Source organism: Ursus arctos, unplaced genomic scaffold, assembly GCF_023065955.2.
Source record: "Ursus arctos isolate Adak ecotype North America unplaced genomic scaffold, UrsArc2.0 scaffold_23, whole genome shotgun sequence".
Classification (NCBI taxonomy): Eukaryota; Metazoa; Chordata; class Mammalia; order Carnivora; family Ursidae; genus Ursus; species Ursus arctos.
This window is the reverse complement of record NW_026622908.1, coordinates 8,595,911-8,710,946: the sequence shown is the minus strand read 5'-3', so window position 1 is coordinate 8,710,946 and position 115,036 is coordinate 8,595,911. Positions and strand designations below refer to the sequence as shown.

The 115,036-nt window shown below is 39.4% G+C and overlaps 3 protein-coding genes and 3 pseudogenes across 6 annotated transcripts in view; 3 read left to right on the top strand and 3 right to left on the bottom strand.

The window, feature by feature from the left end:
- Window positions 1-1,342: 1,342 nt before the first annotated feature.
- TSG101 (tumor susceptibility 101) lies at window positions 1,343-40,810 on the top strand. Of its 3 annotated transcripts, XM_026512245.4 has the most exons (10): window positions 1,343-1,521; window positions 7,531-7,615; window positions 10,043-10,108; window positions 12,811-12,974; window positions 17,557-17,683; window positions 21,252-21,318; window positions 26,074-26,165; window positions 37,622-37,824; window positions 38,987-39,226; window positions 40,471-40,810. In XM_026512245.4, exons 1-10 carry the CDS (start codon window positions 1,480-1,482, stop codon window positions 40,558-40,560), a joined length of 1,176 nt encoding a protein of 391 aa, XP_026368030.1. In that variant the 5' UTR covers window positions 1,343-1,479; the 3' UTR covers window positions 40,561-40,810. The 3 variants fall into 3 exon arrangements, with proteins under 3 accessions (XP_026368030.1, XP_057173581.1, XP_057173582.1); XM_057317598.1 differs by having other exon boundaries at window positions 38,987-40,810; XM_057317599.1 differs by lacking the exon at window positions 1,343-1,521 and adding an exon at window positions 6,910-6,994 and having other exon boundaries at window positions 38,987-40,810.
- A 1,232-nt stretch (window positions 40,811-42,042) lies between these two features.
- On the bottom strand, window positions 42,043-60,656 carry LOC123001770 (L-lactate dehydrogenase A-like 6A; annotated as a pseudogene).
- Window positions 60,657-63,929: 3,273 nt separating this feature from the next.
- On the bottom strand, window positions 63,930-108,409 carry LDHC (lactate dehydrogenase C). Of its 2 annotated transcripts, XM_026512246.2 has the most exons (7): window positions 108,281-108,409; window positions 101,346-101,463; window positions 91,316-91,489; window positions 81,528-81,701; window positions 79,010-79,127; window positions 69,243-69,366; window positions 63,930-64,094 (listed from the first exon to the last, which is right to left on the bottom strand). In XM_026512246.2, exons 1-7 carry the CDS (start codon window positions 108,404-108,406, stop codon window positions 63,930-63,932), a joined length of 999 nt encoding a protein of 332 aa, XP_026368031.1. In that variant the 5' UTR covers window positions 108,407-108,409. The 2 variants fall into 2 exon arrangements, with proteins under 2 accessions (XP_026368031.1, XP_057173295.1); XM_057317312.1 differs by lacking the exon at window positions 91,316-91,489.
- LOC113265125 (WW domain-binding protein 2-like) lies at window positions 64,234-64,947 on the top strand (annotated as a pseudogene).
- LOC113265124 (mitochondrial import receptor subunit TOM7 homolog) lies at window positions 96,491-96,661 on the top strand (annotated as a pseudogene).
- Window positions 108,410-112,675: 4,266 nt separating the features above from the next.
- The window catches only part of LDHA (lactate dehydrogenase A), an 11,373-nt gene continuing 9,012 nt past the window's right edge, over window positions 112,676-115,036 (bottom strand). The window contains exons 7-8 of the mRNA XM_026512247.3: window positions 113,954-114,077; window positions 112,676-113,397 (exon numbers count right to left, since the gene is read on the bottom strand). Of these exons, the coding sequence (XP_026368032.1) occupies window positions 113,233-113,397; window positions 113,954-114,077 (289 nt within the window). The 3' untranslated portion in view covers window positions 112,676-113,232. The remainder of the gene's footprint in view (window positions 113,398-113,953; window positions 114,078-115,036) is intronic.

The window sequence follows — 115,036 nt, the reverse complement described above, 5'->3', positions numbered from 1 at the left end:
AGCACAGTTGCTCTGAGGGTATTTCTGAATAAGTTGTGGCTTTCAGACCAGTTTGAAAACTACTTTGCTTTTAAGTGACATAAAAGAGGTGCAGTGGAGGGACGCCTGGGTGGCTCAGCTGGTTGGGCGTCTGCCTTCGGCTCAGGTCGTGATCTCAGGCTCCTGCAATTGAGCCCCACGTGGGGCTCTCTGCTCAGCAGGGAGTCTGCTTCTCCCCCTCCCTCTGTGATCTCTCTTGCTCTTGCTGTCTTTCAAATAAATAAAATCTTTAAAAAAGGGGGGGGCAGTGAAAAGATAAGACTGCCCTATAGTTTGGTTTGACTGCTTAACTAATGTATGATGTCCGTATCCAAAAAAACTGATACCTATTGGGATAGCCTGTGCCTGTGTGTTGGCAATAATTTAAGATACTTCCACATGGTTTCAATTAGGCCCTGTGTTTGTGACCTCACTGAGATGCCAATTTAGAAAATACCACCACCTGTTCCTCATTAGCACTAAGCTAACGTCATCCAAGTGAACATACTTCATATCATCGAACCCAAGCTTTACAATACCTTGAATGACACTGTGCTTATAAAACTGGTGGTGAGTGCAATAATGACTCATATGACCATGAAGAACTCTGGGTAGTAGAAATTCAATTAAGATCAAGCCCCTACTCTTGTCCTGTACAAGGATGAGGATCTGAAGATGAGCCTGCCCTCATAGATTTGGACTTTTGACAGTGGGCAGGCTAGCATGCAGGTGGAATGCAAGGTAGAATGCAGCGTGTATTATGATCTACGGCTAGGAAGAGAGTTCTGACTTAGCGGAATGGTTTCCCAGAGAAGAAATCACCGCCTGGACTGCTGTTAAACCAGGGCTCTGCACGTTGCCCTTGGGGATGTAGCACGAAAAACTTTTATGCTTAAAAAACAAAAACAAAACTTGATAATCAGAGAGGCCCTAGGCATCATCTAACGCAAGCCTCTCATCTCAGAGTTGGGAAAAACAAGCCCCAGCTACAAGTGCACTTGCCTACTATTATCACAAGGGCAAGTTAGCAGCATAACAGTTTCCTGACTCCCAGCCCACACGAGGAGGAATCGGTCGTTAAAGCTCACTCGCAAAACCTTCCTACTTCCCCTCCCTGCACCTGCTCCCTTAGTCGAAGGCAACCGTGAAACACCTGCTGATCTTACCCCACAGCAGGGTTTCGACCCTCGCGACAGGCTTGTCCTGATTACTGGGACCCGACAGGCCCGCGGAGAACAACCCACCAGGTGGGTCGGAACCCACACCACTCCCAGCCTCAGTCGCTTACCCCGGAAGTGACGTAAAGGAAGCGGAAGCGCTGGCCTGGTGGCCGACTTCCTGTTGTTAGAGGCGGGGGGGTGGGGGGCTGGCTACTAGGTGTGTGATTGTGTGGGGCGGCCTGGGCGGCCCCGGAGCGGCTGACCCTCTGCCTGCGGGGACGGGAGTCGCAAGGCGGCCGCCATGGCGGTGTCGGAGAGCCAGCTCAAGAAAATGGTGTCCAAGGTGAGTCCTCGGCGCGCTGGCCACCCGGCGCGCGCCCACCACTCCCCTTGGCGCCCGGCGGGGCCTGGCCGGACTCAGCCCAGCGCGTCTCCGCCGGCCGGAGGCCCAGTGCAGTCCTCAGTCGCCTTTGCGGCCCCAGCCCCGAGATGCTTGTCGCCTTGTGCCGGAGTCCCTGCTCCGCGGCCGGGGAAGATGGGGGGGCGGCGACGGTCAACAAAGGCGCGGAGCCGAGGCCGCCTGCCACCTGCCGCCTGCCCTCCTCTCTGCGGCTAGAGTTTGAAACAGTCTGTGGGGCAGTGTAGTTTTCGTCCTAGTTTTTATAAACACAGGGAGGGGGTTGGACTTAATTCTTCATCTGAGATAGTCCTCCACTGCTGTCCCAGTGTAAGGATCCGTCCGTCTTCGCCCTTCCGTCCCGGCCTCCTGAGATTGTGTCCTTTTCAGTTTTCTGTTCCTCAACACAGCTCAGTACCCGACCCGCGGAGGTCGGTAACAGTTGGTTGAATGGTTCAATTATAAGTAAAAACGTTCAGAGAAGCCTAAATACCAGTTCCTCACTACCTCGATAGAATGAATAGAATTCCATGACAATTTCAGGGACTTTGATTTTCTAAGAATAACCACTTTTAATTCTGTGCTTCTTACAACGAGAACTTGTTTGCTTTGAACCTAATTTTTAATCTTCACAGTTGAAGACCAGTGTATTTTTTTTAATTCTTAAAAAGTAAATAGGCATTTTACATTTTAAAGCCATGAATTATTTTGATCATTTCTTTAAATGTGGCACCTGATAAGAGAGTGAACGGAGTGATAGTGGGGATTTTTCTTCTTTTTTCAGTTTACCAATTAGGAATAAGATGATGTGAAGCAGCTGAGAGTTGAATCGTCTCCAGTTCAGTGGGTTAGCTTTGGATACTTTTGTCAAAGCAAGAATGGTAGGAATCGCAGTAGTTTAAGCAATTATCATTATTAACAAAACACACACTTGTGTATAAACTTACTTCTTTGAAAAATATGCAGTTCTCCTCTCCCCCAGTAAAATCGTGCCTCTAGTCTTTGGTTGGAGGGCAAATAACTTCTAAAGAGGAATTGACAGTTTTCAAAATAAAGTTTCTCTTGATTGTCTAATATCTTCTAGGCTTCTTAACTTTCTTTTGATAGTTATTCTTGATTGTAGAGGAAGTTTGGGGGAGCCCTAGTAGATTGTGGCCCAGGTCCATGTTGAAACATTTATATATCACTTTATAAAACAGTACATTGTTTTACATATGATGTAACTGACAAGTATCTGTTCCATGCCATTTTTGATGTTTAAATTGATAGCATTAGTATTAAGGTTTATTCCTTAGTCTTTCTGTGTAAGGACAAGAATATTCAAATAACGGTTTTGAATTTTAAAAACCATGATTAAGTTTCCTAAACTTAAGAGGAGGAACCTGCCTTCAAAGACAGACGCAGAACATCTTTAGAAGATTTTTTTATATCTCCACTGCCTCCCCCCCCCGCAACCTCTTTTCCCCTAAGAACAAAAAAAAGGACATAAAGAAGAGGTGGGAGAGGACATTCTACTTAACTTTTGGTTCTCAGCCCAATATCTGAAAAACTTGAGTCTCCTGCAAGTGATAATGTGGGTTCTGAGTATCAGCATCTTTTCTATCTAGCCTATGAACAGATAGGTAGGAATAGAAAGTAGGATAATAAACGCAGCTCATGGAGTTTCTTCTTTCTGGTAGAGACCTAGCTTCCGGTGTTAGCCTTTCAATTGAGTTTGGTGTGATGTAGGAATTGTTAGCCAGGACCCTAGCCACATTGCGAGGGTGATGGTCCTTTACTCCTTATCTGATTGTGAGAACTCCACACCCATTATGGCCACCTGTTTTGTTTTTTTTTTAAAGATTTTATTTATTTATTTGACAGAGACAGCCAGCGAGAGAGGAAACACAGGCAGGGGGAGCAGGAGAGGAAGAAGCAGGCTCCTAGCATAGGAACCTGATGTGGGGCTCGATCCCAGAACGCTGGGATCACGCCCTGAGCCGAAGGCAGACGCTTAACGACTGCACCACCCAGGCGCCCCAGGCCATCTGTTTTGACTTAGTGTCTGTTTATTTTGAGGTATAATTAACATACAACATTATATGATCTTTTTATATATTATTGGAGATAATTTTTACCTTTGAGTATTATCTTGGCTCCTAGTTTAACTTTTGTTAATGCTCTTCTCTGTCATCATTTTAGCAATGAACAGAGATACAGTTTTACTGCTAGTCCATCTTGTTTTACACAGAACTTTATGCTGTTGATTTTTCAGGAAGGCAGCTACCTGCATCCTTACAGCATTCCTAGAGGTGGAGTCACTACTCAGGAGGTAGAGGAGAACTGACTCATTGACAATTGCTGTGCACCTCACACTGTTTTAAGTTCTCAGGATACAATAGTGAACAGTCAGAATACTCTTCCGGAATTTAAATTATCATAGAAGACCATAAAAACTCAGTAACTACATTATGCTAAAGGTGGTAAATGCTTTGGAGAAAAGTAAAGCAGCAAAGGGTAATAGAGAACACACAGGGCAGGGAGATGGGATGGATTGCAATTTTACGAAATAGTAAAGGAACGCCTTTCTGAGAAGGTCTATTTGAGCAGAGACCTGAAAGAAATGAGGAAGCAAATTGGAGCAATCTGGAGTAAGAACGTTCCAGGAAGAAGGCAAATAAGTGCAGAAGCCTTGAGACAGAAGCTTGTCATGCATGATAAAGGAACAACGAAGGGGGCTCAGGTGGCTGGAGAAGCATGAGCAAGGGGGAGGGTGGTGGAAAGAAAAGTAGTAGATTTTGGAGGGTCTTGAAGGCCTTTGTAAGGATTTTGGCAGGTACTTGGAATATGGATGGGAAGCCATCCATCTGTTTTAACTTCTAACAGTATTGCTCCGGCTGCTGTGTTGAGACCAGACTGCAGAGGTTCGGCGTGGAGGCAGAGTCCCCTGTAAGGCTGTTGCAGTAACCTAGGTGAGAGGTGACAGTGACTTAGAGCCACAGAAGCTGTGAGAAGTGATCAGATTCTTGTTATTTTTATAGGTAGAGTTAATACGATTTTCTCACAGGTTCACTGTAGATGTGAAGAAGAGGGGCGTCAAGGATAATGTCAAGGTTTTTATCCTGAGCAGCTGGATGTAGATATGGAAGAAGGTAGGAAGAGTAGATTTGGGGGGAAATAAGCAGTTCAGTTTTGATCGTGTTACATTTGACATTCATGAGGTATCCAAGTGAAGATTAGCCAACTGGCCGTGGGTTATACGTGTCTGAAGTTTAGAAAAGAGGTTCAGACTGGAATTGTTTTTAACCTGGGAGTTAACGTCACATAAATGGTATTTAAAGCCATGAGAGATCACCAAAGGAGTGAGTTTAGATAAAGAAGAGGACCAAGGACTGAGCCATAGGGTTCAGTAATATTTAGAGGTTAGGGAAAAGGAAAGAACCAGCAAAGACACAGAGAGGAGGAAAGCCAGCAGTGGTGTCCTCAACATCAAGTGAAGAACGTGTCTTAAGAAGAAGGACTCCACTTGATCAAATGCTGCTGATAGGTTAAGAAAGATGAAGACTGAGAATTGGCCCTTGCATATAGCCATGCGACAGTTACTGGTGACCTTGACAGTCAATTTCGTTGAAAGTGCTAAAGCTTGATTGGAGTGGGTTTGAAGAGAATAGGTGTAGACGTTGAGCCTCAGTGGTTGCAAACATCACAGAGAGAAACCCAGATAATATATGCTACGTGGTAGAAAAACACCATCATCTGTGAAATGGTCTTGCTGGGGTCGGGGGAAGAAGATGTGGCAAACAAGTAAAATTTAGAAAAAATCATGAAAAAGATCATAACTCTTAGATCCAGTTAGTAATTCACAGGGAATGTGAAGAACATAGGAACATGTATACTAAACTACAAGGGGATGCAGTTAGCAAAATCCAAAGCATGAGGATCTCTGTAGGACAAATCAGCCAGTTTCTTCAACAAATTCCAAGGGGCAGAAATAGAAATGGGCCCACTGATGATGAATAGACAAAATGTCCTATATCCCTGTATGGAATATTCGTCAGCAACGGAAAGGAGTGAAGTGCAACATGGATGTAGCTTAGAAACACACGAAGTGAAAGAAGTTCGTCATAAATGACCACGTGTTATATGCTTCCATTTATATGAAATGTCTAAAATAGGCAAATTGATAGAAAGGTAAATGGGGGGTTTATAAAGGAATGGTTGCTAATGGGTACAAATTTCTTTTGGGGGTGACGAAAATGTTCTAAAATTGTGGTTGCACAGCTCAGTACTGAAAACCATTGAACTTTAAATTCACTTTAAATGTGTGAATTATATGGTATATGAATTATTATCTCAGTAAAGCTATTATCGAGAAAGAGGGATGGGAGAGAATCTGTGGATTGAAAGAGACCCAAACGATGTTGAAACAAGTGGCAATGTGTGGACTTTATTTGGATCTCTGTTCAAACAAAATATGACGTGCAATGCATACTCGATAATATTAAGGAAATGGGTTGGTTTAGTATGATAATAGTATTGTGGGGGTTTTCTAAGTTTTTATCTTTTAAAGATATACACAGATATTCATGGGCAATAGGCTATGATGTTACAGTTTGCTGCAGAATAATGCAGGAGGAGGGAAAGGTGAGTGAGGTTATGGATTATGATTGGCTGCGAGTTGATTATCGTCGAAGCTGGGTATAGGATATAGGGCACTCATTGTACTATTCTGCCTACGTTTGGAAATGTTTGAAATGTTCCTAGTAAAAAGCTCTAAAAAGAGAGAATAGGAAAAGAGCAATCTCAGACAGCAAATGTAGGGAGTTCCTTACAAGAGTTGCTATAAAGAAGAACTGTGAGAAGTGTGGTTGTAGCTGGAGGGGAAAGGAGGTCAGGAATACGTGTGTGTGAGTAAGATGGGAGAGAAGTGAGAACAGGTTTGTGCGCTAATAGTACGCATCCCATAGCAGGGAAAAATCAGTACTTCCGGTCAAAAGAAGGCAAGAAATGCTGAAGAGAGGCCTTTCAGTAGACCTTCTCAATTTATTCCCTGATTTTTCTTGTATTTTTCCCTTTCTTGTCTACCACTTTGTCTTTCTGCACTAGTCTCTGTGAGATTTGACTATATATTCTAATCCCCCCGTTGAATGCTTGTTTCCCAGCTATCACATTTTTATGTCCAGGAGTCCTTTCTTCTCTGAGTGTTCTTGTTTCATGAGTATAACATCATTTCTTCCTTGAAGGTATTAATGCTAATTCTTTTTGAAGTTTTCTTCTGCTCCTTGAATTTTTTCTGTAATTTCTTAATTCCTCTTTTCTGTTTCTTTTGGTCTCTGTCCTGCTTCTTGGAGTCTTTTGGAATACCGATTGCTTCTTTTTGAGAGAGAAGCACTAAAAGCTGATTGAAAGCTTTGTGTACATGGATGGAGCTTATTAACTGGTGAGCTTTGATGTACTGTGATAAGACAGGGGTCCGTCTCCTGAGCGCCTCATGTGCCAAGAATGTGTAAGCCAGGTTCCTCATTTTCCTGGAGTGGAGCAGTGCAAGGTGGGGGTGTGAAAATACAATATAATAAATGATAAATTGCAAAATAGTATTGGCAATAAATCCTGGAGTTTGGAGGAAAGGGAGAGATCACAACGAGCTAAAAGGAAGTCTGGAAAAGGATTCATTAAGAAGGGGGAAAGAGATGAAAGCTTAGGTCTTTGAAAAAAAACTAAGATTTGATTTGGTGGACGGGTCTTTCCAGTTGGAAAGAAGAGCTCAAATGGAGGTGAGTAAAGGATTTGAATAGGTAGCGGGAGAGAAAGCTATCAAGGTTCTTTCAGGCTTTAATTAATGTTAATGATTAGCAAGAACCATTATACTTTTAAGAAGAGTGCTATTAAGAAAATAAGATTTTAAGAAAATAAGCCTAGCAGTAAAGTATGTGCATTGGTTTTAAAACTAAATTCCTGTGTGATTTTGCTTTTCAGTACAAATACAGAGACCTAACTGTACGTGAAACTGTCAATGTTATTACTTTATACAAAGATCTCAAACCTGTATTGGATTCATATGGTGAGTTTATGTAATAAAAATATCAATTACTGTTCTTTGAGTTTACTCTTTTTGTTAATTATTGTAGGTTTCCCATTTTCCTCTAAGTTTGTTGGTTTTTCCTTTGTAGGACTGAACCTCCACCTAATAAAAGTGTTGGGGGGATAGGAAATGACACAATCTAGTACTAACAGATTTGTTTAGTTATTTTAAGTTTTAGAAAAATAAAAGAACTATGCAAATTTAGACCTAGAGGGGATCTTAAAAATAATTTAGTGTATCATTTCCCCAAATTTTATCCATAGTTATGAAGAATGTTTCTTGGGATGAGGGGATATGTTTGAACAATTATAAATTAAACAAAATTAAATGGGTTTCTTTATAGCAAAATTTCTCAGAACCTTTAATATGCTGGTATATTATGCCTCACCAAGAGGGGAGAGAAGAGAATCTACTATACAGTATATCCTAAAGTTAATTAACTACTGAACTTTTTTTGTTTTTCTCCCCAGAGCATCTCTTTATATTCTCAGGAACACATTTTGCAAAATAATATTCTGGAATATCTCTTTCATTTTTTTTTAGTATGGTCCTTAATTCTATAGAGTAGGTAGGTATAGTGTGTGTCTACTTTCTGTTGAGATGAAATAAAACAGAGTTAAGTAAGAAATGACAGTACCTGGATTTGTTCTTTTTGTTTTAAGATTTATATTTTTATTTTAGTGCGCGCGAGAGAGCCAGCGCGCGCAGGGTGGGGGGTGGCAGAGGGAGATGGAGAGAAAAACTCAAGCAGACTCCACGCTAAAACCTGACATGGGGCTCGATCTCATGACCCTGAGACACGACCTGAGCCGAAACCAAGAGTCAGACTCTTTAATTGTGCCACCCAGGTGCCCCTAGAGTTGTTCCTTTTTTTTTTTTTTTTAAAGGTCTTTTTGTCCCCACCAATCCTAATGTCATCTTTCCAACTCTGTGTCCTTGTAAACCCCTAATGTGCCAGGGCCAAGGGAGAACCCCTGCTGCCTCCTGTCCATTATGAGGCTCTTGGCACAGAGGGCTACGAGCTAAGTTTTGTAGGTGAGACTGTCATTCTAAACTCCACTCACTCTTAGGGCTTTGAAAACCTTAGAAGCTTGGTGACAAGAGATGAGAGTTAACAGAGGGACAAGGAGTCCTGTATTTTCTGAACAACACAAGCATGAACCAGAATTTCTCTCCCAAACCTAGGGCACGATTCTCCTTCCTGTCCACATGCTGTGGTATTTAGATCTGGGGAAAATCTCATATTACCAGAATTAGAGTTAATTTAAAAATGACTTCAGAGAGGGAAAAAAAAGTGACTGGGGCTAGAACTTTACTGTAAGTGTATAGTTTTTACTGCATGCTAAAAGAATAAATATGTTTATCTAAACTGACAAAGAGGGGTGCCTGGGTGGCTCAGTCGGTTAAGTGTCAGACTTTTGGTTTTAGCTCAGTCGTGATCTCATGGATTATGCGATCGAGCCCAGTTTGGGCTCCATGCTCAGTGCAGTCTGCTTAAGTTTCTCTCTTCCTCTCCCTTCACCCCTCCCCTCACTCAACGAGTGCATGCGCGCCCTCTCCCCCCCTCAAAATAAATTAATAAATGAAATCTTCAAACTGACAAAGACTCCATCACTGAATAAATTTTATAAGATTTATGTGGCTGGACCAAGTCTAAACCATTATCACCATGCTTATAGAATAATTAAAACCCTAAATTTAAATAAGGTGATTTTTTTTTAAAAAGCACAAAGTTAGAATAAATTATAGCAGAGATGGTAATTGTCAATGCCAAGTAAGAGAATAGAGGTCAGCGGTATAGTTCTGTGTTCTTACCTTGCACAGGACAGCTTTTCTATGCGATACAGTGTTAATTCCATATCATTTTTACAAATCATAGCAGTCCATCTGATATAAATCATGTAGCCTCGTTATAATCAATTACAGATAGAAAAACTGACATGATATGAGAAATACTTGTATTGAAAGATGTCTGTATTTGACTGAAAACTTTTTAATACTGTGGTTTGATACTTTGGGATTGAGAATGATGTTGAGTAGCAGTAAAATCTGGGCAATCTAAAATTTAATGATACTGGATTAACATTTAGTGTGGTATCAGCTGATAGTGATTTTTAAGTAACTTTATAATCGTATTAGTTGGGGACCAAGAGCGTATGTTTGCTGGAACTGTAGCGCTCACATTCATTTTTCCAGGTAATTCAAAGCATCTTTCTCATTTAAAAGCCGATCCCATTGAGTGAATCAACAAAGGATATTTTGTTATGGGACAAAATGGATGCGACATTAACAAGTTAGCTCCTTTCAAGGGTATTAATGAGTTTTAACCAGTGTTTCTGGAAGAATAATTCATATGGGAGTATCTGTGAAAATGCTCATGATCGAATCATTATTCTTTCTTTTCAGTTTTTAATGATGGCAGTTCCAGGGAACTAATGAACCTCACTGGAACAATTCCTGTGCCTTATAAAGGTAAACGTCTTATGTAATTTACGTTTCCAATACAGATGCATTGTGATGCACCTAGTAGGTTGCCAGAGAGTCATAAGTAAACCTTCCTCCTGACTTTAATGATGAGGTAGAGGTTTGAACTTATTGAACTTCATCTGGCAGCAGCACCTAATATTTTCAGCTTTTTTTCCCCCTTCTTTACTGAGACATACCAACAAGTAAGTGCCTCGCGCACTGGAAGAGTTCGACGTTTCAGAGAGTCAGGGAATCTTAGAACTAGAAAGGAATTTTTTTTTTTTAATGTTTTATTTTTAAGTAGTCTCTACACCCAACGTGGGGCTTGAACTCACAACCCAACCCCAAGAGTAAGAGTCTCACAGTCTACCCGCCAAGCCAGCTGGGCACCCCTAGAGAGGGATTTTCAGCGCCTTGTAATTCAGCCTCCCACCCCATCCAGACGTTTCCAGCAATGGGGAGCTGTATCGTATAATGGCTAAGGTAGAGGCTTTAAAGTCAGGGCAAAGTAAGGGTTCAGTTCTCTGTAGTCTGTCAGTTTTGTGACAATGGACGCCTAGAACAATTGCATGATAGAACTGACTTAAAGTATTCGTTGTGATAACGTAAAGGACTTAGCACAGAGCTTGGTATGTAATAAACAGATACCAAAAGTAGCTATTATGGGATGCCTGGGTGGCTCAGTCACTGAAGTGTCTGCCTTTGGCTCAGGTCATGATCCCAGGGTCCTGGGATCGAGTCCCACGTCGGGCTCCTTGCTCAACAGGGAGTCTGTTTCTCCCTTTGCCTGCCGCCCCCCCTGCTTGTGCTGTCTCTCTGACAAATAAATAATAGCTACTTTTTAAAAAAAAATTTTTTTATTATAGTAGTAATGTCAGTGATAATGCTGATGGTAGATAATTATGTTTTCTTTTACCCAGTCGGCCATCCTGTGCTGGAATACTTACAGTGATAAGGGAGCATTCAGCTTGATGAATGACTGTTCTCTTTTTGGACAATTCTGTTTCTTAATTATTCTTTGTGACTACCTAAGACCTGTGTCTCTGTAATACACCCGTTGATTTTGTATAGTACTTGCTGTGCATGAGGCATAGGGACTGGGGCTATGGATACAAAGGTGACTAAAGGGGGTGCCTGGGTGGCCCATTTGGGAGTCTGCCTTTGGCTCGGGTCACGATCCTGAGGTCGTGAGATGGAGTCCCGCTTCGGGCTCTCTGCTCGGCAGGGAGCCTGCATCTCCCTCTCCTTCTGCCTGCCACTCTCCCTGATTGTGCTCTGTCAAATAAGTGCATAAATAAAATCTTTAAAAAAAAAAAAGGTGAATAAAGGATGTACCTTGTCTGGAAGAACTTACACGAATAGGTAAAACAGAGGGGATAGTTAGTTATGGTTTCCTGTCACTGCTGTAGAATGATAAAATATAAAGATGCTGTGAGATTACAGAGGAGAATAAGACCACGTAGGAAGATCGTGGAGGAAAGGACGTTTGAATTTGGTATTAAAGGGTGAGTCAACCAGTCCCATGAGAATGGGCGTTCTAGGCAGAGCGTGAAAATGCTTGAGCATCAGTGGTATAAAGCAGCTCTGATGAATTTAGGGTGGCCTGAGTAAAATTCAGGATTATTGACTTTGCCTTTGCCCCAGGAAATAAACTTGGATGGGAGAAACAGTTATATGGTGGGAAGAGGGAGGCAGGAAACTATCTCATAATTAAAGACATTTATTGTAGATAGATGTTGACTAAACTAAACCTTTTCTCTTCCCTCACCATTGCTTACACGGCATAGGTCCTAAGCCTAAGTAATTCCGTAGAATTCTTTATTTTCATAAAACAAAGTATTCTGTGTGATGGAAATACACTTAACGTTTTATGTGTTCAGTTATATACTATTGGAGTTGTGTTTGTTTTGTTTTGTTTCCATTATAGATGAAATTTTGGGTAAAAAGTAAATCCAGAGTCCCACAGCTGATTCCCTTCAAGTGCAGTTTAGGTGTATATACTTCGTATGGAGTGAAACTGTTTCTAAGGGGAGGAAATGTATCTGAATACATTAGGTGATTCAGATGATTGCTGGGACATTGGGCCTTGAGCTTAGAGAAGGAGATGGCTTTATGTTCAGTATGTTAACTATTGAATCCTTTGAAACACTGTGCAGTTTGACTATATTTAGTCAAATTCCTCAACTGAGAAAGATTCTATTACCTAAAGCAAAGAAGAAGAAATAACGTTGATTCTGCGTAACCACCACTGAAAATGCCATACAACTGGTCAAGCCGTGGCCACCAGTCAGCACCTGTGTGGCAGCTGGATTAGGTCTTATAGTTTTTGGCAGGGCAGTTTCAGGTGCAGCTTACATCACGTTCTGATAGGACGCCAAGCTCTGTAGTCTTCCTCTTATATCCCTTCCCAGTGACCTTATGAACCGAAATGACAAGAGTCAAGTTGCAAAGAATGGATTGAGACGTAAGATGTAAAGAATGTTTTTACAGCAGCAAGCAGACACTGGCAGAGTAGTGATCAATTAGCTCCTTAATGCTGCTGATAGTTTTAAAAACTGAAAATTTGAGAAACATCTTAAACAGAACTTTGAAACATAAAATATTTGTTATTTTTCTTTTAAGTGTTTTTTAGTTGTAGCTCTCTTGCTTACCTACTAAGCCATTATTAAAAAATAATAAAAATAGAGTAACTGAAGTTTCTCTTTCAGGTAATACATATAATATTCCAATATGCCTGTGGCTGCTGGACACATACCCGTATAATCCCCCTATCTGTTTCGTTAAGCCTACTAGTTCAATGACTATTAAAACAGGAAAGCATGTTGATGCAAATGGGAAGATATATCTTCCTTATCTACATGAATGGAAACACGTAAGTATTAAGAGTGTTGTGTGAATTCATTGCATTTTATATATTTTGCTCTCTGGCATTTAATACTCAAAGAGGATTCCCAGGAAGATAGATAAGTTCACCTAAGATCCTAATCACTGAGCTGGATAATTGGAAAAGTTTCTCCAAAAGAAATATATTTGTATAGAGCTTGGTACTTTACAGAATACACATAGTCACTATTTTATTTGCTTGAGTTGAACCTTTAAGAATAGATGGGATTCACATAATGGGAAATGCATTTTAAAAAGTAGTGTACTGGTGGCATGTATTTGTGAAACTGTTCAAATCTCATTATTCAGCATTCCTATCAAGTAGCAAACCAGATAACCTGAGTCTCTCCCTCAAGGGATAAGCTGAATTCTAAGCTTCAAAGACAGTGTTAAAAAACTAAGCAGAGGGATCCCTAGGTGGCTTAGTCAGTTAAGCGCCTGCCTTAGGCTCGGGTCATGATCCCAGAGTCCTGGGATCGAGTCCCTCAACAGGCTCCTTGCTCAGCAGGGAGCCTCCTTCTCCCCCTGCCTGCCGGCTCCCCCTGCTTGTGCTCACTCACTCACTCTCTGGCAAGTAAATAAATAAAATCTTTTAACAAACCAAAATCTACGCAGAAGCATCTGAAAAACCCAGCCAAGTTCTCTGGGGCCCCAGGTTGAGGAGATAGTAGGAGCTCAGAACCTTATCAAGGAGGGAGGGGTATAAGTAAACATCCTGGACTCTTAGATGATGCCACTGGAGGAACACACCCCAGGAGCCTTGAATCAACTCAGTCTTGATTGTATTAAGGTGATTCTCACAGTATCTGCCTGCCAGAGAATAGGGTGAATCCTTCCTGGAGTGTATAGAGCCTCTCTAATTTTTCAGTGTCCAGCATACAGTTTAAAATTACCAAGTACATCAAAAAAGAGGACAAAGGTGGAAAAAAAGACAGTAGAAACAGGACACCACAACCCCCAGATAACCAGTTATCAGACCCAGACTTGAAAATGATTGTGATTAGTATGTTCAAGATGGAGAATTGTATTAAAAAGGAACCAAGTGGAGGGGCGCCTGGGTGGCACAGCGGTTGGGCGTCTGCCTTCGGCTCAGGGCGTGATCCCGGCATTATGGGATCGAGCCCCACATCAGGCTCCTCTGCTGGGAGCCTGCCTTCTTCCTCTCCCACTCCCCCTGCTTGTGTTCCCTCTCTCGCTGGCTGTCTCTATCTCTGTCGAATAAATAAATAAAATCTTTAAAAAAAAAAAAAAAAGGTACCAAGTGGAAATCTTAGAACTGGAAAATAGAATAATAGAAATTAAGAACTCAGTAGCCCAGTTTAATAGCAGATTGGACTTAGCAGAGTAGAGAATAATGAACTGGTAAATGAATATATTTTTCAGTGCTATTGATTTATGAATAAACCTTACAAAAGATGTATAAGTCCATTATGGAAAAAATTCTAAATTTTATTGAAAGACATTAAAGAAGACTTAGAACCTTATTCATAGTTTTTTACAAATTGATTTTTGTCCTAACAATTTTTGTTTCTTTTTATATTTGTTTAACTTTCTGAATTTGATAAGCTGAATCTAAAATTTATATGGAAATGCAAAAGGTTGAGCATAGCTAAGGCCCTCTCCAAGAAGAATAAGGTAGAAGGGACTTGCCCTACACCTGTCAAAATGTATTATAAAACTAGTAATTAAGATAGTACAGAACTGTCACAGAAATATTCAAATGGATAGATGGAATATAATAACCCAGAGGAGCGCCTGGGTGGTTCAGTCGGGTAAATGTCTGACTTTGGCTCAAGTCATGATCTCAGGGTCTTGGGATCAAGCCCCACATCAGGCTTAATGGGGAGTCTGCTTCTCCCCCTCCTCTTGTGCACTCCTCGCTTGCTCTCATATAAATAAAATCTTAAAAAAAAAAAAAACAACCCATAAAAAGATCCACTGTATATAAACACTTGCTATGTGACCAGTGGTATTATAGCAGATCATTTGGGGATAAGATGAACTTTTCAGGAATGGAGCTGGGACAGTTGGATTCCTATTCATATAACACACAAAAATTTCAGGTAGACTGTAAAAGGCAAAAGGAAAAAAAAAAAAACAATATGGAAGATTGCCTCTGTGATCTTGGAATAGGTTAGGTTTTTTGGGTGGTGTTTTTTTTGTTTTGTTTTGTTTTAAACAAAAAGTATTTACTAGAAAGGAAAAGTAATAAATTTTCCCTTGAATTTGTACAAATTGAGAACTTCTATTTATTAAAGACATTAAAAAGTATGAAAAGACTAACCACAAACTGGAAGAATATATTTGTAATACTTAATACTCTCAGAATAATATCGAGGATATTAAAATAACTTGGGAATCATAAAAGAAACCACAGAAGTAGAAAAATAGATAAAACTCTTGAGCAAGTAAGGGCTTCACAAAAGAGAAAGTCTAGTGGCCAATAAACATATGGAAAGATGTTTAACCCTGCTAGTAGTGAGGGAAATGTAAATTAAAACCACAGTGAGATACCACTGAATACCCATCAAATGTGTGCTACCAGTTGACAATGTGGATTACTGAGGCGGTGGAAAAAAAGAACTCTTTGACACCAGCTACTTTGGGAACCAGTTGGGCTTAGTTAGTAAAGTTGTGAGCACATGCCCTATGACCTGGCAGTTCACACCTAGGTATATAGCTCAGCACTATTGACTTTGTGGATCGGGTAATTTTTTTATTGTGGCAGGGCTATCCTGTCTATTGTAGGATGTAGAATCTCTGGCCTTTACCCACAAGATGCCAGTAGCAAAACACCCAGTTGTGACAACCAAAAATGTCTCTTGGCATTTCTCAGTATCCCCTGGGAGGCAAATATATCACCTCCAGTTGAGGACTACTGCCCAAGAATAACCCTTGCCCATATGTGCTCGGAAATACAGCAAGAATGTCGATGGCGGCATACACTGCCGAAGACGATACAACCTAGCTATTAACAGGAAAACAAAGAAGTTAGTATATTTATTGGGTGGAACACCATACATGAAAATGAGTTAAATATAGCTGTACTCTTTAACAGGAATGTATCTTTCAAACATGGAACAAAAGCAGCAAATCTCAATAGAATGTACAGTTTGATTAAATTCATATGAAGTTCCCAAAAAAGCCACATTAAACAGACAGCTCAGGACATCATAAGGTAGTATGTTTACAGTTAAGCCAAAGAATGATTATCCACTCAATCAGAGAAGTGGTTTATGTCATGAGGAAACGGGGGGATGCAGTCTGGAGCTTCTAAGTTATTGTCAGTCTTCTATTTCTTAACGTGGGCAGTGGCTTCCAGGTGTTTTCTTAATTTCTTAACTCGTTAAAGTTACATAGGTCAGACATTTCTGTATGTAAGACAGATTTCACAGAAAAGACACAACGGTGGCTAACTTTAGTATGGTATTCGGGGCTATACCATGAAGGACCCTGAGTGTTAGCTAGGGACTTTGTCCTTCAGTAGACAGTTGGGAGTCATTTTAGACTTTTGAACAAGATTAGGGTATTAAAAGCAATGATTATCTGGTATAATGTCTGAAGTATACTAGATGAATACATTAGTTAGCTCTGACTAGTAATCACTAGCTGCTTCAAAACAGAAACTCCAAAGTGCTAAGAGGCTTAACGCTATAGAAGTTTCTTGCCCATGTAATAGTCTACTGCGGGGGGGGGGAGGGTGCCTGGCAGCTCCGTCGGTGAAGCATCTGCCTTTGGCTCAGGTCATAATCTCAGGGTCCTGGGATTGAGCCCTGCATCGGGCTCCCTGCCCTGAGGGGAGCCTGCTTCTCTCCCTCCGCCTGCCGCTCCCCCTGCTTGTACACTCTCTCTCTCTAGGGCAAGTAAATAAAATCTGTTTAAAAAAAAAAAAAATGTCCCCTGGGGGTGTCCCTCATGGCAAGCAGCTTTCCTCTACTTGGTGCTTGGGACCGAGGCTCTTCCCGGTTTGTGGTGCCACCATCTCCCAGGCTGGCGGAGTGTCTGCATCACGGAAGACAAGCATCTAGAGGTGGTGAAGGAGTTAACCCCCTTCTTACCCACCTTGGCTTGAAAGTTAAGTCACTTCTGCTTACGGTCCGTTGATAAAAACTAGTTGCAAGAATGGCTGGAATATGTGGTCCCTGCCTGAACAGCTGATTGTCAGTAACATCTCTCTGTTATAGAAGGGGGAGGTTGAACTTTCATAGAAAACTCTCGGTCTTGGGGCGCCTGGGTGGCTCAGGCAGTTAAGCGTCTGCCTTCGGCTCAGGTCATGATCTCGATCCTGGGAGTGGGAGAGGAAGAGGCAGGCTCATAGCAGAGGAGCCTGATGTGGGGCTTGATCCCATAACGCCGGGATCATGCCCTGAGCCGAAGGCAGACGTTTAACGACTGAGCCACCCAGGCGCCCCTGGGATCGATTTCTGAATCAGGCTCCCTGCTCAGTGGGGAACCTACTTCTCCCTGTCCCTGTTGTGTGCATTCTTTCTCTCTCTCTCTCTCGGACAAATAAATAAAACCTTAAAAAAAAAAAAAATCTGTAGCTGACTTAATTTGTTTTCTGTTTTTAGCCCCAGTCTGACTTATTGGGGCTTATTCAGGTCATGATCGTGGTGTTTGGAGATGAACCTCCAGTCTTCTCTCGTCCTACTATTTCAGCATCTTATCCACCATACCAGGCAACAGGGCCACCAAATAGTAAGTATAATTAAGTCTGATTTTTAAACTCATAAACAAAACACAAAACCTAGAAAAAAAATCGTTTTTCATGCCTTCGCTTTTTAGCTTACCCAGTTAGTGGATTTTTTGGAGGTATTCTGAGGCCACACATCTGCATGTACAGAGTCCCACCAAAGACTGGCATTTGGGCTTTCCTTTGTGGGTAGAAATCTAACTATGGGTGTGCTCGATTCTAAAATGGAAGAGAGAGAATGCTGGAATAGAGCTAGAATTTTTTTTTAATTTTTAATTATACATGCCATGGAATAGCCTTCTATCATCAGTTTGGAAACAAAACTCGAAAGGTAGCCTGCTTTTCTTTGCAACTGCCCGATCAGTGCTGTAGATAAGAATCGATGAGAGTCAACTAGCTCATTGACGTTCTGCTATTCTGGCTGTTACACAACCGAACATCTAGCTCTCGGCTTTCTTCTCTTGAGTACAGCCAATTCATGATTTTACCTGGTGTGGAGAGGGTGAGAGCATGAAGTCAGTGCTCTCCCCTGGTTGGTGTACGTTATCTCTATTCTTTCTTTTTTTTCCAGTAATTCCTGTTAATACTTTCAAATCACCTTGAATAATTGAGAATTGGTTGTACTTACTTGTTTTGACTTTGCTAAACCTGTACTGATTTCATTGTGTTTTGAGCTGTGGTGTTTTTTTTTAAACAAGTTTGTTCAAGATTATAATTAAGCAAAACTTAAGTTAGATTATGTGAGCTTTCATTTTTCTTACACTGGGAGTTACCCTCTCTTTGATCTGTCCTGTCCTGAGGAGCACTGACTCACAAGCTGAATGGGAATTTAACAGAAAGAACTTTCTGAACCCACTTCCTTTTCCTTCCCTGCCTTCACAGAGTAAGTTTGGTTTTAGGAATTAGTAGCTCTTTTACTAAAAGTTCTAGTGATTCTTTTGGACCAGAAATTTGTTTTCGTCTTAATAAATTCTGTTGACCCTAGGACTTGAGATTAGACAACCTTGCTCTTTTAAGTTTGAAATACCAAATATTTCCTAGTTTGCCATTCATGTTTGCTCCAATAACGTAGCCAGTGACCACTGAAGTAACCTTTTCAGAAGTTTGGGCAGTCTCCTAAGCAACTTTTTTTTTCCATTTTAAGTTTCTTCCAGTTTTATATTGACACTGGAAGTGCAGCATTCCAGAAAGAGGCCACAGTAAAGAGATCATTTTTGCAGTTCAGTTTTGCACTCACTGTATATCACATTAAACAATGTATAGCTGATTTAAGTAAATTACTACAAGGGGCCAATTTATTATCCTTCAGTTCCAGTTGTAATACTTTTTATACATTTAAAAGATACTGATTATTAATAGGTATGACTATAAATAGATAAAAGTCTGAATTCCATTCCCTTCCACACACACCAAGGAATAGCCCAGAAATCTGGATGTAACTTATATGAGGATTATCTTCTAGTTCAGAATTATATACTTCTATTGTTATTTTTATCATTATTCAGAATACTTTTTGATCTGCTATTTTAGGATGACATTGAGCTAGCTAAGAGTCACATTAAAAGATGTAATGGCCAAACCTCATTTTTTGACAACTAACAGTAATAGTCAACATTTATTGACTTATAACTGTGAGACACAGCTAAGCACTTCATGTTCATTCTTATTTAATCCTATGTGTTAGGGGTAATCTGTATCCCATTTTATTCTGGCTCTAAAATTACCTCATTTTCTTCTTCCTTGATAGTCTTGGATCCAAATAGCATTTGTTGTTTCTAAGAATTAAAATTTGAAGGCTTTGGTGGAATTAGTTAGTAGCTTTTCAGACCTTAGAAAAGGAAAATTGCTTCTGATTATGAAAATTTGGTGCAGGACTATGACTGCTCATAACCATGAAGTGGTAGTTTATGTGTACAGAGAAAAACTAGCACGGGGGGGTTAGTAATTGACCATGTGTGTTGCTGACACTTAATAGTAGCCTGGTGTTTTGATGTTCTTTTTTTTTTTTTTTTAAGATTTTATTTATTTATTTGACAGAGATAGAGACAGCCAGCGAGAGAGGGAACACAAGCAGGGGGAGTGGGAGAGGAAGAAGCAGGCTCCCAGCGGAGGAGCCTGATGTGGGGCTTGATCCCAGAATGCTGGGATCACGCCCTGAGCCGAAGGCAGACGCTTAACAACTGAGCCACCCAGGCGCCCCTGTTTTGATGTTCTTATAGACAACTGTGCTTTGCCCAGGAAGAAAAAAATGTCTTCTGGAATCCAGCAGTTGAGACATTTCGGGAGGTTTTTTCCCCTTCCTAAAATAGCATTGAACATCATCCTAGCTTCTTATACTTAAGAAAAAATTTACTTACAACATCTATAGTTCATCCTAACAGGAAGACTGAACACTGATACTCGGAGATGTGTGCTCAGCATCTCTGGGAAAGATTTCTGAGCCCCTTGGTCAGAGCCCAGTGTAGACTGCTCCCAACCACTTATATTTGTGCTTTAAAAGTTCATTTCTTGACGGCTCCACCTCTCTTGCCTTCCAGGCCTTTCTGTACCACTCCTCTGCTAGGTCACTTTTATTTTCCCCCACGTCTTAGGTTAGATTAGCTGCCTCCTTTATGGTTCCGTGTGTATGTATGACCGTGCACTTCTCCTGTCATCACACGGCGCACTCTGTATTATTATTCCTCATCTCCTCCACTAGACCATGAGCAACTCAAAGCCAGGAATTCTTTCTTTTTTTAATCAGATTCCTGGTGCTGGTTACATAGAAGGCACTAGAATATTTATTGATTGGATTAAGAGCTAATTCATCATTGTATTCAGTGAGAAAAATTTCACGGAGGATAAACTGATTCTCAGACAAGTCATTTCCAGTTAAAGTCAAAATTTTCTTTCTCTACGTTGCTTAGCCTCCTGGCGCCGCTGACCAGTTCTGTGTCTTTAGTGTTCTAAAAAAATATATAAACCACTCTTTAAGCTTGCTAGATTTGAACCTTTTTTCCCTAGTATTTCTGAGCTTTTGTTTTGCTTTAACCCTGTCTACCTGAATATAAATTTTGTAAAGGACTTCTCATAGTAATTTGAAGTCTTTTAAAGTCCTCAATCAAGCCAACAAAACCACCTGTGCAAACTGGTCCACATTTGGTCAACAAGAAATATCAAAAGGTTTCTTAGATATAACAAAGAGGGCACTTTCTAGAAGCTGACCTTGGGCCAGAGGAGGGCAGAATTACCTTCCTCTAAATTCCAGTGGAACCAGCTGCTGGGTCAGGTTACAGATTCTTTGAGAGCGTGGAGAGCTGACCAGGTTGACCTGTTTGCCAGTGATTCCCTGTTGGGATTGTCATGTGTATTGTCATGCCTCATAGTTAATGCTTTGAGAATTTGTGATTTGAAGATACTGCTTGCATTAAAGAACTAATATGGGTGGAGTGTTTGTTTTGTTTTGGTGCTGAGATTTGGATTCTTTACCTGTATGAAATTTTGCAGTGGTTTGACAATGATCTATGTCTTATTTGATTGCCTGTATATCCAGGACTATGCACATTATTTTAAAATGTTAAAAATTATTTTTAGCTTCCTATATCCCAGGCATGCCAAGTGGAATCTCTGCATATCCATCTGGATATCCTCCCAATCCCAGGTAATGAAAAATCTTTTGAATAATTGTATTAGAAATTCTGTTAGATCTATAATGCTAAGTGAAATAAGTCAAGCAGAGAAAGACAACTATCATATGATTTCTCTCATCTATGGAACATAAGAACTAGGATGATCAGTAGGGGAAGAAAGGGATAAAGAAAGGGGGGTAATCAGAAGGGGGAATGAAACATGAGAGACTATGGACTATGAGAAACAAACTGAGGGCCTCAGAGGGGAGGGGGGGTGGGGGAATGGGATAGGCTGGTGATGGGTAGTAAGGAGGGCACGTATTGCATGGTGCACTGGGTGTTATACGCAACTAATGAATCATCGAGCCTTACATCGGAAACCGGGGATGTACTGTATGGTGACTAACATAATATAATAAAAAAATCATTAAAAAAAAAAAAAAAAAGAAATTCTGTTAGATCTAGATTGGAAATAATGGATGCTAACCAGAGCATTAAAGTAAACGTAGTTGCAGTTTAATGGAAGGTAAGACTTGGTTTATTGGTGAAATTTTATGGTATGTATATAATTCCAAAGGAGTTTTTTCCATTCTAGAGACATGTAACTTCATTTTGTTTTCAGAGAAGGAAGGAGTGAGATAATGACAATGATCTTGGTTGGTTTTGGACTTTGAAATCCTTGCTTGCTCTGCTTCCCTTTTAAGAACTTTATATATTTAGTGTAGATAGCTGAAAGGTTAATGGAATACTAACTATAATGAATTTAACCAAGGAGAAAAAATAATTTAATACCCTTTTTTTTTCCTGGAGACGGAAAGAAAATCTTAAGCAGGCTTCACGCCCAGCATGGAGCCTGATGTGGGGCTCGATCTCACAACCCTGAGGCCGAGACCTAAGCCAAAATCAAGAGTCGGACGCTTAACTTACTGAGCCACCCAGGCGCCCCTATATTTTAATACCGTTTTAAAAAAGACTTAACTTTTTTGTAAATTGAGGGAATGGATTAATGGTTCACATGATGGGGTCAGTCTTGTCTTATTTATTCATTCAGTTCATAGACTACATATACTACCAACCTCTTATTTTAACCATTTAATGATAACATAACCTAGGTAGGTTAGATTAATCGTGAGATCAGTCTATGAGTAAGACACATTAGAAAATCAATGAGAAATAATGATTAACCCATGTTTCAGTTGCGTAGTTTCAGTGGTAATCAAAGACTACTTTACAAAGGGTGGTCTTTGGGTTGACTTAAAATGCAAGATGGCACATACCGGTGTCCAGATGAGATTTCTGGCTACTTTAACTATTAACGAGAAATTTTTTAAACTGTTTTTAGCTTCATATAACTCTCACGGATAAATGTAGACAGATTTCCTGAACACCTGATGTAAGTACATGTATAATATGCAGGATCCTATAATTTAAATTTAGCGGTCTTATTTCTGGATCTTTCTGAATTTCAGAGACATGCTTGACAAGGTAGTAAGCATTCTGTCATATTAGAGAGATAAGCAGAGACTAGATGAATATCTGTGAGGGACAATAAAGAAAGATTCCTATGGTTGTAATATATAAACAGGCTGTAAGTTTTAGATTTCTTGAGGTGCTTATTTTTCTGATTAAGTTCTAGAAACAGAGTCTTCTTGTCTGGGGCGCCTGGGTGGCACAGTTGTTAAGCATCTGCCTTCGGCTCAGGGCGTGATCCCGGCGTTCTGGGATCGAGCCCCACATCAGGCTCCTCCGCTGGGAGCCTGCTTCTTCCTCTCCCACTCCCCCTGCTTGTGTTCCCTCTCTCGCTGGCTGTCTCTGTCTCTGTCGAATAAATAAATAAAATCTTTAAAAAAAAAAAAAAAGAATCTTCTTGTCTGAAGCCCTGAAATTATAAGCCTTTACAATTAATAGTCAGTAGTAAGAAGGAACTTTGGACCTAAGGAAATAGTTGTTAGAAGTACAGTAAGGAAATGGACTTCGGAATAATAAAGCCATTTCAAAGAAACTCGTACATAAAAATGAAGCTGAAAAAACAAAACTCTAAATCTTAGGTAACCATCAGAGTGTCTTTTGTCAGGTTATTTGTAAGAAGTTCCTCTTTGAGACAGCTGTTTTTCAAAAATTTGATGTTTTTTTCCTTTGAAATGTAACTTTTAATGTCAAAATATAAGTAGTAGACCAACGAGTTGTTAAGGTTAGTAACTGTATTCAAATCGCTATCTGTATCTTTCCGTGTATGAAAGGTTTTGGCAGAAGAGCTTCAGAACCTCTTTCTCTTCTCCCTTTGTCCTAAAGGAGAATTAATAAATCAGTGACTCAAGAAGAATCTTTATCTTAAACAATGAATATGAGAGTCTTTATTCTTGCTCTAGAAAGTTGGACTAGATGATCTCTAAGTTCTCTTCCAAATCTTAAGATCTTTTGAAAGTTTAATTTAGCACCTGCAGCATGTGCACAAGGAAACTAAAAGGTATGTCAAGAATGGTGGTTCTAGTTTGGGTCTGTGTACTAGCACGCCTGTGGTGAGATATTGGGAAGCAGTTCCTGGTATCAGAAAAGACAGACAATGGTAAGTGCTGTGATAAATAGAACTTCAGAGGGGAGGTCACCTCTGCTGTGGAGGTGAGAGCTCAGCGATAGCTTATAAATGAAAGAACAGGTTTACGAGGAGGACCTTGAGGAAGGAAATTCGGTGTTTAGAGGTGGAGGGAGCAGCAAAGAGTTATAACATTGGAGGGGATACTTTCCAGTTCTCAAGTCCAGCCCACTCATTTTATGTAAGCAAAGTGTGAAAGCCCCCGAAAGTTCCAGGAAGAATAAGGAAACACTGTAATGTGGTTGAAGAATATGGAGTTAGGAGTAAAGGAATTAAAATAAAGGTGCAACTTCATGGATATTACAGATCTCCCAGAACCTTCCCTGATCTCCTCTAGCTGGTAGTGATTTTCCATTCTACATCTGCTGAGTTTTTACTTAGCATGTCTTATTTCCTTGATCCTCTCAGGATTGTTTATAGGGTCTTGCCCTGTTTTGATAGCATATTGAGGAAGGAATGGATTCATATCTTAGCTCCTACTTCGAGCACTTCGAAACAGTGCCTTCAATATAATAATGAGTAAAATTTGAAGGAGTACATAAAGAAAAAAGAACATAAGGGTATTGGAAAATTCTTTTTAAATATGTAGTTTTAAAAGGACTCTTTAGCAGTGTGAAAAGGATGCACTACGTAGAACAAATTGTTTAATTATATACGAAGATAGAAGATACTATCACTCAGTTCTTTACTCAAGAAAAATTATTAACCCTGAACATAGAGAATAACTATGAAGAGGAAATTGAGCAGACTAAGAGACAAGGGAGTTCTTGGAAGTTAATGTCTGTAGGCCTAGAAAAGATTTATACCAGGTTACTGAAAAATTCAGCGGTATGGTCTCAGATTGTCTTTAAAAGGGTATGCAAAGTGGGAGAAACCCCAGAAAAAAGAGCACGTTGATCCCAGTTCTCAAAACCGTAGACTCAGAAATTTCGGTGAGATCGGCAGTGTTTCCTGGCACCATGGTAGCAGGGTTATTAGAGACCAGAGACAAGAGCAGCGTTCAGTAGCCTTTGGCATGTGTCCTCTAGGAACAGAAACGCCTGCTGTTCTCTTCTTTGATTTGGCTTCTGTACCGATAGATGAGAGAGTATTGTGATTACATCGACTCTTCAACAAGCTCTACAGAAGTTTTTGTTGGGGACGAGTGATAAAGTGTGAGCTGATAGTCCAAACAGTAGGATCTCTGAGCCACCACACTAGAAACGGATTACTGACTCCAGACCGAGAGCTTTTGCTCCAAGGCTCTGAACTGGCTGGGTTTCATCAATAATTTTAATGGACTTGTAGAAGGCAGATTGGTCAGAACTGCCAGTGTCCTAGATCTGACAACTAATCAAGATTTATTGTCCAACTAACAGGTAGCTAGTGATCATCTTGTTTTACTTTTCTTCTCCATTGTAAGGGAAACGCTGCCAAACTAGTGAGCGTTCAGAGGAAAGTGATTAGACCTGAAAATCAGGTCCTGTGAAGAATGGTTGAGAGAATTTAAAAGATTTCACCCAAAGATGACTGATGTTAGAAGTCTTCTACTATTCAAGTGGTTTTCCAGAAAGCAAATCTAGAACCATTAGGTGGAAGTTCTATCAAAATGATAATGTTCAATAAAGATGACCATTTGTCCGGGATATTGTTAATGATGTTTATAAAACAATGTTGGATAACAGATTGGAGGAGAAGACTTTGAAGGAGAGTTCCTCCTGACCTGACTCTGATATGAATACATGAGTGAGACAAACTATCCATAGAGAAGAAAATTTTTAAAACTATTTAAAGAGGAAATTTTTCAGATCAGATATCCTCAAAGGGTATCAATGAACCATAGGTAAAAATTGAATAATATAATTTCCTGATATGCTCGTTAACCAGAACGGGAAAGTTCTCTCACAAATTGTGGTTGCTTCCAGTTCTGATACTGTTCAACTGCCTTTAGAAATACGCTAGTTGTTTTGCTCCCTGTGAAGACAACCGTCAAATACACAGAGCCAAGCAAGAGTATTTTAACCATTTACTTAAGAGTGACTCCAGTGTCATTAATGGAACTGCTTCTAGAACTTGGCTTGAATAGACACCTGTGGCTCTAAAAATCCATTAACTGATAAAACAACAGGTCAAGCTTAACTTTCTGAACGGGGTTCTTAAAGATACTCTAGCATTGAGTCATCTTAACACCGAACGGGTTTTGTTCTTTTTTCAGTGGTTACCCAGGCTGTCCTTTCCCACCTGGTGGCCAGTATCCTGCCACAACAAGTTCTCAGTACCCTTCCCAGCCTCCTGTGGCCACCGTCGGTAAGTACCCTTCAAAATAGTCTTTCTCCCATAAGGAAAGTCAGAGGCTCCTGTTGTGAAAGGTGCCTTTCATTTTTACATGTGAGATGTCAGAATATACCTCCTTGTTAGAGGAAAAACTCTTAATGGTCAATGTCCTGTAATCCAAGACTGAAGTAGGTGACCCGTCATTGTATAAATGAGCCTTCTCTCGGGGCGTACACAGAAATGATGGACTCTTCGCTCTTTCCTGGCTCACACATTCTTATTGATGAACTTTGTGTGTGTTGAACTATTAACAGACGCTCAGGTTTCCCGAACCTCGTTCTGTGTAAAAACAGATGAGCATCTTTAGGAGAAGAAAGCACCACGGGGTATATTGCAGATTCTCACCAGGCCGGTAGTTGTTGCTGTTTAGTGTTGCTTATGAGAGGGCCGGAAGTATAATTTTCTTCAACCGAGAAAATTGAAGCAATCCGAGAATTTCTACAGATCCCCCCGCCCCCTGCACTGCACGCCTCTCTGCCGCCACCTGCACCTCCAGACCTGCCTTCCCCCACGGGCCATTACCTGCTTCTGTGCGCAAGATCTCCTCCTCCCTGCCTCGCTCGGGGCCAGTCACTTCTGAAGTTCTTCCCTCCATCATCAGTTTCTGGATTGCTCCTCATCAACACAAAAAAATACGCCCTGAACGAACCTTAAAAAATCCTCCTCTCAATTCCACTTTTTCACCACTATTCCATTTCTTCATTCCCCTCTGCGAGCAAAACTCCTTGACACAATCATCCGTACTCCATTATCTTCAATTCCTCTTCTCCCTTTCTCTTGTAAAGTCCCTCCATTTGGCATTTCCCTCGGAGCATTCCACTAAAACTACTTCTGTCAAGGTCACTAATGACCCTTACAAGGTTAATTCCAACAGGTAGGTAGTCTTCTCCACTTACTTGGCCTATCAGTAGCATTTGACACAGTTGGTTACGTCTTCCTTGACGCCCTTTCCTGTCTTGTTTCCCAGGACCCCACACTCACTCGGGTTTCCTCCTAGCTCGCTAGTACTCATGCTCGGTCTTCTTTACAGGTCTTTTTCTTAATGTTGGCGTGCCCCCTGGCTTAGTCCTTAGCATTCTCTATACTCCTTCTCCTGGTGCTCTCTACCAGTCTTAGCTTTAAATACAATTTCTATGCCCACAGTTCCCAAATTTACGCTTCCAGCCTACACCTCTCTCCTGAGCTCCGATCCTTAGAGCACCTGCCTTCTTACTGTCTCCACGTGGATATTTGGTAGACGTCTCAAGCCCAGCGTGACCAGAAGTAAAGTGAATCTTTCTGCACAGCTTCCCCATCTCCACTGATACCTACTCAGTACTCTTACTTTGGCATCGTCCTTGATTCCTCCTCAGGAGCCTACTATCTTCAAAATAGATCTAGAATCTGATCATACCCAGTGTGAATCCAAGTCACCACCTTGTCTCTCATCTGATTTATTTCAAAAGCCTCCCAACAGGTTTCTGTGTCTGTCCTTGGCCTCTACACTCTGTTTTAAACACAGCATCCAGAGTAATCCTATTAAAACATAAATAGTGGCGCCTGGGTGGTTCAGTCAGTTGAGCGTCTGCCTTCTTCTCAGGTCATGATCTCAGGGTCCTGGGATCGAGCCCTGCATTGGGCTCCCTGCTCAGCAGGGAACCTACTTCTCCCTCTCCCTCTGCCTGCCGCTCCCCCTGCTTGTGCACGCGCTCTCTCTCTCTGTCAAATAAATAAATAAAATCTTAAAAAAAATAATAATGTCACTTTGGTGCTCAAAACCTGTCAGTGTTTCCCCATTTCACTCAGAATTCAATCCAGAGTTCTTAGGCCTGGAAGGTCCTGCGTGATCCTGCTTTCTTCCCCTCATTACTTCTCTGACCTCATCCCCTGCTACTCTTCTGTCTTAAGAATTCCACTTCCTATTTCCTTTGCATGAAGCAGGCATGCCTCCCTGACTAATTGGCTACCACAAACAACCCCCCCAACCCCTAACATCCAGGACAGTGCTTTATATATAGAAGTTCCTCACTAAATATTTTGCTGAGTGCCTAAATGAATGTAGGAGCTTATGAAGTTCATCTTTCTGTTGTATTTCCTGATAAATTGTAACCATCACCAGATCTAAGTACCCTCCCCCAAAAAAGGATTTTCTAGTGGCATGGTTTTAATTTATTAAAATGTTCTCAAAATTACTATAATGTAGCTCTTTTTCTACAATATAATTTAAAGGATTTGAGTTAGAAACCTAATGATGGGAGATCTTTCATCCATAAGCAAAGCACACTAAGTCTTGTTAAGCTCTCCATTTTGGTTCAGGTATCATCAACAAAATGGAAATAGTGCTATTTTTTTTTTTAAAGATTTTATTTATTGAGGTGCCTGGGTGGTGTGGTCATTAAGCGTCTGCCTTTGACTCAGGGCATGATCCCAGCGTTCTCGGATCGAGCCCCACATCAGGCTCCTCCGCTAGGAGCCTGCTTCTTCCTCTCCCACTCCCCCTGCTTGTGTTCTCTGTCTCGCTGGCTGTCTGTCAAATAAATAAAATCTTTAAAAAAAAAAATAAAGATTTTATTTATTTATTTGACAGAGAAAGACAGTGAGATTGGGAACACAAGCAAGGGGAGTGTAAGAGGGAGAAGCAGGCTTCCCACCGAGCAGGGAGCCTGATGCGGGGCTCGATCCCAGGACCCTGGGATCATGACCTGAGCCGCCCAGGCGCCCTATGGGAATAGTGCTATTTGTCATCGTTTTTCATTGAGATAATGGTATAATCCCTCTGATTCCTAGAGAACCTCAGATTCTAACAATCTTTCGTATGTTAACTCATTTTAAACCATAAGTTTGAAGCATTTTATAGCTTAGACTAGATTATTTCCACGTATCCAAAAAAACAGGAATGTGGGGAAAATGGTATACTTAAAATCACATCTGATGTTTATGTTTTTAGAACAAGTTGTCAAAGAAACGTATATATTATTTCAAGAGTACTTTCTTAGGCTAGGAGCATTTTATGATCATCTTGGCTGTCCTTTAATACGTACTCCGTCGTTGCGGCTTGCCTGCTTGAGGTTTTCATCCTTCTGGTAGTGCGTTGCGCACAACACTGTAATGCAGGAAAGCAGGAACGTGAAAGTATTTGAATGTTAGAACTCACAGCTAGTCAACATTGCCTCAGTGTATCAGTGGTCACCAGGACTTGTGCTAGTATTCTCTGTACTGCCGAGGCCATGAGAGAGAACAAATGTGGTTTGTTTATCCTGTATTTTGTATAACTTGATAGTTTCACTGCATAGGTTTTGATTTTACGATGTAAAACAAGCACCTTACTGAAAGCATCAGTAACATATGTCTTTTTGTTACGGACCTGGATGCTTGTGCAAGTGTTGGTATTTAACCACCCCAATAGCACTGAAGTAAAAGAACCATTGAAAAAGGAAGTACTAGGGGGCACCTGGGTGGCTCAGTCGCTTGAGCATCTGACTCTTGGTTTTCGGCTCAGGTCAGGATCTCATGGGTCTTGCGAGTCCCGTAGTAGGCTCCTTACTCAGCAGGGAGTCCGCCTGGAGATTCTCTCCCTCGCCTCCCCCATGCACGTGCGTGCTCTCTCTCAAAAAAGAAATCTTTAAAAAAAAAAAGAATGAAGTAGTGGAGATTGCATTCTTTTTTGAAGATTTTATTTATTTATTCGACAGAGATAGAGACAGCCAGCGAGAGAGGGAACACAAGCAGGGGGAGAGGGAGAGGGAGAGGAAGAAGCAGGCTCACAGCAGAGGAGCCTGACGTGGGGCTCGATCCCGTAACACCGGGATCACGCCCTGAGCAGAAGGCAGACGCTTAACCGCTGTGCCGCCCAGGCGCCCCTGGAGATCGCATTCTTTATAGCGACCTCTTCTGACAAAGTACTGAAGAAGGAAGACCGATGCACCTCTTGGAACTTAAAATAGCTCTTTCTGATTCCAATCAATGTAGACGTAAACAAATCAGAAATTTGTTTTGTCATTTCATTTTATAGCTTTTTTATTAGATAGCTTCCCACCTAACCTGACCTAAAGGCAATCTTGTGAGGTTGGAGCTCGCTGAGGGCACTAAGTGGTGAAGACAGCTGTGGAATGGTGAAAAACCTGTCGATGGTGCCTTGCCATCAGGTCTGGGCAACTGCAGTGCTAGTTTCATATGCTTGTATTATGTAAGGGAAGAAAAAGCTGTGATCTGTAACTCAGATTTTTCCTAGAAGTCATTGTAAGACCAGGTGTATTTTTTGAATATCATCTTTGCAACCATCAAAAAAACATTTTCTACTGGAAAATCACTGGGAAAAGATGTGGAATTTGGACAACGTCCCTTAGATTTTCTGTCCATTGTAAGCATTATTTGTCAACAAAGGCATCAGAAGGAAGATAAACTTTTTTCGAGAACTGAGGATAAAAGTTAAATTTTTAAAAACTTAAATTTCTGTTTCTTTGGATTAAAATATGTGTTTCTGGAGAGTGGAACACTTTCGTTAGGACTAGACCTGTAACTTCACCAAGTTGACATTGCCAAAGCTAAAAGAGAACCTGGACTCTGATTTTAAAAGTTCAAAATGACTCGACTACCACTGGATAGGGAAGACTGGTGTGATGTGGAATCCTGATTCCCACTTGATTCAGACACGGTGCTGTCTGCCGGATGGTGCCCGTGGTGCACCTGGGTGGCATTGATTTGGAGATGATGACGTTGTTGGATATTATAATCTGGATTAAGAAGGGTTGAAAGCTGGGACGCCTGGGTGGCTCAGTCGTTAAGCGTCTGCCTTCGGCTCAGGGCATGATCCCAGTGTTCTGGGATGGAGTCCCACATCAGGCTCTTCTGCTGGGAGCCTGCTTCTTCCTCTCCCACTCCCCCTGCTTGTGTTCCCTCTCTCGCTGGCTGTCTCTCTGTCAAATAAATAAATAAAATCTATTAAAAAAAAAAAAGGATCGAAGGCTATCATGCAAATGTTCAAGAATGTTACTATAGTGTGGGCCACTGTGGTCCGCTGAGCAGTGTGGTGCCATTCAGTGAAACCTCCCCATGTTATGAATATGTGTGTGTGACGAAAGTGAACTAATCGGCTCCTTTATGAAGTTTATCAGAGGATGTACTATCAGCCATACTTCCTCTGTGCCAGAATCTCCAGGTTTATTCATCTCAATGGAGTCCTTTTATCAGAGTGGTTACAGATGTCTTCAACCCTGATTTAGTGTTTTGAAACTTTGAGGAGAGAAATTAACAAAACGAGATGCTTCTGGCCTAATACTTGACCTGGAATCTGTTCTTTGAACACTTTGGGTCTGTTGTGAAGATTCTCGTACTTGAGGAGCACCTGGGTGGCTCAGTTAAGTGTCTGCCTTGGGCCCAGGTCATGATCGCAGAGTCCTGGGATCGAGCCCCACGTTGAGCTCCCTGCTCAGTGGTGAGTCTGTTTCTCCCTCTCGCTCTGCCTGCTTGTGCTCTCTCTCTAATAAATAAATAAATAAAATCTTAAAAAAAAAAAAAAAAAAGATTCTCATCCGGAAATCACATAGCTAATTCACACTTAGAGAAAGAGTTCTTTGAACTCAATCTGCGGAGGGGTAGCTGTGCCCTTGGGGTGTGTATCATTAACTTTTCCTGTATTCAGATGGAAACTGACTTCCACTTTCCAAATGGAAAAGTTTTTTGTTTTTTGTTTTGCTTTGGCACCTCTTCTCCACAGTCTTTCACAGACTTCCTTTGGGAGTACCTACCTTATCCTCAGGGTGAAGTAGTATTTTCTTCCCATCTGGGCAGTCAGTGGGGGCTTCCTAAGGGTTGCTGTGCTAAATGTTTAAAGCTTTTCCTGCCACAGAAATCCAAAACAATAAATTTTGAAAACTTAAAGAAAAAGGCCTTTATGTAATTTAACAGTGGATTTTAATTATTTTTTAGTTAATATATGAAGAGTATGAGAAGCCGATTGATTTGGCTTCCTGGGGTTATTCCAATAGGATGCTTCTAACATTGTAGGTTCTTAAATTGTTCTCTTTCACAAGATAATTTTAAGGAATGACTTTGATTCTGACCCATCTTTTTAAGGATGGAATTCTACTGTCCTTCAAATCAACTGGCCTTTGTGCTTATGCCTGCTAGTAGCATCTCGCATTTTTTATAATTGAATGGTTGTGTAGCACTGTCTTTTTTGAAGTAGTTTCTACTTTGGTATCCTTTTTTTAAAAAATTTTTATTTATTTACTTCTCTGAGAGAGAGAGCGAGCAAGCACAAGCAGGGGGAGGAGCGGAGGGAGAGGGACAAGCAGACTCCGTGCTGAGCACAGAGCCCAAATGTGGGGCTCGATCCCAGGATCCCGAGACCATGACCTGAGCCAAAACCAAGAGTCAGACACCTAACCAACTGAGCCACTCAGGCACCCCTGGTATCCTGTTTTAATGAGGTTCGTACCTACTTACCTCTGCTTCTGAAAACTTGAATTTTTATGTAAACTAATGTAAACCTTTCCTTGTGGTTTGTGCAAATCAAGAAGCATAAACCTGCTGATGGTTTTAAGTATACTTTTTCTTACTGATGGTGGTTATAGAAACTTTCTAGAGCTTAAATAAAGAACACGGTTCTTTTGAGTCCCCTGATTTCTTTGGAAGAAAAGTTCCACAGCCCACACACAGGTTGGTAGTAGTATTGGAAGCTTACATATTCATCGACTATAAAAGCCTTTTTAAGCAGCTTAATGAATTTGCCAGGTTTGCACTTAATAGCATGAATCAGAATGCCTTTATTCATATAGTTATTTGCATGTTCCTCCTAATTCAGAGATTGGCCTATTTTGTGTGTGTTTCATTATAAAAGGAAATAATACGGGCTTGATCGGGTTTCCGAGCGGTAGTGAGTGACTGGGATTGCTCAGGCTCCGTAGTCTGATCTGTAGCACAGATGGCACAAAGACCCTTACGTGGGTCTGAACAAGTAACATCCAGAAGTGCAAATGCTGAGCAAGTGATTCACTTTTGCTGGTTAGAGGAGAGTTCAGAAAGGTTACTGTTTAGACAGAAATAAGAGAAAGAAAAAGACAAGTCAGATCACTTATGTGTAAAATCCAAAAAACAAATAGGCCAAGCAATGGATAAGCAAGCCAGGCTCACAGATACAGAGAACAGAGTGCTGGCTGCCAGAGAGCAGGGGCTAGAGGGTGAGAGAGATGGATAAATGTTTTCGTTTTTGGTTTAAATAAATTGAATGTTTTTAAAGGTTACTGTTCAGTTATCTTGTACTTTGGGACTACCCTGGATTCTCTAATATAAATGATCTTTTTGAGTTACAGGAAACTGATCATTCAGTAAATACTACTAGGAGATAAATAAAACCGATTGTCTTAAGTGTTTAGTTTTCAGTTAGGTAGTCTGTACTAGTGCACTTGGAAGATACGGGCCTAAATTATTTGTTGAATTATCAGGTCTGTTGGTTAGTATATTGGTTTCCTAATATTAGAATTTTTTTTAAATTATGTTTTAGTTCCTAAGACTTAAGTAATTAGATTCTACCTAACACTTAAATGAGGTTTTGCTTAGGATTGTGTCTCAGAATCTTTGTTACCTTTCCCTTGCTGCTCATCTGTAGAAGGGCGCTTCTGAAACCCGATTCTGCATGGCTAAAGTCAGTGTGTGGGGAGTTGAGGTATGGCAGTTTGCCACAAACTCTTCTTAATCCAAGGCTTGTTATAATGGGTATAAAGAAAATTAAAATTCCTCTTAAGACATCTGAGGGCAAAAAATTTTTTTGTTTGAAAAGTGATCAAGAAGGTGATGAGAATCTCCCACTGATCTTTTTTCTTATTTGTGTAAACAATCCCTGTGTCAGGGTTCACCGAGTTTTGAATTTTGAGAGGTTTTCTTTTTTAGCATTCATATTCCAGATCTTAATTAAAATTCTCTTCTTTTTAGAAAGTAGGTGGACTTAATATGTTTAAATATACTGTATAGTAAGGTCTGTGTGTGGCAGAGGGAAGGACTACGTCTAATCTTGGCACTCCCACCCTCCTCAGGTGAACTGTGCCCTTTATTGAAAGCCAGGCAACTGCTGCCTCAGCTTGGTTCCCATTTTGAGTGTTAACGGCTTTAGCTGGAGACTTACTTGGGAGGCCTTATTTGGTGCTGTCTGGTAGTGTCTGCCTTCATGTAGTTCATAAGAGAAACAGAATATAAATTCCAGAATTTAAATGTGTTTTAAAAAAAATTTTTGAAAACTTCACATCAGTGTAAGTTGATCCATTTTAAGGTAATAATTTTAACAAAACTTGATGTGTTTGTGTGTGAAAAATCCGGACTAGTTATAAAAATACACTCGATCCTTTAGTACTTGAGATGACTTCTACCCAGATAAGCGGAGCCATGTAACTGCTGCGTCTGAGAACCAACCACACAGCTCTGCCGCCTTGAAGGGACGTGTGTTGGAAAGTGTTGAAAAGCAAAAAATAGAATCAGATATTTAACACTGCAGATTTTAACCCTCACTGCTCGCACTAACTCGAATAACTCTGCCTGAGCAGCCAGCACAGTTCAGTGGTAAGCCCTGCGGGAGTCTTAAAAGACTAATTCTTTAAAGATACTGGTCCTGCCCCGGAAGGACAGCCAAATTTTTACCAGGAAATGTTACTGAGATTTCAGTCTCGTTGACTTGCTTTGGTTTGCCATTTTTGCCAATTTATGATTTTAGTTTCTCACAACAAATTCAAAAACTTAGGGAAAGGGCTAATTGCATTTAAACCTGAAAAAAATGTTATTGAAACAACTTCATACGGGGTGGAATAAACATTAAATTGTTTCTAACAACCTACCCCTTTTGATATGCAAACCAGAGTTATTTCTAACCTGTTCTCTATTGCAAGGAAAACAAAACAAAAACTCAAGAGTGTAGGAATCCCCAATTCCTGGTTTGTAACCTGAGCTGTGGCCCTGCCAAGTGCGGGCCTCCTTTTCCAGTGACCCACGTTGCCCTTCTTATCTGGAAACGACAGTATCAGGACGTTTTTGGCAGATCCTAATCTTTTAAAAATAAACCTTTGTCTTTTTTGTACTCTGGGTATTTTGTAAAGTTCAGAGTATGTTTTGAAACTGATAAATATAGTAAGAACTATTAGTGGGAATTAATTAGGGTTAATAGAGGAAGGATTATTAGTGGAGATTAGCCTTCACCATATTTGATGGGAGAAGACGGGATCTGACATTTAAGAACGTGACACTGGTTTTGTTAGTTAGAACGACTTAGAGTTTGGTAGTGAAGAGCTAGAGCTGGCCGTGGAAAAAAGCAGGATCGCCTAGCATGGAGTTAGCACACCCAGGTCACTTACAAGGCCTTCAGAAGTTTTTGCCTTTCATAGGTTACGATTGGTAACCGGGGAAGGTCGCTAGAGTCATCCTGGTCTCTGTAGGGGGGGACGTGAATAAAGAGGCGGTTAGACAGGAAAACAGCGAGAAAAATTAGGGGCATGAGCCCGGAGGTGGTACAGTAGTTGGTAAATTGATGAGAACACTTTGGAAAAGTTAGGTATTAAGAGGCCATGGATGTGAAAAAGAAGTACTAGGTTTTCATAGGGGAAATGTGGTTGCCCTCTGGCTTTATCATTCTGAATTCCAAAGCACAAGTTACCTGAAAGAGTTAATACTTTTGCTTTTCAGAAATACGAAATAAGCTGAAATATTTTGTAAAATCAGAGATGAATTCTAGAAAGTACGTGCTTTATGGATTTGTATGTTAATAATCAAACAGGAGGTATTAATTGCTTCTCTGTGAACCCTGTAGGATGGATACTGTGGGCTTTCCCCGTCAAGAGGTTTCTAGCAGGAAAGAGGGAGGCCTCGTAGAGAGAAATTAGTGTATCCGGTGGGGTGGGGGGGGCGGCGGGGGGGTCTGATGTTGGGCTCTCATTGAGTGCAAGCAGTGTCCTCAGGACAGATGGATGAAGGACTTTTTTCAGGAAAACCCGGCCATGGGAAACACTGTACTCATTTTCACTTGCAAGAAGAAAACCTAAGTTAAAAAAAAAAAAAAAAAAAACAACCAATAAACAAAAACAGTTCCTCTGTGGTAGAAATAAGAGAGAAAAAAGAAAAAAAAAAAAGTAGAACGATATAGGCTCAGACTCTTCCTTTCAAAACCTGTGAAACCAGAGAATGCCAGAGCGTCCCGATGTCATTGACAAAAAGCCAGAAGAGCATTCAGGGGAAGCTTGTATGAGCCAGCTTCTGCAAGAAGACAGCTTTGCTAACTAAAAAGTGGAGCTTTTAATTAGTAGAAGACCAGCTTCTGGATTGGCCAGAACTGTGAGCAGACGGGACACTGCAGAGCAGGTGCGGGGCTGGCCGCGTGGGCCAGGCTGCCTGTGGTTTGGAAAACTCGATTTCGTTCGAGAAGCGGTGCACCTTTTTGATACAGGGACCAGGCCTGTGATGGATGGGAACATGAATGTAAGAGTCTGCATACATTTCTGCAGACAGACTAAAGGGTTATTTTGGGGTTTTTTCCCTCCTGTTGAGTATAACTCAGTGTCACCAGGATAAAAATTTTCAGCTCAAAGTGGAAGTGATACTTTGTTAGTCTGTAATCATTTTTTAATCATTATAGGCAATGACAGATAAATAGAATTCCCCACATGGGGTTCTGTCATCAGACATAATTGAAAATCAGAACACCATGTACGTTTGCTGAATTAGGACCCTAACTGAAGCACACTGATAGTCATAAAGAGTATCCATACTTCTGTCATTGGGAGGACCTTTTGAAGAAAATATCGGAGGGATAAGTTCTTTTGATCTGAAATACGCAAGGAAATTCTATAAGACACTGATGAGGAAGGGATGTTTTGAAGAGAATAGTAAAGAATGTGAAAATAAGTTTATCACTGTTGAATTTTCTGTACATCACTCTCTTTTGCTCCTCTTTTCATTCCCGCTCTTTGGGTGAAGGGTAATGGAGTAAAAGTCTTGTAGAAGGGAGGCCTTATTAGCTTTACGCCAAGGAAACTGCCTATTCCCAGTCCTCTTACTGGCCTCTGCAGTAGGATCCTGTCTCCCTCAGCTTAGCAGTGAAACCCAAGAGTGCACTTGGCCTGAATCAAATGTTTTTCTTTGGTATAAATTTGTCCTATTTGTTGGAGATTGGGTAATAATTGTAATCTGTATGGACACAGCCCCTGCCTCATTGGGAAAATAGCTGATTATTTCAGCTGTCAGTAGAGAAGGCGGGTAAATATGGATTCATAGTAATCTCTTGCAGGGAAAGTATTTCTGAATCTACTCAGATTTTAATGTTATTTTTGATGAAATTACATTTACAAGAAAATTTCTCTTTCCTCCCACTTTGAAAATGCCAGCTCATTTTGTCCTGTTTTCTGAAGGTTCCTGTGAAAGGAATAGAAGTGCTTGGGAAATGAAGCCAGTGGTTTCTGCTTTACCCCCTGCAGGTCCCAGTCGGGACGGCACCATCAGCGAGGACACCATCCGAGCCTCTCTTATCTCAGCGGTCAGTGACAAGCTGAGATGGCGGATGAAGGAGGAAATGGATCGTGCCCAGGCAGAGCTCAATGCCTTGAAACGAACAGAGGAAGACCTAAAAAAAGGCCATCAGAAACTGGAAGAGATGGTTACCCGTTTAGATCAAGAAGTAGTAAGTAACTCATTGGTATAGTTGCGAATTTTAGATGTCTACACCTTATCTACCCTGGACGTTGTGGGTCTAGTAAGAGTTCAGAAAATTGTACTTTGAGCATTTGAATGTAGCTTCCCCATAGCTTCGTTGGAAATGGAACTGGTTTGGCGTTCGATGAGCAGTTGGAGGTACTGAGAACATTTTCCTTGCACCAACTTCACCCTGAGGGATGAGGTTTGACTCAAAGGATTGTTTCAGTGCTTGATGTTACCAGTTACCAGGAAATAAGAATTTGACCGAGTCGTAAGCCGGGATGAAGGTCTGCAGGCCGTGGGCACAGCCTTAAGAGTCCGTTCTTTGTTTGTTTCCGGATGTCGTTTGAACTATACTGAAAGCAGCTGCAGCGAGCCCTTCTCAGTCATCCGTAGTGTAGGCAGCCTTTCGCTCTTGAACTTTCTCACATTTTTATCAGACTGCTGTGCCCATGTGACTTTTTAATGATGAAATAGAGGCCTACTGGCATCACTGAAGTGACAGCTTCACTCGCCACTTTCATTCCCACGAAGGAGAATTTATTCCAAGGAATGTGTCCGAGGGTGCTAGGGACAGCGGTTCGTGTGCACACTAGTCTCACAGATGGTGCTGGTGTGGGAGGTCAGCCTCACAGTGGTGGCCTGCGATTTTTAAGAGTTCAGGAGAGTGACACCAGTACAACTCCGAGCCTGCACCCGCCCCTCCACTAGCTTGTAACTGAAGTTCAGGTGTTTAGGGTTCTGTGGATTAACGTGTACAGACTGGGGAAAGTTCTCCCTCTGGAGCAGTGGCCCACTTGCTTGGAAGAAAGACCGCTTTTATGATTTTCATGTAAGGAACCTCCTGTCTGCTGGCCTAGTTTGCAGCAGCATTTGTCACTGATAAGTGACAAGTTATCACTGCCACCGGAAGTGCTCAGCGCAGGGTATTTTCAGCCTTATTCCGTTCTCACTGAGCATCTTACGCCACCCCTTCTCCTCTACCTTTGGCCAGGATGTTATTTGAAGCGTTAATCTCAACCACGAGTTAAGTATCGCTGTTTTATTTCGTGGGTCTGTGTCTGTGGAGTCGAGTTGTCCATTTTGACCAGCAGATAGTTATGTACGCTTAGTATGAAGTCCTCATGCTTGGACTGTTTTGTTTTCAGGCTGAGGTTGATAAAAACATAGAACTTTTGAGAAAGAAGGATGAAGAACTCAGTTCTGCTCTGGAGAAAATGGAAAATCAGTCCGAAAACAATGATATCGATGAGGTTATCATCCCCACAGCCCCACTATACAAACAGATCCTAAATCTGTACGCAGAGGAGAACGCTATTGAAGACACGATCTTTTACCTGGGGGAAGCCTTGCGGCGGGGAGTGATAGACCTGGATGTCTTCCTGAAGGTACGTCTTCCTCGGTCTGCTTTCCAGGATCTCAGAACTCATGTTGTAAAAGAGGCACTGACCTTGAAAGCCACAAACCAAGAGGGTGTCTCTGCAGGGAGAGTTAAAATTCCTTGTATTCCCAAAGAGAGCGAGTGAGATCTGTGGCTGAGCAGTGGCTTCTCCCCTCCACAGGGCTGAGGCTCTATCTGGGAGGGGCAGGAAGGTGGACTAGTGGCTGCAGTCCCCACCCCCAGGCAGCGTGAGGCTGAGTATAATTCTTCTAGCTTACTACGCGTCTAGGTGGGTCAGGAGGGGCAATCAGATCTCCGTTGGTTCTTTCAGGTCATACACCATCTAAATGAAGATTGCTGACTGCCCCACCCATTTGAGATTGGTTTTTTTCCTATTAATTTTCTTAGAATTGCATAATTTTAGGCCCGTTTTCCTAGATCAAACAGCCCTGCAAAGTACTGGGCTGCCCTGCTTGTTCCAGAGCCCTCCTGAAAGAAGGCTGTGCGGGCTTAGTGCTGTCGTACAGACGCGAAGATCCAGTGAGCCAGTTCTGGTTACTCTTCTCCGCTGGGTCACAAAGAGCGTGGTTTTAGGGATAAGAGTGGCCACTATTGGCTGGTTGACCCAGCTGCTGCTGGTGCTTCCGTCCACATGCAAGGCTGCTCGGGGCGCTTACGCATCTTGTCTCACTGTGGTTAAGTGGCCAAAGCAGTCTTGCACCTGGTGCAAGCACACGAATGTCTGGGTATAAGTCAGAGGCCCAAGACTCCCTTTCTGTACACTGTCCCTGCTTGCGTGCCATAGCTTAGGGAAAGGTGCGCCCGGAGAGAGAGGCTGTTGCTAGGCATGGGACGAAAGCTGGCTATGCTCCTCAGTCCCCTGCTTTCTGACAACTGGGGATGGTTGTAGTTATCGAAGTTCTATGTAACTTTTGATAGGATCACAGTTCAAGCTTCCCTGGTGTCTTGATTTATCTCAAGGTGTACTTCAAACTCCGGAGTCAGATCCTGTAATGTCATGCTTTCCCTGTAACATAATCCTTTGTAGGGTCTAGAAGGTAACTTTCCTTAACACAGCCTGCCAGCATCAATCTAGTGAGTTTAAAAAGCCACATGTAATGAAGTATTGGTTCCAAAGGAAGGCTGATAGGAGTTTAGGGTTCTTAGATCCCAACTAGGTTACAAACTGTCTGATACTTCATGCCTGGGTCAAATCCATTCTAAACTGTTGAAACTTTTTCCCCCTCCCAGCATGTACGTCTTCTGTCCCGTAAACAGTTCCAGCTGAGGGCACTAATGCAAAAAGCAAGAAAGACTGCCGGTCTCAGTGACCTCTACTGACTTCTCTGATATCAGCCGGAGATTGAGCCCTTCTTAAAGCATCCTTTTCTTCTCTTTCTTTCTCTTATCAGTAGGTGCCCAGAATAAGTTATTGCAGTTTATCATTCGAGTGTAAAATATTTTGAATCAATAATATATTTTCTGTTTTCTTTTGGTAAAGACTGGCTTTTATTAATGCACTTTCTATCCTCTGTAAACTTTTTGTGCTGAATGTTGGGACTGACTATGCTAAATAAAATTTGTTGCATAATTTTTCTCTTTATTGAACATTTTAAGGAAAAATTAAATCTTACTAAGAAGCTCGGTTCTTTATTTTGCAAACAAAGCATAATATCCATAGAGTTAAAAATTAGCATTATTTATTCTGGAACACATAAACTGTTTAATATGGGATATACCACATAGAAATCTGACTTTTGAAATATTTATTTGAAATTGAGGGATTTGAGTGCCTTTTCCTGTGACAGGTCCTAGGTGGCACCCTCCTACCAGTACTTGCTGAGATTTGTTACCTTTCTAGGCTTCACTAGACCATAACTGTTTTCATCAAGACGAAAGGAACAGAGTGGCAGGTGCCAAGCTGTACGCCTGAGAATTCAGTCAGGCCACAGCTAAGTAGGAAGGTAGAGTGCCTACCTGCTTTTATCGGCACTCGAAGTCAGTCTTCTGGTGAGTGATTCTGTAGCCAAGTTTGTGGAGCTCCATGAGCTCTGTTTCATGCAGAGCTCAGCTAAGTAGAACAGAATTTTCTGTAAAAATGAGTAGAAAATTCATGAGGTTACAAAGAAAGGAACAATTTAAGATGTTTCAAGATGCTTAGGAAGCCAGAGAGCCTACTCTAGACTTCTTCCAAGAAAAGAATGCCCACTTTGGTCTCAGTCATCACTGAAGGGTTTATACAGTTTAGATCTTCTATAAAAATTATCAGAATAGGGGCGCCAGGCTAAGTCGGTGGAGCATGCAACTCTTGATCTTAGGGCTGTGAGTTCAAGTCCCATGTTGGACGTAGAGATTACTTTAAAAGAAAAAAAATCAGATTTTATCAGAATAAAGGCTAGCAAGGTCGAATCAAGGTTTAATTTAGTATTAGGATTGGGACTACCATTTAGTTATTTCTGTGTACACATTCATTTTTACATTGTATCAATGACCATATCAGCCAGCCAGAACAAAAGAATCACAGTCTCTATAAACGCAGTATACACACATCATTCTTTTGAACCAAATGGCAAATTTTTATATATATATATATATATAAAACACATACACATGGGCAAGAGCTGCGATCACGTAGGAACTGTAAAAACGAAGTATCATCCAACATCTGGCTGCTCAAACATCTAGAGGGCTAAATAGAGAAGTCACTGTTGCCCCCTTTTTCCACTTTTAGGAATTTAGGTTTATTCAAAATTTTGACATCTCTAGATTTCTATAACTACTGTCTCTCCTTCCTTAACTTCAGAATGGAAGCTTTAAGCAACTTTAAAGCTTGAGCTCCTTCTGAATTTCCCAAAGAGTTTCTGCACTCTTTTTCAAACGAGCCTCCTCTTCAGGGGTCAGCTTTACCTTTATGAGATCTGTAACACCATTCAGTGCTCTCAGGACACAAGAAACACTAAGGAATCTACTACTTTTATTCCATAGACGCCCTGAAAGGAAAGGCTTAATACTTTCTTTCCTTCCTTCCCTCCTTCTCCCCCCTTCCCTTCCCTTTCTTCTCTTCCTTCCTACAAAGGTCTGCAATATCAAAAACAACAATTGCTGGGTAAATGAGTATTTAACAGCCTTGTGGTATAAATTATGGCAGAAAAATAGACCACTAGGACAGAGAACAATACAAAACAGATGGTTAGACATATCTGTTGTTCACATTCACCAGCCATCTTTCCACATGGGCCCCAGGCTCTGGCCATGTTTGCTGGGAACCACTGTCCTTTTCCTATCTCCTTACCCCAAATCACTTCCTATCAGGGAATCACTTCACAATTCCCAATGATTTGATTCCGTTTTGCTTTAGCCTGTCACATTAGACTAGCAGGAGAGTCTTACCAGGCCTCAACTTCCCCTTCTCCTAACTGCTAGTACTTTTGTAACTAGTGCTTCTTCCTTAGGTCTCTTCACTGGACATAATTGGAAATCTTAGAGAACAACTCAAAATGGAGCAAGACCTATCCACAGTGGTTCCCATTGTAGAGTTGAACATGCAAAAAAACTTACTTTTATATAATTGAATGTAATAAACACCAGGACAAAGATCTACAAAGATAAGTCCCTCTACCACCACCACCACCCCTTTCTCTGTCTCCTCAGCAGCAGATACTTTCGGAAGATAGATGTTTGCACAAGATCAACCTGAAAACTTAATTGTTCCTCACAAATTCTCTTTTACCCCTATCTTATGTTAATGTTAAATGATTTTTCAAACATGAACCTCCTACCTTACTTACGGTGGAAACTGGATGTAGTCTCCTGAGATTCTTCAAAATACTTTCCATTAAATCAGCTTCAGACAGGGAAACACCCCGAGAAGTATATCCTTTCTTTTTAACCATCTCATCGCCACTGTGGAGTTAGGAGAAACCGTGAACATAGGAAGTTAACTTTAGAAGAAATGTCACCGAACATCCATTTTGTGGCACCTATCTCGACGGCGCCACAAAAATGAAATGTTTCTATCAGCAAGTTCCCCTAGAAATTTCTTACAGCAGTTGGTTAAGGTAAACAGTCATGAGGGTAAGTAGAGAGATAAGGAAATTGATACGAAATCAATTTTACCAGTAACAGTACAGACTGTGTAACAGTTTAAAATACATTGTCAGTCAGCAAGTGAGTACCTGCTGTGTTTAGGGTTAGGCTCAGCAAGGAGTGGGACAGCCTCCGTCCCTGCCTAAGAATTTATAATCTGGTGAGCTAATGAAAAGTGTGGGACATAAAACAATGTGTATTTGAGGGAGCTAATCTCATCCCCCGGCAGAGTTCAGGCCCACATCTAACCTCCAGGGACCGAAAGTGCAAAACGAACATATTACCTGGCAACTACTTCTCTGTGGACCTTTTCCTTCTGCTCGGGATCTTTATCAGTTCCTGTATCTGTGTTCAGGTCCTTCAGAGAGACCCCAGCAATGTTCACTCCCCTCCACACAAGAACTAAGAAAAAGACCCCAAAAAATCGTTTTATTACATGGTATTATATAACAGGCATTTTTTTTAAGCCTTAGCAAAACTGTTATAATTGCACTGAGTGGCTTTCAAATAGGAATGTTGACAGAAGTTATCAAAAAATTCAGATGTCTAAGTCCCCCCCCCAAATATGCTAAACTAAGATTTCTCCAGAGATAAGGCCCATAGTTCTATCATCTTGGCAGAGATTCTCCACACAAGAAAGTGACGGTTTTAAACATTCAACTATAGTTAAATTTTAACCTCCATATGAATGGATTTCAAGGGTTCTTACGAAAAATGAAGGAAAAAAGGACTGCTATCTCCACAGCACCCCTCCTCTTCCCTATAATATTCTCCAGTCAATATGAAGAATTCGTGGGGCGCCTGGGTGGCACAATTGGTTGTGTCCTACTCTTGGTTTCGGCTCAGGTAGTGATTGCAGGGTTCTGAGATCAAGCCCCGCATCGGGCCTGCACTCAGCACAGAGTCTGCTTGGGTTTCTCTCTCCCTCTCCCTCTGCCCTTCCCCCTGCACTCAAGCTCTCACTCTCTCTAAGCCGTGTTACTTGAATTACGGTACTGACATTTCTAAACCAGAGTATCCCAGGTTAAATATAAACGGTATCATGTTACTTAGTGCCGCATTAAGAAAGTCCTTGTTTAATCATCCACATGTAGGGTTATAGTAACATCATCACTTTTTTCAAATCTGTGAGTTTTTCTGGTAGACTGTTATTAAAATGTGTTTAAATACACTATTAAAAGGCTCTAAAGGAGAAGAAGTCCTTTTCCCCCAGTCGGGAGCTATTTTACCGCATGATGAACTTCCTGTATGGTCAATAATGTCTAAATACATTTCAGAGAATGCACAGCTCAGCTGTGCTTTTAGGCTTACCACTCGAGTCTCCATGCTCTCCCAGGACCAACACATGACAGCTTTCAGAATGGATACCAAGCCCCTGCCCAAGAAATGGAGACGGGCAGTGTCCCGATTACAGCCACTACCAATAACACGGTTTATGGGAAATGCACTCAACTTCCAGGCTACGTAGGTTAAGATACCCACTGAGAAGAAAAAACTGTCAGAAAATGAGTTCGTGTCAGAAAATGTTTTTATCTGGGGCACCTGGGTGGCGCAGTCGTTAAGCGTCTGCCTTCGGCTCAGGGCGTGATCCCGGTGTTCTGGGATCGAGCCCCACATCAGGCTCCTCCGCTGGGAGCCTGCTTCTTCCTCTCCCACTCCCCCTGCTTGTGTTCCCTCTCTCGCTGGCTGTCTCTCTGTCACATAAATAAATACAATCTTAAAAAAAAAAAAAAAAGAAAATGTTTTTATCTAACATGATCCATTTTTTAGGTTTATCTAAAACTGGTAAATCTGATGTTTTATGGGAGAAAAAAACATGGTTCTTTATCAACTCCAACTATACCACAATTCCAACAATATCCACCCAATAGAAATAAATTATGAAAACCCTTTTTGTGTCTACCTTGCATAGTCTGTGTAAAACACAGTAGTAGGTTTACTCCATAAAAAAGTTTGAGAAATGGGTGCCTAGGTGGCTCAGTCGGTTAATCACCTTTTTTTTTTTTTGTAAGATTTTGTTTATTTGATAGAGAGCACAAGCAGTCAGAGCTGCAGGCGGAGGGAGGGGGAGAAGCAGGCTCTCCGCTGAGCAGAGATCCCGACTTGGAGCTCAATCCCAGGATCCTGAGTTCACGACCTGACCTGAGCTGGAAGCAGCCACTTAACCGACCGAGCCACCCAGGTGCCCGAGCATCTGACTCTTGATTCCAGCTCAGGTCCTGATCTCAGGGTCATGGGATCAAGCCCCCAGGTCAGGCTCCACACTGGGCGTGTTGCCTGCTTGAGATTCTTTCTCTCCCGCTCCCTCTGCCCCTCTCTTCTCTCTCCCTCTTAAAAAAAATAAATAAATAAACATAAGTTAATGAATGCTCCCTTATCAAGTCTTTTAAATGATAGTTTTCCTCAGAGAATAACCCATTTAGAGCAAAAAGCTCAGGTAAGGTGGGAACAGAGAGAAACAAGCATAGATCTTAGAATGTCATTGTCGAGCAAAACATAATCAGGCCTTAGTCCCAGGAGGCAAAGGAAAGATTTTTGGTATAGCCTGATGGTTTGGATGTGTGAGCTAGTTTAAACTATTAGCTTTATCAGAATATTTTTTCTTATTGAATTTAAAAAGTGGTAACTATAAGCCAAAAGAAGGTCAGTGTAGCTGCAGGAATAGCAAAAATGGAATTTTCAACAAAAAAGCATTAATAGGGACAGAGATACTACACAGTACATGAAACAATTCAACAACATATTGTAATCATGAACGTAGAAGCAACTAATAAAATGGCCTCAATATATGAAGAAAAATTGGGAATTCCAAGGTGAATGTGACTCATAATCAGTGGAAACTTTCAACATATTTAAGTCAATAATAATTAAAAATCAGTAGAAATTAGTAATAACTTAGTAAAATTAATAAGTGCGACTGGGGGCGCCTGGGTGGCACAGCGGTTAAGCGTCTGCCTTCGGCTCAGGGCGTGATCCCGGGGTTCTGGAATCGAGTCCCACATCAGGCTCCTCCACTGGAGGCCTGCTTCTTCCTCTCCCACTCCCCCTGCTTGTGTTCCCTCTCTCGCTGGCTGTCTCTATCTCTGTCGAATGAATAAATTAAAAAGCTTTAAAAAAAAAAATAAGTGCGACTGAATATAGAAAAATCATCATGCCCAATACAGTTTTTTCCCTTAAATAATAAGGAACATTTACAAACACCATCAATTAACTAGATCGCAAACTAAGCCTTACTAGATTCCGAAGAGCTGATATTAATACCCTAAAAGTAACAAAATACCACAGAAACCTCCCAAAAAGTACCAACTGGTTTGTTTATATTCTCAAATGCATCTTTAAAACAAAAAATCAGTGACAAGAGTTATTAATCATAAAGTAAAAGGAAGTAAAGAACAGACAATACTAGGGTAAAAAAAAAACAGTATCTGTAAAATAGAAGGCTAGTTGTTGGGGAGAGGAAAACTCCAAATTAGAAAAATATTTAGCAAAACTAGGAGGGGAAAGGGCAATGTCCCAAACAAACAATATTAGGAAACAGAAGTAATCACAGAGAAGTTCAAAAAGTCGTAAGATACGACCTTAAGGCCGGGAGGCTTGATTGCGGTGGAGGGTTGGGGGGGGGTACAACTTCTCATAAAATATGAAATACATGCCGGTACATTTAAACACTTGGATGAAATGATCAAGTCTAGAAAACTTCCTAAAATGACTCAAGAAATGGAAAATAAACATTAATGAGCTATCAAAAATCTGTCCCCGTACCATTTCAAATTATTTTCCAGATGAGTTTTATCAAAACTTCAAGGAACAGCTCATTCTTCTCTCATGCAACCTGTTTTTTATTTGATAACAAAAAGATTTTGGTAGGAACAGTAAAACCCTGACACCAAAACTAAGCAAAGACCACAAGAAAAATAAACCCATATCACTTATTTACATAGATGCCAACAAGTACTAAATAAAATACTAACAAATAAAATTAAGTGGGGTCTTTGAAAATACTTTATGACCAAGTAGAGTTTACCCCAGAAATGCAAAGACAGTTCAGTATCAGAAAATCAATTAATATACCACATGGATTTAAAGGAAAAGACATTAATGATTATTTGAATTGTAAAAAAAAATACGAAATTCCAAGCCCATGTAGGGTTTAAAAAATAAAACTCAATCAATCACCTAGGAAAAGCAGGAAACTTACTTAACCTCAAAAAGATATCTGTGAAAATCCAAAACAAACATTATACATAATGAAGAAAAATTAAAAGCATTTTCATTAAAAGTCAGGAACAAGACAAGGATACCCACTACCAGTGTTTCTAGTTAACACTGTACTGGAGATCCTCTTAGCTAATGCAATAGGACGGGGAAAAGATAAAGGTCTTAAGAATAAACAAGTCTTTATTTGGAGAGGGTAAAATTAAGAGAAAATGTTTGATAATCCATGAACTACCGAAATTAAAGAACAGAAAGAAAAAAGAACAGAGACGTGAGACACCATTAAACACACCAACACATGCATTACAGTAACACCGGAAAGAGGAGAGAAAGAAGCACAACAGTTATTTGAAGAAATAATGGCTGAAACTTCCCAAATTGATAAAACATTTATCTGCACACCCACGAACTTACGGAACTCCAAGTAAGATAAACTGACAGAGATTCTCACTTAGACACATTATAGTCAAACTATCAAAAGCCAAAGAGAAGTATTGGAGATAGCTAGAGAAGCCGGACAAGGGAGCCAAAATGAGTTACCGGCTGACTTCTAACCTGAAGCAAAGGAGGCCAGAAGACAGTTGAATGACGTCCAAAGTGCTGTAAGAGAAACTCCACCAAGAATTCTCGACCTCGCAAATCCATATTTCAAAATGAAGGCAAAATAGAGACATTCCCAAATAAAGAGTGAGAATTCAGACCTGCCTGACAATAAATACCAAAGGAAGTTATTCAGGCTGAAAGGAAGTAATACCACGTAACAATTCAAATTGAAATGAAGAAATAAACAGCACTGGTAAGGGCGATATGTAGCAACTGTAAAAAAAAAAAAAGTATGATTTATATGTACATAATTTTGTAATATATATTTTATATATAAAACTTATAATTTATAGATTAAAATGTGTGTATAGACACACACACCCTTATTTAAAACTGCATAAAGCAATTATCTGTAAAATTTCATTACTGGGCCTACAGGACACAGAAATAAAAGGTATTTGACAATAACAACCCAGAGGAGGGACAAGAGAAAGAAGCTGGAGTAGAGCAAGGAAGTGACACCAGGCATTAACTCAAATCCAGATGGAGAAATAAAGAATACCAGCAATGGAAAAATAAGGTCAACATTAAAAACTTAATAAATGTATATTTTCTCCTCTTAGCTTCTACAAAAGACACAAGATTACGTATATAAAGCAATAATTATAACACTATTGTTGATTCTGTAATATATATAAACGTAATATATAAAAAAATAGCACAGAAGTCAGTGAGGGACTGATGCCAAAATGGAACAAAGTTTCTGTATTTTGTTGGAATTAAATGTGCAAAAATGTGAAGTAGATCATAATATGTTAAGCTGTATATTGTAACCCCAAGAGCAACCACTAAAAAACAAAAACCCTCAAAAACCATAGTTAAAAACAAATAAAGGAACTAAAATGGTACTTCAGAAAATATCGCCTAAATGCAAAAACACTCAGTAAAGAAGGAGCTGAGGAACAAAAGACATAAGACATATAGAAAACAAATAGCCAAATGGCCAACATAAATCCAAACGTATCAGTAAAAACGTTCAATGTGAATAAATCCATTCAAAAGGCAGAGTTTTGGGCCACCTGGGTAGCTCAGTCGGTTTAACATCTACCTTCTGCTCGGGTCATGGTCCCGGAATCCTGGGATCGAGCCCCACATCAGGCTCTCCGCTCAGCAGGAGCCAGCTTCTCTCTCTGCCTCTGCCTGCCATTCTGCCTACTTGTGATCTCTGTCAAATAAATAAATAAATTCTTTAAATAAATAACAATCTTTTGTTTAAAAAGGCAGTTTTTCGAACTGGATAAAACAAGATCTAATTATATTGCTCTGTAGAAGAGTCACACTGTAAGTTTATGGGGTGCCTGGGTGGCACAGCGGTTAAGCGTCTGTCTTCGGCTCAGGGCGTGATCCTGGCGTTATGGGATCGAGCCCCACATCAGGCTCCTCTGCTATGAGCCTGCTTCTTCCTCTCCCACTCCCCCTGCTTGTGTTCCCTCTCTCGCTGGCTGTCTCTATCTCTGTCGAATAAATAAATAAAATCTTTAAAAAAAAAAAAAAAAAAGAAGAGTCGCACTGTAAGTTTAAAAATATAAATAGCATCTGAAGCAAATATAACACTGTTAACTACACGGAAATTAAAGTAAAAATAAAACAAAAAATAAAGATATAAATAGGTTGAAAGTAAAAGGATGGAAAATTATACGCCATACAAATGTGAACCTGAGTAGTTCTATTAACGTCAAATTTTTTTAAAGTTACTAGAAACAGAGGGATATTTTAAAATAATAAAAAGTAATTCATCAGTAAGTTATAACAGTTATAAACATACACCCCTAAAATACATAAAGCAAAACTGACAAAACTGAAGGGAAAAGTGAACAATTCAATAACAAAAACTGAAAATTTCGACACCCCACTCTTGATTATGGAGAGAACTGTTCGGGTAATCAGCAAGGACACAGAAGACCTGAACAACCACATACTACCCACCAATTAGAACTACGTGACACAGAGCCCCCAACCACGGCAGAATATACATTCTCAAGGGCATTTGCCATCTTTTGCATGCTAGGCCACAAAATAAATCTCAACAAATTTAAGAGAGTTGAAATACAAAGTATATCCTCATACCAGAACAGAAAATTGAAATCAGCAACATAAGGAAATCTGAAAAATTCACAAATATTTGAATATTAAACACCACGTTCCCCTAAGTAACAAGTGGTTCACAACAAAATCTTAAGAGATTCTTCCTGCCCCTGCCAAGCTATTCAGAGGCAGAGGCTCAGCTGCCATGTAAGGGTTGCCTCCCCCGTAACCTACCGCCGCGGCCCAGGAAGGCATTGCTGCTGGAGGTGTAGTGGACGTTCATACGGCTTCACGAGAGGTGCTGAAGACTGCCCTCGTCCCCAGTGGCCTAGCATGTGGAAGTAAGGAAATTGCCAAAGCCTCGGAGAAGCACCAAGCCCATCTTTGTGTGTTTCATCCAAATGTGATGAAGCCATTCACGTCGGGCTGGTGAAGCTGCTTCGGGGAGCACCAAATGACCCTAACTGAGGCTGGCAACGAGAGACGGGGATGAGCAGGCGTCTGTAAAGCTGACAGCGGGAAAACTCCATAAAGTGACCGGCTGCCGTCGTGTGGTGGTTAAGGACTAGGACACAGAACCTCAGGCCAATGACGTCATTAAGCAGTACTCTGAGTGCAAGACAAGAAATACAACACTTGGCTCTTGCTCCTCAAAAGAGAAAAAAAAGTCTTAAGAGAAATTTAAAAATACTTGAGACAAATGAAACAAAAACACATACACCAAAATTTACGGGATGCAGCTTCTCAGAGCTTAAAGGGAAATCAATACCCATAAATGCCTATTTCAGAACAAGAAAGATTTCAAATCAGGGGCGCCTGGGTGGCACAGCGGTTGGGCGTCTGCCTTCGGCTCAGGGCGTGATCCCGGCGTTATGGGATCGAGCCCCACATCAGGCTCCTCCACTAGGAGCCTGCTTCTTCCTCTCCCACTCCGCCTGCTTGTGTTCCCTCTCTCACTGGCTGTCTCTATCTCTGTCGAATAAATAAATAAAATCTTAAAAAAAAAAAAGAAAGATATCAAATCAATAACATAACCTTCTATCTTTAAAAATAAGAAAAAGAAGAGCACACTAACCAAAGGAAAGAGAAGAAAAGATAATGAAGATTAGGATGGAAATAAAAATGAAGCAACATGAAATTCAATAAAGAAAACTACTGATATCAAAAATGGGTTCTTGGAAAAGATCAACAAAATTGAAAAATCTAGGCTGGCCAAACTAGACTGACCAAGAAAAAGAAGAAAAGGAATCAAATTACTAAAACCAGAATGAAAGACAGAATCATCACTACTAACCTCAGAGAAATAAGATTATATGGGAATAGTATGAACAACTATGAGCCAACAAATGAGATAATTTACATAAATAGGTAAATTCCTAGAAAGACAAAAACTACTGAAACTTATTCAAATAGAAAATCTGAATAGACATACAACAAAAAGAGATTAAATCGGTAATTGGGAAATTTTCCCAAAAGCAAAGCCTTCACTAGGGAATTCTAGTAAACATTCAAACAGTACCAGTCATTCAAAAACTCCTCCAGAATGGAAGAAGGAGCACTTTACAACTCATTCTATGAGGACAATATTACCCAAAGGTAGACAAAGACCCCTCCGGAAAAACATCTGCCCTCAAGAATATAAATATGAACATCCTCAACAAAGTGTTAGCAAACCAAATCCAACCGCATTAAAACGGATTCTACGTAATGCCTAACGGGGATTTATCTGGGAATTGGCTTAACATCCAAAAACCAATTGGTATAATAATAAAGTCCAAACAAAAAGAACATTTGACAGGGGCATCTCGGTGCCTCAGTCAGTTAAGCATCTGCCTTTGGCTCAGGTCATGATCTCAGGGTCCTGGGATCAAGCCCTGAATCAGGCTCCCTGCTCAGTGGGGAACCTGCTTCTCCCTCTCCATCTCCGTCTCCCTCTCCCCCTCCCCACCCCCACCTTATTCTCTCTCAAGTAAATAAATAAAATCTTTTTTTTAAAAAGCATTTGACAAAATCTAACCCCATTCATGGTAAAAACCCTCAACAAACTGGGAATAGAATGTCCCTAATATAATAAAGAGCATCTATGAAAAACACACAGTTAACATTATCCTTAAACTGGGAACTAAGATAAGGATGCCCACTCTCACCACTTCTACGCAATACTGTATTAGAGGTTCTAGCCAAGGCGATTAGGCAAGAAAGAAAGAAAAACCATTCAGATCAGAAAGGAAAAATAAAACTATATTCACAGACATCATCTTGTATATAGAAAATCCTAAGAATCTTTTAACTAAAATCTAATCTAAAAATCTAAAAAAGTAGATATGTAGACTGAAAACTATAAAACATTCCTGAAAGTAATTAGAGAAGTCCTAAATAAATAAATAGGAAGATATCCTATGGACATCGGTCAGAAGACTTACTATTGTCAAGATGGAAATACTACCAAAATCAGTCTACAGATTCAACGTACTCTATCGAAATCTCTGCAGGCTTTTTTGCAGAAATTGACAAACTGGTTCTAAAACTCATGGGGAAATGCAAAGGACTCAGAAGAGCCAAAACAATCCCGAAAAGAACAAAGTTGGAGGAGTTAACACCTCCTGATTTCAAAACTTACCACAAAGCCACAGTAATTGACACGTGTCTAAAACTATGGAGTAATCTTCGTATGTTATTAAACTAAAGAAGATGGAAGGGCTCCTGGCTGGCTCATTTGGGGGACCATGCAACTCTTTATCTCGAGGTCGAGTGTTCGAGCTTCACACTGGGTGTGGAGAGTATGTAAATAAAATTAAAAAAAAAAAGAGGATGGAGAAAAGTATACATAGAAACAAAAAACGTTTTATAAACAATAAAAAAATTTAATGGAGGCTAAAGGGAAAAGAGGACAGAGATAGAAGCTAGACTTCTTGTAGCCATATAAATATTTAATACAATTATCAAACAAAATTTAAACAGCAGTTCCTTGGGGTGCCTGGTGGCTCAGTGGGTTAAGCATCTGCCTTTGGTTCAGGTCATGATCCCAGAGTCCTGGGATTGAGCCCTCCCTTGGGCTCCATGCTCAGCGGGGTGTCTGCTTCTCCCTCTCCCTCTGTCCCTCCCCCTGCTCCTGTGTGCTCTCTCTCATGCTCTCGCTCTCTCAAATAAATAAAATCTTTAATAAATAAATAGCAGTTCCTCGATATCAAAATTAAATGAATAAACGTAGTCACGTACTCAGTTTTATCTACCTGCAGACAAAAACCTATTCCAAATGACTTTAAAATAATTTTTTAAAAATATTTCATTTCTTCATTTGGCAGAGAGAGACAGCCCGTGAGAGAGGGAACACAAGCAGGGGGAGTGGGAGAGGAAGAAGCAGGCTCCCAGCAGAGTAGCCCAATGTGGGGCTCGATCCCAGAATGCCGGGATCACGCCCTGAGCCTAAGGCAGACGCTTAATGACTGCATCACCCAGGCGCCCCTAAAATACAATAATTTGAATATCACAGCCTAGATTTCTGAGCTCCAGACTCAATCGGCTACCTGTTTGATATTTCTTCCTGAATGTCTTCAGATATCTCCAATTTAACATGTCTCGATTGGAAGTCTTGATTTTTCTCCCCTAAACCCAATGCCCTCTCCCACTTCCCTCACTGATTCCCACCCCTGGAAAGCATCCAACCCAGGTAAATGGAGCCACCATCCAAGTAGTTGCTCAAGGAAAAAACCCAGAAGTCATTTCTTATTCCTCCCTGTCCCTCACTACATACAATCAGCAGTCCTGCACATTTTATCTCCAAAATATATCTTGAATTTGTCCACTTTATTCATGCACCAGTGAGGAGCTGCACAATTCTGGAAAGTCAGGCAGTAAACTAGAGTGCTACGTTCACTTCTGCACCCTCAATAACGTGGAAAACATCTCAGATATGAAAGTCTTTAGAATGTAAACTTCAAAAATCATATGATGAAGCAAATTATGCTTTCGTACATGCTAGTATTTAAGGAAATCTTCAGTATAGTACATACACATTGATTACAACTGTGCAAAACACATGTTACTTTAACAAAATCAGAACGTATTCTGGTTATTTTATCAGTTTAGAATTTAAATATTTTTCTCAGGGCCCCTGGGTGGCTCAGTCGGTTAAGCAGCTGACTCTTGATTTCAGCTCAGGTCATGATCTCAGGGTCCTGGAATGGAGCCATGGGTCAGGCTCTGTGCTCAGTGGGAAATCCGCTCGAGGATTCTCTCCCTCTGCCCCTCCCCTTGCTCATGCTCTCTCCCTCTCTCCAATAAATAAATAAATATATATCTTTTAAAAAAATACTTTTTTCTACCAAGTTACTAAACCCACTCACACTGCCCCACACATAAAAATTCTTCACTGAACAATCAAAACAAAGCTGACCTGAATTGGAAACAATAATCAGTTTGCAGCATGGGCTGTACTGGATAATACTGGGAATCATTAATTTAAACATGGACACATTTCGCTGGACTAAATCAAGGCGTGTTTCTCCTTTTATCTGGCATGCACCTGCTATGATAATCACTATGTTGGGAGTTTGTAGTGACAAGGTAATCTGGGGAAAGACTTGAACAGAAAATATATTATGGAAGAAAACATCTGACATTTAAGTACGCCTTTCCTGTTAGGTTCAATCACCATACTGTATTTACTAAAGAGTGGGCTTCCTTAGATCTACTATGCCCATAGCACTCTTTTAAATTCAGGAAATGTCACTAAGTTTTATTAAACTTCAGTAAGTTTTCCTTGTACATTTTTTAAAAACCTCCTAACAGGGGCACCTGGGTGGTTCAGTCAGTTATCGTCTGCCTTTGGCTCAGATCATGATCCCAGAGTCCTGTGATCGAGCCCCATATTGAGCCCCGCATCAGGCTCCCTGCTTGGGTGGGAGTCTGCTTCTCCCTCTCCCTCTGCCCCTCCCCCCGCTCATGCTTGCTCGCTCTTGCTCTGTGTCTCAAACAAATAAATAAAATCCTTAAAAAAAAAAAAAAAAAGAACTTAGGCTTTTGAGTCAAATAGAACAGGGTTCAAACCCTTACTCCACTTTATTTAACTCCAGTTCACAGATGATCATCTGTAAAAACCTCACAGAGCTGTGCTAAGGATTCAATATATACATAAAGTGCTCAGCTCTGGCACAAGTATCTGGCACAAAACAGACCCTCGATTAACGATAACTGTTACGATAACTACTATTACTGCTGCTCACAGGGACTCATTCTGGTGCTGCAGGAAACCCTGAAAATAAACGGAAGTAAAACCTAATGAAATCTGAACAAGATGTTAGGAGTATACAGAGTAGGGAGCAACCAACTTTATAAGAACTGAGGAACGGGCACCTGGGATGGCTCAGTTGGTTGAGTGTCCGACTCTTGGTTTGGGCTCAAGTCATGATTTTCAGGGTTGTGAGACCAAGCCCCACGTCAGGCTCCATGCTCAGCAAGGAGACTGCTTGAGATTCTCTCTCTTCCTCTCCCTCACCCCCTCCTCCTGCTCATGCTTGCATGCAGGCATGCTCTCTCTCTCTCAAACGTATAAATCTTAAAAAAAAAAAAAAAAACCTGAAGAAGTCTTCATAAAGGGAGATAAAGATATGATTTTCTTATTTATTCATGTCACATTAGAATATTTATAGTACTTAACTATGACAGTAATCTTTGCTAGAAACAATGTTTGGCATTTTCATGAAGATCCACTGTCTCACCAGTCCATCTGCCTTCATCAATACCCACAAAGGCAAGTTCATCACTGAAACCCTAAAGGAAATGAGTCAAAAGCAGGGGGAGGGAGTAAGCCTCTTAACTGAGTGAAGGGTGAAAAAAAATTCTAATACCAAAAATCTATGTGCACCTTATGAGTTATTAGACTGAAAGGAGTCATAATATGTTCAACATTTCATGCTATAAAAGTCCAAACCTGGGGCACCTCGGTGGCTCAGTCGTTAGGCGTCTGCCTTAGGCGTCATGGTCCCGGGGTCCTGGGATCGAGCCCCGCATCGGGCTCCCTGCTTGGCAGGAAGCCTGCTTCTCCCTCTCCCACTCCCCCTGCTTGTGTTCCCTCTCTTGCTGTCTGTCAAATAAATAAATAAAATTGTAAAAAAAATAAAAATATAAATAAATAAACAAATGCATGAATGTCCGAACCAGAAGAGATACAAGTTACAAAGAAAGTTTCAGTTCACAATTAGGAAAACAACAGAAGCTGTTTAAACAGTAGAAGAGTCTCTGCAGGTATGAACACCGCTTTAATTCAAGCTGAGGCTGCACAGTGACAAAGCAGGGATTCTGCAGAAGGAATTTCTCATCAGACTATGAACTCCTTGAGAATAGGAAGTGTTCACTCATCGCCACTGTGGTGCTTAGCACCCACCTAGCACACAGGAGCTCCGGAACAGTTTTTTAAATAAATGGATTAAAATATAAGGCCCCTTCCAACTCTAAAATTTTATAGTTCTATAATTAGGCAATATTACCCGCAAAAACTAATCAGTACTATATATTTCTAGCATGCTACTTTACATGTAAGAAAGGAGGGAAAATAACGCATTTTATTTGCAAAAGAAACACTTGAAGATACACAAGAAACTAATTTAAATCGGTGCCTATAGAGACGTTGAGGGAAAAGTTGGATGGAAACTAGATGAAATATACACTTTGCCAGGTATATCTGTTTATATTACTTTTATTTTGTAACCCTGTGAGTGTATTATCTTTTGAAAAAATGTTTTAAATAACTACAAATTTATACAAATTTTAAATAACTAAAATTTTCACTGAAAAAAATGACTTTTCTAGTACTTAGAAATAAATAATCAAGCATCTACAATTTAAGCATATGTCCAACTTATATTGTTGGATATTTTACTTTATTCTAATTAATGGAAATCCAAAGGCAAGCACTTTAAGTTTTAAACTAGATCATAGCTGATTAGCCTAGAAGTCTAAACTCTATCACAAGGGAAATGTTGTTGCTTAAGGAGATGCCGATGCTTTCTGGATACTCTGAATTATTCAGTGATTGGAGTAGTATATAGCAGAATTATATCGTATCGATAAAATTATCTATGAAAAGCTGTTTTTAAAAATATACTGCAAACCCAGTAGCAATGAGCACACCCAACACCCAGACCTTGGTTTATATAATACCATTCTTCAATAACAGGAACTAGGGATCCTTGGAAAAAAGGCTGATTTGGGCCTAGAGCAGAAAATATATAAGATGAAGAAGCTGAAACATAGTGCCAGGGAATAAAGAAGTGCTCAAAACAAAACAGAGGGGAGGAGGGTGTGGGATTGGGATAGGCCGGTGATGGGTAGTAAGGAGGGCACATATCGCATGGTGCGCTGGGTTTGTACGCAAATAATGAATCATGGAACATTGCATCAAAAACTAATGATGTACTGTATGGTGACTAATACAACATAATAAAAATTATTATAAAATTAAAAAACACACCGTCTGTCGATGGGGTATGTTAAAGGCACACAGTAGCCGCCTGAATAAGCTTCCAGTGGCCAAAGCAGGAACAATTTGAGAAACAAAATCAATGAAGACATACTGGTTTATAACCCAAAATATAAAATAAAATCCACGAATCCATACTAATATTTACAAATGAATTAATAGGGTGAAAGAAACCAATCTCCCATGCAGAACTCCAAATAATTTATGTAGACATTCCACTCTCAGAGGGAGCAAAACTCCCTACTCTGTGAGTGTGAGCTGTACATAGAGACTTCCTTCCAAAGAGCATGGTATGAAAAGGGGGGGGAAAGAGTAACTCTAAGTACAGAAACCTGATACGACCTCAGCCAGGTGACTGAGGTCAACACCAACCATGATAAGTCATGTTTACAGTACGTACTCTGGTTATGATGTGATGAAAATGCCACTTTAAATCTGTGTCTTCCTCCCAAAACTCCATAACCCTAGTCTAACCATGAGAAAAATACCAAATTCCAATCGAGGGGCATTCTACAAAATACCTGACTAGTAATCCTCAATATTGCCAGTTATCGAAAGCGAAGTACGAAACGGTCAACCTAGAGGAGCCTAAGGAGACACGATGACTAAATGTAAGGTGGTATCCTTGATGGGATCCTGGATCGGAAAAAAGGACATTAGGTAAAAACTAAGGAAATCTGGGTAATGTATGGATTTTTAGTTAATGATGACATACAGATGTTGGCTCATTAATTATGACAAATGTACCATATGATGTTATTAACTGGATGTGACGTAAAGATAGAACTCTGTACTATCTTTTCAATTTTTCTGTAAATCTAAAACTGTTCTTTAAAAAATAAGGTTTAAAAAAATAAAGTCTATTACAAAAGTATTTTAACGCAATCTCTCTGGACACTTTCATTACTTATAAAAATGAAGGTGGGTAGAATATCCACTCTCTGCATTTGCTATCCAATACTTTCTCCCTCTTAACATGCATCTGGCTTTTATTCTTTCGTTCAACTACTAAGCATCTATTACACTAGGCGTGGTTCTAGATTTGGGATACAGCAATCAATGGAATAAAGATTCCTGCCCTCGTAGATATCACATTATATTAGTGAAAGTTTATGTATTGTGGTATAATTCAGTAATTTTAGAAAACATTGTTGTTTCTTTACTAGGTTTGTACCATCAATTTCCACCGATAAAGTAATAGACAATTCCTACTGACAATTCTTCCTTATCAGCAAGGAGCTATTTAAGGTATCACCACCTTCTTGGGGCGCCTGGGTAGCTCAGCTGAATGAGCACCCGACTCCTGATTTGGGCTCTGGTCATGATCTCAGGTCCTGGGATGGAGCCCTAGGGAGAGCTCCACCCTCAGCGTTGGGATTCTTTCTCTCCCTCTGCCTCTACCCCTCCCCCTGCTCTCTCTCTCTCTCTCTCTCAAATAAATAAATAAATCTTAAAAACAAAAACAAAGGTATCACCACCTCCTTGAATGAAAGAAGTTGCCAAGGCTGGGGCCAGGAGAGGAAGAGGTTAAAGTGAGCCTTAAGCTGGGACTTTGTAGGGTACGGTGCACCACATTTTCTGAGACATACAAATGCTGTAGTTGTCAGCATCACAGAATTCAAGCTCTAGGCGCTTGTGGCTATTACCTATTTCTTATGGAGAGCGCCCAATCCTTCCCAAAAAGGACCTTCAAAGCGAGATAGTAAATAAATTTTTACCTCAAGGTTTTCTGTACATATTATCTGTATGCTTTTCTATTCATGCAACCTGCCTTTGTAAAACAGACCTAATAATTACTTTTGGGATTTCCGATAACATATATAAAGCACATTGTTTTCATTACTATTGATGTTGACAACAAACGTATTGGTTTTCATGTAAGTGTATTCTTCATTAGCGATGATGACACGCCTGATAAAGGCATTATAGTTGATAGGACAAAACGAGTCATTGGGAATTCATAAGATTGCTAGGAGCAGCAGTTGACAAAGGCTGACGTTCTTAGTGCCTTAAGGACACTTATGTCATCTAGGTGAAACCCAGAGCCACTCCTTTAAATCCAATAATCATGCCAGGAATAAAGGCTATAGAAAGGCAGCTTCAGGAAATTTTATAGATATTCCATTAATAAAAGCAAAGCATAGCTCCAAGAGTTTATTATTATTTACTAAAACATTATGGATTCAAACCAGGGTAATGTTCTTAGAAAGGGGTCAGAATCTTTTTAGTCCCCTGTCTAGTCATTTAACTGGAAGCTAACTTTATCTGCCACATCAATGCTATGAATTAAACACTTAAAACTAACCTCAGATGGATAAGGAAGAAGGGAAATAAAGACAGAGACTAGGAAATAGGGGAGAGATTTTTAAAGGAAAAAGACCATTGTATTTGATACTAGGAGGACACCCACAACTGACAAGTTGTACACTTTTTTCCTGCCATCTATTTCTTCAGTGTGTGTGTGTGTGTGTGTGTGTGTGTGTGTGAGCTGTTTCCTAGTCAAGCGAAGGGGTACTTCATACTGTCATCACAGGAGCGAAAGTGAAATGTCAACATTCTAACACATAGGATACCATCATAAAAAATAGAAAAAGCACCCCAGGCCCTCTGGGTGAAACAATTAGAAAAGCACACCTTTTCCTCTGGACTAAACCAGCAGGGACTGGATAGGGCCCCCACTCACCCCTTTAAGTGGATACAACCTGACAACCATATGCAGTAGCCTTACATCCAAAGGAGGGAATCTTGGTTAACCCTATGGCACAAAGCGCATAACTTACTTTTAATAAGACGCTGATCGCTAGGCCAAACCAACGGCTCCAGTTCCTATAATGGAGATTTTATTGCGATGAACAGCCTCCTCCGAAGTGAAATTCTTAGTTCACCCTTGACGGTCGCCATCGTGGAAACCCAACAGAGTGAGGAAAAACTGCAAAGCCACTTCGAGATTCGGAATTGACCTATAGTGAGAAGGGCCTTATAGAGAACTCCTGGGTCCAGTGGGGAAAGAGGTGCTGTAGACCCAACAGGGAACGACGGAAGTGGCTACACAGAAGCTGGGCGGTTTCTGGCCAGCAGCCCAACATCCAGGAGGCAAACCAAGGGGGGGCGGGGGTTGAAGGGTAGAGGTGGGGGTGGGGAGAAGGGTGGTACAGTTAAGAGGAATTAAGAAGGAGTGAAGGCAAAGGGGCTGCTCCACCAAAAATGATACGACAGTGAGGACAGCCCTTCCTCCCCTCCCCACCCCCTAGCCCAGCTCTCAGCTCCGGGACTGAGACCAGGCTCCCTAGGCTCCGGGGGAAGACTGCCAGGCACGCGGTACTTCCGGCCACACTCACGCGGGTGAAGGGCCAGCCACCCCTGACCGGGATGCGTGCGGTCTGCAAGGCACACAGAGCCATCCTCAGGCAAAAGAAATCCGCTCCCGCGGCGCCCACGCTCCGGCTGGTCCGCAGGACTCCAGCGGCCCAGCTCATGGCCGCCCCCTCGCGAGGCAGACGAAAAGAATGGAGGGAAACGGTAGAAGAACTGTTGAAGTCTGCAAAGGGGAAAACCATTGGCTACTGAGGCTGCGCAAGGCCGCGCCCAGCTCATGTGGGCCTCGTGGGGTCTTCGCACACCTGGAGCAGACGAGCGGCCAGGCGGTGGGCTCTGATGCTCTGCACCTGCACCAGCGGAGGGCTGCGGTGTCTGTAGTTGGCGGGCTTCAGGGAGGCTCCTTGGGCTCCTGGGCTCTAAGAGCACGAGGTGCAAAAGAACAATGAACTAGAGAGCCTGGGCTATCAAACGGGGTACTGCTTGCCCAGAACTCATCCACTGGAGAGGCCGAGTCAATTTATCTTTTTTTTTTTTTTTTTTAAGATTTTATTTATTCATGAGAGACAGAGGTAGAGGCAGCGGGAGAAGCCGGCTCCCTGCTGAGCAAGGGAGCCCGTGTGGGACTCGATCCTAGGACCCTGGGATCATTGACCTGAGCCAAAGGCAGATGCTTAGCCGACTGAGCCACCCAGGCGCCCCCCAGTAAATTTATTTCTAACCAAACCTTATCTGGATGTATCCAATAAGGGCTTTTGGACTCTCTATTGGGAACTTTTGGCCAGAGCTGCTGGAGAAAGAGATCTCCGTGCTACTTTTAACCACTCACAAATGTGAGCTAAAGCAGAAACAGTAAACAATTTTAAAACCCTCTATGCAAAGGAGATTTTTAAATAAGATATGAAACCCTTAGAATTTGATCAGTGCAGGGCTGATAACCATTTCCACTAGTGGATGGGAAAGCTCAACTCATTATTTATGAAGTATTTAAATGCAGAATCCAGGGGCGCCTGGGTGGCACAGGGGTTAAGTGTCTGCCTTCGGCTCAGGGCGTGATCCCGGCATTATGGGATCGAGCCCCACATCAGGCTCCTCCGCTATGAGCCTGCTTCTTCCTCTCCCACTCCCCCTGCTTATGTTCCCTCTCTCTCTAGCTGTCTCTCTCTCTGTCAAATAAATAAATAAAATCTTTAGAAAAAAAATAAATGCAGAATCCAAAATTCCCCTCTTATCCTTTGTCTGGGATACACCAATACCTAATTGTTTTCTCATTTGTGAATCATAATACATAATACACCTCTGACAAATTCTTTTAGAAGAAATAGAGCAGTGTTTCTCAAACTTTTTTTCATTATCTCTCCCTCAAGGGCCTTTTTAGACTTTCTCCGCCAATCCTTCAGCTCCACTCACCCCCAACATGAAATTAAAGATTAAAGAATAAGAGGGGCGGCTGGCTCACTCAGTCCATGGAGCAAGCGACTCCTGAACTCAGGATTGTGAGTTCGGGCCCATACTGGGTGTAGAGATTACTTAAAAATAAAATCTGAAAAAAAAATAAACAAGATTTTGTCTGGTAGGGTTGAACTTCAGGGAGTGAAACCTTTGTAATATCTAATATTCTCCCTCCACCCCCCCATAACCATTTTACACTCTTGGGGGTGATATTGCCCCCTGTTGAGAATACACAATGTAGAGCAGTTTTACTTCCTAGAATATTCCTTGTAGAAACTATATTTTGCACTCTTTCAATATCTGCAAGGATTTCCTAAAATGAAGTTTTAATTTGGTGTACAAAGAAGAGCTTAAAAAAAAGGGCAAAATCCAAACTAGACTCCCCTATCCCTGCTATCCTAACTAAACTCTCTCATAATCGTGTTTTGTGCATTCAACGGAAGAGCTGAAAACAAGGTAAAAGAACAGAATGATGGGAAACTAATCATGTTCAGCAGTAGAGGACTAGAATGAAAACTATTCAGACTGCAAGAATAAGAGTATGAACTGTGACTCTCCACCCAATGAGTGAACCTCCACTAAAGTCATGTATGTCCTTAGGACCCGCACACCTGTCTTCTAATTTTTCCCACTAGTCCTGTCCTAGTCTATTATAAATTATTTTGGTCCTGATTTCTTAATTTTTGTTTAATTGCCTATTTCCTATAACTGCCTTAAATTGTGAAATCAAGGAAATATTTCATATATATGTGTTCTATGTTTATGTAGATATAAATCAGAAGTACATATATGCACTCATATACATGCATGTCAATAATCAATTAGTTGAGGTACCCTAAATACTGTGAGATGCTTGAGGGCATAAATCACGTCATACTGACTTCATAACCATAACACAGCAAGCATAGCAGTAGTTTGCTCAACAAATGACCTAGAGGGTGATCTAAGCTTCCTGTGTGGCATTTCAGCAGAGACACCAAATCAACTATTTGGGTTTGTATGAATTGGAACAATACTTTCAGGTTTGAAGACATTTATTTTTTTATACCATAAAAGTTTTATTTGTTTCCTTCTGATATACATGGTCTTAAAGATAAGTACTTAGTAAAGATCATACATAGACACCTGAAACTAATGAAGCAATGTAAAGTAAATATTCCTGTGCCCTAACAGAAGAATGAAATTTTAACACTAGAAAAAGTGCTGGTTGTTTTGTGAGAAAAATCATGGTTTATATTATAATGGGTTGTTATACATACTCTACTAACTTGAAGGCAACTCTTACATATGACGTACCTCAGAAGTATAACTTGCGTCTGTATAGGTTGGGTATCATTAGAACAGAGCTATAAGAGATTCAGAGAGAAGAAAGCCCTTTACCATTTCCTTTTCCGGGCCTTGCAGGACTGAAGTTATGTCATGGGTCTCCAATGTTGTTTTTATTCTTTACAGATCAGATTAAAATACTTTCAAAATGTAAAATATACAGTCTGATATCTTCTGTTTCTACAAAACAGTGGAATATGAAGAGGCTTTAAAACATCAGCTCTTTTTGGACATTCCAGAGTGTGTCTGCACTCTTCTTAAAAAGGGCCTCCTCCTCCGAATTCAAGTTAACTTTCACAATATCTGAGACACCATTTCGCCCCAAGACACAAGGGATACTGAGAAAGATTTCTTCAGTTATTCCATATAAGCCCTAAAAGGCAAAATTAGATTGTTCAGTAACCTGATATGGAAAAGCAGTTATGCAAGAGAGCTTCAGAACAAGAGGATACCAGAGACACCATGGAACTCACTAAAATCAGAGGGTGTCAGAGTAATTAATACCAATCCTAATATCCCATGACTATGCAGAGTTTGTGTTCAAGGACATGAAGAACATACCAGAGGCCTTCAAAGGGACCAAGAAAGGCACCATCTACTTTACCCCTAACCAGTTCCATTTTTTTGTCCAAAGAAAAGATGCCATCCAATCCTTCATGATACCATTTTATCTGACAAAGGACTACAAAATCAAGCAGACTATGTTTGGTGTAAACTACATCAAGAGAACAGTGAAGGCTCGAGCAGGAAGTGGCTGGGAAGACTGCTTTGTATAAGTTGGCCTTTACACCAAGAGACACCATTGAGTTGGACAATAGATGCTACAGGTGGCATCTCAATTCTCCAAAGGTGAAGCCTCCAATGGAGCCTATAGGTACTCTCACATGCCTAGCAGGACCTTTGTCTTTCCCCTGCCAGTTACCAATGGAATGTACCCCGTCCTTCTGGCTACTTCTATCCACCACTCCATCTGACTTCTATCCAGGACTTCCCATGACGAACATGGAATAGTTGCAACCATGGCCACCCACTACCCTATTCTGGGCTCCTGGAATCTCCAGCCAGCAGCCCTGATGTTCCTTCCACTCCTGCAGCTGAATCCAAGCTCACAGAAGCAGCTGCCAGAGCTAATTACAACCTGGGCAACAAACACAATGCCTACATGCCCACAAACCAGTTTCTGCCACCTTCCTACTACACCCCCGGGAGATAAGAAGACCCAATAGACCCCTCACAGCTCCCTGCCTTCCACCACTCATTGCTCTTTCCTATCTACCCCTTGGGGTTGAGTCTAGGGTTGGAGGAGGGAATGGGAAGGTCTTGTTCTCCCTCCGTCCTTCCTTATAATTAAACAGTTACCAGGAACTAGCTTGGAGGGAAAGAAAAGGCTCCTTGACTATGGAGTGGTGCCTCCCAGCTTCCCACAACAGCTCAGAGCCCACAGGTGCTACTCAGCCAAGCTTCCTTCTCACCATCTCTGGGACTCTCCTCAGGATCTCAGGGTGTGTCCTTTGCTCCTGTTTCACTCTAGTCTCCCACAGAGGGACTCTGGCCACCTCTTCCACCACAGTGCAGCTCCCTCATTTTGGTAGGCACTATATACTCAACATCAAAAGCTCCATCACACTCTGCCATATGTCTTCCTCTGAGGGCCCCTGTCAGGCTATACTCACATTCCCTCCACTCTGGTCTGTGCCTAGCCATGGAAGGCCACAGTCCCACCAGACTGTCAGCCCACATTCCATTCCCAGCCAGGCTCCAGCTCCTGCTCCACTCACCTTGCCTTGCCTTTCCTGCCCTCGGTCATTCTGCTGCTTTTGGAGCTTCAGCATGGTTGCCAGGGATTGGGTGGTATCAGAAACAAGGCCACTGTGACTGAGGAGGAAGCCCTTCTGCTTTCCTGTTAGTGTTTTGGGAATTTGTTTCCCCTCTGCTTTCTCCATCTTTCTTCTAGAAGGGGCTTCTCGGACTAGAATTGGAGAATGTATATCCATCCCATCATGCCATTTGGGGGCTGCTGGGTGGGCTGGAAATAAGGGTCCTGGACCCTGGGACCTGGCCCTGCCTGGTCCTATGTGCTGACCATGACCTGCTATCCAGCCCCCTCTTCTCTTTAAGCTTCATGCCTGGTTGACACTATGACCCTGAATACACTAAAATTGGCTCTCATTTGCTCCTGGACTGGCCATGAAATGAGGAAATGGCTATTTAAAAAGAATCCCCTATATATTTGAAAAAAATCCAGTCAATGTATTAATAAGAAATAAACTGTGTACCCTTTTTTATTTGCTGAAAATGTGAAGTAATAAAATTGAAGTAATTGGGGTAAAAAATATAAAAGTATATGAATGATTATGCTCTTAATGTCAAATGTTAAAGTTTTCCTATAAAATATAACTTGTCCATTGATTTGTTCAGTAAAAACCATGAAATTCCCATATTAGTCAATCTCAGTCTCTTCTCAGAGCATTTGACACCTCCCTGACATTGCCTCAGGAGCACCCTAGGGGTAATTGCTTATTCTCCCATATCCCCTGTGTATCCTCAAAAAGGAGGGCTGTGTGCTATCCACTGTGTACTCATTGTCTCTTTCAAATCATTAGTCCCCTACTCTCTTAACATTCCCCCTATTTTTTGAAGCCATCTACTAATGACCATTTACTAACCTCTTGGTTACTCCATCTCATTCATAAAAGACTTACACCTAGCTCACAATCTTTCCTCTCTGTCCCAATTTCTTCGATTAACTTTGGTGACTTCATTGTCCATGTGGATAAACTAACCATAACCAAGTCTCTTTCTTTCCAGTTTCTTGATTCTTCAGCTCATAAAACCTTCTCTTCCCACCCCAAGTATCCTACTGTGGACTTTGTTAGAGGGTCTCTCCATATCCAACTTAGATCCCATGATTCATCCTGTAACCCTTTCACCATACACTAAGACCCTGTGTCCTATTTTAATTTTCAGTTTATAAATATTTCTTGAAGTCCTTATTATTCATTTTTTTATAATTTATTCATTTGTATGTAGATCATATTTAAGCTCAAAGGTCTTGAATTTTGTCTGTGACCCTTTAGCAGAAAGTCAAACCCATTACTAACATGTGTGTAAGCCAAAAGCTACACCTCCCCCATCCCACCCTTCTACTTTCTCCCCCACCCCCCCTTTCACACTCTAGCAAGTAAAACCCACACCCACATGAATTCAGCTATCTTCTCTCCCCATTCCTGTGCTCAGAATCCTGGGCATAATAAAGTTCATCTTTAACTTACAGTACCATTAATCAATTAATTTTTCAATTAATGCATACCAACCTTAAATAAGCAACCACCTAACAGTAATTCTGCTTTTTGGGGGGGTCAAATCTATTTCTCACTATCTACAAAGATGATTTCAAATTTTCTCAAACATCTGACTTCTCTATACATCCCCTGATTCCCGGTAGATGATTTTGTCTCTTTTCACTAAAAAGACGGAAGTCATCACATGCATCCAATGCCAAACTTACAAATCTACATGAGTCACTGCCCATCCTCTATTATCTCCTGTTACAACAAATACCTGTCTCGCCTCCTTTCTAAGGCTAATACCTTCATCTATGCTCTGGATCCCACCCCCTCTGCTTATTACTTCTATCTTCAATATCTTCTTTTACTATCAGCATCTTATCTTTTTAAAAAACCCCACAAACTTGCCTGGCCTTGATTTTCCTCTCCAATTACTACTCTCTTTCCTTACCTTCACAGCCAAATACCTCAAAAGAGCTGTTTACACTTGTCTTAATTTCCTCAAAAGTTCTCAAGGGACCCTCCAAAGGGCCATTTGGCAATATCTGGAGACATTTTTGACTGTCAAAACTGGGGGAAGAGAGTAGGCTACTGGCATCTAACAGGCAGAGGCCAGGGATACTGCTAACATTTCACAATGCACACGACAGCCCTCCAACAACAATGAGGAATTATCTGGCCCAAAGTCAGTAGTGCCGAGGTTAAGAAAACCCTAGTGTACTCCAATCAGGCTTTCATTCCTATTACTGCGTTAAACAGCTCCTGCTAAGGTTATCCTTGACCTCTGTCACTTTATCCTCCTGGCATTTTTAATCCTAATTCAAATGACTTCTCAACACCAATCAACAGAAAACCAATTCTTTCATCTTTAAAGCATCCTCCCCTCTCTTGGTTAGCATGAATCCACATTCTCTTCTCTTGGTTTTTCTTTTAACTCTCTGGCCACCACTTCTTAGTCACCTTTGTGGACTCACACTATAAACTCAACTTTTAACACCGGAATTCCTCAAGACTCAATCTCAATCTGTCTTCTCATTTTATTATACTCTCCTTAGACAAGCTCATTAAAATTCCCAGCTGCAGTTACCAAGTGTAAGGTATACCTGTTGCCTGCGCTTGGCCAGCATCTCGCTGCTGTTGTTGTTGTTGACAGAACCTCTCCTTCCCTTTCAGGAACTGTCTCTCTCCAAACTGACCCACACTTAGAAGTCCAACCTAAAACTCTGCTTTGAGTTCCAGAAGCTTGTACCCAACTGCCTATTTCCCCTCGGATATTGCAAAGGCACCTGAAATTCAACTTGTCCATAACTGCAAACGTGATCTTTAAATCTGGTTTTCCTTGAGAATTCCCTTCCTCAATGGATATCACTATCTATATAATGGTGCAAAATAGAAACCTACAATGAGCTTTCATTTCCTTATTTCCCACTTCATTCTGTTACCAAGTCCTATGAATGTTACTTCCTAAATACAATGTCTCTCAAATTCATCCCCTTCTCTTCACCTCTACTGCTATCCTTTCTATTCTGGGCTACTGCTCATATTCTTGACAGGTTTCCACATGTCTACTCTTGTCCCTTTCAAATCTGTTCTCTCCATCACAGCCATAGAAATATTTTTAACATGAAAACTTGCCAGTCCCTTGCTTAAATTCTTTTGATGGCTTTCCATAGCCCTTATGGTAAGTAAGGACCCAAATCCTTTTATAAGACTTTCAGTGGCCGAACCCTGCTTACTTCTTCAGCCTCACCATACACTTCCCTTCGCTCTCTGCATTTCAACAACTGACCTTTTATTCAGACCCACAAGTGCCCTCTACTTATATCTACCTCTGTTTCTCTGTACATGTGTTCCCTCTGCTTAAGACTATCACTCCAGCCTTCCAAATTAACTCCTACTCATTATTCAGAATAGGTCACATTTTACTTCCTTAGGAAGTCTTCCCTTACCATCACCTATGCGTCTACCCAGGGTAGCTGAATTCTCTTCTTGTATACTCTTTAAGTACTTGGTAGTTTTTTCATCATAGCACTTATCGTAATTTGTTATTATATACTTACTCTTATAATTATTTTATTAAGTCCATTTCTTTAGTTGAACTTTATGAGGTCAGGGCCTTTTTTGTTCACCACTATATCCTCAAAGCCTATATAATGTATATATGCCTGGCACATAGTAGAGACTCAACAAATATTAAAGAAAAGATGATAAATGAAGAATCAATCTAAGCCTACCTTAACCATAGTAGAAACTGGATGCACTCTCCTAAGATTTTTCAAAATTGACCCTGCCAGATCTGTCACAGACAGTCCAATAGCCCAAGAGGTATACCCTTTCAGCTTGATAATCTCATAGGCACTACGATTGTAGAAAGGAAGAAAATCAAATTCATGGCAAAACAACTCAGAGAAAACATATTGTTTTTCAAGCATCCATCTGAAGTTACCTATATGTCAATGCCACTCCCAGAGATTTCTTCTAGAAATTATTTATGAATAGGCAATAGAAGTTTCTATACTATTTTCATAAACTTCATTATTCACTTTAAATAATAATTAACCCACCCTTCTCTTATCATTAAGGCGGAATACTAGAGCATATGTGCCACTAAAGATGAAACTTTTTTTTGAATTTTTTTTTTTGTTGCTTAAGTGTCCAAACCCAGGACCTGATCATCTTGAAGGTTAGCATATACAGCTTGCTCGCTACTTAAAACTGTTACTAGGGCGCCAGTGTGATTTTATATAATTTTAAGCCATGTGTACATATTTTTCATAAGAATAAATCATTAAATCAACAATATATGAAAATATGGGAAAATGTTCATGATACATTTTCAAAGGAAAAAGGCACAGTCCTAAACATTACGCAATTTCTTATCTCAGGGTAGCAAAAAACATCATTCATGTTTATAAAAACTTCAGAATTGCATCAATCCACAAAGTTATTAACAGTGATTATTTTTAAGTGATATTACAAGTGATATTATCTTCATTACCCTTTTCTGAATTTTCTTATTTTCTACAATAAATACGTATTATATTTCTGCATTGCCACCAACAGCAAAGAACAACTTAGCATTGAGTTTATTTAGTTCTGAGAAAAGGATCCAGAACAGGAAAAGGAATGTTTGGCATCATTATTCATATCAGGTGGTCTTACAACCATGGAGGCACAGTTTCAAGGCCCCAGGACTGCACACAATACACTTGGTAGCAAAAGGGAAGACTGATGTGTGTATGGACCACCTCAGCACAGGAAAGTTGAGACTGGACTGTACTCATTGTGATATCCTAAGTTTTGACTGTTAATCTAAAACCAGGGGTAGAGGGCATGCAGATTGCTGTCAAATTTAGGATTAACTTTCAGACTCTCAATTTAATATGACCAAGACTCTGTGGGGTAAGTAAAAGGAAAGAGCGGGAGACTCTGCCTAGGGATTGACTGAATGATGAGGTATGAGTTGAAGAAAGCCCTGCAGTAGATAACTGGGGGAAAAATCTTACCAGTGGAATCTGGATGACCGATCTACCCTCTCAGGGGTTAACAAAACAGACTGACAAAGAGAAAAGGGTTGAGAGAAAAAATGGCTAAAAATGTAATCCTTTAGTTGTTATTAACCATCCTAATGAAAATAAAACTGCTGGTATAAAGAGAAGGGTAAAGGGAGAAAACCGAACAAGCGGTCTTAAGGCTACTATCTTAAGACAAAAACTGATTGCTCTGTTAAAAACCTGGAAGGACATCCTATTAAATCACGATGTCACTCCCCTGCAGTTGTTGGTTAGCCACTGGAAAATCGGAGGCTATAATGTAAAAGAGTTGAGTTGTTTTTAGATAAAGACTAGCAGTATCCTGAGGATTCTTTATAATTATAGATCCTCTGCTAAATGACCAGGGGTCGAATGATTTAATTTGGACACTGCATTGTTGGGAGGACTAATTGGAATGAGTACCGATCTGTAATGTGTTACAGTATTTGATATTTAAATCACACAGGACTTCAGTGGAAAATGTGTTCTTAATCAGTATTCCTGTATAGCAACAGCCTTTTAAATTAGAAAGGAACTAACATTCCCTGTAGTACAGTTATTAGGAATTGGGTAGACAAAGACCAATATTATAACATCCCTGCAAGAAACAGATGGGTGGCTCCATGACATTTGGAAACCAGTATTGTTTAAAACATGTTCCTTGGGGCGCCTGGGTGGCACAGCGGTTAAGCGTCTGCCTTCAGCTCAGGGCGTGATCCCGGCGTTATGGGATCGAGCCCCACATCAGGCTCCTCCGCTATGAGCCTGCTTCTTCCTCTCCCACTCCCCCTGCTTGTGTTCCCTCTCTCGCTGGCCGTCTCTATCTCTGTCGAATAAATAAAATCTTTAAAAAAAAAAAAATGTTCCTTAGTGGCTGAGTTGTGGTTCTGCCTCCAGATCAGGTCGTTCCTGCATTTACTGGGAAATGGCCTCTAATGGCCTCTATATCTGGAAATATATGGTATATGGGTAAAAGACACTTGTGTCGAGAAGGATAGGAAATGATACTATAATATTAACATAGGTGTTTTTTAGGTCTTAACTTAATTTCTTTTCCAAAGCTATTTGGTGTAACAAAGGTTGGTAGGTTCCCTTAAGAAAATTTAAGAAAATGAGGGGCACCTGGGTGGCTCAGTTGGTTAAGCATCCAACTCTTGATTTTGGCTCAGGTCATGATCTTAGGGCTGTGAGATCGAGCCCCAAGTCAGACACCATGCTGGGCGTGGAGCCTGATTAAGATTCTCTCTTTCACTCTTCCTCTACCCCTCCCCCCCCACTGCGCATCTGCTCTCTCTCTCTAAAAAAAAAAAAATGATAAAAGAAAAGAGAAAGAAAATGAAACATACTGATAATAATAACCAAAGTGAAAAGATAGTTGGGGAAATTGACCTAAAACTTCCAATTGATGTGATCCCTGTGGAAATAATTTGGCCAGGAGAGGAAATAAATTTGCTTTAGAAATAATCAAACACACAATTAAATGAGTCTGTCAATACATTTAATAATATACAAGTGATAGTAAATAAAAGTGGGAAATAGGATAGTACAATTAGTTAAGGATTACCAAAACACCTGTGAGTGATTTTGGTTACCTGTTGTATAGATCCTGGTGGTTACAGGTATACTAGCTTATCTTTTTCTATGTATAAAATACTGAAGACATGTTTGTCAAAGGAACTCTGAGGAATATATCTTACAAAGATAATCACCCAACGTCACAGAGAGGTATCATGGGTAGAAGGTTAATAGTAGGTATGGATCCTTTCCAAAAAGGCAGGACTATCTAGGAAGATGACTTTGGGTATGCTTTTGCACAAAACAGCTTTCTAGGTTTAAAAAAAATTAGTTAAGCATTGGAGGGTTCTGAAAGGTGGTGAAGTAGGAAGCACCAGGATTCTATCTCCCCACCTAGACAATAATTGTTTTGCCAAAATCTGTCTGATACAAGTATTCTGGAACTCTGGAGTCTATTGAAGGCTTGAAACTTTCATGGGGAAGGCTCCAATGGTAATTTGTAGTTAATTTCAGCCAATTTCACCTCTTAGCACAGTAGCAGCTACCCATCCCCCACACTCAGCAGGCAGGTGTTCACATGTTCCCCAAGCAGCTTGTGCACAGCCTGCAAAAAGGACCCCGTCCTCTAAATATCAGGAATCTGTGCTCTAATGGCTGATGGGTTGCTTCTGATGACAGAGGTGTAGAAAAAGAAGGGCAGCCATTGTTGTTGAACCTCCCCCTGATCATTGCAACCCCTCCCCATCTGGTTTACAGTGACCTCCAGGGAATTTAAAAGGAGAGCATCCACTTCCCATTCCCTTTATTTTTCTCTTTTTCTCTTCCTGGGAGCCAGATATTAAAGACTAGAACATAAAAATCAATTGTGTATATGGGGGAAAATTAGAAAGTAACCATGCATGCCCAGAAAAAGGCACAGGCTCAGAAAAGACCTAAAAGACCTTAAGATTATACCTCAGGCTGATCTTTGGCATGGAGACAGCCTGCAACAATAATACACACACACACACACACACCCCTCAAACCCTTGGAAGGGAGAGAATCTGATTTCCAGAGTTACTACATTATTAGATTACAATATCCAGTTTTCAATGAAAAAATCACAAAGTATTCAAAGAAATAGAAAAGCATGACCCATTCAAAGGAAAAAAAATTAATCAACAGAAACTGTCCCTAAGAAAGACCTGATGGCAAATCTATTAGACAAAGACTTTAAAATAACTATTTTCAAGATGCTCAAAGAAAAAAAGGAGATGTGGAGTAAGTCAAGAAAATGGTGAATGAACAAAATGGAAATATTTTTTTAAAAAAGAAAACCTAAGAGGAACCACCCCCCCCAAATTCTAGAACTTAAAAGCATAATAACTAAAATGAGAAATTCACTAGTGTGATTCAAAGGCAGACTTGAGCAAGCAGAAGAAAGAATCAGCAAACTTAAAGGTAGAACAATGGAAATTACTGAATCTGAGGAAAAGAAAGAAAAAACATTGAAGTAAACAATAAGATTATTAGCACGTTTCTCATTAGAAACTTTAGAGTCCAGAAGACGGTGGGCAAATACATTCAAAGTACTAAAAGAAAAAAAAACTGTCAACAAAGGATCTTATATTTTATATTTGGCAAGACTGTCCTTCTAAAATAAGGGAGAAATTAATATATCCTCAAAGAAACCAAAGCTGAGGGAGTCATCACCACTAGACCTGACCTGCAAGAAATACTTAATGGAGTTCTGCAGGGTAAAAGGAAGAGTAACTCAAAGCCATATGAAAAAATAAAGATCTCAATAAAGGAAAATGCATGGGCAATTATAAAAAGCTAGTAACATTGTTACAATGGTTACAAGTCTATTTTTTGTTTTTGAAATAATTTAACAGACCAATACATTTTTTAAAACAATCAAAAAGATAGTATTATTGTGACTTTAGTTTGTAATTCCTGTTTTTGAATCTAAAAGACTAATGCAGTTAAAAGAATTATTAGTTTATTTGGGGGGCATACAATGTATAAACATGTTTTTTTTTTTAAAGATTTTATTTATTTATTTGACAGAGATAGAGACAGCCAGCAAGAGAGGGAACACAAGCAGGGGGAGTGAGAGAAGAAGAAGCAGGCTCATAGCGGAAGAGCCTGATGTGGGGCTCGATCCCACAACGCCGGGATCACACCCTGAGGCAAAGGCAGACGCCTAACCGCTGTGCCACCCAGGCGCCCCATAAACATGTTATTTTTGACATCAATAATCAAAAAGGGTGAGGGTGGAGCTGTAAAGGAGCACAGTTTTTGTATGTTACTGAAGTTAAGCTGGTACAAACTCAAATAAGTATGTTATAACTTTAGGATGCTAAGTGTAATACCCATAGTAACCAAAAAGAAAATAACTATAATAGTTATAGAATATATACAGAAGAAATTTTAAATATTTCACTACAAAAAAATCAACTAAACACAAAAGAAGACAATAATACAGGAAATGAGGAATAAAAAGCTCTAAGGCATGTAGAAAACAAATAGCACAATGACAGAACTTTCCCCCTAACCAGTAATCACTTTAAATGTAAATGGATCAAACTTTCTAATCAAAAGACACAGATTGACAGAATGGATAAAAATACATATCCAAGTATAAGAGACTCATTTCAGATCCAAGACAAACAGTTTGAAAGTGAAAGAATGGAAAAGATATTTTATGCAATTAGTAGCCAAAAGAAAGCAGAGATGGCTATACTAATGTCATACAAAATATAAAATTAAGAAAGTTTACAATAGCCAAAGAGGGATATTATATAGTAATAAAAAGTTCAAAACAGCAAGAAAACATAACAATTATAAACATATATGCACCAAATAACAGACCACCAAAATAAATGAAATAAAAACTGATAGAATTAAAGAGACAAATAGACAGTTCTACAATAATACTTGGAGGCTTCAATACCCCACTCACAATAATGGATAGAACCAGATAGAAGATAAGGAAATAGAGAACTTAAACAACACTAGATCTAACAAACAAAACACCTCACCCAACAACAGCATCTACATTCTTTTCAACTACACATGGGACATTTTTCAGAAAAGACCATATAATATGTCACAAATTAGTTTCAATAAATTCAAAAAGATAGATATCATATACTAAATATCTTCTCTGACAAAATGAGATGAAGACAGAAATCAATAACAAAAGTAAAATTGGAAAAATCACAAATTTGTGGAAATTAGCACAGTCTTAAACAACAAAGATCAAAGAAGAAATCATAAGGAAAATTTGAAAATACTTAGAGATAAATAAAAACACAATATAACAAAAGTTACTGGACACAGTGAAAGCACTGCTAAGGGGGAAATTTATAGCTATACATGCTTACATTAAAAAACAAGAAAAATCTCAAATCAACAACCTAACCTTACACTTAAGGAGCTAGAAAATGAAGAACAAATTAAATCCAAATTTAGCAAATGGAAGAAAATAATAAGGATTAGAGCAGAATAAAATAAAGAATGTAAAAAGCGTATGGAAAATCAATGAAATCAAAAGTTGGTTCTTTGAAAAAATCAACAAAATTGACAAAAACGTTATCTAGATGAACTAGGAAAAAAGAAGATTCACATTACTAAAATCAAAATCAGGGTACCTGGGTGGCTCAGCCAGTTAACTGTCTGCCTTCAGCTCAGGTCATGATCTCAGGGTCCTGGGATTGAGCCCCACATCGGGCTCCCTCCTCAGTGGAAGCCTGCTTCTCCCTCTCCCTCTGCCTGCCACTCCCCCTGCTTATGCTCTCTCTCTCTCTGTCAAATAAATAAAATCTTTAAAAATAATAATAAAAATAAAATAAAAATCAAGGAGACAATTTTACTGATTCTACAGAAATACAAAGAATTACTTGCAAGTACTACAAAAAACTGTATGCCAATGAATTGGATAACCTAGATGAAATGGACAAATTCTTAGAAACACAAAACTCAGATCTAACCTATCAAGACTAAATCATGAATAAACAGAAAATCTGATTAAGACCTATATCACATAAGGTTTGTCAGTAATCAAAAATCTCCCCAAAAAGAAAAGTCCTGGACCAATCTTTTTCAAACTTTTCCAAAAAATTGAAGAGAAGGGAATTCTCCCTGATTCAATGAAGCCAGCATTATCCTGATTTCACAGCCAGGTAAAGTCACTACAAGAAAAGAAAACTACAGACCAATGTCCCTTATGAACACTGATGCAAAAAAACCTCAACAAATTACTAGCAAGCCAAATTCAGGGACATTTTCAAAGAATTATACACCATGACCAAGTAGGTTTATTCCTGGAATGGAATGCAAGGATGGTTCAATATACCAAAATTCATCAATGTACTTTGACACATTTACACAATAAGGAAAAAACACATTATCATCCCATTTGATGCAAAAAAAAAAATCATCTGACAACACTACCTCAACATAATAAAAGCCATATATGAAAAACCTACAGTGATCATAGTCAATGGTCAAAGACTGAAAGTTTTTCCTTTAAGATCTGAAACAAGGCAAAAATACCTACTTTTGCCACTTCTATTCAATACAATACTGGAAATTCTATCCAGAGCAACTAGACAAGAGAGAGAAATAAAAGGCATCCAAATTGGAAAGAAGTAAAACTATTTCTGCTCACAGATGACATAATCTTATATGCAGATAACTCTAAAGATCACACAGACACACACACACACACACACACATACACACATTGTTAGAATAAATGAACTCAGCAGTGTAACAGGATATAAAGTCAACACGCAAAAATTGCATTTCTATACAATAACAATGAACAATATGAAAAGAAAATTAAGAAAACAATTCCACTTACAACAGCATCAAAAAGAATAAAATACTTAGGAATTAACTTAACCAAGGAAGTGAAAGACATGAACAATAAAAACTATAAAATATTACTGAAAGAAATTAAAGATGACATAAACCCAAAGAGATCTGTAGATTCAATACAACCCCCATCAAAATCCTGAAGATATTTTTTGCAGAACAAGAAAAACCCATCCTAAAATTCATATGGACTCTCAAGGGACTCTGAATAGCCAAAACAATCTTGAAAAGGAAGAAAGAAACTGAAGGACTCACACTTCCTAATTTCAAAACTAACTACAAAGCTACAGTAAACAAAACAGTGTAGTACTGGCATCAAGATAAACATATAGACCAATGAAACAGAATAGAGACCCCAAAAATAGATTTACATATCTGTGGTCAATCGATTTTCAACAAGGGTGCCAAAACCACTGAATGCGGAAAAGACAGTCTTTTCAACAAATGATGCTGGGAAAACTAGATAACCACATGAAGAAGAATGAAGTTGGACCCTTACCTAAGACCACACACAAAAATTAACTCAAGATGGATAGGATATAAACGTAAGAACTAAGACCATGAAACTTCTACATGAAAACAGGGGAAAAGCTTCACAACATTGCATTTGGCAATGCTTTCTTTGATATAACGACAAAAGCAACAAAAGGAATAAAAAGGCAAATTGGATTTCATGAAAATTTTAAAATTTTGAACATCAAAAGATACTATCAGGGTGCCTGGGTGGCTTAGTCAGTTGAGCGTCGAACTGTTGGTTTCAGCTCAGATCATGATCTCATGTCATGAGGTTTGGCACCTGCACAGGGCTCTGCACTTAGCAGGGAGTCTGCTTGAAGATTCTCTCCCCTTGTCCCTCCCCCAATACATCTAGATGTATGTTTTTATAGATTTAACATTCCAGTTTTGAATATCCAAAAGTGACTTCTAAGTTCCATAACTTCTAATATGCTTGACTAAAGCATGAGGGAGAATTATGTGTGCTGTTAAAGCTGATGTATAGAGAGTCAGACACTTATTTTACTTTTAAGTAAACCTAGTTAACTTCTGATCATCTGACCAATTTCATGTTTCTTTTCATCAAATCATTTGATGAACACTTAATAATTTCTAGGTACTGTTTTAAGCATTTTACATGTACTAACTCATTTACTGTTCATAATAACCTTCTAAGATGGGCTCTATTATTCTCCCCATTTTAAACATGAGGAAAATGATGTGCAGCATTATTTACAATAGCCAAAATATGGAAGCCACCCAAGTGCCCATCAATAGATGAATGGATAAAGATGATGTGCTGGAACATTACTTATCCATGCATGAAATCTTACCATTTGAAACAACATGGATAAACTTAGATGGCATTATGCTAAGTGAAATAAAACAGAGAAATACTAGTACCATACAATTTCTCTTATATGTGGAATATAAAAGACAAACAAAAAACAGACTCTTAAATACAGAAAAGAAACTAGTAGTTGCCAGAGGGGAGGTAGTGGAGGGATGGGCAAAATAGATAAAAGGGATTAATAAATACAAACTTCCAGATATGAAATAAGTAAGTGATGGAGATGAAAAGCATGGCATAAAGAATATAGCTAATAATATTTAATAATGTTGTATGATGACAGATGGTGACTACACTTATTGTGGTGAGCACTGATTAATGTATGGAATTGTCAATCAATATCAGTATGTTATATACCTGAAACTAGTATAACATTGTATGCTAATTATACTTCAACAGAAGAAAAAGATGAAACTGAGCTTTTAATATTTTAAATAAGTTCTCAATATCATACCACTAATAAATGGTGAAGCCAGGTTTCCAGCCTCAGCAAACTGGTTGCAAAGTCTATGATCATAATCACTATGCTATATTACCCTCAAACACGTATGAGTTCTTGTGAAATCATAAGCAGATTTTCCTTTTTAAAAAATGACCCCCAAAGAAAGCTATGAATTTGGGGATTTTCAGAAGGTTAGAGTTATTTCTCTCACAAGAGGCAAAGGTCAATTATATACTTTTTGTCTGTGAAACTAATTATTAACCTGATTATTAAGGCACTGAGACATTGAATGAGTACTGTTACCTTTCAACAACTTGTTTATGGATATTTTTCCACTGGTCTTTGTCTGAGTCGGTTCCTAATTTAGGGTCTAGAGTCTTCAGAGCAACACCAGCAACATTCACCCCACTCCATAAGGGCACTAAAAGAAATATATCTCAGAATAAACTCTTCTTTCCAGTGCTGCATCAGTTCTTTGAGTTCAATGGGTTTGTATTATAAAGTTAGGTTACTACCTTACACATATATAAAAATAAGTTTAAAATGGACAAAAGAAAGAAATGTAAAAAACCAAAATTATAAACTATTAGAAAAATATACAGAAGTTATTTATAATTTTGTGGTATAGGAGGCATTTAAAGCAAGATGCAACTACAGAATCCACAAAGAAAAGGAGAAGATAAAATATCATAAACAATCAGAGGGAAAGAGCAATAAATACTACCCAACAGTAACAAAGAGCTGACGGGGAATAACTGTCAACCTAGAATCTCATATCAGTTAAACTGTCATTCGAGAATGGAGTGAAACTAAAACACTTTCATATAAACAAAACTGACAGGATATACTTCAGGAAGAAAGAATTAAATCGAGGGGAAGGAGTTAGATACAGGAAATAAAGATAAGCAGTACCATTGGCAAACATGCACACAAATCCAGACAGGTATTATACTTAAACAGTAATAACTAGTTTGGGGATATGAACACAGAATGGAACGCAAGAAGTAGTTAATACAGTTCCCCCTTGAACAACACATGTTTGAACTGTGTGAGTCCACTTTTACATGAGTTTATTCCCAAAAACTATATTGGAAAATGTTTTGGAGATGTGCAACGATTTGAAAAAACTTGCAGATGAACCAGGTATTATTATAAAGAAAACATCATATAAGATATATAACATACTTTGATTGAATTAACTGTTTATGTTATCACTAAGGTTTCCAGTCAAGAGTAGGCTACTAGTAATTAAGTTTTGGTGGAGTCAAAAGTTATACAAAGATTTTCAACTGTGTGGGGATTGGAACCCCTGACCTCCATGTTGTTCAAGGGTCAACCATAATTACTATGTGAGAGAACAAGGCCAATCAAACTTTATACATTCTAAGGTCTATGTATTATTCCAAAGAAGAATAAACACGCTAATTATTTTGAGGTCAAGTATGAATATAGGTAACCACTTACAAAGTGAGTGTATAATCCAAAGTAATAAAGGAAATTAAAGAAAGTTTAATTGATCCAGTAGAAAGTAGAAAAGAAAAAAGAAACAAAAGAAAATCTCACTAAATAGAACAATAAATATATTCAAATCAATACCAATCAGAATATGCTACTTTATAAAAAATAAAATTATGGAATATTAAGTGTGAGACATTAAAACATACCTAGAAAAATTATTTTTAATGACTTCGTGGAGTAAGAACTGAGTTAAGAAAATAACACAAGCAAACAGAGTCAAATTAAGGCACTGGTGAAACAAATATTTATCCAAATCAAATCAAAAGCATTTATTTTAAAAAGTAAAACACTATGATATGAGAAGTTAAGCTTGAGAAAAGGAAGGACGGTAATTGAGAGAGGTCATGAAAGTGTCTTCTGGTGCATTTACCAGAGTGGTAATTACACAGATGTGTTCACTATTTGATGATTTATTGAGCTATAAATTTATATTCTGTACAATTGTTCTGCATATGTTATATATACTTAAATGAAAAAATGTTTTAAAGTATACAATAAATTTTATCATGATTTAAAAAAATATTTATTATACTATGACCCTTGAAGTATAAGGAAAATAGAAGAGCTCATTAAATGTTTTGAATTAATGAATGATCGAATGAATAAACAAATGGTCCCTATTCCCTATAAAATGGGTTTATTGACATTATGGAAAGATTTGCACATATGACACAATTAGAGAACATTTTAAGAAGTAGAAAGTTCTAACTGTGCAACAGATATTAAATGTTTAAGTTCAGAAAAGAAAAAGGCTCGTGTGGCCTAAGTAATAGTTTAAACCACATATTATATATAATTTTACTTACATAAAAAATCTGAAATAAACAAATCAGAAAGTAGATTAGTGGTTGCCTGGGGCTGGGTGGGTATGAGCACAGGAATGGGAGTTTCTTTTTGGGGTGATGAAAATGTTCTGTAATTATCTTGTAGTAATGGTTGTACAACTCTTGGAATATACTAAAATCCAGTGAATTCTATACTTTAAATAGACGAATTTTATAGTATGTGAATTATATCTTAATAATGCTGTTGTTAAAAAAGTCACACTAATTTAAGTTCTCCAGATAAGAGAAACACTCATTGACTTTTAAAACCACTATATGTTATGTGCACTATTTTATGAGAGGTAGCTAAATCCATGAACAGAAGACAAAGTACAGGAATAGGAAAAGATATACCAGGGCAATACCAACAAAATGAAAGTTATGTAGCTATATTAATATCAGAAAAAAATAGACTTTAAAGAAAATAAGCAGGATTAGAGATAAGTATGATTACATAATAATAATAGGTTTATACGTACCACTAGAATCACCATGTTCTCCAATAATCCAACCATGGCAGCTTGTGGGATGGACACCCAACTTCTCTCCAATTAGGTAACGGAAACGAGCAGAGTCTAGATTGCAACCACTTCCAATTACACGAGTTGCAGGTAAGCCACTTAGCTTCCAGACCACATACGTCAAAATATCCACTAGGAGGAACAATTTGTTGGGAAAAAATTAATGGTAACTTCTTTCTACAATTTCCTTTTCTAAATAGATAAATTGTCTTTTTTTACTTTTATTTTTAATTTTTCTTAAGTAGGTTCCATCATGGAACCCAACATGGGGCTTGAACTCATGACCCTGAGTCAAGACCTGAGCTCAGATCAAGAGTTGGATGCTTAACCAACTGAGCCACCCAGGCACTGCTAGATAAATTGTCTTAAAATCAAATACAGATTCATTACAGAGTTCAAAGGGAAGCAAGTCAACAAATAAATAAGGATTGTCTCTCACATAGGTGTTAAAAAGTTTAAATTACTCATGATAAGGATTTTAAAGCAAAAAAAAAAAAACCCTTTTGAGATAATGTATGTATCTATCTGTGTATTAAATAAGCAGTCAATTAATTCTACTTTCTTAAGCACACCTAGATTTCGCCTCTCCCATACCACAGCCTCATCTAATCTATCAGCATTTCCCACCCAGAATAAGGCCACATCCATGATCAGGGCTATATGCAGTTGTGAACGACAGAATTCAACATTCAGTCATGATTAAAAAAAAAAAACCTTTTGGGGGCACCTGGGTGGCTCAGCCAGTTTAGCGTCAGACTCTTGATGTTGGCTCAGGTCATGATCTCAGGGTCCTGGGATGGAGCCCTTCGTTGAGCTCCAATTTGGGCTTCCTGCTGAGCAAGTCTGCTTAAGATTCTCTCTCTCCCTCTCCCTTTGCCCCTCCCCCCTGCTCGAGTGGGCTCTTCTCTCTCCCTAAATAAATTAATTAAATCTTTAAAAAAAAAAGAAACTATGAAACAAAGGGAATTTCATAAAAAACACATTAAACATCATACTCAATGATGAAAGACTGAATGCTTTCCCCACAAGAGAAAGAATTAGGCAAGTATGTGCCCTCTCAATGCTTGTGCAAGGCTGACATGCCACTAACACCGGAGGATATAGATATAAATGGTGTTCAGTGGAGAAAATCTTAGAAGCAGAGAAATAAGGAACCACACTGTGTACACTGAACTTTCTCTATTCCACAGCATAGGTTAGGCAGGGATCCTCTGTACACAATATAGCCAAGTGCAGAGGAGCCTCCTTTGGCTAGCAAGCTGGGTGCTTTCTAGAAACTCCTCCAAGAGCAAGAACAAGCCCCAACACCACACTGTTACATAGCTTTGGAGGGGGAAAAGAACACTTAAGCTTCCTTAAGTAACAAGAAATGTATCAAGGAATATCTGGGTCCAGCAACGATGGTAAGGAGTATGTATTTCCAGGACCAAGGTCTACATACCAAGGGCCCCAGAAAGACCCTTGCATGCCAGGAATGCTGATATCAGCTTAAGGCCTTGCTGTCTCTCCACAAGCTGGCTCAGCTCAGCTGATACAGTTCTCTGTTAAGCCACCAAAATGAGGAAGGAAGCAAGCCTCCAGAATCATGCAGTTCTGTATCTCACTATTACTCACATTCACCATTGTACTGGAGGTCCTAACCAGTGAAAAAAGGCAAGAAAATAAAAGGGTCTTCAAATTGGAAAGAAAGAATTAAAATTAATGAAACTGTGTCTACAGATGACATGATAATATACACAGAATATCCTAAGAATCTGAATAAAATTACTAGAATTAGCAAGTGAACTTAGCAACATTTTCAAGATACATAGTCAATATAAAAAATATTTTAAAGAACAGTATTTCTATATACTAGCAATAAGCAACAGGAAAATGAAACGTAAAGACAACTTTTTTTATAATAGCATCAAAAATATGAAATGCTTAGGGATAATTTAATAAACTTTGTATAAGACCTATACCCTGAAAACTACAAAACGCGGCTAAAAGAGAATAAATGAGACATACATACATGAAGAGATATTCCACGTTCATGGACTGGAAGACTCAATAGCATTCAGATACAATCTCCAAATTAACCTATAGATCTAACACAATCCCAATTAACATTCCAGCATGTGGTTTTATAGAAATGGATGAGCTAATTGTAAAATTTATGTGAAAATGAAAACACATAATACCCAAAGTAATTTTAGAAAAGAAGAACAGAGGAAAAAAAAAGAAAATAAGAACAAAGAGAATTTACATTAACTGATTTGAAGATTTAGTGTAATCAAAATAATGTGATAATAACAAATGAATATATATGGAGATCAATGGAAAAAATAGAGAATCTAGAAATAGACTACCATAAATGATAATTTTCAAAAAAGTTGTTAAAGCAATTCAAATGGGAAAAAAAGTATTTTTAACAAATGTTGCTAGAAAAACTAGATAACATCATTGAAAAAAATGAATGACACCTTACATCAAATGCTAAAATTAATATGAAATGAGTTACAGTCCTAAATATAAAAGATAAAATGATCAAACTTACAGAAAATAATAAAGGAGAAAATCTTCAGACTTAGAGTGAGCTAAAGTTTTCTTGGCTAAAAGTCAAAAGAACATAGGGGTGCCTGGGTGGCTCCATTGGCCAGCTCCTGATTTTGGCTCAGGTCATAATCTCAAGGTCATGAGGGCAAGCCCCTAGTCCGGCTCTGCACTCAGTGCTGAGTCAGCCTGAGATCCTCTCCCTCCGCACCTCTTCCCCCGCTCATGCTCACTCTCCCTCTCTCAAATAAACAAATCTTTTAAAAATAATAATAAAATAAAAGTCAAAAGAGCATAAAATATAAATAAGAAATTGATAACTGGACTTCACCAAATAACATACTTTACTCTTTAAAAAATATCTTTAAGAACACAAAAAGGCAAGCAACAGACTGAGAGAAACTTATACAATACTTATATCTGACAAAGGGACTTGTATATAGTGTATATAAGAACTCTTATGATTCAACAATTAAAAGTTGAGTTATAGGTCAAAAGAATTAAAAGTCAAAATATCTAATTTTTAAATATTAACAAAAGATATGAATAGACCATTCACAAAAGAAAATATACTAATAGCCAAGGAACACATGAAAAATGCTCAACATCTTTGATCATGAAGGGAATATAGTTAATTAAAACCATAATGAGGGGCGCCTGGGTGGCTCAGATGGTTAAGCATCTGCCTTCGGCTCAGGTCATGATCTCCAGGTCCTGGGATCGAGCCCCATGTTGTCAGGCTCCTAGCTCAGCAGGGAGTTTTCTTCTTCTTTTCCCTCTGCCTCTCCCCCTGCTTGTGCTCTCTCTGCCTCTCTCTCTCTCTCTCAAAAGAATAAATAAAATCTCTAAAAATAAAATAAAACCATAATAGAATGATTAAAATTGAAAAGACTGGCAATACCAAATGCTGACAAGGATATGGAACAAGTAGGACTCTCTTCGACTGCTGATGGGAATGTAAAATGAATGATCACTTTGAAAAAACCGTTTGGCAGCTTCAAACAGAGTTAAACATATACATCCCATATAAGCCACCCAGGTATTTACCAAGAGAAAAAATGACATACACCCATGAAAATACTTGTTCACAAACGTTTACAGCAGCTTTATTCATAATAGCCAAAAACTGGAAATAACAAAATCTACCAATGGATAAATGGATATGAATGGATAAACAAAGAGGACTTAAAATTATTTAAAAGAATAATTACTCTTCAGCAGTAAAAAAAGAAGAAATCACTGATATACCGAACAACATGGATGAATCCCAAAATAATCATGCTAGGTGAAAGAAGCCAGACAAAAAAGATTACATATGATTCCATTATATGAGATTCCAGAAAATGGGGCCAGAGGTAAGATAAGGGACAGACTGCAAAGAGGCACAAGAAAACTTTCAGAGGTAATGGAAATGTACTTATCTTGATTATAGTGGTGGTTTCATGAGTGATTACATCTATCAATACTCATTGTGGAATGATGTTAGCAACACAGCCAAATAAGACATACCTTCTCACCACCCACCCCTCAAAACCAACAATCTACCATCCACCCATGGACAAAAGTGCCTTTGTTGGAGCAGTGGGATCCAGCACTATACACCAAGGAACCCAGAAGGAGACTCACTCACCCATGTGTCAGGCATGTAATAGGAACAGAGGCCTCAGTCCCAGCTGTGGACCCTGCAATGGCCCATGAGCCAATTCCAGCCCCACTTTACTGCAATCCAGGAGCCCCTGGAAAACAACGTCTTGGACAATCCACCCATGGATAGGACACCTTTCTGGAAGTCCTGGTTTCCAGCACAGAAGTCCCAGCACACTACTGGGGCAAAATAATATGAGTTTGGATGCACTGAAGAGGGTAAGAGGAACAGTTTGACTTTACTTGCATCATTCCTCCCCCAAGGTGGAAGAGCTCAGTGTCAAAAGAGATCTTCTTAGCTCATGATTTCTCCCACAAAGGAAAGTCAGAGTGTGTGAGTAAGCATCTACCTTCACTAGCGATGCAAACTGCTGCCAAAGAAGCCCATTTCTATCTCACCCCACCCAAAGTATTGAGTCCTGAGCTGCATGACTGGGAAATTAGGAGAAGCTAAGACAGTGGCAGACAGGAGTCTCAAAGGGGCATTATGGGACACAGATACTACTAAATGTGTTGTAGACTCCATCAGGAAGTATGCCCATGAGCCACTGGGATGCCTTGTCAGTGGGTCCCCCTAACTAACCCAGAGGCAACCCCAGCATTCCACACACAGACCCCCATACACACCCCACTGTGGTTGGCTTCCAGTATGTACTCTCAATGGCAAGAGTGAGCATTAACAAACAGCTAGTGAGCACAGGCAGAAAGCTGATCCAAAACTGTGGGTCAGAAAGAGACTGCAAACTTCAACTTCAGCCACATTGTTGGGAAAGCAAAAGAGAAACTCTCAGCACCTGGCCTACTATATCCAAGGTCAAAACAAGGCATAGAAGCTTAAAAATTCTGCCACAACAGGGTGTAAGATGTGCGGAGCACACATATACATAGGTCTGAGAAAGCCTCAGAATCTTTAGCAGGGCTGACAGAAGACATTTCTGTACTGAACTAAGTTGGTAAAGACTAGAGGAGGTTACAGCTACTTCAAATGCAAAGATAGTAACACAAGACTTCAAAGAACATAAAAATATCAGGGAAACATGACACTACCAAAGGATCTCAATAATTTTCCAGTAACCAACCCCAAAGACATGGAAATCTGTGATTTAGCAAGCAAAGAATTCAAAATATCTGGTTTAAGGAAGCTAAATGAGCTACAAGGAAACAGAAATAGTTCAGTGAAATCAGGAAAACAAAATGAGAAATTTAAGGAAGAGCTAAAAATCATAAAAGAAGAACCAAATTCTAGGGTCGAAGAATACAGTGAGCGAAATAAAACTGCAACAGATAGCATCAACAACTGACGGGATCAAGAAGAAAGAACCTGTTGAACTTAGTAGATATATCCAGAATATTCCATCCTAAAACATCAGAATACACATTCTTTTCAAGTGCACCAGAATGATCGTATATAAGGTCACAAAACAAGCCTCAACAAATACAAAAAGATTGAAGTCAAACCATGCACGTTTTCTGACCCCGACACTGTGAAACTAGAAGTCAACCACAAGAAAAAATTGGGAAGACCACAAACACATGGAGGGTAAACAACATGCTACTAAACAGTGAATGGGTCAACCAGGAAATCAAAGACGAAATTTTAAAACATACATGGAAACAAATGAAAATGAAAACGCAATGGTCCAAAACCTTTGGGATGTAGTAAAAGCAGTCCTAAGAAGGAACTATATAGCAATAACTGCCTACCTCAAGAAGCAAGGAAAATCTCAAATAAACAACCTAACCTCACACCAGAAAAAGAATAACAAAGCATAAAGCCAGCAGAAGGAAGGAAATAATACAGATCAGAGCAGAAATAAAAGATATAGAAACTAAAAAAACCATAGAACAGATAAATGAAACCAGGAGCTGGTTCTTTGAAAAAATTAATAAAATTGATAAACCTCTAGCCAAACATCAAAAAGAAAAGAGAAAGGACCCAAGTAAATAAAATCACAAATAAGAGAGGAGAAATAACAACCAACACCATAGAAATACAAACAATTAGAATATTATGAAAAACTATATGCCAACAAATTGGACAACCTAGAAGTGGATAAATTCCTAGAAACATATAAATTACCAGCAAAGAAATTGAATCAGTAATCAAAAAACTCCCAGCAAACAAAAGTCCATGACCAGATGGCTTTACGGGCAAATCCTACTAAACTCTTAAAGAAGAGTTAATACCTATTCTTCTCAAATTATTCCAAAAAATAGAAAAGGAAGGAAAATTTCCAAATTCATTCTACAAGGCCAGCATTACACTGATAGCAAAACCAGATAAAGACACCACTAAAAAAGAGAACTACAGGCCACTATCTCTGATGAACATAGATGCAAAAATTCTCAATAAAATACTAGCAAACCAAATCCAACAATATATTAAAAAATAATTCACCACAATCAAGTGGGATTTATTCCTGGGTTGCGAGAATGGCTCAATATTCTCAAATCAATCAATGTGATACATTAATAAAAGAAAAGGTAGGAACCATATGATTATTTCAATAGATGCAGAAAAAGCATTTCACAAAGCATGACATCCATTCATGATAAAAATCCTCAACAATATAAATTTAGAGGGAACATAGCTCAACATAATAAAAGCCATATATGAAAAACCCACAACTATTATCATCCTCAATGGGGAAAACCTGAGAGCTTTTCTCTATGGTCAGGAACAAGACAGCGATGTTCATTCTCACCACTTTTATCCAACATAGTACTGGAAGTCTTAGCCACTGCAATCACACAACACAAAGGAACAAAAGGCATCTAAATCAGCAAGGAAAAAGAGAAACTGTCAGTATTTGCACATAACGTGATTCTATATATAGAAAGCCCAAAAGAATCCACAAAAAAACCTGCTAGAACTGATCAACGAATTCAGTAAAGTCACAGGATATAAAATCGACATACAGAAATCTGTTATATTTCTATACACTAATAATGAAGCAGCAAAAAGAGAAATTAAGGAATCAATCCCATTTATAATTGCAACAAAAACAATAACATACCTAGGAATAAACCTAACCAAAGAAATGAAAGACCTATACTCTGAAAACTATGAAGCACTGATGAAAGAAACTGAAGATGACACAAAGAAATGGAAAGACATTCCATGCTCATGGATTGGAAGAACAAACATTGTTAAAATGTCCATGCTGCCCAAAGCAGTTTGCACATTTAATGTAATCCCTCTCAAAATATCAACAGCATTTTTCACAGAGCTAGAACAAACAATCCTAATTTGTATAGAACCACAGAAGACCCCAAATAGCCAAAGCAACCTTGAAAAATAAAAGCAAACGTGGAGACATCACAGTTCTGGACTTCAAGTTATATTACAAAGCTGTAGTGATCAAAACAGTATGATGTATGATACTGGCAAAAAGAGACATCTAGATCAATGGAATCGAATAGAAAACCCAGAAATAACCCCACAACTATATGGTCAATTAATTTTCAACAAAGCAGGAAAGAATATCCAATGGGAAAAAGACAGTCTCTTCAATAAATGATGTTGTGAAAACTGGACAGCCACATGCAAAAGAATGAAACTGGACCACTTTCTTACACCATACTCAAAAGTAAACTCAAAATGGATGAAAGACCTATATGTGACACAGGAAACCATTAAAATCCAAGAAGAAAGCACAGGCAGTAACCTCTTTGACATAAGCCATAGCAACTTCTTTCTAGATATGTCTCCTAAGGCAAAGGAAACCAAATCAAAAATAAATTATTGGGACTACATCAAAGTAAAAAGCTTCTGCAAAGCAAAGGAAATAATCAACAAAACTAAAAGGCAACCTATGGAATGGGAGAAGATACTCGCAAATGATGTATCTGATAAAGGGTTAGTATCCAAAATATATAGGCCAGTGATGGGTAGTAAGGAGGGCACATATTGCATGGTGCACTGGGTGTTATACACAAATAATGAATCATGGAACACTACATCAAAAACTAAGAATATGCTATATGGTAACTAACATAACATAATAAAAAATTATTATTAAAAAATATGTAAAGAACTTACAAAATTCAACATCCTCCAAATGAATAACCCAATTAAAAAACAGGCAAAAGACATGAATAAACATTTTTCCAAAGAAAACATACAGATGGCCAACAGATACATGAAAACATGCTCATTATTCATCATCAGGGAAATACAAATCTAAACCACACAAGATATCACCTCACTTTTTTGTCAGAAAGGCTAAAATCAAAAAACAACAAGTGTTGGTGAGGATGTGGAGAAAAAAGAACCCTCATGCATTGTTCGAAGGAACATAAATTGGTACAGCCACTGTGGAAAACAGTATCAAGGTTCCTCAAAAAATTAAAAACAGAAATGCCATATGATCCAATTATTCTACTATTGGGTATTTACCCCCTAAAAATGAAAACACTAATTTAAAAAGATATATGCACCCCTATATTTTTTGCAGCATTATTTACAATAGCCAAGATATAGAAGCAATGTAAGTGTCCATCAACAGACAAATGGATAAGGAAAATGTGGCATATAATGGAATATTATGCAACTATAAAAAATGAGATTGTACCATTTGAGAAAACATGGATGGACCTAAATGGTATTATGCTAACTGAAATAAATCAGATTGAGAAAGAGAAATACCATAAGATTCCACTCATAAGTAGAATCCAAAAAAAAAAATGAATAAACAAACAAAAAGCAGAGGCAGACCTAAATACAGAGAACAAACTCATGGTTGCCAAAGGGGAGGGGAGGGGAGGGGCTGGGCAAAATGGGTGAAGGGGAGAAGGAGATACAAGCTTCTAGTTATGGAATGAATAAGTCTCAGGAATAAAAGACAGCACAAGAAGAAAAAAAAGATGTGCGATATATATATACACATACACACAATATAATATATATACAATATAATATATTGTGTATATATATGCACAATTCAATTTAATATTCAGCTACAAAAAGGAGGAAATCCTGCCATTTGACAACATGGATGGATCTTGAAGGCACTATGTTAAGTGAAGTAAATCTGACAGAGAAAGACAAATACTGTATGATGTCACTTATATATGGATTCTAAAAAAGCCAAACTCGTAAAAACAAAGAGGTGGTTGCCAGGGGCTGGGGGAGGGGGAAATGGAGAGATGTTTATAGTTACAGTTATAAAATGAATAAGTTCTGAGTCTCTAATGTACAGCATGGTGATTATAGTTCACAATAGAGTTAACAATACTGTATTATATACTTAAAAGCTGCTAAGAGCGTAAATCTTAAATATTTTACCATAAAAAGGAAATGGTAATTATGTGAGGTATTGGAAGTGTTAATTAACCCTACTGTGATAATCATTTTGCAATATACAAGTATATCAAATCATCGTATTATACACCTTAAACTTACACATTGTGTCAATTGTATCTCAATAACGCTGGAAAAAAATCTTGATATTATATACTTTGAATGGGTGCAGTTTATTGTACATAAACATTACCTCTATGAAGTTGTTTTTTAAAAACAGTATGGAAAGATCATCTTTATTCAGTTAAAGGGAGGATAAAAGACTTACCTGGATTTGAAACAATAAGCATCTTACAGTCGGGACTATGTTGGACTATGGTAGGAATGATTGATTTCATGATGTTCACATTACGTTGCACCAGGGCAAGGCGACTTTCTCCCTCCTGTTGGCGTGCACCTGCTGTGACAATAACTAATTTGGAGTTTGCAGATACTATGTAATCTAAAAAGAAACAGAAGGCAATACTTGGATCAAGAATGCTGTAATTACTGTGCCTTACTTCTTTAAAAGTCTATTGTATGACCTTGGTATTAAAGTCATCTATCAGCGTGCCTGGGTGGCTCAGTCGGTTAAGTGTCTGCCTTCGGCTCAGGTCATGATCCCAGGGCCCTGAGATTGAGCCCCACATCAGCTCCCTGCTCAGAGGACAGTCTGCTTCTCTGTCTCCTTCTGCCTCCCACCACTTGTACTCTCTCTTTCTCTCAAATAAATAAAATCTTAAAAAAATAAAGTCCTCATCTATCATAAATAAATAAAGTACACGTACACATCTACCTTCACGTCTGGCATTTGCAGATGAACAGACTTTCCATGTAATAATGTTACATTGCATAACCTGAAGGAGGCCTTGTTACTATGACTTACAATTTTCACATTTTTTTCAAATAACATATTCTACCATCCCTTTTAGCCCACATTCTCATTTCTTATTAAGGCCTGAGGCAATGCAAGTCAACTCTCTCTGGCATCTTAGAAACACCTTATGAAGCTTAGAACTCTGAGAATTTATATCTTTTTCAAGATTCTAAGGATGAGCATGTATTTACTTCTAACTACTATAAGGGACTAGATTTGAGATCACAAAGAAGTTCTTGATCCTTACAAGAAGGTTAACTACTTTTTAAGTCTGATGACCAGTCATAAAACTGTTTTCCCTATTAAATCCAATGATAATATGCTGAATATCCCAAACTGGACTTTTAAAAAAGCACTATACACCTGGAAGTTATTTTCCATATGGATATCAAAAATTAGGGGCGCCTGGGGGGCGCCTGGGTGGTAGGGGCGCCTGGGTGGCACAGCGGTTGAGCGTCTGCCTTCGGCTCAGGGCGTGATCCCGGCGTTATGGGATCGAGCCCCACATCAGGCTCCTCTGGTATGAGCCTGCTTCTTCCTCTCCCACTCCCCCTGCTTGTGTTCCCTCTCTCGCTGGCTGTCTCTATCTCTGTCGAATGAATAAATAAAATCTTTAAAAAAAAAAAAAAATGAGGGGCGCCTGGGTGGCACAGCGGTTAAGCGTCTGCCTTCGGCTCAGGGCGTGATCCCGGTGTTATGGGATCGAGCCCCACATCAGGCTCCTCCGCTATGAGCCTGCTTCTTCCTCTCCCACTCCCCCTGCTTGTGTTCCCTCTCTCGCTGGCTGTCTCTATCTCTGTCAAATAAATAAATAAAATCTTTAAAAAAAATTAAACCATTTAAGATCTCCTATATATCCCATCTCTTTTTTTAAAAAAAAACTTATTTTATGCTTTTATTTGTTTGTTTGTTTGTTGAATCTCTACACCCCATATGCGGCTTGAACTCACAACCCTGAGGTCAAGCGTTGCATGCTCTTCAAACTGAGCCAGCCAGGTGTTCCCATGCTCTCTTAAAAAACGAAATCTGCTTAATTTTAAAGACATTATTGCATCTCCATTTATGGTCATTTCATATCTTTCTAAACCAAAAGAGGAGATAATTTATAAACCATAAACACATTAATGTTTTCCCTGCCTCAGTCAAGATTTTAACTAGAAAGACAAACTTAGAAAGATGGCTTTTCTTAGACTGACATGTTTCATATTATCTAGGAAATTATCTCTCCTTTGTATCAAGTAAAAGACCTATAGGAGGAAGTTCTTCTCTGCACACAGTCTACTCATTCTTGTTCAAAGACCTTGCTTGACGATCACCTTCCATAAAGTCTTATCTAACCACAGAAATCCAGAGTAATCTCTTAATCTCTCTTTCCCCCTCCCTCTTTCCCTCCCTCCTACCCCCTCAACTTTTAGAGGATAAATGGGCAAAAATCCTTGCAACTTCTTCAGAGTCATCGCTCCATAGTTCAGATTATTTGAAATACTATGATGTTCAACAAATATAATTAAAGTGTCTACCAAAGTAAAACATCAAGTCTTTTCATAATCTGCCTCCAAATTATCTTATTAACTCTGTGTCTTAATTTTGTCAGATTTTCCAGGTGCCCTGATTCTGTTAATGCCATCATCCCCTCACCTGTTATTTTCCTTTCTAAATATAACTCAACCCTCTAAGAGACAGCAAGCCATAATGGTCTGGAGCAAAGGCTCTAAAATCCAACTGCCTATACCCTGACTCTGCCACTTCCTAGCTGTGTGACCCTGGACAAGTATTTTGCCTGCTCCTCTGACCCTTAGATCCTCATCTGCCAGACTGAGCTAATAATAGTTTTTCTTTTATATGGTTCTTAAGAAAATGGTTCAGTGAGTTAGTACACAAAAAGTACTCAGAACAGTGCCTTGGGGCACCTGGGTGGCACAGTGGTTAAGCGTCTGCCTTCAGCTCAGGGCGTGATCCTGGCATTATGGGATCGAGCCCCACATCAGGCTCCTCCGCTGTGAGCCTGCTTCTTCCTCTCCCACTCCCCCTGCTTGTGTTCTCTCTATCGCTGGCTGTCTCTATCTCTGTCGAATAAATAAATAAAATCTTTAAAAAAAAAAAAAGAACAGTGCCTAGTATATATTAAATAGTCAATAAATTTCAGCCATTATTGTTGTTATTATATTAGCCAAGTACTTCTTCAAATACCAGTTTCTCCACTAGGCATCTTCCAATCATATCATTCATTAATACCACTCTCGACTGAATTTTTATAGCATTTACTGCCTATAATTCTCAAATAGTCCTTATATATGCTTCCTTGTGTTTACTTTTCATGTTTATGTTGTACTTACATTCTTCACTTGATAATAAGCTCCATAATAACAGGTTTTGATTTCATATTCCTCCCCTTGTTTGACAAATACTTTAGCACCTTCTGTGTTCCCAGCACTTGGGCTCTGTGTTAACTATTGTATATATGAGGCAATTAAAAATATCTTGGATAATCAATAATGTTCCATTGCTCTTCATCATTAGAACTCACTAAATGTATTTTCAAAATGCTTTATTGTGTAGTACATCATTCATATAGAATAATGTTTAAGAAATGTGTTCATTTTTTAAAATATTAAAGTTAACAACTCCATAAAAATCACACAAATTAGAACATCACCAAAATCTTGGAAGCCCCTGCGTACCTCTAATAGGTTGCATCTCTACATCTCATACTCAGAGGTTACCAACCATTCTTCAGAGTGGTTAAAATTATACATGAACAAAGTTGTACCATCTACGCATGTTTAAACAATATATTCAGTGTCACCTGTTTTTGAATCATAAGGTATATATTACTTTAGCTAAATATCATATAACTGATATTTATCCACATTAACTGTGTCCCTGTAGTTCATTGACTTTCACTGTTGCATAATATCACACTGTATAATATATGTAACTTGGTATTCAGTGAATTGTTTCTAGTTTGGGGCTATTACAAATCACATCACTAGTACCTGAATCTTGTACACATCACTTGTACACATCATTCTTGTACCTGAACCTAGTGCACGTGTGCACAAATTTCTCTTGGGAAATACCTAGGGATGCAATTTCTGGGTTGTGGGATATGTTCATGTTCAACTTCACCAGGTAACTGACTTTTTTTTGGGGGGGGGTGAGAAAGAGAGAGAGCATGAGCAGGGGGAGGGGCAGAGGGAGAAGCAGGCTCCCTGATGAGCGGGGAGCCGATGCAGGACTTGATCCCATGATCCTGGGATCATGACCTGAACCAAAGGCAGACACTTAACTGACTGAGCCACCCAGGCACCCTACTGACAAACTTTTAGAAAAGGGTTTTACTCTACTGCATTCCTACATGTCATGCATGAGAGTACCTATTGTTCTACATCCTTTTCCTTTTTCCCTTCCACCTTTTACCCACACACTTTTACCAATCTAATGGCTGTGTAATGATATATTGATACGCCTTTTATTTTCCTTTTCTTGGTTACTAATGAGATTGTCTTTTCATATATTTACAGGCCATTTGAGTTTCTTCTTTTGTGAAATGTTCAAGTCTTTCCCCATTTTTCTATTGGGTTATATATATTTATCTTATTTTTTTATTTTTTAAAGATTTATTCATCAATTTGAGAGAGAGAGCATGAGCAAGAGGGGCTTATTTATTATGCAAGTATTTTTATTCTAAACACTATTCTTTTGTCAATTGTTCATGTTGAAAATACCTTCTCTTAGTTTATGACTTTCTCTTCACTCTTTTACAGGGTCTTTTCATGAACACAAATTCTAAACTTTATATTCTTTCTTTTACTGTTCATGCTTTTTGTTTCTTTGTGTTTAAGAAATCCCTGTCTGGGATGCCTGGGTGGCACAGTGAGTTAAGCAGCCAACTCTTGGTTTCAGCTCAGATTGTGATCTAAGGGTTGTGAGATTAAGCCCGGAGTTGGGCTCCCTGTTCAGTGTGGAATCTGCTTAAGACTCTCTTCCTGTGCCCCTCCCCTGCTCATTCTCTCTCTCTCACTCTCTCTCAAATAAATAAATACATATTTTTTTAAAAAAAAAGAAATTCTTCCCTACCATGAGGTCATAAACATATTCTCTATTATCTTCTCAACAGAAGTTTCACCTTTCACATTTTGGCCCCTAACCAACCTGGAACTAATTTGTATGTGTGTTATCAGACAAGGGTTCAATTTTACTACTTTCCATAAAAACAAGCATTTCCATAACAAAAAATTTGATTAAGTCCATACATTTCCCATTGATCAGTGTTATATAACAATCTTTTGTCTCTGCACTTAATTTGTGTAGCTTTATAAAGTCTTGATATCTCGTAAAGCAAGTTCTCACCATCTTGTCTTCTTTTTTTTTTTTCCCCTGAGAATATCTTGTGAAGATATACCTTTGGCTCAGGTCATAATCCCGGGTTCCTGGGATCAAGTCCCACATGGGGCTTCTTGCTCAGCGGGGAGCCTGCTTCTCCCTCTGCTTCTCCCCCTGCTCGTGCTCTCTCTCTCTCAAATAAATACATAAATTTTTTTAAAAAAATAATATGTTTTTGACTGGGCAGCCCAGGCCATCATCATGGTGAAGCTGAGCAAAGAGGCCAAGCAAACAGAGGCTGTGGCAGCTCTTCAAGGATGGCCAATATGCCATCCACTGAGACTTTAGTCCTCTCATGATTTACCAGGGTTTTAGAGGTGTGCAGATCCTGGAATGCCTGAACCAACTGTTTTGAACTGACTTTGGGGATAAAGGACTATGTTTATTTGGATTTGGAAGCGATCAATCCACAGGAACAACGTGAAAGGCACACACACTAGCTGGGATAAGAGATGTCATTCAGGCATTCACCAGTTGGGTGGCATACGTTTCCACACAGACGCATCTGTGGCAGAGTGGAACCTCTACTGAATTATTTATGATAGACGGCATCAAAATAAGTGTTTTTAATGATCTTTTTAAAAATGTCTATTCTTGGACCTTTGAATTTCTAAATGAATTTCAGAATGAATTTAGTGTGTACAACAACAAAGAACTTTTTGAGCTTTTGACTATGGTTGTATATCATCTATAATCATGAGAAGAATGGACATCCTACAATAGAGACTTACATGAGACTTCTACATGCAAGGTCTATCTATTTATGTATTTAATTAACATCATTCAACAAGGTTGTATTCTTTTCTGAATAAAAGCTCTTATAGATATCTTGTTAGATTTATTCCCACATACTTCCTATTTTTGATAATGTAAATAATAGCTTTAAATTCTTTTGCTTGCTTTTGACATATATAAGTACAATGAATTTTTTATTAATAACTTTATGTCCAGCATCCTCACTAAACTCTTAGCTCTATAAGTTGTCTCTTTTCTTATTTTTTTTTCCTTTACCTTCTTTTTGATTCATTAGGTATGTTTTTCTAATTTTACTTCTTCCCCTTTACTAATTTAGAGGTTACACTGTTTCTACTCTTTTAAAGTTTATCACAGAAGTTACAATATGCATATTTAAGTTATCAAAGTCCAAAGGTAATCTTCACCTTTCCATCTTCCCTAATGACTGAAGAACTTAGAACATTACTTCATTCCCCACTACCAGATTTCACACCCAGATTTATATGCTATATTTTTAATTTTTTTAATCCCATAAGACATTATATAGTTGTATACAATTTATATTTGTTTAGATTTATCCTCATTTTTACCATTTTCTGTGCTCTTCATATTTTTCTTGCATCTCAGACCTTGTATCTAAGATCACTTTTCTTTTGCCTTACATATGTATTTTTGCATTTTTAATTTTTTTAATTTTTAATTTTTTTAAATTTTTTATTTAAGCTCAATTTAATTAACATATACTGTATGATTAGTTTCAGAGGTAGAATCCAGTGCATCAATTGCATACAACACCCACTGCTCATTACTTCAAGTGCCCTCGTTAATGCCCATCACCCAATTACCCCATGCTCCACCCACCTCCCCTCCAGCAATCCTCAGTTTGTTTCCCACAGTTATGAATGTCTTATGGTTTGCCTCCCTCTCAATTTTCGTCTTATTTTATTTTTCCTTCCCTTCCCCTATGTTCATCTGTTTTGTTTCTTAAATCCCACATATGAGTAAAATCATATGGTATTTGTTTTTCTCTGATTGACTTATTTCACTTAGCATAATACCCTCTAGTTCCATCCACATCATTGCAAATGACAAGATTTCATTCTTTTTGATGGCTGAGTAATATCCTTACACACACACACACACACACACACACATATTTTGGCTTTGCATTTTTATTAGTGAGGGTCTGATGGTAACTTGGTCTGTCTGAAAATGTCTGTATTAAAACCTTATTCTTGGGGCGCCTGGGTGGCTCAGTCATTAAGCCTGTCTGCCTTCAGCTCAGGGCGTGGACCCGGCATTCTGGGATCGAGCCCCACATCAGGCTCCTCCGCTGGAAGCCTGCTTCTTCCTCTCCCACTCCCCATGCTTGTGTTCCCTCTCTCGCTGGCTGTCTCTCTCTGTCAAATAAATAAATAAAATCTTAAAAAAAACAACAACAACAATCTTATTCTTGAAAGATACTATTGCTGGGTAGAGATTCTGGGTTGACGTTTACTCTCTCTCAGCACATTAAAGATATCATTTCATTGTATTCTGGTTTCACTGGGCTGTTGATAATAAGTCAGTTACTCTTTTTCTGTAATTTGTCTAATCACAATTTTTTCTTGTCTTTGCCTTTAGTGTCCTCTAATTTCACAAGAATGTGTCTAGATAGGGATTTTGTATTTATCCTCGAGATTATTTGGCTTGAGTGTGTGGGTTATTTTTCATTAGTTCTCAAAAATGCTCAATTATAAATCTTCAAATATTTCTTCTTCCCCATTCACTTTTCTAATTAGATGTACATGACATTTTATCACTTTATCCTCTATGATTCTTAGCCTGTCCTATTTTTTACTTCTTGCTATCTTCTTCGTAATTGCCTTAGATTCATTGTTTCTCTCTTCTTCAAGGTGTCTGCTCTATTATTAAATCCATTAATTGAGTTTTTAAAATTTCATTCTATTTAACATTTAGAAGTTATATTTGGCTATTTTACTTTTCCTTTTTTAAGACTTTATTTTATTTAATTAATTAATTAATTTATTTATTTATTTATTTATATTTGTGGGGGAAGAGAGTAGGGGGGAGAGGCAGGGGGAGAGAATCTCAAACAGATTCTGCACTAGAGCACAGAGCCCAACACAGGGCTCGATGCCATGACCCTGATCCCATGACCTGAGCAGAAATCAAGGGTTGGACGCTTAACTGATTGAGCCACCCAGGCACCCCTATATTTGGCTATTTTAAAAATATGGGGTTTTTTTTAATAGTTTCCTGTCTCATACTGATACTTTCAAGTTTGCCCTTTATTTCTTTAAGTGGAATAATTATAGTTAATTTCTCATTTGTGTTTCATAATTTCAACATCTGAAATCTATGATGGCCTTTTCTGTTATCTCTGGTTCTTGCTCATGCATCTTCTTGGTACATTTAATTATTCCTACTGGGAGATGTTCATTTTTTTGGAATTTTATTTGTGGAACTTCTTTGAGGCCTGAAATACAGTGGGTTTCTTCCAGAGACTATCTTAAGTCTTTTTTTTTTTAAAGATGTATGTATTTATTTATTTATTTGAGAGAGAGAGAGAGAAAGTGGGGGGAGGAGCAGAGGGAGCGAACCTTCACACAGACTCCCCACTGAACACAGAGCCTGACTCAAGGCTTGATTCACTGACACATGAAATCCTGACCTGAGCTGAAACCAAAGAGTCAAATACTTAACCAACTAAGCTACCCAGGAGCCCTAAGACTATCTTAAGTCTTAACACTGATGGAGATTTTTTTTGGAATTCAAATAAGGGCCAGCTGGTGGCTACAAATTCTTGGCCACCATTTCCCTCCTTTACTCAAGCAGCTGAAACACTTGATTTTACTGTCGGTCCCCAGAGGTAAGGAGAAAGGAATTACTTCTAGGTTATCTTTATATTAAGGAATTGGCAAATGAGGGCCAGCAAGCCACATCTGGCCCATCACCTGTTTTAGTAAATAATATCTCATTGGAACATAGCCACACGCATTCACATGCCGTTGATCATTACTTCAGAATTACAACAGCAGAGTTGAGTAGTTTTGACGGAGACTGTATAGCCCACAAAACCTAAAATATTTACCATCTGACCCTTTACAAAAGTTTACTAACCCCTGATGTAGTCCATTTGGGTTCCAGCTTTATGCAGTTAATTCCTATAGAACTCCCCAAATTAAGCTCTGTGTCCAGTCTCCTAAATCCTGTGAGGCAGTGGAAACCAGAATTGAACCTCACTAAGTTTGACTAATGCTAGCTAGTGGAAACTAGCTACAGTGCTTTGCTTAACTCTCTAGTTTCCTGACTTCACTCAATGCCTATTCTGAAAGTGTCTTTATGAAGAGCATATCAATTCTTTAAGGACTGATAATTTATTTCTTTCATATTTTATGGAGTTTTGTTATTTACAGCAAAAAGATTGATCCACGTATTTATCCTGCCACATCGCTAGAAAATAAAGGCTGAATGGCTTTTTAAAGTATTTTAATACAGTAAGAGCTCTTTTAACCTGACTCTACTGAACTCAGTAAATTAACTGATATAAAACATACTGATATCTAAGGCAACTGAATACTCTCAACTAGTAGACTTTCATATGGGAGGTCTGTGTACTTCTGCTCATTGGTTGTTGCATATCAAGAATTAGTCATGTTTATATCCAAATGTATTTATGCCAATTGTATCTATTTAGTATATAATATGAGTTAAGTCACTAAAATACAAGTATGAAAGAAATGCATGGTAAAGATAACCAGTATATTCAGGATTGAGACATGAATAGATGTAACACAGAACATATGAACTAAATTAGTAATGTTTTATTTTTTTTGCTGGGTGTTAGATACACTGACGTTTGTTATACTTAAACTCTTTTTATATGTCAAGTATTTCATAATTAATTTTTTAATGACTATTTCTTTTTTTAAGATTTTATTTATTTATTTGAGAGAAAGACAGAGAGAGCGTGAGCAGGGCGAGTGGCAGAGGAAGAGGGAGAAGCAGACTCCCCACTGAGCAGGGAGCCCAATGTTGGGCTCCATCCCAGGACCCTGAGATTATGACCTGAGCTGAAGTCAGAAGCCTAACCGACTGAGCCACCCAGGTGCCCCTGTTATCCCCCTGCTTGTGCTCTCTTTCAAATAAATAAATAAAATCTTTTAAAAAATGATTTAAAATAAAAAATTAACCTTTTAAACTGTATGTCCTAATGAGAGTGGTGCTATTTTTAATTTCATATTTAATGATAGCAGTTTGGTAAAATTCATTACTCTTTTTTAAAGCTCTGAAAAGAACTCTTTAAATTAAAATTAACCTTTTCCAGAGGTAATCTTTGAAGTATTAAAGAAAAGACTGCCATGCTGAAGATCCATCATTTCTCCCTTCAATTTGTCCACTGCGACATCAACGAGGGTGAGTTCATCGGCCAAATCCTAAAATACATGAGAGTTTTGAATAACATGTTCTGAAGAATGTTCCTATTTCAGTTTTAGAAAATGAGAAAAATTCGTGTGTGACTACTTTATAATCAAAGTATAGTTACATTTTAAAAGAAAAAATGATATAAAAGTGATAGTTTGTGAATGTGCCTAGAGTGACCAGAAGTCAAGGTAAGCAACAGAATGTAGCAAAAATTACTAATTGCTTTGCCTTCGTATAATTGCTAAATTTTTAGAAGTGGCTTTTTTTCCACTTCAGATAATAGTTTAAAAATGATGATGGGGCGCCTGGGTGGCACAGCGGTTAAGCGTCTGCCTTCGGCTCAGGGCGTGATCCCAGCGTTCTGGGATCGAGCGCCACATCAGGCTCCTCCCCTGGGAGCCTGCTTCTCCCTCTCCCATCCCCCTGCTTGTGCTCCCTCTCTTGCTGGCTGTCTCTATCTCTGTCGAATAAATAAATAAAATCTTTTAAAAAATAAAATAAAATTAAATTAAATTAAATTAAAATTAAAATTATGAAAAGCTATTAAGTTCTTTCAAAGGATTGTATTACATTTAACCTTTCTGCCTAATTTCTGAATTGGCTGAAGTTTTTAGTATGCATCCTTATGGCCAAAATAGAAAGGTGGCCTCCTGTGGGAACCCATTTCATGCACAGCACATTTAACATCGGATCTCCAACCTAGGGGTAGATGGGCATATAACCAGACCATAGCTCCCCGTCGGCCAGCCACACAACCATGAGGGTAAACAATGGATACATTTAACAACCATTCTGTTTTTTACTTTCAGCACCATATTCAATAAATTTCAAGAGATATTCAACACTTGATTATAAAATAAGCTTTGTGTTTAATGGTTTTGCCCAACTGTAAGCTAATGTAATTGTTCTGAGCATGTTTAAGGTAGGCTAGGCTAAGCTATGATACGTGGAATAGGTGTATTAAATACATTTTCAACTTAGGATATTTTCAACTTATGATGAGTTTACTGGGACATAACCTCATCATAAATCTAGGAAGATCTGTATAGTCTCCTTTTTGCTTATCCTAATTTGAATTGAGTTTACCAAATGAGACAGAATACAGAACTATATAGAAGGAGTGTTTTCCCTCGGATTCCAGTGGCCAGATTCTAAAACTGAGAAGTAAGGCAAAGGGGTCAAAATCTCTATTTGCTACTGTTTTTTCTCTGCTCAGATACCATCTGACCTTTCTGGAAAACCGTAGATTCTAAAATGTACTAAATCATGTGTTATATATCAGGAATATGAGGAAGATAAGCAGTCTCACCCAGAAGGATCACATATCACTTCCAAGCTAACTGGTAAGAAAACCAGATCATGTTTTTGGATCCATTTTTATATTAGTCTGTGTATCTGTCTGGGTCTGAACAGGAAAACAAAAACCACTCTAAGCATTTCAACATATGGTATTTAATATAGGGAACTGGTTAGACAGCTGTTGGAGGGCTGAAAGGACAAAGGGGGAACATGTGAGGTAACTCAGAGATAGATCACAGTATGAAGCTACTACTCCTAAGACTGAGGGAACAAAGAGAGAGACTAAAGGAGGTGCTTCATGGAGCCAGGCTCAGACCTCTGGAAGAAGCAAAACCTGGCTGCTACTGATACCACTGAAGGAGCAAAATGAGGCTGGGAACTCCAAAAGAAACTGGAAGCTAGAACCAACTGCTACCATGAGGTAAAGGTCTGCCGATGAGTTGAAACTGAACAAAACAAAACAATGAGCAAACAGGAAGGAGGTCACCTCTCCACTCCTGACTTCCAACTTCCCTCTAGTGCCCCCTATTGGCAGAACCTAACAAGATGCCAACTGGCAAAGGAGAAAAATTTTATGCAGAGATCCAGCACCAGCACCACAGAATACAGAAAGCTGGATTTGGAGTTGAGTGACAATAATTTAATAACCAACACAGCCTGCTTTTAAATTGTATTTCCAACTTGAATTATATCTCTTCTAAACAAATTACCAGACAATTCTCTTTTCAAGGGAATCTTCCCAGCTCTGTTTGACTGCCAAAGACAGAACTCAAATAATCCCTAAAAGGTTTTGTTTTTTAAGAATTAACTATATCTATGTGAGTCATTTCTCAAATAGAATTCCAAATAGAGAGTCTGGGTTTGTTTAGCCTGTCAGAATCTTTTAAGAATAGTTATGAGCTGGTTGCCCAAGTGGCATAGTCTGTTAAGCATCTGAGTCTTGGTTTTGCCTCAGGTCATTATCTCAGGGTCATGGGATCGTGCCCTGCATTGGGCTCCATGTTCAGCAAGGAGTCTGCTTAAGACTCTCTCTCCCTACTATGGACTCTGGGAAACAAAGTGAGGGTTGCAGAGGGGAGGGAGGTGGGGGGATGGGCTAGCCTGGTGATGGATAGTAAGGAGGGTACATATTGCATGGAGCACTGGGTGTTATACGCAAACAATGAATCATGGAACACTACAACAAAAACTAATGATGTACTGTATGGTGATTAACATACAGTCACCATAACTAACTCTCTCTCCCTCTCCCACTGTCCCTCCACCCCAGGTCTCTCTGTCTCTCAAATAAATAAATAAATAAATCTTAAAAAAAAAAAGAATAGTTATGATCATTCCAGGATCTCTTTTCCAGGGAGTTCTAGAATAACCATAGTAAGGTAAGAGAATAGTAAAGTAAGAGAAAAGTAAGAGAACTAAAATCAATCTAAGGAAAACTCCTAGGACCACTTTATTCTGTACAGCACAAGGAAGTAGATGTACTGTTATGCTTTAAAATCCAACTTTCAATGATACATGCAGGTGTTACAGTACTCATGACAGGTATATGTCCCTTGAAGTCAATAAACTATGTAAATATGCATATTTTAATATCCTTCATCATTTTCCATTTATTCAATTCACATCATTGTGAACTGGATATTTACCAGTATACTATGGATTCTAGTAGGAAATACATGGGCTCCAACAACTGACCTTCTCTCACAACTGGAGTTTGGAAATGTCATGATAATGTGTCTCGGAGGAGGCTTTTTTTTGATTCATTTGCTGAGCACTCAATAAATTCTTTTTTTCAAAAGATTTTACTTTTAAGTAATCTCCCCACCCAATGTGGGCTCAAACTCACAACCCCAAGATCAAGAGTCACATGCTCCACTGACTGAGCCAGGCAGGTGCCCCATTCAATAAATTCTTTTTTTTTTTTCAATAAATTCTTTGTAACTGCAAACTCACATCCTTCAGTTTTAGACTTTTTCTTTTATCTCTTGAATAATTTTCTTCCCTTTATTTTTTTCTTTTTTTAAAAGATTTTATTTATTCATTTGGGGGAGAAAGAGAGAGAGAGCAAGTGGTGGGGTAAGAGGGAAAGGGAGAAGCAGACTCCCCACTGGGCAGGGAGCCTAGCGTGGCACTCGATCCTGGGACCTGGAGATCATGACCTGAGCTGAAGGCAGATGCTTAAATGACTGAATCACCCAGGTGCTCCCCCCTCCTTTATTTTTTCTTACTGAAATGTCAGTGAGTGATAGGACCTCCTATTGGTCCTCTAATTTCATCTCTTTTCTATATTCCATCTTTGACAATCTGCTTTCTAGCAGCACAGTGGAAGTCAAAGGGTTCCTGCTTCACTGTCCAACATGTAGACCTTCAACTAATCCTACTGTTTTCAATAAGATGCCTGTCTTTACTGTCCTTGATGTCTTGAGTGCAGAACCTGACTGATTCAATTTCTCCAAGGAATATACTCCTTCCCCTTGCATGCTGAGATGTGAGAGGTGGTTGCTTGGTAGATTAAGGTGCAGAAGAGAATCTGATGGTTTTCCTTCTGATCATATAAACTTTGAACCAATTCTCCTATGTTTGCCCCATCCCTTACTTCCACTTTGTGAGGCAGTTGGTACTTCCAATTCCTGAGCCTTTCTTGGGGTTGTGAAATTTAACTGGCTTTGCTTCTTCTCACCTTCCTCTGCCAGTTTTTAAAAATTACCTAAATAATATAGTAAAGCTTTTAAGAACACAACAGGATCTGTGTCCAGATTGCCAAGGTTTGCATTCTAGCCCCTTCACCTATACTAGCCACTTGACCATGGGCAAGTTACTTAATATCTGTGCTTCAGTATTCTCATTTATAAATGAAGATGATAACAGTACCTATCTCCCAAGGTTGTTTTAAAGATTAAATAATATCTTAAAAATACTTAGAAAAGCAAAAGGCTTGGGTTTTTTTGTTTTTTGTTTTAGATTTTATTTATTTGAGACAGAGATTGTGAGAGAGAGCACAAGTGCAGGGAGGGGAGTTGGAGAAGGAGAAGCAGACTCCCCACTGAGCAGGGAGCCTGATGTGGGGCTTGATCCCAGGACCCTGAGATCATGACCTGAGCTGAAGGCAGACACCTAACTAACTGAGCCACCCAGGTGCCCCAAGAAGCAAAAGTCTTGTACACTGAAAAACACAAACATTGCTGAAACATATTAAAGAAGACACAAAAAAGTGGAAAGACATCACATGATCATGGATTGGAATACCTGATATTGTTAAGATGTCAACACAGCCAAAACAATCTACAGATTCAATGCAAACCCCTATGAAATCCCAATGACATTTTTTAAAGAAATAGAACAAAATCCATTCTGAAGAATCTTAAAGGACTCCAAATGGCCAAAACAATCTTGAAAAAGAATAAATTTGGAGGTTTCATGCTTCCTGAATTCAAAACTTATTACAAAGCTACATGAAAATAGCATGGTGTTGGCATAAAGACATGTAGACCAATGGAATAGAGAGCCCAGAAATAAACTCTCACATATATGGTCAAATAATTTTTGACAGAAGTGCCAAGGCCATTCAATGGGGGAAAGGAGAGTCTTTTCAACAAATCATACAGGAGTAAGTGGATATTTACAGGCAAAAAAAAGGAAATTGGACCTATACCTTACACCATGTACATAATTAAAAATGGATCAAAGATCTCAATGTAAGACCTAAAACTATATAAAACTCTTAGGAGAAAATATAAGGAAAAAGATTCATGACATTGGACTTGGCAATGATTTTTGGATATGACACCAAAACACATGCAACAAAAATAAAAACAAATAAATTGAGCCTGGGTGGCTCAGCTGGTTAAGCATCTGACTCTTGATATCAGCTCAGGTCATGATCTCAGGGTCGTGAGACTGAGCCCTGTGTTGGGGTCCATGCTGGGCATGGAGCCTGCTTAAGTTTCTCTCTCTCTCTCCCTCTGCCCCTCCCACTCCCCTCCCACTCGCTCACTCTCTTAAAAAAAATAAATTGAATTACATTAAAATTAAAAATGTCTGTGCATCAAAGAACACAATCAGCAGAGAGAAAAGAAAACCATGGAGTGGGAGAAAATATTTGAAAATCACAAATTTGGTAAGAGATTAATATCTAGAATATAAAAAGAACTCCTACAAATCAATAACAAATAACCCAATAACCTAAAAACAGGCAAAGGAGGGGTGTTTGGGTGGTTCAGTCGGTTAAGTGCCCGACTCTTGATTTCAGCTCAGAGCATGCTCTCAAGGTCCTGGGGTCAAGCCCTGCATTGGGCTCTGCACTCAGCAGGGAGTCTGCTTGAGATTCTCTCTCTTCCACTCTCTCTTTGCTCCTCCCCACCTCCATCACCCTCCCCACACACACACACTCCCTCTTTCTAAAAATAAATAAAATCTTAAAAAAAAAGGATTCTTGGGGCACCTGGGTGGCTCAGGTGGTTAAGCGACAGACTCTTGATTTCAGCTCAGGTCATGATCTCAGGGTCCTGGGATTGATTACAGGCTCCATATACAGCGGGGAGTCAGCGTGAAGATTTCTCTCCCTCTCCCTCTCCCTCTGCCCCTCCCCCGCTCACATGCTCTCTCTCCCTCTCTAAAATAAATCTTTTTAAAAAAATAAATAAAGGGGTACCTGGGTGGCTCATTCTGTTAAGCCTCTGCCTTCTGTTCAGGTCATGATCCCAGGGCCCTGGGATTGAGCCCCACATTGGGCTCCCAGCTCATCCGGGAATCTGCTACTCCCTCTGCTCCTCCCCCCTACTTGTGCTTCCTATCTCTCGTGTCCTCTCTCCCTCAAATAATTTTTTTCAAATTAATTAAAATTGAAAAAAAAGATTATCTCTCTCCCCCCTCCTTCTGTCCTCTCCACTCCAACATGTGTGCTCCATGTGTTTGCATATATATATGCAAAGGATTTGAACACTTCTCCAAAGACATACAAATTGCCAACAAGCATATGAAAAGATGCTGCAGAAACAGAAAGGAAAATTAAAGGACTTCCATTGTTATTTTACCAAATTTGGTACTTTTAGTTTTATAATGAGCAGGTAATACTTACACTTGAACAAAAAAAAAATTAAAGATTTTTTATTTTTAAGTAATCTCTATACCCACGTGGGGCTTGAACTCACAACCCTGAGATCAAGAGTCCCACACTCCTCCAACTGAGCCAGCCAGGCGCCCCTAAAAAAATTTTTTTTAAGTATAACCTTCTGGGAAGTATGACTTTCACCCATTACTCTTCCAGGAAGGTAAGGAATGGGATCATTTAAACAGAATATTAACAAAATAATGCAGTCAATGTGTCTCCTATGAATCAATTTAAATAGTCTAACAATGCGGGACACATGGTAAACTCCAAATAAATATTTCTTAAATTATGTCAAAATCAGATAAGTGAATACACATTTGCTGTCAGAAGATTAGCCCTACAACCCTGAACTCACCAACATCTACAAGACCTAAAAATTCTTACTTGATTTTCAGCCACAGGATAGGCTTCTTACTTACCTTCAATAAGATACAAATAGCACAAGCCATGCCTACAGCACCAGTTCCAACAATGGTGATCTTACTCTGGGAGATTTTATCTTCCCCAATTAGATTCTCAATAAGCTTCTCCTTGATGGTTGACATTTTGAGAACCTGATAGGGATAATGAAATTTCAGTGGAATCAAACTCCCTAAATTGATCACTCTCATAGGTATCAACGTGCTAACCACACTGAATATCTAAGGGCTTAGCTATTTAGTTTGCAGAATACTGGAGCCGAGTGCGGTGGGAAAGCGAAAAAAAGGGGTGTGGAGAGGTAGAGAAGAACCAGTCTACCTAGGGGCTGGGGACCAATAAGCTTTTTTATTTCTCCCGACCCTCAAGCCATCATTTTCACCCCAGTACTAGACACTCACAAATGCTTTGGCGCAGCTTAGTACAGACAGCCGGAACACGCCACGCACTGCCTTTAAGGAAGATTAAAAACAGAGAGAGAGAGAGAGAGAAACCACCAACGGCAGTCGAGGTGCGAAGCCCTATAACGGTTACTCTCTGGACCGCCACCGCAAGAACGCTCTCACGCACGACTCTTTCGTCAGCACGCAAGCTCCGCCCACCGCTGGCCCAGGCGCAGGCGCATTGGCAGGCACTTAACGCCCTCTGGTTCCGGGAGGGGGACGGGTTCCAAGTGTGTGCAGTTGCGTCCTCCTTTCCCCTGCGAAGAATTTTAGGCAAGTTTTAATAAAAGTGTGCAAAAGAGGGATATTGGAAGTATAGTTTCATTTCCCTCAGCCAGCCTAGGCCTGGGGCTGATTTTAGTGCTGAATTTTTGGAAACCCTCATGTCTATAGGCTGGTGGGGAGGGCCAGGCTTGAGACCCCAGTGGGAAAAAGCTCTTCTGGGAGCATCTCCTGTTCGTAGGGCGGTGCCATCTTAAGACAGTGTCTGAGGAGATTGCTTCCAAATTGCTTCCAGATGACTTGCCTCTTTCTAAGAGGGCATGCTGAAGGGACCTGAGCCCCAAAGATGAAGAATTTAAGTAAAGGGTGGGCTTGGGAATGACCAACCTGAATTTGAAGGACGGACTTTTCCATGTACTTACCATACCGTTGTCTACACATTTATTTGCAGGAATTTAAAACATTATTGAGGGGCGCCTGGGTGGCTCAGTTGTTAAGCGTCTGCCTTCGGCTCAGGGCGTGATCCCAGAGTCTTGAGATCAAGCCCCACATCAGGCTCCTCCGCTGGGAGCCTGCTTCTTCCTCTCCCACTCCCCCTGCCTGTGTTCCCTCTCTCGCTGGCTCTCTCTGTTAAATAAATAAATAAAATCTTTAAAAAAAAAATTATTGAGCTAACTTCAGGATGGAGTGCTGACATAAAGATTGAATTAAAGTAGTAATGAAAAGGAAAGGCCACATCTAGTTTTCTACGGGTGGTTTTAACTTATACCAAGAATTTATAACCACAGAAGGGGGCACAACTTCTTCAATCATCTTTTGTTGAGTATTTGCATTTGAATCCTTTTCCATTTTCTGTTTCAAAGCCTATGGTTTGTTTTTAATGTAGTACACACCATGCAATCACCCTGCTTAAAACCTCACCATGGCTTTCCATTACACTTAAAATAACCAATTTTTTAAGTTACTTAATTTTTTATTAATTTCAGAGGTAGAATTTAGTGATTCATCAATAAAATAACTAATTTTTACCACAACCTAAAAGACATTCACAATTTGGCCTCCCCCTAGCCCTCCAACTTCATCTTAAGACACTCTCACCTCACTCCCCTCCAGGTTCTGGACAGCTTTTACCTTGGCTCAGGACTTTTTGCTGTTCCCTATTTCTTTCTTTCTTTCTTTCTTTTTTTTTTTAAGATTTTTTTATTTATTTACTTGACAGAGATAGACAGCCAGCGAGAGAGGGAACACAAGCAGGGGGAGTGGGAGAGGAAGAAGCAGGCTCCCAGCGGAGGAGCCCGATGTGGGACTCCATCCCAGAACGCCGGGATCACGCCCTGAGCTGAAGGCAGACGCCTAACGACTGCGCTACCCAGGCGCCCCTGCTGTTCCCTATTTCTATAAAGTTCTTCTCCAACCATTCTCAAAGTTGATTCCTTATTTTCAGTCTTGAGCATAAATGGCACTTTCTCTAGCTTTCTTTGACCAATGTCAATTACCACCACCTCCCAAAATCTCTCCTATTTCTCTTATGGCACTTTTCACAAACTATCAACCCAAGACAGAAGCAGCAGCCAATGCTGGTCCTGTACTACCATTTGCTTTGTGTGCTCACTTGCACAGCAACTCCGGTACTTGTACCTCATTTAACACTCAGTTGAGAGGTCGGCACTGCTGGCCAGGATGACCAAAAGGCCTCTGGTGGCAAAAGGAGGTATCATCTTGGTAGCGACCAAACTCCTGATATAGGTGACGAAAAAGGCTCTTCATTCATACCAACCCAAGGTGCAGGGCACTGCCTGAGTGGGCTCTCTGGGCGGCTACAATCCAAGCTAACTTAATCATTTTGCTTGACTGCAACAATCTACTTACAGGAGGGCCAGGATTTGTACATTCCAAAAACTGCCAAACTGTAGTAGGAATGCAGTAAAGATTTCTGAAAGAGCATGGCTTTGAAGTCCTGACACTTTTACTTGGCAACATGGGCTTTAGTGCAAATGTTGACCCACCTACATGCATATATATGGACATATTTATCTATATATATGGGAAAACTATGTTCTGAACATTCCATTTGCTTCCCCCACTAACTGGCAACTTGTGTAAAGTGGGACTAAGGCATACTTAATCCACTTCCCAAGGTTATTAAGACTAAAATGAGATCATATTACATTTAAAAGAATCAGGGCTTCTTGCAGAGCTGGCCTATTCCTTGCCTGGGATAGGAAGATACAAGTTGATCCCGGAACACTTTTTGGGCCAGAAAATGAGGAAGCTTTACAAGATTAAATCTAAAAAATTCATGAAAGATTAAGCTAATAAACTTTAAGCATTATTTTTCATGTTGGTATTGACTAATATCAGGTATGAAATTAATAAATGTAAATAAATTTTTTAGTTGTCTCAAAGTTTACAAGAGGCTATGGGCGTTAAGTACAGGTTTCTATTTGGAGTAATTAAAAAGTTCTAAGATTAGATACTGGTGAAGGCTGCACAAGTATGCAAATCCACAGAATTAAACTTTAAAAGGTCAATTTTATGTGTAAATTTTATCTTAAAGGCTTTTTTTTTTTTTTTGAGCCTATAGAAAAGCAAATCCTATTATACTACTTGTCCAGACTACATAATTTGCAGGGGTGCCTCATTCAGTTAAGCCTCAACTCTTCGTTTTAGCTCAGGTCATGATTGCTTGGGAGACAGAGCTCCAGTTTGGACTCAAGTCATGATTTCATGGGTCCTGAGACCAAGCTGTGCTTATGGCTCTGCACTCAGCAGGGAGTCCGCTTGAAGATTCTCTCCCTCTGTTCCTCACCTCCCTCTCTCAAATAAATCTTAAAAAAGACTACATAGTTCAATCTTGTCCTTTTACATTTGAGACACACTTGGGAAAAAAAAAAACATAATTCTCTTCACTAGCTCTCAGGAAGTAAACTGGTGAAAGAACCTGGAGACATGATGGCAATAAATTTGTTCTAGTTAGCCTCTAGGAGTATTCAGGCCTGGGTAAGGGTCATAGTTGTAGATGTATTTTGAGGAAAACCTAAAGACAACTTTCGAGTGGACAACCACCAGGACTATTTGCTTTAAAATTGTCAAGTGCCATTATGTTACTGGCTTCCAGAGGGCAAAGGTTCTTAAAAATCTGTGTTTCCCGGACACCTGGGTGCCTCAGTTGATTAAGCGTCTGCCTTTGGCTCAGGTTTCGATCCCAGAGTCCCAGGATCCAGGCCTGTATCAGGCTCCTTACTCAGCAGAAAATCTGCTTCTCCCCTCTGCTTGCCACTCCCCTTGCTTGAGCTCTCTTTCTCTGACAAGTAAAATCTTTAAAAAAGAATTTTTTTTTAATCTGTGTTTCGCTATAGTGACCAAGTACCACTGCGTATGTTGTTAGCAAATGATATGTTTACATTCATGTATAGAATGTCATCTACAGAACTTGTAGGGTACCAATTATTATTAGCACTATTATCAAGTTATCTCATAGTAACTTGGGCTTGGTATGCTAAAATGATTGATTATAATGGAAATGGTACCGAAACAACCTAATCCATCTAGTCACATCCTTAATATATTAGGTCACATTACAGTCTCATCATTTAGTAAACAGTATACCTTAAAAAAATCATTGCAGTGTTGCCTAAGAATACCCCAACGGGTCCCAATAATGTAATGAGTAAGTAGCAGCTTTACTTAATAAATTCAGAGTCATTGTCCACAAAAAAAAAAAAAAAAAAGTCACTGTTCAAAATTTATTTGGTATTTTAGTTGGTATGACACTGAGATAGTTGGTTGCATTGTCTCTTTACATTATATAGCAATGTACACTATATTCGGACATATATGGTACACAAAATAAGACCCTTTAGAACAGTTATGCACAATACATGCAATATTGAATTTATACACTGGATCCCAGAATGTGACTGACTGAAGAAGATGGACGAGGCATGTTGGCTGTTGGGTGAAGGAACCAGAAGTTATAGAACACAGAGTAAATACACATCTGGTTTGCAGAGCCCCTGCAGCATATGCGATGTTGGCAGTGGTGCCCCGGAAATGGTGGAGCTCATGTCCATTAACCAACTCAGGACTAGAGAGACAGATACCATCCGGCATCAGGATACAGCTGCAGGGTTTGGTGGACCATTCCTACTTAGAACTTTAGGAAACTGCTTTTTTCTTAGGCCATTTTAGTATTACTTGTGTAACAGATAGATAATAAGGACAATAGACACAACCTCCAACTAAAACCCTGTTGTCGTCTAGACAGTGAAGTGGTTCATTAGAAAACTTTAAAACTGCAGCTCCTTTTGGATCCCCCAAAGCGTATCTGCACTCTTCTTCAAACGGGCCTCTTCCTCGGGAGTCAGAGTCACCTTCACGACATCTGAAATTCCATTCTGTCCCAAGATGCAAGGAACGCTAAGGAAGACATCATCTTTTATTCCATAGAGACCCTGAAGGCAAAAATGGAAAGTATTTTATGTTTTGAGTATGCATTCTGGGGTCTCCCGAGACGTTCATTCTTTACAGTTACGAAGCTTATTTACTACAACTTGAGAAGTAGGAATTCCTTTCCACATTTTCAGTTGGGATGTTATGAACAGTGCAAGTCATCAAAATACCAGCAAGATTTCTATTCTAAAAGAAAATCTAAATTATTGCCATTACCCATTCTACTGTTAAATTTTTATTGATAACATCTCAGCAACTCTACCTTGAGTGATTTCTTTCTTCCTCCAAAGAAAAAAATTTTCTTTTATGGTCTTCCACCCACCTCGAGTCATCATCAGTAAGTTATCCAGTATCTATGTGGTGAACATAGTACTAGTAGACATTAATCCCAAAGCTCAACCATTTCTCTCCAAAAAACAAAGTTAGGAGTGCATTAACTTATGTCACTTAAGTCAATGACTGAGGACTAACCTAACTGCTTTCACAGAAGAATCTTTTTTTAAAAACTAGGAAATAACCACATTCATTCAAATACAGTGTATCACTACACAGACCTACCTTAATCATGGTGGAAATTGGATGCACCCGCCTAAGATTCTTCATTATACTTTCTGCCAAATCTGCCACAGACAGTCCAATGGCCCAGGAAGTGTAGCCTTTCAGTTTGATCACCTCATAGGCACTGTAGGGAAGGGAAGGACAGGGAAAGGTAGGAAAAAGTAGGGTAAGAGAAAACAAAGAACAACGTAGCTTTCATTGAACACATGCTTTACAGCAAATAATGCCATAAAGTTACATTACAGATCTGAGTACTGCTTGCCACGTATACTAAGATATTATGTATAGGGATGGTCACAACAGTACTGTTAGTAATAGCAAAAACCCTGGCAATAAGCCCAAAGCTCTCCGACAGCGGAATGGATAAACTGTGGTACATACAGTGAACATACTCAATACCGTGGAATATTACAAAACTGTCAAAACAAGTAACTATATCTACATGCAACAACATAAAGGATTCTTTAAGATGTAATACTGAATTTTAGGGGCGCCTGGGTGGCACAGTGGTTAAGCGTCTGCCTTCGGCTCAGGGCGTGATCCCGGCGTTATGGGATCGAGCCCCACATCAGGCTCCTCCGCTATGAGCCTGCTTCTTCCTCTCCCACTCCCCCTGCTTGTGTTCCCTCTCTCACTGGCTGTCTCTATCTCTGTCAAATAAATAAATAAAATCTTTTTAAAAAATTAAAAAATAATAAAAAAAAGATGTAATACTGAATTTTAAAAAATAGCTCCAAGATTACATATAGTATGTTTGACTCAAGATTATTTCAAGCAAGGGATGGGTGGTACGACAGAAAGATGAGTGGGAGAAGGAGCTCAGAACTCATTCATATCCAAGTACCAGCAGACTGGTGATTCTAACGCAAAATCACTACACTTGGTTGACAGTTATTGTCAATGGTTCTTGGGTAGGGTGGTGGGTTCACAGGTTTTTGTAAGAGGCCCTTGCCTAAATCAATCATGATTAATTCTAGACATGAGGTCCACACATGGTTTATAATAAGTAAAATGGGACCCCTGGGTGGCCAGCCGGTTAAGCGTCTGCCTTCAGCTCAGGTCATAATCCCAGGGTCCTGGGAT

Excerpts from the sequence above, each read along its gene's own strand:
- TSG101 (XM_057317598.1), top strand. The coding sequence starts at position 1,480 with ATGGCGGTGTCGGAGAGCCAGCTCAAGAAAATGGTGTCCAAG. Across the intron at positions 1,522-7,530 it reads TCAAGAAAATGGTGTCCAAG|TACAAATACAGAGACCTAAC; the intron begins GTGAGTCCTCGG and ends TTTGCTTTTCAG. Across the intron at positions 21,319-26,073 it reads GGATATCCTCCCAATCCCAG|TGGTTACCCAGGCTGTCCTT; the intron begins GTAATGAAAAAT and ends TTCTTTTTTCAG.
- LDHC (XM_026512246.2), bottom strand. The coding sequence starts at position 108,406 with ATGTCAACCATCAAGGAGAAGCTTATTGAGAATCTAATTGGGGAAGAT. Across the intron at positions 101,464-108,280 it reads CTATTTGTATCTTATTGAAG|GATTTGGCCGATGAACTCAC; the intron begins GTAAGTAAGAAG and ends CATGTATTTTAG. Across the intron at positions 79,128-81,527 it reads AGAACATGGTGATTCTAGTG|TGCCCTTATGGAGTGGGGTG; the intron begins GTACGTATAAAC and ends TATTTCTTTTAG.